At 44.5% G+C, this 115,277-nt stretch overlaps 1 protein-coding gene, 2 pseudogenes and 9 gene segments (V, D, J or C); 1 reads left to right on the top strand and 11 right to left on the bottom strand.

The window, feature by feature from the left end:
• Positions 1-8,817: 8,817 nt before the first annotated feature.
• Positions 8,818-9,361, bottom strand: LOC121488751. The segment is given in 2 exon segments: positions 8,818-9,143; positions 9,251-9,361. Coding segments are annotated over 2 exon segments (375 nt in total).
• Positions 9,362-12,319: 2,958 nt separating this feature from the next.
• On the bottom strand, positions 12,320-13,126 carry LOC121488750. The segment is given in 2 exon segments: positions 12,320-12,735; positions 12,862-13,126. Coding segments are annotated over 2 exon segments (611 nt in total).
• A 4,595-nt stretch (positions 13,127-17,721) lies between these two features.
• LOC121488749 lies at positions 17,722-18,294 on the bottom strand. The segment is given in 2 exon segments: positions 17,722-18,113; positions 18,214-18,294. Coding segments are annotated over 2 exon segments (441 nt in total).
• A 6,792-nt stretch (positions 18,295-25,086) lies between these two features.
• Positions 25,087-39,649, bottom strand: LOC121488748. The segment is given in 3 exon segments: positions 25,087-25,312; positions 39,159-39,492; positions 39,592-39,649. Coding segments are annotated over 3 exon segments (609 nt in total).
• A 4,120-nt stretch (positions 39,650-43,769) lies between these two features.
• On the bottom strand, positions 43,770-44,453 carry LOC121488747. The segment is given in 2 exon segments: positions 43,770-44,266; positions 44,366-44,453. Coding segments are annotated over 2 exon segments (576 nt in total).
• Positions 44,454-56,196: 11,743 nt separating this feature from the next.
• Positions 56,197-56,719, bottom strand: LOC121488746 (annotated as a pseudogene).
• A 2,486-nt stretch (positions 56,720-59,205) lies between these two features.
• LOC121488745 lies at positions 59,206-59,830 on the bottom strand. The segment is given in 2 exon segments: positions 59,206-59,636; positions 59,756-59,830. Coding segments are annotated over 2 exon segments (480 nt in total).
• Positions 59,831-82,453: 22,623 nt separating this feature from the next.
• Positions 82,454-83,050, bottom strand: LOC121488744. The segment is given in 2 exon segments: positions 82,454-82,836; positions 82,954-83,050. Coding segments are annotated over 2 exon segments (432 nt in total).
• Positions 83,051-89,318: 6,268 nt separating this feature from the next.
• LOC121488743 lies at positions 89,319-92,519 on the bottom strand (annotated as a pseudogene).
• Positions 92,520-92,854: 335 nt separating this feature from the next.
• LOC121488742 lies at positions 92,855-93,481 on the bottom strand. The segment is given in 2 exon segments: positions 92,855-93,237; positions 93,352-93,481. Coding segments are annotated over 2 exon segments (432 nt in total).
• Positions 93,482-96,797: 3,316 nt separating this feature from the next.
• LOC121488741 lies at positions 96,798-97,542 on the bottom strand. The segment is given in 2 exon segments: positions 96,798-97,189; positions 97,292-97,542. Coding segments are annotated over 2 exon segments (441 nt in total).
• Positions 97,543-107,403: 9,861 nt separating this feature from the next.
• LOC121489918 (cationic trypsin) lies at positions 107,404-111,765 on the top strand. The gene is made up of 5 exons (XM_041753365.1): positions 107,404-107,471; positions 109,584-109,743; positions 110,043-110,296; positions 110,865-111,001; positions 111,534-111,765. Exons 1-5 carry the CDS (start codon positions 107,432-107,434, stop codon positions 111,681-111,683), a joined length of 741 nt encoding a protein of 246 aa, XP_041609299.1. The 5' UTR covers positions 107,404-107,431; the 3' UTR covers positions 111,684-111,765.
• The last annotated feature ends 3,512 nt before the right edge of the window (positions 111,766-115,277 follow it).

Raw genomic sequence — 115,277 nt, 5'->3', positions numbered from 1 at the left:
CCTGGGAGATATAATCTAAATACCTAGGATACTTCAGGCTTTGAGTAATAACTAAGATCATGTTAATTTTTATTATCCAAATAACAGTGGCTCATGGCCTTCTCTTATTCATAGCAGGATCCTAAGGCCTGTCTGAAAGAGTCTCTATTATTTTGGGAGGTATTTAGCAGGCTCCCGGAGTGTACATTTTAATCAAAATGCAGCTGCCATTACCATTTAGAATCATCTCAGTTATTTCTCCTAGAGATACTCTAGTTGTTCACCAATGTTAGGGATGAAGATGCCCATCACGGAGCACTCAGGCCCGGCCAGAATGGACTCTTCCCAGATGCTGTTAGACACACGAATCCACTAGGGCAGTGCTGGAGTTTACACAGATGTGGGGAATGAGTTGTCTCCTCCTCATCACTGAGGTGTCCTTGTTACTTAGCACCCAAAACAACTTCTCCTTATGTGCAGAATCTCACCAAGGAATTTGTGAATGGTTCCATCAGCTCAGATCACCAGTCTTCCCTCTCTCTCTGGGCTCAAACCCAATAGAAGGGGTTAGATACAGGGTAGGTACCTTACTGTTCCTTTTGTTCTCTCCTGTTCATTACTACATGTTCCAAATCAAACCTCTTCCCTCTGGTCTTAACTGCTGATTAATCAGGGTGACTGGGTGACGGGCATGGAGAGGGGCACTTGACGGGATGTCATTGGGTGTTATACTAGGTGTTGGCAAATCGAACTCCATTAAAAAAATATACAAAAAAAAAATCAGCATGACGAATGTCAATAGGTGGAAGCAAAGAATTGTGTGTTTGAATGGGAGGAGTTAAAATGTAGTGATCCTGGCATCCTGAAGGCTGATGGTGAGGATATGGTCTACACTGACAGTGCTAACATCCCAACTCGGCTGCTCAAAAGGCTGTGGGACGATTCCTACAATGTACATAACTGCCTTTGCTACCTGGAACTTACCCGGCCAAGTTTCCACTTTCAGACATTCAAACTAGCTCTTCTGACAAAACTAGAGGTATGTATCTTCCCTGCATTTTGAGCATGCAAAGGCTAAAGATTCATCCCAATGGCTCAAGCCTTAGGATATAGCCTTACCTTCCCCTCATTCCCTCTAAATTAAAGCCCTCATAATGTGTGCCCACCCTTCAACTGAAAGAACACTTCTCAACAGGGTAAAAATTGGCTAAACTACAGTCAGATCAATAACACAATTTAATCTGAGAAATATTGAGTAAATTTAGGAGATAAGCAGAATAGAAAATATTTAGTTTCACTTCTCTGTCTCCAAGCAAGTAAATTATTGGCTTAGACACTATGTCAAACACTTTTGGATTTCCATTTCTACTGTTATTAGCATTATAAACTTCAGAGTGGCTAAGACACTAGATATTAAATGTTTTCACCCCACAGAAAGAAATAATAATTACGTGATGTGACAGAAGTATTAAATAATACAATAGCAGTAACCATATTGTGATATACGAATGTATCAAATCAACACAATGTACATCTTAAGCTTATGTAATGTTATATGTCAATTATATCCCAATTTAAAACCTGTTTTATTGAGGGGATCCCTAGGTGGCTCAGTGGTTTGGCTCCTGCCTTTGGCTCAGGGCCTGATCCTAGAGTCTTGGGATGGAGTCCCACATCTGGCTCCCTGCAGGGAGCCTGCTTCTCCCTCTGCCTGTGTCTCTGCCCCTCTCTATGTGTCTCTCATAAATAAATAAATAAAATCTTAAAATAAAAAAATAAAAACAGTTTTATTGAGGTTTAATTGACATAAAAATAGACTGCATACATTTAAAGAATTTTGATGTGTGTATGCAGGTAGGGAACCATCCCCACAGTCAAGATAGCGAACACATCCATCACCCATAAAGTTTCTTTCTGTCATGTTGTAAAGCCTTCCCTCCCAACACTTTCCACACCTATCCCACCCCTAGGCAACCACTGATTTTCTTTCTGTCAAAATAGATCAGCTTGCATTTTCTAGATTTTCCTATAAATAGAATAAATTTGTATGCATTTGTTTGTGCCTGGCTTATTTCCATTACTGTAATTATTTTGAGGCTTGTTATGTTATAATGCACATCAACATTAAGTTAACTTCTTAGGCCACTTAAGGAGTGTATTTTCCTGAGAAGTTTATAAAATGTTTTATATTTTTAGATGATTGACAAGTTCGTCAATAAAATTGATACACAATACAAATTATACGACCCATTCCTCTATTCACAAGGGTATCTCTTGAAAATAGGCTGGGGGCTCCTGGGTGACTCAGATGGTTAAGCCTCTCTGCCTTCTGCTCAGGTCATGATCCCAGGCTTCTGGGATGGAGCCCCACATAGCGCTCCTGGCTCAGCGGGGACTCTGCTTCTCCCTTTCTCTCTGCCTCTCCCTCTGCTCATGCTCTCTCTCTCTCTCTGTCTCTCTCTGCGTCACATGAATAAATACGAATATTACAAAGAAAATAGGCTCAATTTTTCTGAAATTCAAGCTACAATATTTGAATCTTTTTAAGTTAAGCTTCCAGATCCCTTTTTAAAATTGAGATAATAATTTATGTACATAAAATTCGCCATTTCAAAGTGTACATTTCAGTGGGTTTTAGTATTTATAAACAGGTGCAAAAAAAATACCATATAGTTCTAGAGCATTGTCATCATCCCAAAAGAAAGTCTGTACCAGTTAGAAGTCACTCTGCATTCACTCCTTCTGCAGCCCTTGGCAACCATTACTCTATGTTTTATCCCTGATGTTTGCCTCTTCTGGATTTTCATATAAATGGAATCATATACTATGTGCCTTTTTGTGCCTGGCTTCTTTTGCTTAGCATATTTTTCTCAAGCTTCTTCTATTTTATAGCATGTATCAGAATCTCATTCCCTTTTATGACTGAATAATATTCCATTGTATGAATACACTACACCTTGTTAATTCACCAGTTGATGAACATTTTAATTCTTTCCGTTTTTTTTTTTTTGGCTATTATGAATAACATCCAAATAAGGGACTTGTATTGAGAATATTTGGAGAATTTTCAAGTTTTTCTATAAATATATTCTGGACGCAAGTCCCTTGTGAGGTATATGACTTGCAAACATTTATATTATTTTGGGGAGTGACTTTACCTTTCTTGAGAGTGTCCTTTGAAGCTCAAATACTTTTTAAGTTTGGAGAAGTCCAGTTGATCTTTGTTGCCCATGTTTTGATGTAATATTTAAGAAATCATTGACTATCTTCCGTGGTCGTAAAGATTTACACCGGTGTTTTCTTCCAAGAATTTTATACTTTTAGCTCTTACATTTAGGTCTTTAATCAATGTTGAGTTAATTTTTGTATATGGTATGAGAAGGCCTGCAAATTCATTCTTCTGCACATGAGTATCCAGTTTTCTCAGCACCATTGGTTAAAAAGTCTGTTCTTCCGCAATTTAATGGTTCTGGCACTCTTATCTAAAATCAGTTCCCCATAAAGGTATGGGTTTATCTGAGGACTCTCAACTTTGTTCCATTGATCTATTTGTGTATTCTCTTCCAGTACAAAACTGTCTCCATTTCTTAGTTTCATAGTAAGTTTCGAAATGGGAAAGTATGATTTGTCTAATATTTTTCTTCCTTTTAAAAATGTTTTGGCTAATTTTGGTGACCTAGACTTTCATATGAATTTTAGCATTGACTTGTTAATTTCTGAGGGAGGAAAGATAGCTGGAATTTTAGAATTTGATAGGAATTTAGTTGAATCTGTGGATCAATTTGGGGAGTTTTGCCATCTCAGAAGTATTAAGTCTTTCAATCCATGATCATAGGATATATTTCCATTTATTTAGGTCTCTAATTTCTTTCAAGCCATGTTTTGCACTTTTCAGTGTACAACTTTTTCATTTCTTTTGTTAAATTTATGCCTAGATATTTTATTATTTTGATGCATTGTCTCCTTGAGAAACTCTAATTGGCATTATATGCCCCTTCATAGTAAAAGTGGAAATACAGATTAGCTTTTACTCCTCCAGGACAGTATTCTTGCTATACATAACAAGATTTAGGTCAGCAGGGGCAGTTAATAAGGCAAAACTGTTAGTGAAAATAAAGTAGATTAGATTGGTTTTTAAATCTGATAGCGCCCTCTGCTGGGGAGGAAAAAGCTGATGTGTGCCTCGCTTGGCTGTCTTAGTAGGTGTGCGCATGCATTTGCACAGGCGTGTGTGTGTGCGTGTGTGTGTGTGTGTGTGAGTGTGTGAGCGCGCCTTGGAGTGTGGGGTGGCAGGGAGTGAGGCCACTGGCCATGGAAAGAGGAGAAAGGAGTTTCTTTTAGTTATAAGAATATCCATGTGGATGCCTCAAGGGTTCCTCAATTTCAAATTGACCTTTTGTTGAAGATTCTCTTTCATCTTCCATCCCTGGATATGTTGGCCATCTTGGTATTCTTGAAATCCAAGGGTATCTTCATGGCTTTCACCTCCCTCACCACTCACAAGAGATAAGTGTTAAAATTCTGTCCGTTTTCTATCTCAGGAGTCCAGTTAGATCCCATTCTTGGGCAGTCGTCAAGAGTCCAATGTTGGTAAGAATCCTGCTGAGATACTTAGCCAGAATTTCCTACCCTCAATATCTGAATATTCTTGATAAAGGACCACATCCCTGTCTCTGACAGCTCTCCTGCTGGGGCGAGGTCTGATCATCCTGGCGTGCCTTCAGCAAGAGTCTTGCTAGGTCGGTGTAGCCAGAATCACCCTTCACCCTGCTGTCTCCTCTTGGTAATTATCCATCCACTTCCACCTCTCTGCTTCTTGGCTATGAACTCCCACTTTTCCTGTTTAGAGTTGGAGTTGAGCCCAATCTGTCTCCCTACCGGGGAGTACTCCACTGCTGCAGTTCCCCTGGGTGAAGTCCGCCTTAACAAGTGTCTGAATAAGATTTTCTTTGACAAAATTCACTACAATAGTAATAAACAATTTACTTTGAACAGAGAGATGCTATGGTTTATGTCATAATCTACAATGGCTTTCTTAGTTTATTGCCTGAACCGGGACCCTTTAATGTATGAAAGAGTGTTATTAATAATTTTCCCAGGACAACAGTCCTAAACCAGGGCTGCCACGGTAAAAAGAGCATTTGACTGCTCTATGTGGTTAACTCTGATGCACTCCTTTAATTACTGCCATCTGGCAGCACTGGGGGAGATTGCAGGAAATATATACCATTTTCTTTGACATGACCGCATTTCAAGTCTGCGCCAATGCTAAGGCACACAGGAATGATCTAGAATGTCCCTGCCAACCAGATCTTCCCTGGATCTGTGTTATCTACATTTACAGTTTGCTCAATTATTGCCAGATGGTAGCGACGTGTCTTCCATTGCAATCTCTGGTGGTCACACGTGTGGGAAAAATGGAGATGTATCCTGAGTCATCCTCATGTCAAATCTTAGAGAACAAATTGTGCAAATTTCTAATTTTAAAGAGGAGAATATTGAGTCATAGAGGGTGAGGGCACTTGCCAACCTCCTACAGCTAAAAAAAAAAAAAAAAAGCCAGAGTTTGGATTAGGAAGCAGGTGTCTTGACTCCAATTCCACTATTTATGGGTCTTACATCTCAAGAGAGAGAAGAGAACCATGGAGTTTGTGAAATCATAGAGTCAAACTCCATGCTGCCCTGGATTTGAGACTTGAATTTCCTGAAAGTTTCTGAATGGGGAATACTACTCAGTGTTTCTCCTGCTTCTTTCCCCTTGAGACAGTTGTGGTTGCTGTTCCCTCACAGTTATTCCCATTGAATCACTGCTCTTGAGAGATGGTCAGTCTTGTGAAGGTGGCAGATCTGTGATAAAAGGACTATAATAAACCTGTAGTGGTCAACATCCCGTTGTTTCACAAACATGGAAGTCATTGGCCTCTGTGGAGGGAAAGAGTCCACAGAGGGGTCTTGTTTGGGATAAAATCAGTAGGAATTTCTTACAGTTTTGGTAAGATAATATCAATATCAGATCTCTGTAGTCAGAAAATCCGGGGCGGGGGCGGGTGCTTTCTTTCTAAACTTGGAGTCCATAGACTACCCAATTCTACTCCATCTTTTAGGAGTCTCAGAAGCCCATGTCCCAAAGCACACCCACCCTATAATTTAAGAGCTAATTTATAGTCTTGCCCTCTCCTGCTTGCAGCTGGAGCCACAATTATCAATCCACTTCTCTCTTTCTTCTGAGGCAGAAAACTGGGAAGTGGCCTTTTCAAATGTCTCCCTAGAGCTCAGGAGAAAGGAGAGGAGCCAGTGAGTTTGCACACCGGAAGAAACTAGCTCAGTTGCATTGTGCCAATGCCACCAGTATGGAGCTCACAACTGAGTCTCCCAGCTCTGCAGGATGCGTCTTAGAGTAGAATATATTCCATTAGGCCTTTCATCTAAGAGTGTGAGGCCACAGTCTCTGGGAATACCCAAAGCCTCAGGACACCTTCCACAGGAATGGGGGATCCTTGGTCCAAACGCATGACCTCATGTTCATCTTGTCATATAGATGATGTAAAAGGGCTCCAAACCCACTGAGCATTCTTAGGAAATGTGAAGTTTAAGGAAAACACAAGAGGATGTGGAAAAAGGGAAAAGAGTGAGGATAACAGGAGCAAGAAGATGGTGAGACACTGTACTAGAGTGCTATTTTACCAATCTCAGAGAAATTGGCAGAAGTTCTCAAACTTTAGCATGACAAGGTTAGGTGTATTCCTGTAACCCATTTCCAGAAATTCTAACTCTGAAATTCTGATCCTGTCCTAGAATATATCTTTTTATCCTGTCCCTCAGGTGATACTGAGGAAGGAAGTTATTTCAGACAACAGTTTAAATCTCTTCCAAGTGGAGATCTTTAAGAGGCCAAACTAACAAAAAAGAAGACCATTGAGTGCAATACATTAGAACATTAAAATTTAAGGAACACGAAGAATGTCCCTAGGAATGGGAATAACTAGTAGATAGATTTAAGTTCTGGAAACTACATTTACAAAAAAGAATAGATGGGAAATAAGAAACCTAATTGAAAATGGGTGAGTGAAGCCCAGGGAAGAGAAGTTCCAGCATTTGGGGTATAGTCAATATTGTCAAATGCTTTGAAGAGATCAAGGAAGCAGAGAAAAGAACAGCCTTTGGCCCACCAAGTTCATAATCTTAAGATTTAGGAGAATAGTTTCATAAGAATGGAAATATTCCATGAAAAAAGCTGAAGATGGCACCCAAAGGAATAATTCCTCTGTGATGAAAATGAAAGTGTGGGCCACTAATTGTGCTTTATTACTCGTAGAGGAACAGAAATGGACACTAAGGAGGGTCTCACTTTTGAATGCCGGAAACGGAACCTGAAATAAGAAGCCATAACATTGGGTAGACCAGGAACGTGAGAGCCTCTGTTTCAAGTGGTGACAATGAAATTTTGCCTGGGAAATGAAGTAAATTTGGATTTCTGGGGGTAAGACAACCAGGTTCAGCTTATATTGAAATAAGAGCAGAAGTGACTTAAGAGAATATATGAACTTCTCTAAAGCTGAATGGTGGGTGGTGTAGAATTGAACAGGGTTCTTTTAAAGTATTTTTTTTAAGATTTATTTATTCATCTTAGAGAGAGAGAAGGGGGATGGACAGAGGGAAGGGGAGAGAGAGATAATCCTGGTGAGCACAAGCCTGACATGGGGCTTGATCTCACGACCCAGAGATCATGACCCAAGCTGAAAATCAAGAATCAGACACTCAACCGACTGAGCCACTCAGGTGCCCCAAAATAAGCAGTTTTATAAACAGGATGGATCATCACATTTTAACCAAGGTATTTTGAATTCTGTATCTGTTCTATGTGATTGCGGTGACCTCCCTGGGTAGAGCTAATGCAGCAATACCTCCTTTACCTCTGCTGATGTTGAATGCATTGTCCCCCATTATAATTTGGATCACATACCAGAGGATTTTTCAATTGTCTGCACATCAGTTTTCAACCATCTACATATCAAGTATTTTTCCACCGAGGACACATTAATCTGTCTCCTCCCTCAGCTCCATAGAAACTAATTAGTGACTTAGTGGAGTGTGAAGTTGTCACACTGGAAATTAACATGCTTTCCGTATTACCTGGATTTAACTCCTTGAAAAGAAATTACCCAGAGTCTTCATTTGGTCTGACATTGTACTGAAAACTAAGGATCTCGATCCCCTTTTTAATTCCTTCCTTTTTCCTATGTTTTCTGTATCTGGTACTCCTCCCCTCTGAGAGATACTATTGGGTGTCCTGGCCCCCTAACTAGAGAATTCCTGTCTGAAATTCGTGATCTGTAAGGTCAAAGTGACAGGCGTCCAGTTGCCACGCTGTTTGAAATAACCTGATGCCCTTGGCTAAAGTTGAATTTGCCAAGAGTATGTGCTTGAATAAAATAGGATTGCACTGTTTCCCGTTTTCTGGATTTGTGATCTTACACGAGAAAATGTCATGTTGGCCCTTCGCAACATGGCTGGAGGACCAACATTTGGATGTATAATCTTTGGCTTGCTATGAGATCCAAAAACTGGAAAATACAATTTATAGTAATGGGAAGAACAATGAAGCCTACAAGGTGGAAAGAGACATAAGAGCTGTCAAATCAGTCATGTCACGGTTCCAGGACATTCCACTTTGTTCCTGAGAAATTCCTGCCTTCTGGTTTTGGGGTTCTATGGGACATACCCTGAGCCTTGCAATATATTCCCATTTGGCTTAAGCTAACTCTAGTTAGTTTCTGTTATTTCCTTCCCACCTAGTATGCCAGCTGCTTCCTGAGCCAGGCCCAGGATGTTTGTGTATTAAGATTTACTAATATTTAACACTGTGGATTCACTGCTGGCACAAAAATACACGGCTGAATCCTGCAGCTCTGTACGCTCGATCTCTAGGCTACAGGGTGAGTTTTTTGGACACATGGCTAAAAATCTCTGCGTGGGCATCCCTGTTTTATCAAAGACAGCGTCATTCTGGAAAGAAATCAAGAACTTGAACTCTTTTGCTGGGATCTGCTGATACCAGAAAACGTAACTATGTCCTTTTATTGGGACACATTCCATTTTTGCTTTTTGTCCTTTCCCTTTGACCAGATGTCCTGGAGTCTGCATGACTTTTGCATTGAGGGTGCCTGGGGAGAAAGCAGACAGAAGTTAGAGGCTTAGCCCCTGAAGGAGTCTGGTGACAGGGACAAAAGGCTCAGAGTTGGGAGCTGACAATTCCAGAATGGGAGCTTACCTGTACTCAGGAGCCAGAGGACCAAGGAGCAGATGAACACTGGGCACATGGCAGCATTACAGAAAGAATAGGGTCAGGTGGCTTTCTCTGAGGCTTTTTCACCCCCTGTAACCAGCTACTCTGTGACGTCGTCACTTCCCCAAACCCAGTAGTCTTTGGTGTGCTGCTCTGTACAAGTAAAAAACCAAAAAATTAGAATATATGAAACAACTTGTACTCAATCATTAGAAAACAGGCAATGCAGGACTGTGATTATTCTAAAGTAAGAAAAAAAGAATGTCCACACATGATGAGGGGAAGACACAGAGGCTGGCACGTTTTCCTAGTTGGGAAGACAGAGGTTATAAGTGAGAGGGAACACAGAAGCTGGAATCTGTGAGGGAGACCACCAGGGAGGTGGAACCTACACACAGAACCCCAGAAATATTCAGAGCGATCATGATGAAGTTTTGTCTGAACAGGAATTTGTGTCTGTGTGGGATGAAGCTTTAAAATACACTAGAGACAAACCACAGAAAAAAGATTCACCCACATGCCCAGAGTAGCTGTGGGCTACTCAATGAGACAAAATGACCCTAGAGCAAGTGATGGTAAATGACAGCCCAGGGCTGGCACCTGTTTGCGTACAGTTTTACTGGGGTGAAAAGCCCTCTGGAATGGCAACACAAGGAGATCAGAGGGGGAAAAAACCTAACTGCTGGACATTTAGAAACAACCATTTCAAGTCTCTGAAAGTTGCCCCCCAAAATATACAGCAAATGAAGAAACACTTATTCAAGAAAATCTAAATCTCAGTAAGAGCAGTAAGGCTCTGGGGCATTTGAGTCATGCCTCCCTGCCTCTTGCATCACCTCTAAGCTCAGTGAGATGGAAGCTCTACTCCTTGTGGATGTGGTTGAGGACTCAGCTAAATGCCCTGCATGACTGACCCAAGCTTGGCATCTACTTCTTGGAGGGCCTGAAATAATGCTTCTTCCTTAGGTGAGTTCAGGGCCTCGGTAGGGGTCAGTCAGTAGTAAGCTCTAGTGAAGGAACCGTCAATTCCAGAAAATAGCTGGTGCCTGTAAGCCTGTTTGATGGTCCTGGATTGTCACAGAGGTGCTTCTCTTACAAGATGTCTTCATTTGGCTGCTGGGAAGTGAAAGCCCCGAGCATAAATGGGAGAGAGCAGCGGAGGTTGCAGTTGCAATGAGAAACAAGCCACTCCTTCCTGTACAAATGGGATCGTGTGGCACTCTTCCTTCTGTGACTGGATCAGGTCCCTCAGCACAATGCCCTTGAGGTCATCCATGTCATCACATGTGGCAGGACTTCCTTCTTTTTCAAGGCTAAATAACGTACCTGTGGAGGTGTACACCATATTACACAAAATTTTAACAGGGTAGATCTCATGTTAGGTGTTCTGGCCACAATAAAGTAAAACAAAATAAAATAAAACAAAGACACTGCTCACTCTCGCTCCCCAACTCTCTTCAAACTCCCAGAGCATCCAACACTGTGGTCTTCTGTTTGTTTTCCAACTTTTTCCATCAGATGCTCCTGAGATTTTAATTTCCTCCTTCCCTAGGTGTGTCCTCACACTCTGCGTGACCCTACCTGCTAGAGAACGAGGCAGTTCTCTACTGCTCTGCGTAGCTACAGCCAATCACACTCCCTTCCACATCTTCCTCCCTCTCTGAGGATGAGGATCAGATCAGTCACATGAATCAGCAGAGCATCTCTATCTTCAGCCCCGGGGCCTCATGTTTCTTCTGGGCCTGAAATGAAGTGAGTCTTTGCTCTTAATTTCTCTCCTCCCTTTATTCAAGAGGATGTTGGGTGTTTTACATCATCTGACAAGGCCCTAATCTGCCCCCCCTGGTTGAATTCTTTTGCCATTTGTCTCAAGGTGCATCAATTTCCTAAACATGGTCATGGAGTTGTGGCCCCATGATCCACAAGAAAGGAGGGGAGGGGAGGGGCCCCAGAGACATCTAGCCCCAATATCTCATTTTACAGTAGAAGATTTTGAAACATAGGTGGAAGCATAGAGACACTGCTTTCATCATTTGTGAGGAAAAGGGTATGGGCGTGTGGTGAGCAAAAGATAGAAAGAGCAGACCAGTGTAGTGATGGTGGGTGGCCCAGATGACAGCGTTTAGCTTCTCTGAACTTTACTTAATTACCAAATCAGATCTTGGGTAGTACTTCTCGGCCTCTTGATTAAAGAGTTGGACTCATGTGATGTTGTTGATCACTATACAAGGAGAAGTGATGAACCACTGCTTAGTAGGAACATCTACGTGTTCTTCAGAATTAAAATGAAGACACAGTTCCATCCTCTGAAGCAGGCACCCCACAGCCAGCAGATGCCGGTCCTTTCCTGAACTGATGATACCTGTGTTTATTCAATTGGCCATCATAAATATTTCAGTCTCTTAAAGGCCATAAGATAAAAACTTCCTTTTAGAAAGCTGTTCTAATACATTCCAGAAACTCTTTTTGTTTCAAACAAGCGGCAGTACTTGATTTTTTTTATTAATATTAAAAATGTGGGGCAAACTCTAGTAATTTTAATATATCTTTTAAAGCACCACATCTAGTTTGGGATATGTACCCTATCTGTGTGCCACTTAAATGGTTCACAGGCAAATGTATATCATGCAATATAGTTAAATACACTGTGAATAATGCATGTGCCAGGCAGTTCATTCATCTTCACATGTGGCACACATTTTTGGCAGCTCTAATTTTCCCTACTTGACAAGAAAACTGTGAAACCTCAGTAAGGCCTCTGAGAGCACTTTCCTCCCCTTAGAGCAAGGATTCATGAGAGCGGGCCCACCTCTGGTCTGGGTGGGCTGGCCCTTTATCATATTTTCAGGTCTCCAACTTACATTAAAACAAAAACCGACTAAAAGGAACTTCCTATTTCTGTTCTGAAGAGAATAGAATGGGTGACTAAGGCGATCCTGGGAAAATACCACAAACTGAACGGCAGGTGAGTGTGACCACTTTTCCGCTCTTGGCGGTTTTTGTAGGTTTTTGCCCAACTTCTGTCTAAATGATGTGATGACAGCCGTAAACCCTCTATTGTTGGGTTTCTACTACTGTTGTAACATCAGAGCTGGGGGATGGTCTAGAGAAGGATCTTGGATCTGGGAAATGCAGAAGTTTATGCGCAGGGGAGACATAACACTGTAGCTCTGTGTCTTTACTGCTGGCACAGAGGTACACTGCTGAGTCCCCCAAGCCTGGTGAGCGGATGCTAAGAGAACAGAGAGAATTGTTGAGCCGGCTGGGTTGGAAGTTATCAGAGGTGTCTGTTTCTTTGGTAAGCTCTGTATCATAGTAGTAGAGCAGCAGCTTCGGTGCTTGTCTCAGCTTCTGTTGGTACCAGTACATGGCATCATGATTCAGAGTCTGAGAACAGTTCAGAGTCACTGGTTTTCCCACCTTAGTAACCTGGTATCGTGGGCTCTGGATGACCATGGCACCCATGTGACCTGTGGAGAGAGAAAGAAAATTTAGAAGCAAAGTCAAGGAGCCTCTTATTGCTGCCATAAAAGAAAGGTACAAAACTGAAGACAATATCGTTTTACTCAAAGATTTCCTTTCTGACCAAAACTCACCTGCTCCGAGGAGACAGAAGGCCACGCAGTGGAGGAGCCCGGGACCCATGGCAGAGCCACAATAGGAACGGGGCATCTGTCTGTTCCAGATGCTGATCTCTGGGTGGAGAGATGGGGGCTCAGGGTCCCCGGTCCCTGATAGGTAGATCTGCCGTGATGACAATCTGCTGTTGGCTTCACCAAGGCAAGGGTCATTCTTTGTTGGGTATTACCCCCAGCTTCCGGCTTGGCAGCAGAACCTGGGCTTTGCCGATCACGTGAGCGGCAGAGGTGGTGTCACCTCATGTTGCCTCTCTTCCTATATCTGCCCCCTGTTCATCCAGGCCTCTTTATCTCACTCCTCATTTCTTATACCCTATATGGCAGGTCAGAGGTTCCTCAACACAGGAAGAGCTTTTGCTAAACTAACATTTACAAACCTGTTAAGATAGTGTCTTTGTGTCTTGCTCTCTACATCACAGATGAGTGATGATGGCTGCAAACTATCCCCACCTTAATACAGAAGTCAAGCCTGAAGTCCCTCTATTTATACCCACACTTCAGAGGATCAAGGACACTGTCTACAACTTCCAGCTATCAGTGACACCACAATGCCTCCTTGTGGCCAGTAGAAACATGTGTAGAAGCATCCTTCCTGCGGTCCTTGTATTTCCAATTCAGACTTTGGAACTCAGGGTACTCACCAGGCTCTGCCTGGGTTTCCTTCCTGGGCCCCATCATGTCCCCACCCCCCACCTCCAAGTAGCAAGGTGGATGCTCAGCCTGGTTGTTTCCAATCTCTTGCAGATTGCCATCGTTTGTTGCCTGATTCATAATGTTTTGAAAACTGTTGTTTCATGTACTATGTCTGTTTGTTTTAGCTGTTTCAAGCAGGAAGTTAAATCAGGTTCCTGTCTTGGTTGGAAGCATAAGTCCACTCCAGGGCCATATTGAATTTCTTACTGTTGGGTCCCTAAGAGTTTCAATGGTTATAGACCTTTTGGTCAGTTTCTTTGCATGTGGTTTCCATTTCATACAAGAAGGCTAACATTTTATTCCACAAGCATATGAGGCACAGTCCAGAATTTCCATTTCTCTCTGTTAACTTTTCCCTTTTATCTAATACATAAAGGCCTGACCAAACACCCGATTTTCTGACTGCATTTCAGGGTCTTCGTATTGTAGTAACTTTTAGTCTGTAAAGTCTGTGACCATTTGGAGGCTCCAGGATGAATGCAGATGTCATTATAGGTCCTGTGTCATCTCTATCATATGGGCACTGAAAAGCCAGCCGCAGTTGTGAGGCCTAGGTCAGGCTTGAAACCTGGGAGGTCCCTATAGCGTTGGCTCTTCCTTGCTCCACCTGTAAATACTCTTTTTAAAATTCTAACTACTAAATTTCTTTTTCTTTTTTGATTATCTATACATTGTGTAGGAGGTGAGGGGTATTTCAAATTTAGAAAAAAATAGACAACCTTCTTCCTGTTCTTCCTCTGTAGCTTCATCCCAAATAATCAGGGGTACATTTTACAACTTCCTCCTTCCTTGTACAAACACGTACAAGTGTATATAAACTTAAATAAGGACTTTTACTGATTTAATTTTTCTTTTTTTTTTTTTAAAGATTTATTTATCTATTTGAGAGAGAGCAAGCATGAGTGGGGAAAGTGGCAGAGAGAGAGAGAATCCTAAGCAGACTCCTCGCTGAATGGGGAGCCGACACGGGGCACCATCTCATGACCCTGAGATCATGACCTAAGCCAGAATCAAGAGCCAGACGCTTAACTGACCAGGGGCCCCTACTGATTTAATTTTTCTTAAAAAAACCTTATATACTATACATTATTATGTAAATTATGTTCCTCTTGACAGTTTTTCTTAATCATCCCTGCAAAATAAAAGATGAATATACCTGTTTGGTTTTCTTTTAACCTCCTTGTGCCTGTGAAGTGAAGTGTAATACACATAAATGAGATCAGATCATACATTCTAGGAACATATAAGTTTTTTTGATGCTTTTGTAGTCATCATCAAAAGCTTAACTGTGGTTGGGGGCACCTGTGTGGCTCAGTTGGTTAAGCATCCGGCCCTTGATCTCAGCTCAGGTCTTGATCTCAGGGCCATGAGTTCAAGCCCTGCATTGGGCTCCACACCCAGGGTGGAGTTTAACTTAAAAAAAAAAAAAAGTTTAACTATGATTGATGGATGAAACTAACAAGCAATAAAAAACACCAATTCTTTTAATAAAAGAAAAGTTTATAGGCCTCCTATGTTCAGATGCTTTACAGACCTCAAGACACAGTCTGTAATTGTAATGTTCCTTGGTGAGAGTAAGGAAGCTTTTAGAATCTCTGTGCCACTCAAAGAGGCAGAGAGCAGACATCATTCCCACACCCCCTTCCCCAGGTATGAAAAGTATTAATACAGTAGAAGGAGGAGAAGAAAAGTAAAGTATAAAGTATTACAGTTCCTAATGGTGTTGAAGAGTTGCTGTAGGGTAGCACCAGGGATGAAGGACAGGAGGTTGTAGAAGAGAATAGTATGCTTGAGAGAGTGATTCTGGAGGTGGTTCAAACTATTTGTGATTATGAGTCTAGAATATAAAGAGTGGATGTGAGTATCTGAGATTGGAGGAAATGATCATTGAAGTGAACAAATGGAGAAACTGAGAAGCCCAGTATCATCTAGGTGTTGCAAGCCATCCAAGATGTTAGGAGTTTTAAGGTAAGAGAGACAAGAAATGCTTGAGAACCAACAATGAAAAGCAAAAGGGACGTGAGTGCAATAAAGGTCACTCACAGAAACCAAAAATACCAGTAAGAGGAACTAAATTCCCTACCACTTAATTTCCACTGGGGAGTCAAGATCTGGGAATGGAAAATATAGCATTATGACAGATTTGTGGTTATAGGGCAGTATTCACGTGATCTTGAATTTCCAGTGAAACTTAAAACACAGACCTCTTAGAGCCAAATGCCACTGAAGCCTTCTGACTGTATTATAATCTTATAGGCATGTGGGCTGCCATTGGAATGGCGTGAAAAATAAAACTATGGAATTTGAGAACTATCACAACCAGAATGAATTGCAAGTTAATGTCTATGAATTTCAGGCAAAATCCAGAGAAGAGTATGTGGTCCTGAATCCGAGAAGGATATGTCCAGAGAAGCCAGGATGTACATTTGGGAAGTACTTTGAGGGGAGGCATCATTTAGGAACTCTATGTTTTTATGATTCAGGCAGATGGCAGTGGATCCACAGCTTGTGAACAGCTGACATAGCATCAGACAGCAGTAACTATGATGTGTTACTGAAGAGGCAGGCCCCTAGTTGGATGAGGACAGAACAAAACTCAAGTATTTCTAAAGGGTTCAGAAACATCCAAAGAAAATATTATGTGGATCTACCATATTGCTTTCCTACTCTTATGGTTCTTTGCATGTGTGCTGTGGAAATAATAAAGTGGAATGTTGCCTGTAAGTTGATATTACTTATATTAAAAATGAATCTTGGGGCACTTGTGTGTCTCAGTTGGTCAAGTGTCTTCCTTAAGCTCAGGTCATGATCTCAGGGTCTTGGGATGGAGCCTTGTGTCGGGCTTCCCACTCACTGGGGAGTCTGCTTCTCCCTCTCCTTTTACCCTCCCCCAATTCATGCTTGCTTGCTCTCTCTCTCAAACAAATGAATGAATGAATGAATGAATGAATGAATAAATAAATAGGAGTGTTAAATGGTGCAGCCACTCTGAAAAGTAATTTGGCTGTGTCTTTAAAAAGTAAGAAAATACTCACCAGATAACCCAGAAGTCTCACTCCTAGGCATAAATGTATCCCAGAGGAATAAGAACTTAGGTCCAGCAAGAATCCTGTGCACAAATATTTACATGGAGGATCTTTGTCATAGTCAAAAACTAAAAACAACTAAAATATCCTGCCATAGGTGAATAGCTAAACAAACTCTTATGTCCATGCCATAGAACACAACGCGGTGATAAAATAAATGAATTATGGATAAATGCAGCATCTTGGATAAACTGCAAAGGCAATATGCTGAGGAGAAAAAAACTCAGGAGGTCACCTACTATATGATTCCATTTATAAAACAGTCTCAAAATGAAAACATTATAGATATAAAGAATAGACCAGTGGTTCCTAAGGGTGTGGAGTGTGTGTGTGTATGTGTGTGTGTGACATCATAAAGGGAGACTTTGTGGTGTGTAACAGGCCTGTATCTTGACAGTGATGGTGGTCATATGAACCTACACATGTGGCAGAAATGACTTAGAACTGCTTCCCCACTCAGGGCCAATGTAACTTCACAGTCTTGGTCTTGATAACTTGAGTATGATTATGTAAGATGTAACTATTGGTAGAAACTGGATAATGGGTAACCAGACCCCTTTGTTCTACTGTGCAACTTCTTAAGAACCTATAATGACTTTTTTAAATGAAAATTTTTAAAAATAAGATGTGGAAAATAATTTTGCTACAATTAAGGAAGACTATTATAGAAAACTGACAAGAAGAAGGGTTGGAAGAAATGGGAAGGGCTGAGTGGGTCTGTAGAGACAATTACACCCACTGAGTAACCATTTTTATGAAGGTGAGAGAAAGCACTGACCACTAACGGAAGAGAACCAAGGCTACATGACAGCACAGTTTTGAGTTTCCTTAATTACCTAAAAGGCCAGTGGGTGACATTCACCTTCAGTCTTGGACTTAATCACCCTGTGTGAGAATATGTGAGAAATGCTAGAAACCATCCCCTTATTGTCTTCCTACCAAAAATTTTCTACTGTGATATTTGAGAAATATCTATTCGTGCCTTCCCTAGAGACAAGGAGAACACCAGACCCACGTCCTTTTGCTGGCGGAGGAAAAGCTATGAAAGACTGCTGAGGACAGCTGGGGGCTGGAGGGAGAAGGGGAGGCTTCCGGGTTTCTGCACAGGGAAGGGGTGTCTCTGCAGTACTGTGTCTGCACTGCTTGCACACAGGTACGTGGCTGAGTCCCCAGGTTCTATTGACTGGATCTTCAGGATGGAGAATAATTCATCAGGCATCTCTGCTGAGAACCGTTCCTTGGGCATCCCCGAGTCATCCACAGGAGATTGATTGTTGAAGTAAATCAGCAGCTTCCATCCCTGCCCTGAAGTCTGTCTGTGCCAGAAGAGGACCGCATGACCAGCAATAGGCTCGCATCCCAGAGTTACTCCTTGTCCCATCGTTGTCACCTTGTGCATGGGTATCTGGATGACTCCAGCGTCTGTGAACTCTGTGGAAGGGGACAGAATTTGAGGATGGAATAAAGAACATAACTGGAATCATAACTGGAAATATCTAAAAATGCAGATTGGTTATTTCTGGGGACTCACCTCTTCCCAGGAGACAAAGGGTCACACAGCAGAGGAGCCTGGTGGCCATGGCAGAGCTGCCAGGAGGAGACTTCACCTGGATGAGGCCTTTCTGGGCATGAACAGAGGGGAGGGGTGATTAGACCAGTTCCAAAGGTGGAGAGTGACCCAACAGTGATAGCGCTCTCTGTCGCTGCTCAGGGGACCTCCTTCCAAAGGCGAACATTAATTCTCTACAGAAGATTGACTACACTAGATCGTAACTACTCCAGGATGTGGTTGGCTCATTCAGAACACTTTCCTCAGCTGTACCTGTCGCAGTCCTGGGCCTCCAGCACTCTGCCCTCCTGATGCATCACGGATCCACTGGCTGCTGGACATTTCCACTTGGGTGTGCCCACAGCACCACAAATTCTGACATCAATAAATTACTTTAAAATCCCAAGACTTTTGTTATTCCTCTCACAGGCAATCTCTATCTCCCAGACACAAAATCAAAATAATTCCTTGCTTAGTTACGGCTTTGCCTCAGATGCCTCCCAGAAACATTTTGACTTGGCCACTGGTGCTCTTTGGGAAGGGACTTGAATGGAAGCCCTGGGAAGAGAGGATTGTTGAAGATGTTATTCCTAGCAAAGGAGAGACCAAAGCCCTAGTGCTGCATGACCCCCTGCTAGCCCACAGCACAGCACTTCCGCATTTCTACACATTGGGGTCCCATTTCACTCCCCTGTTGTTAAGCTCAAAATGGCATTCATCCTTCAGGCACTGGTATGGGTTGTTTATGGTAAATGAGAGCTTTAGCTCTCCTTGAAGATCCACAATAAAGTGCTCCCCAGTTAATCTTAATTTTCTCAAGCCTAGCAAAGTTCTAAAAGGTTCTCCAATGATCAACACCTGAATCGCTTCCTCTACTAAGGCAACTCATACTCACAGGCTCTTGCTGGAGGCAGGGCTTGGAATCTAGGAAGCAACCCGGTTCTTGGGGTATGAATAGTAATAAGATTTCTGTCCATAGAGAAGACGGAACACATTAGTGCCAGGTCTCCATAGTTGGTGCAGAGCTACGCTCCTCCGACTTCCCTAAACGAGAGTCTGTGAAGGTTACAGAGCGAGGTATGATTAGCCACTTGGAAGTGATGATAGTAATGCTTTAACAGTAGAGAATCAGCAATGCTCACTCCCTGGTCCTGTGTTTACCTGTTTCAGGGCAGCATCTTGCAGCCGGTGGGTAAAGAAGGCAGGGCTGCATACAGGGCTGCATACAGGGCTGCATACAGGGCTGAAGAGGCCCAATATTAACAGAAATGCATGGAAGGCACCCTGAGATCAGGGCATAGCGTTCCAGCAGGGATCTCCTTACCTCTGTCAAGGATCTATCTCCTCTAGGATATACAAGGCCATAAAATAGGGAAGCTGTGAGCTTGTAACAAGTTCAGAAGGTGAGTGGGCTAACTCCTTAGTGCTCTGATCTTTAGCAGAGAGAAAAGTCAGACTTAAAGTCACTCTAGGCCCTGGTGCTGTTAATGTATTTATGGACTTCTGAAGATTCAGAGCCGCTCAGACTTAGAACACAGTCTGGCTGTTCTCAGGACACTGCCTTAACCCCCTGCCCAACCTCATCCCCCTCAGGAGGATGGGGCCAGGTTGGGATTCCAACAGCTTCTCTGATGGTCCTGGCATGGTAGCTATTTTGTTTTGCTTCTTTTTTTTTTAAGGGCCATAAATTCTTGTTTTATTTTTTTAATTTTTTTATAAATTTATTTTTTATTGGTGTTCAATTTGCCAACATATAGAATAACACTCAGTGCTCATCCCGTCAAGTGCCCACCTCAGTGCCCACCACCCAGTCACCCCCACCCCCCATCCACCTCCCCTTCCACCACCCCTAGTTCGTTTCTCAGAGTTAGGAGTCTTTCATGTTCTGTCTCCCTTTCTGATATTTCCCACATTTTTTTCATTTTTCTGATATTTCCCACTCATTTTTTCTCCTTTCCCCTTTTTGTTTTGCTTCTATCAGGACACACAATTTTATCCAAGCAGCCCCTCATCCCCACATCCTGTGTTGGCTCAGAAGTGCCCACAGAGCATAAACAGATGGCCTTGGGGGCTGATTTCCTAAATTTTCTCAGTAACTTAGCAGAAAGCTGGCTCAGTGATGTCTATTAATTTAGAGAACAAAAGATCCTGTTTTCTATCAAGGCAACTTCTTCTATCAGGAAGGGGCTTCCATTATTATGTAGAAATGTGCCCTGCCCTGCCCTCCTCTTCCAGTGCGGGGCAGGGCCCCATTCCGTAGAAAATTGGCCACAATCTTTGCAGTCTACCTTTGACTCACTTAAACACACACCTCTGTGGGTTCATGACACTTAGGTTGGGGGACAGAAGGGATGGGAATCGTGTGTGTTTGTTTCCTTCTCAATGTGTCCGTTTTTCCCACGAATCAAATACACAAAACTGTTTTAGTTTGGACTATATGGTGCTACTGTGCTGTGTATATGCAGCCTCTTTGCCTGGCAACCATTCTGGGCTTGCCCGCAGTTCCATTCTCCCTATTGGTCTTAATCCATTTGCACAAGAATAGAAGTCTTTGGGTGCTTCCCTTCTCTCTCTAACACTCAGTGTCTGCAAATCAGGGTCACAATTCAGCCACTAAGCTAGACCAACTCTCCCAGCCCTTCCCCAGAGCCACTGAATGGAGGTGGAATCACAATGCCTCCTAGTGGCCAGCAGGACAGGGTCACTAGAAATGAGCCTCTCTTGTCAGGACCCAAAGCACCCTATACATGGATACCAGGGCAGAGGGGAATTATAGCTATTGGTACTTCAGGGGTTCAAAAATAATAACCCCTATTTCTAATATTGAAAACATTTGAGGGAGAAAGATTGAAGTCAGAGAAACTAAAAGCCAAATGGCAGCTTTGGTGCTGGTAAAGGTGTTGCTGAAAGGTGCAGCTCCGTGGGCTCACTAGCATTCCTCTGAACTGAATGGCCAACCCCTCTGACTTCCCTACTGAGTAGAGTCTGCCTACTAATTTTATTGTAATTTTGAGGCAGGAGAACAGAAAGTGTCTTCCCCACAGGCAGACAAAGACAAAGCTATGGACTGGAGGGTGGAATCTGAGCTGTAATAATGACTGGAACTGAATTTTTAAATTTCATGTTTGCATCCTGATCCAAGTCATTAATCTTTCTAATACAGTCTTGATGTTATCTCTGTGATCCTCCCTAGCAAGAGATGTAAGATTAACAACATCTGGGTCTTCTAAGACAAGCACTATTAAACAAACATTATATATCTTCAATTTCTTCTGCTGAGTAATCCCATCTACAAGATATTCTCATTGTCTGCTTCCCCTATAATATGCCCCATTTTTCCTAAGCTGTTCCTAAGATTCATAATTGTATAAATATATTTATATATTGGAGCTGTTATAGGCACACTCCTTTACAGCACAGGCTATAGCTGACACTCAGAATAATTTAAGTATTTTCCATGGATCTTTCCAGGCATTCCCTTGTCAAAACTGTTCAGATCGTATGTAGCCATTCTTACAGGTGTGGTTCTGAAGGCTATTCTCATCTTTTGGGGCAGTGTTCCAAAAGGAATGAGTCCTCTGAGATCCTGCACGATTTCCTCTATTAGGCTTCTTTGGATCCAGTTATCGGAACTGCCTTAGTACCAAGAAAACATCTCTCTTCTCTAATAACTCCTTTGGGAGCAGCTGAAACCAAATGCCCTTCCTTTTCCCTTTCAACCTGTCTTTCCTGGCCCTCAGGATCCCCTTGTCCTCTCACATGAGAATACAAAATCTCCTAAGATTTTAGCACTTCTTCCAAGGAAATCTCTTTCTTCCTCCAGTTGAGTCAATCTGTATTTTTGATTTTGTAAGTGGTTAAAAAGAATCTGGTCCCAAATTTCTTGTATTTGAATCCCCTTTCCATCATGTCTCAGCTGTATGATTTTGGAAAATTACATACATTTCTTATTCAATTTCCTTGTCTGTAGCATGGACTACTAGTTGGATAGCTTTGGCTTGTAGCAGAATGCTGAACATATAGCTTACTATAACCTATAAGAACTTTCTACTGTAAATAGTCTTTGTTCCTATCCTGATGGCAAAGAGGAAGGACACATGTAATGTTCCATCCATGCTCTTAGCACCTGAAACTCACTGTGACATTTTGTTTCAGCCACAAGAGCTCTTTTATTTGTCCTCTAAGCTTTTGCAATAATTACGTTGATTGATTTTGGGTCTTCGTGTATACATGATCTAACTTCTTTCTCCCTGAGAGTCTTCCTAATTACTTTTTCTTCAAGGGACAGGGTCTGGCCAGTTCATGCTTGCTATCACATACAATAAATTATTTCGTTCAGGGAGTTCACCCATACTGATAGGTCACACTCTCTGGCTTTCAAGAAGAGTCTTGGAAATATAAATTCTCCCATGACAAGCCACGTAATTAGACTATTTCAATAGGTATGTTCTTGCTGTCTGAAAGACTTGGTATTAGACTTGACCTTGTATTTTTAATCTCTTAACAGTAAATGGAAAGTTTTTCAGCAACCAGGATCTCAGAAAATATCTGGACAAGAGTAGCTACCATTTTATAGCTTTCTGTATAATGGAGAGCCCAAGCCTGCAGCTGTGTCATCCAAAATATATATTCTGGCCTTGAATTGAGGAGTAGAGATGGGAAGAAGTCTATTACTAAACCTAAATAAATCTGTTAGATGTTATAAATGAATAATTCAAATAATCTGCATGGCAGATTAAAGTGACTTATCCTTTCTACATGTGAAGCCAAGTAGATCTCTATATTACATTTTTGGGAAAGAACTGTTGTTGAATTTATAATTACATGTGCAAGAATTTCCAAGGATAGGTGAATTGGTCTCAGTGAAAGCCAATGATCACAGTTGGGTATGACTCAGAGACACTAGAAACAGTTCATAAGATTTGAAATACAAGCAGGAACTGCAGAGATCATGATTTGTTCAACTCTTAATGAGGCATAACTCTGATCACTGACATTGAACACAGTGTAACATTTGGCCACTTAGTTTTAGACTATTTAAATAGAGATAAATTATGGCAAATAAAGTTAAGTTTCTCTTTACCACCCTCTTTGGTTCTTTCTTTCCCTCTGTGATATAGCCATTATTTTGGGATCAATGAATCTCTCTTTTGATTTTATACTTTTTTTTTTTTTTGCATATAGGTTTTATTCAAAACCACAGTCAAAATACACGGCTGTAGGTACTGAAAGATTTTATGTATTTTTCATGGATTAATTGATCTCTAAAAAAAAAAAAAAAAAAAAAAAAGCCAAGAAAGAGTAGGCACTTCTAATGATGATTCCTGCTTAAAGATGAGAAAATTGAAATGATGAGAGATGAAGTAATTGTGCCCCCAGTGACATACTTAATAAATGTATAAACTGTCTGTGTGATGACTAAGTCACCGAGCCTGATGATAGGATGCATGGTGGGGAGAAGTGAATGGCAAGGAAGAAGTAAGTGCAACTCTGAAGGGTCATATTTTGACTCCATATGTGTCAAGGAGCCAGGTTTTAGAGCAGGTGACGGAAATGGTCTGGAAGCAGCAAGAAAGAGCCAGAAGGTCAAAGAACACACTGAAATCAGACATGAAAGCAGATTCTGTCTCAGTGTAAACATGATAGAAACTGAATTCAATCTTTCACTGTTTCCATCTTGAAAGTGAGGACCCCAGAATGGCCAAAGGTAGGATGATGACAAGTGGAATTTGGAGGTATGGCACAACTCATTTAACGTGAATTTCCTTGGGCAGTCAGCATGGAGGTGTCTCTGCGCCAGTTGCCAGAGATGCCCTAATAAGGACTGAGAAGGGATCAGTATATAAGTTTGTAGAAGAGAGTCATTATAAACATTCAGAATGGATTACAGAATGGAAAGGAAGTTCCTAGCATAAATCGAAAATTTATGAAAAATAGGAAAATATAGGTTCAGGACATATGATCAAGAGGAAAGAGGGCAAAATAAGTGTGTCTAGGTCTGCACACTTCTAGATATTCAGTGTGTAGTCTGTATTTATTGTTCAAGAGCAGGCAACTGAGGTGGCCCCATCAGCACTCCGGCTGGCACTCAGCTGTCTACCCTCAGTGAGACCAGGGCTCTCCTTGGGCAGGACAGAGACTAATAATAAACCCCAAGATTCCAGGAGCAGGAGCTTGTATTAAACTGCCTGCTTCAGGGATGCCTGGGTGGCTCGGTGGTTGAGCCAGGGCATGATCCCGGGGTACTGGGATCGACTCCCGCATCGGGTTCCCCTGGGGGGCCTGATTCTCCCTCTGCCTGTGTCTCTGCCTCTCTCTGTGTGTCTCTCATGAATAAATAAACACAATATTTAAAAATTAAACTGTCTGCTTCATCCGAATTTGAGATGCTTTTTGGACGTAATGAAAAGGCCCCACATAAATGTTACGTTATATTAATATTAGAAAAGAATGTCCACCATCACAGTGAAGAGGCTTCTGTTACATTCAGGAAAATTTGTGGTGGGCAGGGAAATTCTGTTAACACCTAGTGTTGGAAGAGGATGAAGAGTTCTGAAGACACCCGTTATCAGGAGAGCGTACCATTCAGATGGGGATGGCAAATGCAGGAAGGCAAGAAGATCTACAGGGTAGATCAATAAAGTTTCTCTACATGTGTGGTGAGTTCTGAGCTCACAACTTGTCAAGAATCCCTGAAACCCATTTCCTATGTCATTTCCTACATAAGATTTTCTATGTTGGGACCTTAGCATTTTCTGTCCTGTCAGACCCCCAGAGCCACTCATTTCTCTTGGTGAAGTAGCAGGAAAGACCTTTACTCAGGACAGTTGGGGGCTGGAGGGAGAAGGGGAAGCTTCAGGGTTTCTGCACAGGGAAAGGGTTGTTCTGCAGTGCTGTGTCTACACTGCTGGCACATAGGTACGTGGCTGAGTCCCTGGGTTCTGTTGGCTGGATCTCCAGGATGGAGAATGAATCATCAGGCATCTCTGCTGAGAACCGTTCCTTGGGCATCCCCGAGTCATCCATAAGAGCTTTATTGCTGAAGTAAATCAGCAGCTTTGGTTCCTGCCCTGAGGTCTGTCTGTACCAGAAAAGGGTATGATGGCCAGAAGTAGGCTCTCATCTCAGAGTTACTTCTTGTCCCATCATTGTCACCTTGCTCCTGGGTGTCTGGATGACTCCAGTATTTATGGACACTGTGGAGGGGGACAGAATTTGAGGACAGAATTAAAAAAATATTGGAGTCACAACAGGGAAACCCAGAATGAGAATGCTAAATATTCCGGGGACTCATCTACCCCTAGGAGACAAAAGACTCCTAGAAGACAGAGGGCTGGGGTGCCCATGGTAGATATAGAGCAGCTGAGACCAGGGCCCTTGTGAGCATGAGCAGAGGTGTGAGTTTGGAGACAATTTATCTCCATTAGATGTATTCTCAGTGACATCACCAAATGGGCAACCACCCCCAACTCAAGAGCTCCCTTCAGAAGAGGCTGCATCTCTGAGACATGAATCAGGCACAACTGAACCCAATTACAGTTGACCCGAGTTACATATTTATACATCCAGAGTTTCCTCTCAAGTTTATTTTGATATTATCAATCCATAATGCTTTCTCTATACAATCTCTTATCCAGAGTCTGCTAACTGTTCCACGTAAACCTAAACTCCAAGTATTTAGAGATAACTTCATTGTCTCCCTTCAAGCCAGCTTCTTTGCAAGTTCTGGTACTCCCCACAGTGGTGACTACAAGCTCCTGGTCATTGACACATGCTCAAAACCATGCATTCGTTAGGAATTGGGCTCTGAGCTCTCCAGGAAAAACAAGAATACCAACTGTATTGTTAGGGCTCCAGGGGCTGAGCTTATGCCCTGAGAACTGATTCAGCTTGAAAGCTCTTACTTGCAGTGAAAAACCTTTCTGAGGTTATTTATCTGTGAGTTCTAGTAAATCCTCAAAGCCCGTAGGATAAAAATCTCCCACATTTCTCTATCTCCACCATGAAATAAGTGGGGGATTTTTTTTAAAAGATTATTTATTTATTTATTCATGAGAGACACAGAGAGAGAGGCAGAGAGACAAGGCAGAGGGAGAAGTAGGCTCCATGCAGGGAGCCTGATGTGGGACTTGATCCTGGGACCCCGGGACTACACTCTGAGCTGAAGGCAGACACTCAACCACCAAGCCAACCAGGCATCCCCAGTGGGGGATTTTTTTGTTCTTAAAGACTCGCAAATAAAATTCTCTAGAGTTGATTTAAATATTATTCTTACTCCTAGAAAAACTCATTGTTTTTAAATCAATAGCCCTGAGCCTTTCTTTCTAAAATTAGGGGTCTGATGTCACAAACCCACTTCCACTCATGGTAGGGGTTATGGAGAACAGAGAGAAGCCTGTATTTTGGGTTGGTCAATTAAGTTGTTATTCAAGAAGAAGGACCAGTTCAAGTCCATATTTTGTTATTATCATAGAGACATACTGCTGAGTCCTCTGAACCTAAGAACCAAATGCTAATTTTATTTTTTAAGACTTTATTTATTTATTTCAGAGAGAGAAAGAGAGAGCATGAGCAGGAGGAGGGGTAGAGGGAGAAGCAGGGAGCCCCTACTCGGGGCTCCATCCCAGGACCTTGCGATGATAGCCTGAGCCAAAGGCAGATGCTTAACTGACTGAGCCACCCAGGCACCTTGACACATGGTAATTTTAAAGAGCAGATACTTTACAGACTGAATTATGTTACCTGAAATACCTGTTTCCTTGTGGGGTCTTTTGGTTTCTACTGGATCCAGAGTGTAAAACTCTGGCCCTTATTCTGTTTTCAGAACGATCATTGTTTATTCCCTCCTTGTTACCATGTACTTAGGTGTGCTAGACAGAATGATGGCTCCCCAAATATGTTCATTTCTCATCCCTGGAAATGCATGTATTATATTACATAACAAGGGGGAATGAAAGTTCCAAATGCAATTAAGGCTGTGGATCAGCTTACCTTAATATAGGGAGTGTATACTGAAATTTTCAGGTGGGCCCAATATAATCCCAAGGGTCCTAACTTGTGGAAGAAGGAAGGAAGAAGAATCAGAGTCAGAGTGATACAGCAGAACAGGCTCGACCAGTCATTGCTTGCTTGGAAGATGGAAGGAGGCTATGAGCCAAGGAATGGTGGTGGCCTAGAGGCTGAAAAAGGCAAGAAAACGGAGTGTCACTATAGCCTCTAGAACCTTGCTGACACCTTGATTTTTAACCCAGTTAGATCCATTTTGGGCTTCTGACTTTCAAAACCATGAGATAACAAATCTGTATTCTTTTAAGCCACAAAACATGTGGTAATTTGTCAGAGCAGCAATAGGAACTGAATATATTACGGTATCCATGGGACTCGGGCAGAAGAGGCAGTAGCTGGACTCAAGAGAAGGTGGCAGTGGGGAGACTGATACACAATCACATAGAAAGAACTTGAAGTCAGGCCAAGGGAACTCCAGGCAAAACCTTCTTATCTCTTATCCCCAGCCATCATCTGCTTCCTGGGGGTACATGGGAGTCTGGAGCAAATGGCAACATGAAAAAAGTACATTGCGGCATCTTCTTGGTAAGAAAAAAAAAAAAAAGATGGTGGGGAGAAATTCTGTTGTTCTGGTCCCCCCAGTCCCTGCTTGGAAAGTGGATTTGCCTCTGGTGTCCCTATGATTGCCAGCTCCGTGGGGCCAGGGTGCCTCTGATGTGGTCCAGGGTAGCATCTGCAAGTCTCTCCGCTTGACCCTCTGTAGAACCACAGAGCAGATGGGCTGGCAGGGGACTGGTTTGGGTCAGACTTGCTAAGACTTCTCTGACACTCAGCTTTTCCCAGCCCAGAACGTGCAAGCCTCACCATCCCCAGCTCCGTGAGCCCTCACACCTCAGCCAACCACTGCAAGCATACCTGCCATTCAGAGTTCGATTCAGAGCAAAAGCATCTCCACAAAGCAGAGGAAGAAGTCTTGGTCCTTAATTCTTTCCTTCTCAGCCAACATTCAAGGCATCTGCAGCTCCCTGAATCTAAACCCAGTGTCATGGTCTAACCCTCAAGCCCTCCTTCCAGGGAGCTTGTTCAGCCCCTCTGGACTCTAGATGACAGCCAAGCCATAGCGCTCCCTCGTGGTCAATGGGAAGAAACAGCGTCTATGTGCTCTGGTCAGGACGTTAATGGGAGTTGTGCTTTGTTTTATTGAGTACAAGGGGGTACAGGTTTGTGATTTGTTAGTATTAGAAGGTCAACAACTAATGTTGTCTTACTGTGGCCTAAGATGGAACGGAGAGGTAGACGTTGGAGCCAGGCCATAGGACATGATAATGTCCTTTTTGATATTGGTAAATAATGGGGCTTAGATGTGAAACCCAATGGGCTGGCTGACACTATACTGAGTCAGAACTTAACTCATTTTCTCTCTCCTCAAAACTGCAGTCCACCTCACATGAAAAGGAAAGTTCTCCCCTAATCGTACTGCATGTTGAGAAAACACCAAGGGATCAATCTCTCCTCTAGGTACCTGGAGGAAGGCACGAAGATGAAAAGAGATTAAAGAAAGGTGGAGAAATTAAATGAGAAATTTCCCTTCCCATAGAGAAAATTACGTAAGGAATAGGAAGGTTGAAATAGGAGTATTACCCTAGGGAAGTCTCCCAAAATGGGGAATGTGGAATAAATGTCGTCCCAGGAGGCTGGGTTTACATGGGGAAGACGGAGCCACTTGTCAGTGATTCTCTCCATTCCAACGACTGCTCCTTGGGTGCACTCACGAAAAACAGCTCAAATGTGTCACGACAGTACAGCAATTAAATGAATTCCAAGTCCATTCTGTGCTCTCTGGTCAAGTATAAATATTCCTTCCATATTTTATTTCCCATCCTGTCATATGGTACAATGCATGCCAGAAGGTATGAGATCAAAGTAAAAAAGAACATAAAAATACTCCAGTAATACTCCAATAATAAATATTCCGATAATAAAATGACAACAAATGTTTCCATTTGATTATAAATATCCTTTACATTCAAAAAAAATTCTCCAGTTGAAATTAAAGTTTAAGTATAATATCTCTATGCCATTTAAGTTAAATACAAAAAAAAATTATAGACTAAGAATCTACCATTAATAAATTTTGATTTAAAATTCCAAATAGGGTGGCTTGGGTGGCTCAGTCAGTTAAGTGTCTGTCTTTGGCTCAGGTCATGACCTCAAGGTCCTGGGATGGAGCCGCATGTCGGGTTCCCTGCTCAATGGAGAGCCTGCTTCTTTCTCTGCTCCCACCCCCACTCATACTCTCTTTTTCAAATAACTAAATAAAAATCTTTGAAAAAAAAATTCCAACTAAAATTCCTTGACCTCAATCCCTGTAATTACAAATAAGAGGACTCAAATCAATCTTTCTGTTGTTATCCAAATAGTTGAGTACGATAACAACATCAACAACCTCAGTTCATTAATGTCCCAAAAATGTGGTGTAAGACATAAGGCTGGAATCTCAGAGAAGGTGAGTAGTTGGAGAGGAGAGCGTAACAGTCTCTTTGCCTTTGAGGGCATTTGTCTACTGTAACTCAGGACTCATGAGGCTGACTCACCGACCAGGGGGACAAAAATCAAAGTCCAGAATGTACCAAATGTGGAACATGAACAGACTCAATATGAAGATGAGCTAGAGATAAATGTGTTCTCTAAGTGATCTAGGCCACCACAAGCCTTGAATCCTGATGCAGGTAGCCCCAGGTTGTTTATGCCCCCATACACTTGGCAGAAGCAAAATGAAATTCTCTCTGGAGGAAGAACCATCCATCCTAGACAAAAATTTATTTCTACAAACCTAGTGTCAGGCACAAAGCCAAAGATAATCAGATTCATAGGGAAAAATGCAAACGCCACAAAAATACAAACACCATGACTGGGAAGCAGCAGAAAAAGAAAATCGACAAAAATAGCCCCACAAAGATGTCAGATGTGAAAATTTTCAGACAGACTCTGAAACAACTCTATTTCCTATCTATGAAGAGACAAAAGACAATCTTGGAAAATGTTGTTAGGGTAATAGTAACTATAAAGTATAGCAAACGAACAAAGAAAAAGATAAACAAACAAACAAAAAAAACAGATCCTTAAATACAGAGAAAAAACCAATGGTCATCAGAGTGGAGGTGGGTGAGGGGACGGGGGAAGAGGTGATGGGGATCAAGAGCATACTTATGGTGATGAGCACTGAGTAATGTATAGAATTCTTGAATCACTCACTATATTATATACCGGAAAGTAATATGACCCTGTATGTTAATTTTACTGGAGATCTATACCCATATCTATATAACAAAAGATTAGAAAAGATATCTGTATCTATATAGATATTTTGGCACAGAGATGGTGGAGAGTTGGATTCATCAATGACTGAGATGTCATCCAATAAACTGGATGAAGATACGGGCAGAGCAGTTGAGGAGCTATGCAATAGATAAGTGGACATAAATTCTGACTTGCTTCTTGGTTGGATAAAGAAGGAAGTAAAGCCACAGGGGCTGAAAGGCAGTGACAGTGTTTTCAGGCAAATCTCAGCAAGCTGCTAACAAATAGTTCAGAAGGATAGTCACTCTTATCTCACGGAATCCAGCAGAATTTATAGTGGAGGATACGGATCCCAACACAAAGGGTGTTAATCGGAGAGTTAATTGGAGGGCGTAAGTGGATTGGGGGCAACTGATTGTTCCAGAAGTTCTTACTAAGGAATATTTAATGCAAGAGGGAGCTATTTTGCTCTACTAAGGCAGCCAGCTGGAGATGCCCTCGAAGTCTCTGAGCTGGCTACAATGCTGAACTGTGTTGGTTACTTTGAAGAGTTAGACCACTCTGGAGAAAGAATTCATTTTGTTTTGTTTTGTTTAAAATTTTATTTATTTATTTGAGAGGGAGAAGGGTGAGGGGGAGAGAGTGCATGTGTAGAGCAGGGGGAGGGGCAAAGGGAAAAGGAGCAGCAGGCTCCCGGCTGAGCAGGGAGCCCAACATGGGACTCAATCCCAGGACCTTGAGATCATGACCTGAGCCCAAGGCAGATGCTGAACCACCCAGGTGCCCCAGAAAGAATTCATTTTGAGCTAAGATTTGGGACTGGATGCCAGCCCCCATTTGTGTGTATTCCTTTGAAGTCGGAAAAGGACTGAATAAAACAGCAGAAATGATCACCAGCATCATCATTAACAACATCAGGAGAAGGAGGGGGGGAAATGTTCCCCAAGCACATACTGTGTGGAGACATTGATGCAGAAAACTTCCTCCAGCAGAGGAGAAGCTGGAGAGCAATTCAAATCATTTAGATGGTGATAAGAACCACAGAGGGATAGTCTGCTGTGAGCTGCTCTTGAAGAACTGCCATCTGTATTATTAAAGTTTATTGTAGATGTTTTGTGATCACATATTTTTATAGGGGAACAGCCATCACTGACCCCTGGGGCCTGAGTGTGTGACTAGTCTCTTCTGGTTTGGGATCCTTGAGTTATCACCAAGAAGTGCTTCTAAACACTGAGTCATAATTATTTTCCAACAACATTTTCAAGAAATACGCCATGTCTTCCCTTTATATGAATCATAGCTTATCTCTGCAGACGCACTTCTATCCCCTTGTATAATGAGGGAGAAAATAAGGCCTCTGGTTAGAGCTTCTGTGAGCTGAACAGAGAGGAGAATCATGTTTTATGTGAGGAAAGGAAGTGCCTCTGTGACGCGATGGTTAAGTTACTGGCACAGAAGCCCACAACCGAGTCCCCCAGCTCAGCAGGCTGGATCTTGAGAGTAGAGTCTACTCCTTTGGGCCTCTCTGCAGAAAATCAATTCTTAAGCAATTGTGAATCATCTAATGTGGCCTCATTCTCAAACTGAATCGGGAGATCCAGGCCCTGTCCTGGGTCTGTCGATACCAGCAAAGGGTTCTGTGGCCAGAAATAAGATGACACCACAGAGCCATGGCCTGTTCTTTTTATGTGATCCTATATCTGGGAACCTGGGTGATTCCACCTTCTATGAGTTCTGTGGGGAGAAAAGACAGAATTTGAAAATGGAAAAAAGGAAAAAGGAATAATCACTGGAAAGATAAAATGCAGAGATCTGAGTGTTCTAAGGAGCCACCTACCTCCAGAAGACAGAAGGCCACCCAAGCAGAAGAGCCAGGTGCCCATGGCAGGTTCAGGAGAGGGATGGGAGGTTCAGGTTGGAGTCCTTGTGAGCATGTCCCCACCAGGCAGTTCCTGTCATGACGTCGCTGTCTCTGCAAATGCCCACAGACTTAGAAACCAAGGTTATAAACTAAACCGTATCTAGAAGTTTATTTAACATATCTGTAGACTGTGTGTATGTTCATCTCAGTGCCTTCACTCGTTGTGCCAGGGTGCGAGCGATGCAATTGACCACCACGTCTTTGCTTCCCACCATCTTCTGATTCCTCTGGATGTTTCTACTTGGATGTGTCAAAGACAACTCAAATGTGAACTATAAACTAAGGACGTCTCTGTGTTTTCTGTAATCGTCCTTCTCTTTGAACACTTCTCTTTCATCAGGCTCTCCATTCTCCCAGTCACATGAGTTCTGACAAGATGGAGGCCAGGGAAATTGCCACAGCATTATCCTAGAAGCACGTGGAACTAACTGATGCATTCAAAAGTAAAGGGATAAAATGATCCCTGGGTACAGATTTAAGTTGGGAGCTTTTATTCTATCTGAAGATCAAATACTAGCTTTTTCCTTGCTTGCCCCAATCTCCATGGTTGCTTTATGTACCAAGGTCTTCATCATGGGGCTTCCTGTACTTCTAGGACATTAGTTAATATCTTGAATCTTAACTGGAAAGCCTGGAGAACTCTCTTATCCCTGAAAATACCAGGGTGGATACAATAACAATAAATATAAAATAGGACAAGCCTTCTGGAATCTTAAAAAGCTTCTTCTAGTTTAACTTACAATTGAATTCAGTGGTTCACATCTGGCTTTCTTCTTCTTTTTTTTTTTTTTTTTAAATGGGGCAACATTAGGTATAAACACACTTCCTTCGCACGTCTGAGTGGTGGCCTAGGAAGAACTAAAGGATCGGAGAAAGTCCTGCTAGTTGGTATGAAAGAACAAAGGAGAAAACGTGTGTCCAGAGAAGTGAAAACAGTATAGTCATGTGCTCAGATATATCCTGCTGAGTCTCAGAAACTTAGGCCTTACGTATCAGGGTTATCCAGTAAAGACCCAGAGATGAGAATTACCAGAACCACCTGTGTGCCTCATCAATTGTCTCTTGTCTCTCATTGAGTAAAAAAGCAATTGGCCTAACCTAAATTTATGTGGGCACCAATTAATAACTCCAATATGGAAAGTTTCTTCATATCAAGATGTAGCTACTTATTCCAACCTATGACCAAGGGTTAAAAGTACCGAGTGACAACACCATTCAGGTGGATGGAGACTGAGAAGCTGCAGAAGAAACCTATTGCACTGCATACAGCCTGCCTGGAATTGAGGCCTGCCAGTTTCAGGAAAGGCACTCCCCGTGTGTTTCCAGGCCTCACCTGCCTTGTGGGCAGCCCAAATGATGAAATCCATGACCACGAGAAAATCCATGTTAGGGCAGCAGTGGGGCGTCGTGCTACTCAAGGAGGTGGGTGCTGCAGTTCTAGAAAATCTGATCCTTGTTAAGGATATTTGCAGTGTTACTATCAGCCATTTGAGACAAGCCTTGACAAGGTCTAGAATTATCTACCCTCCTTCCCTATATTCCCCTTACATCACCCTGTGCGATGTCTAGGACACACAACTAGAATGGGTTGGATTTTGGGCACAAGGCGTAACTAAAGCTTCTCTGATGCTCTCCCAAAGCAGCTCCTCTCCATTTGCATGGGCCTCTGAGTATACTGGCTGGCTCATGCCTCTTTGCTGTCTATACCGCATGCAGGCTCAGTGATTTGCTATGGTTCAGTGTCCATTGCTGAACAGAAGCCACTTGTACCAATGAAGGAAGAAAAGTCTCTGTTTAATACCTCACATGCCACTGGCCACTCACATCTGCAAACCAGCAAGCTGTTGGATGAAGCCATATTTTTCCTTTCTCAACCTCTCAGCAGCATTAAGCCCCACTTCAAAAGTTTCTGCTTCTCCATCCAACCCTTGGTGTGCCTTCTGATGGCCAAAGGTTCAGGGTCACTGGGCTGAGGCCCTTCATCTGTGGCTCAGGGAGGCTAGTGGAACTTCTACACCACATGCATTAGAATCAAGCTAGTATTGGACAGAGCTCGTGATGGACAGTGCTCATGAAGGATGGTACTCATGGGGGTAAATCCTCTCAGCTCCATCTGATCCTCTTGCCCCCTCCTCATTAGGCAGATGTACGCTGTTCAACCACAACTTGGGGAGACACTTCTTTTCCTCTGTTCAGTCAAGTCAGCTTCCCGCTTTGTGAGTTTTTTACTAATCTTTAGGGAAACGTTCCATCTCTCTTGACGCAGAGAAAATGGTCCTATTTGCTGAAAGACCTCTTGGTATTCACTGCCGGTTAAATTTTGTACTCATCTTCAGAAATACAGAGCTATTTTGTCCTCAAACTATGAACTGTCTTTTCAATTTTAGCCTGCCTCCTGTGGGGAAAATCCACTATAAGGCAAGAAGAGGTCTTTTCATATACACTTGTTTTATGGTAACTATGGGATATCTGAGAAATTAAAAATAAACATATAAATACCACCATCACACTGAAACAATGCCAACATTATGGGATTTTAAGATTTTTCTTTCTACTTTTCACCCATGAGAAAGCTGAAAGAATAGTGAAAAAGAACAGAATAATAAATGCCACATCTGTACACCAATTGCTGACATTTTATAATATTTGCTTTATCTCTTTGTATACATTTTACCTTTAACTTCTGGAACATTTTATCCTTAACAATTCAATTGGTCTTTTCTATAGAAGAGGGCATTCTCCTACATAATCACAAATGCCAGCATTACAATCAAAACAATATTATTATCTAACATATACTTCACTTTCAACTTCCTTCAGCTGTCCTAAACATGTCTTTTATAGATTTTGACTTTTTCTCCGGGAAAGAATCAAAGGTCATGCATTTCACTTGGTTGTCAGGTCTCTTTAGTCACTTTAAAAATAGGCATCTCTGCCATTAATGTATCTCTTTAACGGTTTTCATGATCTTGATTTTTTGAAGAGCCTGGGTCCCCTGACAGGTAAAACAGCTCGCAATCTGAATTCCTACACTACTACAAGTTCAATATCTTGGCAAGTATACGCTATAGGTGATGTGTAGATGATGCTCCTAGGACTTTCCCTGCCCTGGATCTGGAAGAGGCAATTTCTGCCCTGTTCCTTCTACTGAGGAATAACATTTAGAAATCAAATACTCTGCAACAGCTTTGCTCATTGGTACTGAAGCACAACCTGTAAGGAAAATAAAACAATTAGTTGGCTTTTGAATGGTTTCCTAAACCCTTCCATGAATAGAATTAAGAACTACATCATCTTTAAAATCATAAGTTCATACTGATATCTCCAAATCAGAACAGATTTCTTCCTCATCTTTCCTTGTTTTTTTTTTTAATTTTATTTATTTATTCATGAGAGACAGAGAGAGGCAGAGACATAAGCAGAGGGAGAAGCAGGTTCCTCACAGGGAGCCTGTTACGGGACTCAATCCCAAAACCCCCAGGATCATGACCTGAGCCAAAGGCAGATGCGCAATTACTGAGCCACCTAGGCACCCCCTGTTTGTTTATATTATTATTATTATTATTATTATTATTATTATTATCTCCCTTCTCTTAGTAAGAATCCTGGTTCTCTAGAATATCAGGGACATGAGTACATTTACTCATTTGTCTCTTCTACAGTATATTATAAACGTTTCAAAAGTACTACACACACTCAAAACATTATTGGCAACAAATCTCCCACATGAACTTCATTCCTCAATCTCATTACAGTGTAACACTACTAAAATATAAAGACAAAGAGAAACCCTGAAAGGTGACCAGACAAAAAAAGATATTCCTTCCAAAGAAGACTTACAAGTGGCCAATAAGTGCATGAAAAGATGCTTATCACCACTAGCCATTAGGGAAATGCAAATCAAAACCACAGTGAGATTCTACTTCACACTCACTAGGATGATTATATAGGGAGAAAGAGAAGGAGGAGGAGGAGGGAGAGAAAATGAGTGTTGGTGAGGATGTAGGGAAGCTGGAACCTTTATACATTGCAGATGAGAATGTAAGATGGTGCAGCTTCTGAGAAAAACTGGTTGACAGTTCCTCAAAAAGATAAACATAGAATTACCATATGACCCAGCTATTCCACCTCTGGGCATATGCCCCAGGGAATTGAAAACAGGAACTCAAACAAATATTGTAGACCAATGTTCATCACAGATTTATTTGCCACGGCCAAAAGGTGGAAACATCCCAGATGTCCATCAACCGCTGAATGCATGTACAAATGTGATCTATCCACACAATAGGATATTATTTGGTGGTAAAAAGGAATGTTCTGATCCACACTACCACATGGATGAACCTTGAAAGCATTATGCTCAGTTAAAAAACCCAGACACCGAAGGAAGAATATGGTATTTTTATGGGGCAAATTCATGAAGGCAGAAACTGGACTACAGATTACAAGGGCCTAGTAATGGGGAGAGGTGAATGGGGAATTATTGCTGAATGAGTACAGAGTTTCTGTTTGAGGTGATAAAAATGTTTTGGGAATAGATAGTGCTAGCCACTGCACAATATTGCAAATGGACTTAGTGTAGTGTAAGACAGTTTTCACTATTCTATATTTTTTCTTAAATTTAAGGCAGTTATTCTTTTGAAAATTTCCCCATCTGCTAAGTTTGAGATCATAACTTATTTCAGTTTGCAATACTTTGATTCTAAATGAGTTTGAGAATCTATCCCTGTGTAGGGGTAATTCATGCTTGCTCTTCTGTGAATTACCTAGATTACGTATTGCCATTTTTTAGGTTTTCTTTCTCATTAAGTAACGAGAATTCTTTATTCCTTCTAGGTTCCAGTAGACCCAGGTCAGCTATGTACCAGAAAATAGGCTAGATCTTAGAATCTCAGTGGCTTAACCCTATGAAGTTCAATTTCCCATGACTACAGAGCCCAGTGTGGCATGAACAGCTTTCTTTAGCAGTTGTCCCCCAAATTATGATCCACTGAGCCAGGTTGCTCCCCTATTATACTTAGGTAATCTATAACTTGTACTTTCCAAGTTCACCACAGCATGGGCAAGAGAGTTGAAGGTTATCTGTGCAGAAAGCAGCTAACACAGCCTGAGACTGCTGTGCTCAGAAAGGCTGCTTGCAAGATGGGCCATTGGCTGGCATCTGGGCACTTGGCTGGTAAAGTTATCTGTGCCCATCCCAACTTTTCCCAACTAAGAAGGATGATTCACTTTGTCTAGACTGTGAGTGCAAACACATAGTTCATGCTGAACCCCAGATTTCCTTCTGGAAAACTACATTTTTAGTATGTGGTGGGCCGTAGTATGAAGAGCCCAATAAAGACTTGGCTAGTAAGTCCCTAAGGGGTTCCTGTGGTAGAAACACTACCCATGTTGCTGCCTCGTCTTGTTGGGGGGAAGTGTGAGCTCTGTGTGACCCCTCCAAGGAGGAAGAGAGCATCGGGAAGTGTGTCTGTGGATTCCTTCAGACTCCACCTGTGTCTTTCCTCCTTGTGATCTGCAACTGAATATTTACTGTGGCACTAATAACTCTTAGCCTTGGCTACAACTATATGCATCTCCAAACATGGGTGTATACTTGGGGACCCCCAACACAGTGCCACAGGATGTTTTAGAAGTCAAGGCTTGGAACTGACTTAGATAATTTTTATACACATCCCATTGTTCAGAACTCAGCCATAGGTCCCAAATCCTGTAACTGCAAGTAAGGCTGGGAATTGCGGAGGAGCCACGGGGACTTGTTAGAGCAGGAATGGTGTCTGTCACGCTGATTCTTTATCATTTGTTTGCACTTGTCAAATCTTTTCCCAGTCTGTGGTTTACCTTTTCATTTTTATGGTGTGTTTTGATGTAGAAGAGTTTCATGCAACTGAAACATATACTTTTCTTTGTGGTTTATGTTCTTCTGTATCTCTACTTTGAAAAAAAATCCTTCCTCAAATAAATACCTAAAAATATTTTTCTTAATTTCTTCTAGTAAAATTTAAGTTTTACTTTTCACAATTAAAAGTAGACCTGAAATAGATTTTCATATGGGGGATGAAGTAGAGATCCAGAAATAAGAGGGAGGGGCATATGTTTAGTGAAGAAATAGCCTGTAAGAAAAGATTCCAAGGGAGGAAAAGAACATGATACATATAAGGAAATAAGTGAACACGTGTGAGTGTGGCTGAGGCAGAGAGAGCCAGAGGAGACTGTGCAGGGTGATGGTGGAGAGACAGGGGGAGGGCAAACATTATAGGACCTTGTAGGGCTATTGCCTCACAGAAGAAAGGCAGCCAGGAGCAGAGACCATATGAATGAAGGTCTATGAGTTGTAAGTTGAAGGGTAGAAGAGGGTGCAGAAAGGAATAAAGAAGTCACTGAAATCCAGCCGGGAGAGAAGAATGTGGGGGCTTTGAGATTATCAAGGGAATCTTCAGATATCTCAACTAAAGGTGCATTTTTCCTTTCTGCGAGCAGGATGAGAGGCTGGCAAATGAGGGAACTAGTGAGCTGAAGATATTGGGGTGATGCCCAGTCAGGCTGAGACTGGTGTGGAGATGGACGTCAACCCTGAGGGTCACATTGCCCACTGCTGTAAGGCTCCCATGCTGGCAAGAGCTCTGTGACTCCTCTGGAGGCAGGGGCTTCTTGGGGCTAGGCTGGACCTCGTGAGTGCAAGGCAGCTCAGTCTACCTACCCTTTATGTATGAAGAGGAGGCAGCTGTGCAGTGCTGTGGAGTAACTGTCGGCACAGAAGTACACAGATGTCTGGGAGGAGGTAACAGAGTCCAGTAGGAGGGGGAAATCCATCTTGTTTGATCTAGAGACTGCGTACCCATTGGAGAGGTCTCCTTTTTCAGTGCTGTTAATACCATTTGAATAATAGATCAGCCTCGGCCCATGTCCCAGGTCATGTCGATACCAGTACATATAGTCATAGTTGTCTGTCTGGTGACATCTCAGAGTCACCCTCTTTCCTGTCCCCGTGACCTTGTATCTTGGGCTCTGGATAATTCCAGCATCCATGTATCCTGTAATAGAGAGTGACACAGACTAGTGTTGTCATCTCAAGAGGAAGGCTTGTGTTGAGGTGTTGGGAATTGCAGGGAAGGAAGCCCGCCTGTACCCACCTGCCCACAGGAGACAAAGAGCCATGCCAAAGAAGACGCCGGTGGCCATTTCAGGTGATGGGCTGAATGTCATGTGTTCTAGTTTTGTTTGGAGGAAATAGAACTTAGGCTCTCAGGCACTCAGTGACATCACTGTCCTTGACAAATGCTTGAGCTGCAGAGCTAACCTGCCACACCCCTCCCCAGAGGAATGAATCCTTCATCTATACAAAACTGAATGTCTCAGAATGGGGAGAATTTGTTAGTCTGCTTTTTGAAGGAGCCTAAGAGGTGTATTGCTTCTCCTCTACTTTTTAGTAAGGAAACTTGTTCCTCTATGATTTTTGTTTGCATAGTATTAACAATTTTTCATAATATTTCTGTAGACTAAGAAATATTGTTATGATGTTCCTGGTACTTTTGTGACTTCTCTGCTCAAAATTTGCTTTCAAATACCTTTTAGTTTTTCTCTTTGCCTTAACTCCTGATAATTGGATGTCAGCCTACGGTCATTCTTGTTTAAAATAACCATGTCCAGAAAGTTTTCAAAGTCTCGAGGTCAGGGTCATTGGACTTTGAAGAATGATTTTATGTTGTCTCACAATGCATTCAGTTATGGGAGCCCTGCCATCTATGTCCAGGCCTTTATGCTCTCATGAGGAAGATTCTGTCCTTTGTTTCAGATGAGGCCATGGAGCACTGGGCCCCTTTAGTTCCCTGACTCTGCTCTCCGTAAAAAAAGGAGGAAGCTCATTAGCAACATGGATGAGATTTTCATCCATGAGTACGTATGTCTGATGCCTCCAGGGTCACAGGGTAATGTTTTGTCTCCATTCAGAAGGTCTTGCACCCACCAAATGGGTGAATACTGGTTGAATCATACATTTGCTATAGCATAAAACTTACAGTTGGTCAATATCAGTACATACTGTTATTTCCTATGTAGGTCATAAATCAGTGGGAAGCTTCTCTATTTCTGTGGCTGCATTCTACTCTTCATGGGTAATTCCTACAGTCACACAACAGTGAGAAAAGACATGGAATCAGAAATTGGACACAAGGAGTACCACACAGAAAGGTTTGTGGCTGGCCCCTGGCAAACCCAGGAAGGACTTTCCCCTTACACCCAGGACTCAGTCCCAGGAAACTAAGAACCACAGAGCAAAGAAGCCTACTTCCCATGGCTGTGTCAGTACAAGAACAAAGGGGAGGAGGGTTTAGCTAGGACTCACATTCTTTGGGGTAGGGTACACGGGATCCCATAGATCTGAGGATTGTTCTCATAATAAAGTATGATCTACTCAGTGTATCAGTATTCTCACTGATACCTAATTTCTTTAGGGAGATAAGCATTTGCTGGGAATGTTTCTTTTTTAAACTTCTTTTTAAGTTAATTATTGAGTCACAAATTTATCACAAAATTTCCTAAAAACATAGACCTCATCTTGAAGCTTTGTCTGTTTTTGGTTGTTTTGTTGCACTTGTGTTTCCCAAACACGTAGAACACTTCCTACACGTGGTGAACAGTGAAGGGTGGGTTGGCCATAAAGTCAATGAAGAATAACTTCAGGCCTTTCTCATTTGCACAGGACTTTTCCAATACTTAAAAAAAATTTTTTATCTATTACTTTTTTCAAAAAACCCCCTAAAATTATATAAGGATTAGTCTCCATAAAACCCTGGATCTGCTCCGCACATGTCTTCAAAAAGTGTTTGTTGAATTAATGAAGAAAGTCCAGGCAAACTCCACGTTTGTAAACATAACCGTAGTCTGTTCAGTTACAAATAGGTTTGGGGCATTAAGGGAACAGAGAGCCACATGAGTCTGTCGGGAATTCAAAATAAATCAAAATGAACTGGGAAAAGGTTCATTCATATATGTTATTATAAGACCTTGAAAGGATGGATGGTAAAACGAATGAAAGAAAAATGGTGATGTCTTCCAAAGAGAAGCGCCTTCGGATGGTCACTTCATTCCATCACTGTCAGAGAGCAGGGAGGATGAAACAGAGAAGGAGAAAACCAGGATAAAGGAGCAATATTGAGGACGTGCTGGGGCAACAGGAGAGGGTTCCACTGGGATCTTCTGAGAAGCCCATGAAATGCCTCCTTGAATGGTCCCCCTGAATGCAGACACTGGAGGTTTCGTGTCTTGGCCCCTGTTCCTCCGAGAGCACTAGCACCCCTGCAGCTCTGGCCATAGGGCTCCTATGATGTCACAGATGGCCCTGGGGCAGAAAGCCCAGGGATGTGGGCCTGCATATGAGGGGTGCTGTCAACATGAGGTGAACGGCGGTGGACTTGCATGAACATTACTGGCCACAGCAGTGGAGGCTGAAATCAGAGGTGGGACAGAAGACACTTTCTAGAAACTCTGTCATGATGGACTCTCATGAATGAAACTGTCCTGTCTTTTATCAGATCTTTTGTGTGATCACCAATTGCACCCAAGCCACACTGTTCTGGAAGCACCCACTTTCTTGCATATCAGACTTAATATCAAACAGAAAGTGCTGCCATAGGCCTCATTTTCACCTTCCCTTAAGAGGCAACTCTTTGCAATTAACTTCACATAATGAATTAGCAGATGACTGTAATTACACTTCAGATGACTTTGTGTCGGGAATGTAGGCGAGTCGGGCAAAAGTAATCCATGCCTGCCTTTGATCCCAGAATTGCACCCAGTAAATAATTGTGCTAGACCAGAGACTTATCAAAGTTAACAGGGGAACTAAGACTTCTTGGGCCTATACTTTGTGTCAGGCAGTTTGTTTTATTTTTCTTGCATAATATTTCTGCAAGACACATGTTATCGGCCTTAGTTTACAAGTGGGAAAACCAAGCCAGATATTTTCCAGGTCACTGGTCCAAGGCAGGTCAGAATATGAATAGATGGAAACCTTGGAAGTCCTCTTCAGTAGGTAGCAACCCTGTGCAAATGACTGTATCAGGGCCAGTGTTTCTGGAAGGCACTTTTGGGTCAGTATTCCAGTTGTGCAGATGTCTCCCTCTACCAAAATGCAGGAGCGTAGCAATTAAGTCAGTGTGGCCTAGGTTTGAGTGCCAGTCCAATATCTGTGAGCTGGGCCCCCTTCAGCAAATGACCTACACTCTAGCCACTGGTATTTTCACCTGCAGTGTGGATAAATTGTCCTGTCTCATGTGGGTCTCAAGAAAATTAACTGAAATAATGCACTTAAGTACGTGCCACAGAGAAAAACGAGCAATAAATAAGTGAATTTTCTATAACTTCAAATAAAAGGAATAGGATTAAAACAGTGTGTGTTCGCCAATAGACTTGTACCTGCCACCTGTAAATGGCTATGCCACACATTTATGAGCTGTGGCTCTCTGCTGTTTTCTGCAGGGACTGGCCTGGGCAAGAAGTAGCAATTGCAGCTTTTCTGATAGAAAGTGCTAGACGTGTGAGCGAGCTGCAGCCTCCAAGGACCCTTCCTCCTCTAGAATTTCTTCTGGTTTAGAAGCACGATTCCCTGTATTAACTCCCATTCTGCTTGAGATTCCTGGAGGGCTCCTGTTTCCTTGGCTGAATCCTTTGATAGACTAGAAACCCCCTAATCACTTAGCTCCTGTATTGGGGGCTACACTGGCCCCATCCTAGTGGAACTATGATGGGACAAACACATTTTCTGGCTTGAAGCTAGTCCTAGGAGTGGGCAGGCAGTAGCTATAGAAACCCAACTCCACTGGGGTGCCTGGGTGGCTCAGGGGTTGAGCATTTGCCTTCTGCTCAAGGCATGATCCTAATCCAGGGATCCAAGTCCCATTGGGAGCCTGCTTCTCCCTCTGTCTGTCGCTGTCTCTCTCTGTGTATCTCATGAATAAATAAAATTTTAAAAAAAGGAAAGAAAAGAAACCCCCACACCATGATGTGAGCCCTCCCCACCACAGCCAGTACTGAAATGGAAGACAGTGGTCTGCTACATCTTACGGCCCAAGGCCCAGAAAACACCATGCAATTTTAAGGAAATGTTGGTTTCGGAGGCATGGAGACTTGGATTCGACTCCTGCCTCTGAGACTTTAAATATGAAATCTTTGGAAAGTCCATGAGCTACTGTTTCTTATCTGTAACATGGCATACTGAGAGCTTCCTCATCTGTAAAATGGACATGCTATGTCTATCTTGCATTACAGCTACACTTACACTCTAGCACAGCACAGGAGCTCTTGCCATCAGCTAGGGATTTCGAGAATATTCAGTGAATCTGGGGCCCACATGTTCAGGGGTGCTCTGGCTGAGCTCAGCAAGGCAGAGGGTTAGAAAAGAAACTAGATGCATCCCTGGAACTTGGCTAAGAACACCCCTTCCCCTCCCTCTTATATCCTCTGCTGGGACAGGAAAGTTTGAGTACAGAAAGCCAGTCACACCGCAGGGCTGTGCCAAGCTGCTGGCACAGAGATACAGGGCTGAGTCTCCCGCCTCCAGGGGGTTCATCTCCAGCAGGGAGCTGGCGTCACTGAACTGCTGTGCTGAGAATCGTGCGGGGACATCTCCTTTGTCTCTCTGCTCCTGTCTATAATACTCAAAGAGGAACTGGGGGCCCTGTCCCGGGGCCTGCTTGTACCAGCGCACAGTGTTGTGTCCAGAGACGAGATGGCATTCCAGAAGAGCCTTCCCCCCGCTGCCTTTGATTAGGTGTCTGGGGGTCTGGATGACTCCAGCACCCACTGGACCTGTGGAAGAAGGAGACAGCAGCTCATGACCTGGTCTAGGGAGGAATTTGAGATTCCAGCAGCATTTCAAGCGATGTCCCACCTGAGCTCAGGACTCACCTGTCCAGAGGAGACAGAGGGCCACACAGCAGAGCAGCTGGGTGCCCCAGGCAGACTCAGGCAGGACAGGGCCCGGCATCTTCCTACTCCGGGCTCTGGTCTCCTCTCTTATCTCTGTTTGGAGGGCTTGCCTGTGATGTCAGTGTTCTGACATCACTGTCCTTTTAGGCTCTTGCAGGCACCTTGCACTCCCTGAATAGGCTCAGCTGCTGCAGGCTGTCCTCCGTTCTGTCCAGCTGTCTGCTGGGCAGGTGTGGCTGGCCATGCCAGCTAGGCCAGGTAGGGTTGGGCCAGGGTCCCCCACAGCTTCTCTATTTTCCTCTGTGTTCCTCTCTCTGCCCCTGGCTGAAGCCTCCTCACACTTCAGGCTGCCCCACTGAAGCCTCCTCACACTGTTCCAAGAAAGGCCTTTGCAGCAAGAAAGGTGGAGTTCATGGCAAACACACCTGAGCATCAGTTAATGTGAGACTGTGATCGGCCCTTCATGGGCCAGCGCTGATTGATGGACAATCTCCTTGATGCCAGGACCAAGGAAGGCAAGCCTGCTTCTCCTTCACCCTCCCTGTCGCCCAGATGCTCGTCAACGGCCGCTCGGTGGACCCAAAGCGCCCTCAGGTGGCCCAAGCAGGCCAAGTACTGTCTACCTTGGGCACAAGGATCCACCAGGGCAGCACAGCTCTGGGTGACCTGATGTCCACCTGTGCCAAGCTCACTCTGTGCATGAACTCAGGTTCATGAGGGAACCATGAAGCAAACATTTTTCCAATAAAAGAATACATATTCTGAATCCCATTGATTAGTGTTCTAGGAAAGGGGATACCAGCCAGTCATTAGATGCCAGCTGCCACAGGGAGGGATAGGACTTTGGGCAAAGTGCTCCTTCCACCCTGAGGGATTGAATGCTGACCGTTCACCTCCCTCTGTGTGCTCCTATTTCGACCTCAGCTCAGCGTTTGCCTGGTCACATCTGTGCTTTGGGCACAGGACCCGTGGGGTGCGGGGTGAGGCAGTCACATTTATGTCCCCAAAGCTGTTTGAATTCACAGTTCAGAGCTACAAGGGATGAAACGGTGCCTCTGGTGGGTACTGATCTAAGCTGGGATCTTCTATTAATTCTGCGGCTGAAAAACAGAATTTCTTCTATCACTTCATTAATCTCCCTACTGCTTTTTGTCCCCGGCTCCTTATCTTGGTGCCTCTGGTGTTTCTAAGTGACTTCTAAAATAAATAAATGCTCCAAACCTCCCTTTGAGAAGGAGTCAGACCATGTCACCCTTATCATCCTGGTGGAAGGTGTACAGTAGAGATGGAGGTGGGGTGGGAACTGACCCTTGGGGCCCCTAAAAGGCTGCATTGAGACTAGACTGCTCCTTTGCATTCCTGGCATAACTTTCAAAGCCTTATCAGCCACACCCTCCTATAAGGAAAAATACTCCAATCCTCCCAAACCAAGATAAAATGCCCCCGAGCTGTGATGCAGGACAACTGGCCTGCTGCTGGCCCCTGGGAATCTCCCTGAGTGCTGAGTGATCCATCAGGGTGTCCCACCAAACATCCACTGTGGCCTTCATCGGCACCTCCAGCTTTCTCTCTTCCTCATCAAACATCACAAGGAAAAGGATAGTGAAGACGCTGACTTCACCTTCAATATAAATGTTCCCATTTTCCAACCATTTAAAAGGCAAACAGATCAGAATGAGCCTGGATTTTAATTAACATTGTTCTCCTCTACATCTTACATGCTTGAAGGGACCATTTCCTTGCCTTTCCCCCTTCCCTCATTTTAACAATCGCTTCTCACAGATTCCCCTTCCTCAGTTTATTCACATCTGTGTCTCTGCTGCCTCTTGTCAAAATGATTTTCTCAAAGGTCAGCTCTCTGGGGCCAGGCCACCAACCAACTGCCTTCTAGGATGTCTCTATGGCCAGTGTCATACTACCTTTACCTCCAGTGGTTACAGGACACACATAGACCCTTCTAGCTCTGGCGTCTGGTCTGACAACCTCTTCCTCCCAGTGACCTTCTGCTTCCTGCACCTTCCACACAGACATGAACAAACTGGCATTTATAGTCTGGCTCCACCATATATTAGTTCTGAGTCCATGCACAAGGCCATCAACCCTTCTGAAACTGAGCCTCCTTACCTGTACAGTGGTACATTGTATACTTCACAATGTGCTATGAGGAGTAACTGAGAGATTGCATAGTCCTAAGTGGGTGTAGGGAGTGCCCATCCCTTCCTCCTTCCCCATCAGGTCATGTAAAGGGGCATGGCTGGAGCTCCCAGACCTCCAAGACTGTGAGTGATGGAAGTGCCCTACTCATCCCCCAAGGAGCTGGAGTCTGGAGAATGTAGGAACACAAAGAGGCTGTCCAGTCATTTTGGGGAAGACCAGTCAGGAAAGGAATAACATAGTGATGATGGAGTATCAACGCACCTGTCACCACATTGTGCAATATGAAGCATCAAATAGGAGCAAGTGAGGTCTGCATCTACCAACCTGGACAAATAAAATGCAAAGCAGATTAAGTGGGAGAAGTATGTGTGCGGCAGTTAATGTGCACAGGGCATCCCAGTTTTTGCAGGTGTATTTGGGTGGACAGGTGTGCGTGAGTCCGGGGAAGAGAGCTGGTAGAAAATACACAAGAGTGTTAATATTGATAACCTACCTGAGACAGGGACGGACAGAAGTGTGTTTGGAGAGGGGAGAGGATTATTAATGTTTAACATGTTTTTTTTTTAAAGATTTTATTTATTTATTTGAGAGAGAGAGAGAGAGAGTACAGAGGGAGAGGGAGAATCAGACTGCCCGCTGAGCAGGGAGCCAACTCAGGGCTCGATCCCAAGACCCTGGGATCATGACCTGAGCCCAAGGCAGACAGTCAACCCATTAAGCCACCCAATCCTAACATGTTCTTTTATACATTATTGATTTTTTTTTTTTTTTACTACAAAACATAGCTTAACCACATGACAGCTTTAGGTTCAGACTCTTGATCAAATTGCAGGATGTGTGGCATCTTAAATGGGCAATGTCCAGAGAGGTGCAAGTCAAGGAACAATTATAAATGCCCCCCTTTTTCTTTAGTATGCCAAGAGGAAACGGTCACATAAAAGAGCACAAGCTCCCGGTGCACCTGACAGACCTCTCCCTGGTGAGGCGGGTGAGCAGTGAGGTCTGCACCTTTGATGTTGCTTTTACCTGGTGCTGTGAATTAACAGGGCTCTGTTCCTGACACTTTGGGGCAAGGGGAGTTCCTGCCTGACTCCTCAGTACAGAATGTGCTTTGAGTCCGCCCCTCATTTGAAAAGGAAGGAACACCTCTAGTGCCTGTATTTCCAAACTCAGCAAAAATAAGTTAATTTTCACAGGCTGGAGATGCCTTTTGTTTCTCATTCAAGCAGCCGCATGATTACAACGCAGCCCCACCGATTGTGAGGTTACCCCAAGGTTCGTCAACAGGTCACAGCCTGTTCTCCAATAAGTTCTTGGCCTATGAGTGGGAAGCGCCGCTGTCCCTAGGGAAGATGTTCTGACTTCTAGTCTTTGTAAGGTTTGACTCTTTGAAATAAGTAGTCTATTTCTGGTCTTCACTGCCTCAGGAGATGAAACTGCATTAGACTTTAAAGCATTGATGTGAATCATTCAGGCGAAACTTGGGTTTCGATCTGTCCTTGGGCCATTCTAGGCACACGTTTGTTTGATTATTTCCATCCTGAAGGACTCTCACCATCCTTCAAGGACTAAGACATGGCCTCTTTCTGTAAATGGAGCCCCTGATGTGGCCTCACCAGGTACCTGGGTGGTCTTCCTTCTGCTGTTGGCAGATGGGGATGGAAGACTCAACACCCCCCGCAGGACCGTTCTTTACAGTCTGGAGACTGACTGGGAGGCTTTCTAGTAAAGAGTCACACGGGGTTGTGCATGATGACAGCTGAATACTGTGAGCTTTGAGCACTTGGGGGTAAGGGGGTTGACCAGTAACCCTGCAAGCAGTGCTTCCCTGACGGGGTGCTGGTGAAGGGGAGATCTATGTTTTGTTGGGGAGGAGGAGGACACTCGTGGGGAATGAGAGGAGTGGAGGCCGGTGTGGCTGAGGCAGAAATGAGGGCACAGAAATGCAGAAGGACAGCCAGGAGCAGACAGGACAGGACAAAGGCTCGTGGCTGAGACAAAGGTGGCTTGGGGTAGAGGGACTCATCCAAGGCTAATGGGACTGGGAATCTAGACCTGTGGTGTCAGATCAGAGTGTCTCCTTTCAAACGGTCCTCCCTTTCTGAAAGCAGCCGGGTGAGCAGAATTGCTCTGCAAATCCAGAGCTGTGATAGCTCCCATGGCAGAGCCATGGGAGGGGCCTGAAGAGAAGGTTGGACTCCCATGCCCCATGCTGGGAAGTCTAGGAGAGGCCACTCTGGGGCAATGTCCTTCCTGCCTGGGGACAAGCCCACCTGTGTCTACTGTGGGTCTCTCTGTGCATCTACTGTGGGCCTCTCTGTGCAGGGGAGGTGACTATGGGGTACCGGCTGGAGCCAGAGGACACAGAGGTCAGGGACACAGTGTCAGACCAGAGGACAACATCTTTGGCTGTGACAGAAAGTCACAGGCCCATCAGGGATTTCTCCTTTGTGTGTGAGGTATTACATCAGCTTAGCCGGGTTTGGGGTCCTATCGACACCTATACATATGGCCATGGACAGCAGTCATGAGCATTTCAGTGTCCCCTTATGTCCTGTTCTTATTATCTTGGGATCTGGAGAGTTCCAGCATCCATGGCATCTGTGATCAAGAGAAGCCAAAGCTGGAGATAAGGTCCAAGAGGGAATCCGTCAAGGTTGACATAAAGTAAAGGCTTAGGATAGGGCTTGGTGTGCCCAGAAAAGGGCTTTGGAGGGTTCCCCTGCCTCAGGAGACAAAGGGTGGCACAGCAGAGGAGCCTGCTGGCCATGCAGAGTCAGGACAGAACAGGACATAGAGGGAGTGCTTCTCCAGCTTGGGTGTTGGGGAAGTAGGTCTTACCCTTGACTACGCTCCAAATCCAGTCATAGACCTTCACTCATATGGTGTCTGCTCCTGGCTGTCTTTTTTCTGTGAGGCAATAGCCCTACAAGGCCCTATAATGTTTGCCCTCCCTCTGTCTCTCCACCATCACCCTGCACAGTCTCCCCCGGCTCTCTCTGCCGCAGCCACACTCACGCACGTTCACTCATTTCCTTGTGCGTGCCGTGTTCTTTTCCTTGCTTGGAATCTTTTTTTATTCTGCCCCAAACATATGTCCCTTCTTCTTATTCCTAGATCTCTACTCCATTCCTCCCATGGAAAGATATTCCAGGTACATTTATTCTTTCTCGTGCAAAGGAAAATTTTAATTTTACTGGGATAAATTCAGGAAAATATTTTTAGGCATTCATCGAAGGGAGAGTTTTTTAGTTGAGACACAAAGAAAACTATCATTTCAGTTGCATTACATTAAACCCTCATATGGCAAAGCACACCGTAAAAATGAAAACGTAAGTCACAGACTGGGAAGAGACGTGAGGAATGTGTACAGATGACGATGAATCAGTGTGGAATTATATGTTCCTCACAGTTGCCATGGATGGTGCACGAACTTTCCACTGCCACCCAGCTGGACCGCAGGAGGGCCTGTGGTGCCCGGGGCCTCCGGCTACTGACCCCGACACCCAGGCTACTGGTGGGTGAAGGGCACATGGGGGAAGCCCAGACTTGAGAAACACAGACAAATTTGCTTCCCAGGTCTGCTTCTTCTAGACCACGAGACACGGGGGAAATGACCTGGTGTCTCTACGCCCTTTCAATCAACAAAGAGGATATAGGACTATTTGACCCGGCTGACTGTTGCAAAGCGTTAAAACATGCAATATATACAAAGAATCTAGCACACATGGAGGGCCAGTTGCCACTCCTGGTGTCACCCAGGACTTGACAGGCACAGGGTGATGCAGGCACAGACCTGGGAACACCCAGTGTGGGGACAGATGTGGAAACACCCACATCTGTGTGCCTGTGAGCCTGGCTTTTGCTAGCGGGTGGTGCTCTGAGCTCAGCAGGACAGGACATGTCTTTGAGACAACTGAAAACCTCCCCTTGCAGGAGAGAAACCTCCGTGGAAGCCTGCCCGCTCTCTCACTGTTAGAGCAAAGCAGGGAGGCTTGTGCACAGAACGCTGGTGGCCCTGCAGGGCTGTGCCAAGCTGCTGGCGCAGATAGGCAGCTGAGTCCGACGGCTCCAAGGAGATCACACGCAGCTCAGAGTCATAGTCACCGAACTGTTGCCCTGAGAATCGATCCGAGATGTTTCCTTTTGTTCTTTGTGTATGTTCATAAGAGGGCCTGACCCAGGGCCTGTTGACACCAAGATACACTGAAGTTCCCAGAGACCAGGGAACATCTGTGTTACTCGTTGTCCTCTTGCTTTGATCAGGTGTTGTGGAGTTTGGGTGACTCCAGCCTCCACTGGGCCTGGGGAATGCAGACATAAAATGAGCGTGGGAGAGAGCCTGAAGGCTGACCCAGAAGGTAAAGTGAAGGAGTCAGGAGTCAGCAGGCTCAGAAGATCCATGTTGTCCTTGCCCACAGGACTCACCTGCTCCCAGGAGACAAAGCAACAGCCAGCAGAGGAGCCCGGAGCCCCTGGCACGGCAGGGGTGGGCAGCACCGTGACTCTTGCACTCAGGGTTCTAGGTTCTAGTCCTCTTGGGTAAGAAATGAGCTCTCAGGTTCCCCTTTCCAGGCTGGAAGATTATTCTGCGGGGGCGCTGCCCTGTTGGCATCACCACACAGAGAGCGCCGCCCTGCACACCAGACTCCCCTCCCGGTCTGCAGTCAGAAGGGCTGGCTTGGGGCGAGGTCCAGGCCCACGCAGCTGCACTGATGTTTCCCTGAGGTCAGCCACCTCTGCTTCACCTGCACCCACCTCAACCAGGCTGCTCACTTACCTCCCCTGCTTGGGCTGGAGCTCGCCCACCAGTGCATCCCTGTTCCCCCTCCGCTTGCGTGTCCTCCAGTCCCCTCTCAGATGTTAGGTTCACACCAAATTTTGTCTTTACGTTTTCCTTTTCCCAGCAGCATTCCCCAGCCCCCGTCCTGAGTGGCTGGTGCTGTAGAGTTACCAAGATTCAATCCACCTGATGGGATCCAAAGGGGCCTGGGTTGCCTATAAATTACTACAGGCGCAGATTCCCCAGAAACTGTTCCAGGACTTTATTGGCCTACAGCACAGGCTTGGCCAGCTCAGGGTTTCCTGTCCTCAAGCCCAGCCCGGGTAAAATGTTCTGGAGAGTTTATGTCTACCCCTCCAGACCCACCCTGTCCTGAGAGGCTGACCTCACTGGGGGATATTAACTGGGGTCCTTTTTCCTCTATCTTGCAGTTGAATGTAGCTCATAGGAGAAATCACAGGAGAGAAGAGGCAAGGTTAGCAACTCTTCTGGTTTGCAAGATCTATTCCCTCGGTTCCCTTCTCGGGGCTACATTTCATAGTCCCTACTTTTCCCTGCCAAAGGCCACAGGACCAACGGGCAGCAGTGTCCCGTAGCTACAGCACCCAAGTGCCCAGGGACCCACACTTCTCATCCACCCAGGCCAGTTGTCTCAGGGAATAAGAGCCACTCACTTACGCCAGCCCTAGGATGCTTCTTCCTTTCCTGGCTTCCTGGCTTCCCTTACCCTGCACACCTGTGTGCTATAGACATAGCAAGGGAAAATGAGGCACAGGGACTGTATTTTGACTTAAAAAAAGGAACAAAAGCCCAAACATTCTGCAATTAGTGGTAACAGAAGTTCGAACATTCTGCAATTAGCAGTAACAAAAGCCCTAACAGTCTGCAATTAGCATTGCTGAGATAGTCAGCAGAAGTGTTGAGAAATATGAACGTGAAAATAAACAGTGTGACTTGGGGACAGAGAATGCAAAGAAGATACAGGAAGCACGACGGTACTCCTCACCTCCTGTCACCTAGTGAAGTTCAAGGCAGGGCAGTTTTTCACCTGCATGCTGGGCCACACAATGCTCCCTGCGGATCCTTCCTCGGGACCCTCACTCCGACTTCCCCAGTGGCCGTGTCCCTCACTGCCCGGGCAGCCACAATCTCCTTTGATTTCAGCGGCAAGAAGGGAAGCAGGCAAATGTTAAGGTGAGTGAGCAAAGTTTTAAATATTAGAAAGAATGTAAGTATTGGAAAACTAGCAGGAGCACTGACATCTCAAGGCAGGGATATAAAGGCAGGTGAGGTTAGCAACCACGGATTTACCATGATACCAGTTGGTGCAGGTGTATGGCTCATTCGGATGGCGCTCAGCTGTTGCCGTGAACAAGAGACGTCCATGCACTCCGTCTGGCTTGGTTTCTGTGATGTAAGGGCAACCTACAAAGATCGTGGTGGAAGAGTGAGGAAGGTTTGTAAAGTTGTGTCAAAAGGATGTAACATCATTGACTCTACCCTAGCGTGAGGTAATGACAGTTTGGAAGGACCCTGGGGAATAGGAAGAAAGGATCCTTACCAATGGAAAAGGTCAAGGAACGGGTGTAGTAGGATAAAAAGCTACTATCCTACTACTATCCTAGTTTTTCATCCTGCAGATGAAAAACTGCCCTGCCCCTACTATCTGGGGAGATAGTAGGATGATTAATTTGTGATTTTGGAGGTGGGACATTTTCAGCTAATGCCAAAGAGCAAGGAATGGGGCAGCCACAGGAGAGCAGAGCAAGAAATAGAAAGGAAAGACTCGTCTTGGGGGTAGGCAAACATGCTTTAGACAGGACGCAAAAGGCACAAGATGTAAAAGAATAAAGTGATAAATGAGACTTTGCAAACATGTGCAACTCTAGCTCATCCAAAGGCCACATAAGGAAAGCACAAGGGCAAGCCACCAAGGGAGGACAGACTCTGCATATTTAATGGTCCAAACACTCCTCCCTAGGCATAAAAATGTGTCCTACAAATCAATGGCATAAAGACAACCCATTTTTTTTTTTTTTAATGAACGGATTTAAAAGCAGGGCTTTTGCAAGAGAAAACAGGAAGATAGAAATGGCCAACAACAAACGTCGCCATCACGCAATAGTGAAATGCAAAGGAGAGCCCACTGCAGTCTCCACAGAATGGCTAACAATAATAAGACGGAGGTCACCAAATGTTGGTGAGAATGGGGAGCCAGGGGGACCCCGTCTCTCAGTATTGTAAATTGGCCACTTTGGAAAACTGTTCAACTGTTTCTAATGAAGTCAAACATGCATCTACCCTACGAATCAGCAATTTCACTTTTCTGCCTACATCTGAGGGAAATAAATGTCTTTACTCATGATTACTTGTACAAGAATGTCCCGAGATTACTTGTACAAGAATGTTCCGAGCAGCTTTATCCGTAATGGTTGAAAACTGGTACAACCCCAATATCCACCCGTGGGAGAATGGATAAATAAATCCCGATATATTTGTGCAGTGGAATATCACGCAGTCATCAGAAAGAATAAGCTACTGATAAACACAACAACTTGAGTACATTTCAAAAATATTCATTTTTGAGAGAAAGAAGTCAATTGAAAAAGAGCATTTACTATATGGTTTCATTTATATGAATGCCGAGCTCAGAACTGTCAAAAAGAAGAGTTTTTGGAAACCGTAGGGGTAGTGCACTTGAGGACGCAGACAGTAGCAAGGATGAAGACAGGGGAGAGCTCGGTGAGGTCTGTGAAAATTGAATACAAAAGGAGACCAGCTTTGAAAATCCAGACAAAACCCATCCGGTCAGACAAACGAAGCTTAATTTAGCTTATTTTGCAAGACCATCACAACCTCAGCCATTTCTTGTTTATTCCTCTGGAAATCATAAGCAAAAATTTCCCTGGAGTGATCTGAGGTAACCCTAGACCAACTAACTCCCTATTATTTAAGAAAATTCCAACATTCTCAGTTTTCTATAACTCAGGCATTTATGGGAAATCAGTCTCTCAGTCTTCACATATTGTTTCTCTGAGGGCACTTGCATGAGATTTTCCATTTTATGTCCTCCTGGTTCCATTTTAGATTGAAATCCTTTCACAACATGTTCAAGTATAGACAAAACTATGGTGATAAAAATCAAAAAAAGTGGTTAGCTCTGGGAAAGAAATTGATTGGAAATGCGCACAAGGAAACCTTCTTAGGTGATGGAAATGTTATTAATCTTGATTTTGGTCATGGCTGCACCAGTGTAGACATCTGTGAAAGTTTACCAAGCTGTACGTGTATCATGCATTTGAGTTATTTTACTATTAACTGTACTTTAATAAGGTGCTACTAAAACATATATAAGTGAATTCCCTAAAAGATGGAAAGCATACACAATTTTACGTTTGCATTCCACACAGTCCAATCTGGAAATGAATCACAAACAAATAAGAGAAGACAAGGACACTCACAGAGGTGAGATGCTGAGGATGTGAGGTGGTCCCTAAGACTGAAACATAAGCATCCAGGTTTGGCACCCAAATAAACTGAACTAAGAAGTTTACTAAAAAACAGCTGAGGATTAATGGCTGAGTTTTGTAGGTCAAATGATTTTTTAAAAAATCCTCCAATGCTTTCGACGTCATTACATGAATCCTGAACTCCTGTAAACTCCATGGTTTGGCAAAATGGTCATTTATCAGTTTTACAATTCAGCATCTCATTAGGCTTTCAGCAGATTGGCCAATCCATGAATTGATTTTTTTTTTTTTTTTGCCGGGCGAGCAGTCTGCGCCCCTCTCTGTGAGCAGGCCCTGGATGAGCCAGCAGCACCCTTGCAGGCTCAGGTGTGTACAAGGGCAGCACATGATCTCATAGGCTGTGTGGCTCATGGGGTTCGCACATCCTGTAAAACCCAACTATGGACGCCCAGTCTTGGAACGAATGGATCCCAAGCTGGGCAATGTTGCTTTTGGGTTCGGACTTCTATTTATAAGGAGCCAAGGAAGGAAATGGGCTGTGGGGCGATTAAAATTATCGCCTAATATCATTTTGTAGTTTTTTATAAGAAAAAAGCTGAGGAGCTCACAGATTTCAATCCAAGCCAAAGGGATGGTAAGAAATTGGTCCTTGATTTAATCTACCCTCCCTATCCTCAGAAGACTCAAAACATGGCCCTACAACCATTGGTAAAGACTTCGTTTGTAGTCTTTTTGGCTATAATGCTGCTATTTGATGCATCTACTAACATTTCCCTTAACTGGCTTGTTTACTTGTGTGCTTTATAACTTGTTATTAAAAGGTTTTTCCTTCAGAGAATTTTTTGCAGGGTGTGCAGTGGTTTTGACCCCAAGGCAACTTTATGTAATAGTTTTAGATCTGAAGAATCCCAGACCATTCAGGGAGTTAAAAGCTGCTTAGCTGCTTTTCTGCTTTGTTCCTCTCCATTGAAAAGAAAGTGAAATACAGGGTGCCTGGGTGGCTCAGTCAGTTAAACGTCTACCTTCATCTCAGGGTCCTGGGATTGAGCCTGCTGAGCGGGGAGCCTGCTGCTCCGCCTGCTTGTGCTCTCTGTCAAATAAATTAATAAAATCTTTAAAAATAAAGATAAAGAAAGGGAAATAGAAATTTCATGTTAGATGCTACTTGTTCCTCTGCTTTACTCAATTACCAGAATATCCCAGAGTGAGTGCAATAACATTAGGTGCTATTTGCGTGTACTTTCACACCCCTTTGCACAATCATAGCACACGGTTCACACTGAGGATCACCCTGTACAAGGCCCTTCAACCTGAGAACCCATTGCCAGCAAGTCAGGTGGAAGCCTCAGTAAGAGCAGGTTCTTCCCCCTCCTGAGCAGGGGCTTAAGAACGAAGATCTTTCATGCTTGTGGCTGAGCTTTCGGTGCAGAGCGCAGCTGGCTGAGCAGGGCTGTGGGTAAACTGCTGGCGCAGAGGTGCAGCGAGGTCTGGTTGGTGCCGGCTGACTCTAGGGTCAGGGGAAATCCTCCTTCACATTTCGGGAGACATTGTACCCTTCTGCGACATCCCCTTTGGCAATGCTTCTGACATCACTTGAATAATGGATCAGCCTCAGCCCCTGTCCTGGATCCTGTTGAAACCAGAACATTGCAAAATGGTTCATATCCTGAGAACATTCCAGGATCATCTTGGTTCCTCTTTGTTTAATACGGTGTCTTGGCATTTGGGTGATCACAGCATCGATGGGGCCTGTTGGAGAGGCAGACAGAGGGTAAAGGCAAGACTTAAGGAGTAACCTGAATCTGCAAAAGAACGGAAAAGGCTTGGAGCTGTGACTTTGCAAAACCTTGGCACAGGTGTCCAGCTGAGTCCAGCACTCACCTGCTCCCAGGAGACAGACACACAGAAGAGGTTAAGGCTCATGGCAGAGGCAGGCGAGAAGGGGCCTGTCCCAGCTAAATGCTTTCATCCACAGGACCCAGAGAGGGAGTTTGGAAGCCCTTCTCCAAGGGATTGGTGAGTCTCCCTGGAAGGTCGCTGCCTCCCGCCCCTGCAGACTCCCTGGCCCAGGGTCCCTTCCCACTCTGCTCAGGCAGGGTCAGCTACTCCTCTCTCAGACATTGCTTAACAGGCCTTCAGGGGAGATGGGGTGTGGCTGCAGTGCACTGAGTTCAGGGTGCACCCCACCCTTTTAGTTTCCCATATTCCTCTGAGACAGTTGCTCCTCTGTCTGCACCTGCCCCTGGCATCAAGGCTGCCTTGCCCCAATCCTTCAACTGTGGAGCTCATTGCTGTTTAGAGGGACCTCCCACCTCTTCCATAGCTGTAGGTAGCCTAGCAATAGCTGAAAACCTCTTCCACATCTGCCAGATACTGGATCCCCGCCTGTTTTTCTTAACCCTTTCCCTCCCTTGGCTGCTCTCCCGGACTTCCCTCAGAGCCCGTTTGATGTCAGTGGCATCACAGTGCCATCTCGTGGCCAATGACTGCAGTTTCACAACTGTTTCTTCTGCAGTGGCCCCAGGGATGCTGAGAAGTGTCTGCAGACCCAGTAGGGAGAATATTCCAGAAGCAGCATCCTACAAATTTTATGCTCAACCTCCTGAAACCCGAATCCCAACACCAACACCCAATCCTAAATCTATTCCTTTGAGTTCCCATGCTTACTCCCCCACTCTCCTTCTACCACATATCTGGCAGTTAAATCTAATTGGAATCTTCTCCCTTAAATCTATCTCCTGAAAGGGAGAGGGACAGAATGGGAGGAATGGAGGAAAATAGTATTTAGTCTAAAAATCGGGAAAAAATTACAGAAGACTGAAGTGTAAGGAGGTTCTTTTATCTCTGTTACTGGAGGTAAACAAAAATGCCCCCTTTTGCCACCAATGGGTAATCAATAGTACCTCCAAAATACAGATCCACAGAAGACGAGTATAATAAGATTACCTTCAGGATGTGGTCGGGTCCGGGATGTCTCAATAAAAAGTAAAATTGGAATACCAGAAAAATACAGGACATCTTATAAGACAATAAGCAATCATGGAAGATGCAATATCTAATAGGAAAAACAAGGATGGATGGAATTAAGACGAGCAAGGGACAGTTTACATTAAATGGAGTTTGTACAATGTGCATCTGCTCATTTAGGCAGCAGGGAGGGAAGGTAGCATTATCAGGAAGCTGGATTTGCCGGGGTCACGTGGAGAAAAGAGGCAAAATTGGAAACAAGGTCTAGGAAAGAAGTCCCCAGAATGGCATTCCAAGGATAAGGAACTCCCAACTGTAACCGAGACTTTCTCACTTTCACAGTAACAGGGAAGCAGAGCAAGCAGTGCTGTGCTGATGCCACAATCAAAGTAAGACCAGGGGTACCTGGATGGCTCAGTTGGCTAAGTGTCCAATTTTTTATTTTGGCTCAGGTCATGATCTCAGGGTTGTGAGACTGAGCACCGCATCGGGCTCTTCACTAGGAGTACAGCCTGCTTAAGATTCTCTTTCCCCCTCTCCCTCTTTAAAAAAATAATAAAATAATAAATAAATTAGAAAAAAAATAAGACCAGGAAAACTCCCTTCCAAAGACACTCATTCTCTGGGAAAAAGAGATTTGGTGCCCTGAGCCCACCACAATTTCCGAGAACTAGAGTTGGGATGACTATAACCCGCTTACCAGCTAGGCAAGGCTCAGAGCATCTCCATCGTTGCTAAGTCCGTGACTTCTGTCCCAGTCTTGGACCCCTGGGCTGCCTCTCAGGACACCCAGAAACCCGTGATCCAAGATCCCGTGAGCTCTGAGCATGGCTTTAGGGTTCATAGATCCAAACCACAGCTTCACCCACAGGCGAGTGGAAGATGGTATTACTGCATTATTATTTATATTTATGACAAGTAACATATAACAATATATAATGTAGCAAATAAAACAAAGAAAAAGGAATAGGGGCATTATTATAAAGAAAATATCCTGTCTTCTTGAATCAATTCAAGGAAATGATTTCAACTCAAGAGGCTAGCGCATCAAAGAGAAAAACACACCGTTTCTAGAAATTGGATTCACTCTGGGCATCAGGCTGAAGCTGGGGAAGCCGTTCAAGTGTGCTGCAGGCTCACTACCAGGACCATGGTGCTGGGAAAATGGCAACAAATAGTGACAATGAGCCACCCAAAAGGGGCAGAGGAAATGAGGTCTTATCTTTGGTAGGGAGCTCGTCCCCTCACCACCACCAATGTAGTAAAGGCCTGAACTTCAAACAGCAAGACGGGCTTGCTGCTACGTGGCCGAAAGGACAGAAGAGGCTCTAGAGGGAAAAATATGCCTGAACTGGCTCTGGGACTCCTGAAACCCAAGGAGCCAGAAGGGTTTCATCCACCGACATTTATTTTCATTGAGTGAGTTTATCTTGTGTCTCTTTCTACCCACAGGACAGCTGATGTCCCACTTCTTTCCACTGGGGACTAGAGAGCCTGTTTAGGGGCGCCAGCCACAGCAAAGAGAGGGGAGTCTGAGGTTTGTGAAGAGGAAGGAGGTGACTGTGCCCCACTGTGGTGGGACTGCTGGCACAGAGGTACACAGCCGAGTCCCTCTGCTCTGCACGCTGGATCTGCAGAGTGGAGCTGGTCCCCTCGGGCCTCTTGGCAGAGAACCGAGTCTTGTCCAGCCCTGACTTGTCCACTGCGTCGTCGTTTTGGAAGTAAACCAGAAACTCCGGGCCCTGCCCCATGGTCTGTCGGTACCAGTAAAGGGCAACATGCCCAGAAATGGGATCACAGGTGAAAGATACATCCTGGCCCCTCTTCGTGACCCTGTGCCTGGGGGATTGGGAGACTCCGGGTTCTGCGTGACCTGTGGGGACAGAAGCTGAACACAGTGAGGAGGAAACAGATTGTACTCATTGCACAGAACCACGGCTCACAGTCACAGGCCCGCATTCCCTGAGACTGCTTGGCGTTCTGAGGACTCACCTGCCCCCAAGAGACAGAGGGTCACACAGCAGAGGAGCCTGGGGCCCATGGTGGAGCCAGGGCTGGCCTGGGAGGTTTGCCGGGTTGAGGTTCTCGTGAGCATGAGCAGAGGAGGAGGGAGGTCCCTCATCCCTACCAGGTGGTTCTCATAGTGACGTCACCACCTCTATCAATCCCCATGACTTCAAAGAACACAATTTACATTATAACATATTTGGAGGACTAACTTAAATATTTATAAGCTCCTTTCTTAAGAGATTCAACACCTAGGTTGTCCCTTTCAGCTCCAGTGCCGTCTGGATGCAGTGGTCTCACACAGCGTGTGAAGTTTATCTTCTCCTTCACCCATCCTCACCTCGGTCTGCTGGGCGTTGTCACCGAGATGTGTCCACAGCACCTGTAATTCAAGGGATCAAAGGGGGAATTCATTGTTTCATCTGCAAGTCAGGATCTCAATTATTTTGTCACCATCCCCTCCATTCTCCAAGTGACACACGCCCAATATTATCCATTTCTTAGGCAAGAGTAGGCCCTGGGATGGGTGGGTGGGTGGGTGGTGGCTCAATTTCGCCCTAGAAGTCTCTTGAGTGCACTGCCATATTGAGGGATGCAGGGATGAAGCGATGCCCTGAGAAACTATTTGAGTTGGCAGCTCCTCTTCCTTCTGTAGTTGGCAAGGACCTGTGTCCCCTCAATATTATGTCCCCACAGCCCAGAGCAAAGCCTCAGGCCAGAATAAGTCACCAGGCATTAAAAATTAGATTCCTGGGACACCTGGGTGGCTCAGTGGTTGAGCGTCTGCCTTCGGCTCAGGGCATGATCCCGGAGTTCTGGGATCAAGTCCCACATCAGGCTCCCTGTGAGGACCCTGGTGCTCCCTCTGCCTATGTTTCTGATTTCTCCCTGTGTCTCTCATGAATAAATAAATAAAATCTTTAAAAAATAAAAAAATAATAAAAATTAGATTCTTTCTCGCTGATTTACGGAAGACGACTCAACCTTATTGACTTTTAAAACAGTGATGTGTAACGTGGAATAATAAACTTAACTGTCCTTGAAACCTAAGGAGTTGTGTTGTAGTTCATTTATTTCTCCCTTTGACTGCGAGCAGAGCTTCTAGTTGTTCTATAGCCATCAATGTCTGGCCACTTTTATCAGTAGGTCAACTGGAGTTGCATGGATCCTTTCCATCAGGGAGAGAACAGGAGCAGAGAGGACTGGGTGAGTGGGAGCAAGGTGCTGGGGTCAAAGAGGATCCTTGTGGCTCGGTGGCTCTGCTTCTTGCTCAAGAAATCAGCAGAGTGCCCTCCTAACGGGGGGGGGGGGCATTCATAGGTACGCAGTAAGTACCTGCTTCACAACTTCACCACTCTCACCCAAGTGCTATAATTGCTCATCTCATTCTTGTGACTGAATGTCAGGGGTCTGGGTGACTGTCCAAGGAGCCTGCAGGTGAAGGGGACATTCCTAAATCTACCTGGGAAATGATAGTCAAAGCAAAGCAGACTCAGGGATAAAATATCTTTCCATGTTCCTGGAATTGTTTCTGAGATAAAAAGAATAAGTGTGTACAAAATTACGGAAGCCACAGTAGGATTGGGCCAGCACTGGCCATCCCCACCTCCTTGACTTGGGGCCTGGTCCTAGGACACTGAGCTCTGCTCAAGGTGAAAATGGGAATATATAGCTCATAAAATGTGTTGGAGAGCTTCCTTTCTCGATTCTCTAGAATAATTCATATAACACTGAAATTGTCGATTATTTGACCGGTTGGTAAAATTCAACTGTGAAACTACCTGTGCCTGATGTTTCAGGAGGTGAGTAGACGTTAGCTATTGATGAGATTACACTAATATTTCATACATCCTCATTTCTTTCTTTCTTTCTATTTATTTATTTATTTATTTATTTATTTATTTATTTATTTTTCTTTCTGATTTAATGGCAATTTTCACAGTGTTCTTTTACAGTTTGGGCTTTGTTCTATTTTTAGCTATCCTTTCTTTTTGATGTTTAATGTTATTTTCACCACCCATCTTTCCTCGTCAGTCCTGCCTAAAGTATTTATTTTATTAGTTTCCAAAATAGTGGAAATTTCCAAGATCCTTTGTTGGATCTTATGAAGATATTTTGCTTTTGGTTTCACCCATTTTTCTTCTTTATGATTTTACTTCCTTTAGAGGAAGAGTATTCTATACTCATCCTAAGTCCTCAGCTTGACATTTAGATTATTACTTTTTGAACTTGTAAGTCCTTTGCATCTATAAATTTCCCTCTAAGTATAGCCTTTGTATTCTCCATGTCTCTTGTTTCTAAACATTTTAAAATTCCTATTTAGATTTCTGGTAAAAATCTCAGCATTTATTTAGAATTATATTTTTACAAAAAAATAAAAATAAAAATAAAAGAATTACATTTTTATATTTGTAAACATGAGTTGTTGTTGTTTTATGAAGGCTACCTTTTTTTTTTTTTCTTTTCATCTTCAATGTATTATTGTCAGAGAAGGTGGTCTTTTTGATGTCAGTACTTTAAAACTGATTGAGAGAAAAGTGTGCAGTCGGGCCTGGAAAATCTAGAACAGAGACGTGCCAACTGTGTCTGCCACCTACCTGGGAAACAGGTGTACCCAGAAGTGGCCAGCCACTCAGGGGGACCTGGAACAGGAGCGAGAGTGGGAATCGGCCATTACAAAAAGGAAGAATCCAAGCCCAGTTCAAGGAAATAGCCTTGGACTTCCCTGAGATGGGAAGGCGGAGATGAGATCCTAGCATCTTGACTGGAACAGAGAGGACCGGCAAGCTATCAATATGGGTTCAGAGGTGAGGAGAGGACAGACCCATCAGGGCCTTGTAGGGGGACTGACCCCATGGGATAGGCTGGCAGGGGCAGAGTCCTTACCAGGGCATTAGAGGGAGATGCAGCTGAGGTCCCAGGGAGAGACAGGGGGTCTAGATGTATCTGATATAACAATACATTGTTAGTAATACATTGCATTGTTCATACAACACAAATAATTTCCATCCTGGAGGCTCAGACTCACGCCATTGACTAGAACAGTCAGAGCTGGAGAGGCACCCGCCCAGCTAGAACCACAGCCGCAGAGCACGGACAGAGCAAAGGTGGAGACATAGCTACCTGATGCCTGGGCAGGTCTGGGCCAGGCTGAGAGTGCCCTGGAGATAGGTCTCAGCAAACACAGAGGTTCACACGGAGTGCATGGGCCACTCACGGCTCCTGGGCTCCTAGGCTCTTGGACCTGGGAGTGTGCAGGGGGCTCCACTGACTTCCAGGGTGTGGGGCCTCCCCTTCCATTTTTTGTGTGGAGAGGAGGCAGCTGTGCAGCGCTGTGACCACACTGCCAGCACAGAAGGACACAGATGTCTGGGAGCGGGTTGTAGACTCCAGCTTGAGAAGGAAGCTCCTTGGATTTGACCTAGAGACACTTTATCCATCAGGGACGTCTCCTTTTGCAGAGGTACCAGCACTCACTGAGTAATGGATCAGCTTCAGCCCATGTCCATGGTCTTGTCGATACCAGTACATAATGTTGTGGTTCATATCCTGGTCACATTCCAGGGTCACGCTCTGTCCTGTCACCAGGATCTGAAATTTGAGGGTCAGCATTCAGCAGGCCCTGTAGAGAAGGAGATCAAGCTGATATCACACATACAACGGAAAGGCTTAGGGCTGGGCCTTGAGATTTTCACCTAGGAAAGGGATCCTGCCCAGGACTTGCCTGCCTGCAGACGACAAAAACCCACATAGCACAGGGGACTGACACTCATGACAGGAGCAGGGCAGACAGAGGGGTCTTCTGGACCTGTGTGCTGATGAGCAGGGAAGGCGGCGCTCCAGGAAGTTGTTCTGAGATGTCATTCTTCCTGCCTGGACCCGGAGCCAACCCTCGCAAGGGGCCACACCCCTTCCCCAGAAGGTACAATAGAAAAATCAAGGCACAAGTGAACAGCTTAGGATGGGAAGAAAGGACTTGTCTGAATTGACACAACTCTTACAAGTCAATCTTCACCTTTTCCTAAAACAATCTGTAACCTTATGTACATTTTATTTCTGTGACATAATTCTTCATCAACACACTGGTTTTGTGTATCTCTATAGTTCGGAATTGGGGGAAAAAATCCTTAGGGCTTCCTGATGCCTTTTATGACTTGTAAATCCCAAATATTCCTTCAAGTATCTGTTTCCATTTTGCTTCACTAACCACCATCCTGTTAAAATCTTTCCAGCTACAGTTCTCCTGGTATCTGGTTTCTAAACCTCAAGAGCAAGCTCAATTCTTGAGGACCTGTTTTGCTTTGCTTTTTATCAATTCACTAATAGGACACCTGCCAAATACAGCCAGAGCGACTTCATGCTCACAAGAGCTCTTGCTTCCCACGTTTGGGGTGAGATAGCAGCAAGCAGAAGCACCTCACACCCGTGATTGACCTTTCTCTATGGCAAGATGATGTCTGCCCCGCGGTGCAGAGGATACATTGAGAGGACACATTGACACGCATTCAGATGCGTCAGGGACTGTGGAAAGGTAGCAGCCTCCAGGGTAAGTGCACAGTGGTCTGTTTGTGTTTGTTTTTGTTTTTGAGACATCCATTCCATGGGGAATACCTTCTTGTGAAGAGTGGCTGTTATTCCTTAAGTAATAAAGACAAGGAAGCTCAGAAACCGTATCCTGTTGCCCATAGTCCCACGCTTAGAAGGAAGCCCACACCGACTTCCATGCTCTGCTGTTGTGATCTTCAAATTCTTAATAACATTTGAACCAGGGGCTCTGTAAACCATGTAGCTGGTGCTGGGTACGTGATTTTGTGTTTCGTATCTGATGCCACCTCCAGGTGTGCTGGTTTCCCTTTAGCACGACCATATGTCTGGGCCCTGTGTGAATCAGCTTCTTTGGGGCCCAGGAGAGGACACAGAACCCAAAGCTGGAACTCAAGGGGAGCCTGATGTTATAGCCACAATGTCAAGCCTTGAGTTGGGGCCTGGCAGGCCCAGAAGTGGGCTTCACATCTGTGCCTCGGACTTTGCTGGTCCAGGAGACAGAAGACCATACCATCCAGGGCAATGGTGGTAGGTGAGGTCAGAACAAAAGGGGGATTTTCCAGTTCAAGGCTCATGTTCTGAGGGCTTGACACTGGGTCCAGGGAACCCTTCTCCCAACATGGAATGATTGCTCAGTGATGTCACCATTGCCTATGGTCTGCTCAGCTTCAGCACACAGTGTGTGAACATGAAGCCCAACTTTGTATGCATCTGATCGGAACACAAAATAATTTCCTTGGAGATGATGACTTTTTGTCAAAACTTCATTATAAAATAATTTGAATGAATGGGTTCAGGAGAAAATAAGTGAAATAAAATGAGTAAATAAATTTCGTTTTAAGATTTTATTTAAAATAAATAAATTATATATGTGTGTGTGTGTGTCTGTGTGTGTGTAATCTGTTTTGCTTCTCCGGTGTACTCCAAGCGATACCGATGGATATGAGCGTAAGCTCATTTTATATGTGAAAATTCTTAGCCCATCATGTCAAGTAACTGATCTCAGGTCTTGACTAACAGGTTGTGTTGGAACTGGAGCCAGAGCCAGATCTACACAGTACCTAGTTGGGAGTCTTTCTCCACACCACTTTCTCCCAGGTAAACTGATCTCTGCAACGATTTCATTAGGGCTAGGCAGGCTAGGACGTGGAGCAACATTCAGGTTTTGAGGGTGGGCGTCTCCATGGACATGCACGATAGCATAGAGATGTAAACACAGCACTCAAGAGTCCGTTAGACCGGCTTTGAACCCCGTTTCTGCATCCGACCAGCTATTTGATTTGGTTAAGTTCTCTAACTTCAGAGCAAATCCCCTCATCTTTAAAATGAGAGCAGAAACCATATTTGTGTCTTAGACTTTTTTTTTCTTCTGATAATTAATGGAAATTTTGCCAGTAAAGGACTTTTATTTGGCCTATGGTAAGTTGTCAATACATGATAGTGTTATTTTCTTCCGTGAGCTAAATATTATACGTTTACTACAGCAGATCTTAAAACTCTCAAAGACAAGAACTGTACTGAATTGCATTTTCTATTTTATGCGATACAGTATTGTATACAGAGGAAGGGAGCCAAAACCAGAGAGTAAAAGAGACTAGGAAATAATGAGTATCCACGGTTCTTTCCCTCACCATAGATTGCAGCATATGCAGGAACCCAGAATTTTTTCCTTGGAAACATCCCATTCCCTTTGCCATACAGCTGAAAGAACAAAGCTCGAAGAACACTGCCCTTTTCTATTTATTTATTTATTTATTTATTTATTTATTTATTTATTCATTCATTCATTCATTTATTTATTTTTGTTGTTGTTGTTGTTGTTGTTACAGTGGAGGATCAATGGCTATTCTTCACCTTGAAGTCATATTCCTTGAAGCTGTCAGGGAAGAGGTTATGATAATCACATATGGTGCGTGATCTTTCCTGCCTTGCTAATCTGGACTGGAGAAGGGAAACCAGATGAGGGGATGACAGTTCGATGTGGGGGGGGCGGGGAGCACAGGTGTCGTGGGACAGAACTGTTCCTTGCTCTGCTGGTTATGAAATATGAGACCAGGGAAAGCTGCTTCCCCTCATGTATGTAAACAGGTAAAATAATACTTCTCTTGCGTGATTTCTGTGAGCATTAGGACGTGCCACACACGAAGGCTGCAGGAGGAGCATCTGGGAGAGGCCCGTCTGCTTTACCTGGGCCCGGGCCACTGTGGTTGGCACCGCCACCCTCGCCATCGCTTCCTGAGCTGGAGGGGTGGAAGGTTTTTGTACAGAAGCCTGCCGATCGTGCAGGGCTGTGCCAAGCTGCTGGCACAGAGATATAGGGCTGAGTCTCCTGGCTCCAGGGAGTTCATCTCCAGCTGGGAGCTGTAGTTACTGAACTGCTGCACTGAGAATCTTGCCGGGATGTCTCCTTTGCTTCTCTCTTCCCTATTGTAATACTGAATGAGAAACCGGGGGCCCTGGCCCAGGGCCTGTTGGTACCAGTACACAGATAGGTGTCCAGAGATAAGGGAACATCCCAGGGTCACTGTCTGTCCTCTTGCTTTGATCATGTGTCTTGGAGTTTGGATGACCTCAGACTCCACGGGGCCTGCTGGGGAGGAGAGAGAAAGGAGCTGAGGGTAGAGCATGGGAGGAAGCCTCCTGCAGCAGCCATCACCAGAAAGCCTGTATCACAGGGGTGGCAAATGCATATCAGGCTTTCTCACCACGCCTGCAACTCACCGGCTCCCAGGAGACAAAGGGCCACACAGCAGAGAAGCCTGGAGCCCATGACAGCCCTGGGAAGCTGATAGCCTCCCCGCTCGGGGCTGGGGTCTGCTGGGGCGAGCAGTCTCAGGTGCTGAACCTCCCATTTCCCTGATAGGACTACTTGCCTATGATGTCACCGCTGTGTCTGCGGGCTACCTTCTGGTCTAGTACCAAAGGCTACTTTGCTAGGACTCAGGATCCGCTACTCTCCGCGCTATTCCTTGTCCTGCCCAGTGCCTCCACAAGGGGTGAGTGCAAGGTGAGCATGTCCTAATATTCACCTAATATTTCCCTCTGCCTGCCCCCGCCTGACTCTAATTACCTGGCCCTTGGGGCTCCACTTCCAGGCACAGAGAGTATCTCCTTGGTGCATTCTGAGGTTCAAGGTGTGTCCTCTTCTTGGCCAGCGAGGAGCCCGTGTTAGCTCCATGTGTCCCAGGACCCACTCAGTGAACTCAAACCGCCTGATGCAAGCAGGGAGCCAAGAATTCCTTTCCAATGTTCTCTCCTGGGCCATGTCTCAAACCCTCTGTGGGGACACCTTGCCCTAATGTGGGGGCACAGTTCCTCCATGTGACTGATGGCTCGCAGTCTCACGGATGCACACCTTCTATCTAAATCAAGGACAAACCCGCCGCCCCTCCCACATGCTTTCTCCTGCTTCCCCAGCCCGGCTGATTAAGGAGTAATCTTCAAATCCACCCTTAGCCTGCGAAGGCAAAAGATTATCTGAACCAACATTTTGATTATGAAGGAAATAATTGCTTCCCCGTTGCAATTAGTATGCTGTAATGAAAGAGGCAAGTCAGAATAATATGAGCCATAAAAATAAACACTCTGATGATCTCATGTGGATCCAGCCTGGAAACACTATATTCCATACGTCCCCCTGATTAACCAGATCCACACGTTTCCAGATTTTGTACATAAATTAATAATTACCAAATTTTAAATAGCACATCTTATAAATAGGGTTTCTCTATTTTACCTATTTACTTTTGAACTTACAAAACCATAAGTAAACCCTGTCAGCTATAGTCACTGTAGGTCCAGTTGGGCCTGACGTTCACAATCGTTACACAGACGTACTGTGAGTCCTATGCTGTGACCCAATGCCTCTTCATAAATTCCACCCAGAGAGAAGCTATTCCTATTTTGTGTGTCTCCACAAGAAAAACACACTCACATGCATACACATGCATACACACGTGCACACACATGTAAGCACACAATTACCCTTTAATTGGCAAGGATGTCAAGGTTTTATTACCAAGCACAGCAATTTTTCTTTATCTCTTTCTCAGATTCATTTCCAAGAAGCACCCTTGATGATGGCAAGAGATGTTTCTAAGGATGTAGTAGTGGTAGCTGGTGAAGGAAAATTCTTTACCAGATCATGATACCAGTAACTGTGACTGTAACGTAATTTTCTCTGTTCCAAAAACAACATTAGCATATTTCGGCTGTAGATTCAATTAGGCTACTTTACAGTACTGGTCGTCAGTCCTGGCTATGAAAACAAAACTGCTCAGAATATTGCAGAAGTCGGAGGGAGAGCCAAGATTACCTTACATCCCAGGTAAGAGGAGATCCCTGTGAAGGAAAACATTCCGTGATTAATAATATTCCAAGGTTCTATGTGGGTGGTCATTCATTCATTCATTTCACAATGTCAAAGAATATCAAGTATACACTTGGCTTTTCCTATGGAAATACAGAGAGCAGCATTGCTATTATGAACTTAATTGTGCCTCCCCCTCCCAAATTCATACGTTGAATGTGACTATAACCCGCAATGTGAGGGTATCTGGAGGTAGGGTTTTAGGGAGGCAGTTAGGCTAAATGAGGTAGTGAGTGTGGGACCAAGAGGACTGATGTCCTAATGAAGAGGAAGAGACACCAGAGAACCCGTTCTCTGTCCTCACACAAGCACATAGCGAGAAAGCAATTGCCTGTAAGCCAGGAATAACAGAGCACTCCCCCAGATTAACCCGACGGCCCCTTGATCTTGGCCTTCCAACCTGCAGGACTGTGAGAAAATACATATCTATTGTTTGAGCATTCCCAGTCTGTGGTATTTTGTTAGAGCAGCCTGAGCAGACTATTAGTGTCATGGAATGTCTGGGTGAGAAGCAATGTATGAGCCAGTCCCTGAAAGATGACTACTATCAGGCCATATTTGGGCAGCAGAGAAGGGCCTTCTAGACCCGGAGAATAGCAAATGCAGATGCAGAGGATTTAAAAGAGCGATTTGGTCACAGAGAACGAGGCATCCAGAGACTGCCAAGGAGTGACGTTCTGAAGCTAATAGCAGCTGGGCGATGACGTGTGGAAAGATATTCCAGGGAAGCAGAACTGATCTCGGGGGGAACTGGAGAGCCTTTGCCTGTTTGTGATCAGGGGAGGCCTGCCCGCCTCTGCGGGGGGGCGGCAAGCCAGGGATGAGAAGTCCAGAAGGCAGGTCAGAATCAGCTCCAGGGTTCTCAGGGGACGTCCTGGTTCCCACGAGCCTGTCCTTGCCTGGGGCCCACACAGGGTGATGTGGTTGCTGTAAGGCCTCGCTTTGTATTTTCCGGGTATTGGAGACTCAGAGGAGTGAGAAAAGAGATTACATGACGAATAACATATATATATTTTTTTAAGATTTTATTTATTTATTCATGAGAGACACAGAGAGACACAGGCAGAGGGAGAAGCAGGCTCCATGCAGGGAGCCCAACACGGGACTGGATCCCGGGTCTCTGGGATCACGCCCTGGGCTGAAGGCGGCGCCAAACCGCTGAGCCACCCGGGCTGCCCAGTAACATAGTTTTTCATAATTTTGTAGCTCTATCTCTATTCTCAACCATCCATAATCGTATTTTCTCATCTACTTTCCCTAAAATCTCAATTTTTTTTTTCTCCCTGTATTCTATAAAACAAATCTCTGGAACTCTACCTTTTAGCTACATATTTATCAAGCAATTCTGATCCCCAAATGAATTCTCCCTCCTGAAAACAGGGTGCCAGCTATGAAATTGCAAATTGCTCCTTTAGGCTTGCAGTATAGAGTGGCAGGCCAAGAAGGTAATTTTTTTTTTTTTTCAGGAAGGTAATTTTGAAGTGAGCCTCTGGATGCAGCAGCAGCAGCAGTAGCCTCTGAAGGGAGCCTGCTGTCCTGTTGACCTTGAGTGGGAGAGGAGCCAGAGGCTGCGCTTGGCAGGACCCGAAACCCCTTCTCTTTCCCGCCTCCCAGGTCTGCAGCCCTGAGGCTGCTCCACGCTGGGGCAGGAAGGTGTGCGCACGGAGCGCTGGTGACCCTGCAGGGCTGCGCCCGGCTGTGGGCACAGAGACCACGGCCGAGTCCAGTGTCCAAGAAGGTCAGAGTAATAGTCACTGAAATACTGCATTGAGGATTAATCCAAGGAAGTGGCCTTTTGCTCTCTGTAACTCATGGAAATAAGCTGGGGGCCCTGCCCCAGGGCCTGTTGGTATCAAGACACACTGGGCTGCCCAGAGATAGGGGAATGTCTCGGTGTCGCTTGCTGTCCTCCTGCTTAGATCAGGTGTCTTGGTGTTTGGGTGACTCCAGCCTTCACTGTGACTGGGAGAGAAGAACACAGGGGTTGGGGAAAGAACATGAGACAGATCCCGACAGTGCCACGGATTCGGGTGCCATCAGGCTTAGAACAGAGATGTCCCCACCTGTTTCAAGGACATACTTGCTCCCAGGAGACAGAGGTCCACACAGCAGGGGAGACTGTAGCCCAGGTAGGGGAGCACTGGCCAAGTTCCTTCCTGCTCAGAGGTCTGGTCCTGTGAGAGCTGAAGACCTGGGCATCCCTTCTCTGGAGCTGAGGCAAAAATGTCACTGCTCTGCTGTCACTGTCTTTCCTGGTTCCCATGAACCTGGCCTCTCTTGCCAGCTCCCTGGCTAGCCTGATGCAGGAGCCCTGCTTTGTCCTGCAAAACCTCTTATGTAACTGCAGGGAGCAGGGCTGGATGGACGGTCCAGGCTGCCTAGGTTTAGGCCACATGCCTGTGCGCACAGCTCCTGTGCGTTTCCTTTTAGGTGTTCCTCTCCCTGTCCCTGCCCGGAGCATGCTGTGTGCCCCCTCCCAGGACCACCCCTCATTTCCCCTTGCAAGCTCTGAAAGACTCCCTAATCCCAGACCTGAAGTTCTAGCACCCTAATGGGACAGCACCACTGCAAATTAGTGTTTACAGCTTTAAGCCTTGGAGTGCATAAAAGCACCAAACAAGGCTATTCTTTAACCCTCCAGGTCCCCGGTGGCTGGCTCTGGCCCTTTGCTCTGTCCTAGCAACTTTTGGAACTCAGCAGTTCCACAATGCCCCCATGTGACATATTGGGCAGTAATCGAGATACTGCCTTTGCTGTGATCCAAAAGTCTTAGGGTGTATTTGAATTAGGGACTCTTTACCCTTTGCCTACTGCACTATTTTTGCTTTCTTCCTCCACCCCCAGCAGATTAAAAAAAAAAAAAAGACAAAAGGCAGCCCTAGCTGCATAGAAATAAAAATAAAGGTGACTGGAGGGATGGTTGTGCTTTGGAAAAAATTCTGAGTCAGCTTAGCCTGGGTTAGGGGGTATTGCTTAAGGAGGGACCGTGACAGAGATTACAGGGAGAGGCAGCCTTTCTTATCGCAAATGGACTCCCAGGGAACTTTGGATGACTAATAATTAATTAACGGAAGTTGGTTTTGCTATGATGACTCCAAACAGTTTGCTCAGGACAGATCAATCAGACAGGTCTATTTGCAAGGTGCCTGCTAATCAGCTCACCCCAAATAAGGAAAATAATAGTTACCTTACTGCTAGAGAATATCTTTCTTTCTTTCTTTCTTTTTTTAAAGATTTTATTTTTAAGTAGTCTCTACACCCAATGTGAGACTGGAACTCACACCCTGAAGGTCAAGAGTCTCTCACTCCACCAACTCAGCCAGCCAGTTGCCCCTAGAGAACTTGTTTCTTTCTCTTCTAACTTTTTAGAAACCTTCTTTTTGCTTCCATTCACTGATAATAGAATGCCCACTCCCCATATAGGAGAAGATGTGTGTATGTGATTAAATTGATCTAAGCTTTCTTCATGGTCCACCTAGGAAATAAAATATTCTTACCCTCTGTACAGAATGCTAGGAAGGAGAAGCCAGTCTGGATTAATGTGAAGTTTAAAAATAAATAAATAAACAGAGGAATTTGGGAAAACAGAATCTGAAGATTTGAATTCCTAAATCAGTTAACTTCCACCCAGTTGCTACTTCTGACTTTGTTTACTTCCAATGTAAATTTTTAAAAATATTTACATTTGACTTAAGAGCTATTAAATTTCGAATAGCACTATTTATAGGGTGAATATAGATATTCTAATATAATGTATCTCTTGACTTTCTAAATCCAAAGGCAAACAATCTCATCAAATACCACTGAGAAGAGAGCCCTGGTATATTTGCATCTGACATTGACGGTCACCAGCTCTGGTGCCAATGAACTATGATCAGTGACCCCTTTTAAAGATGCCACCCAGAGGAAGAAAATGCTACTCAGAGTGAATCTTCGTGGATATAAACCAGATAAAATTATCTCAAGCCCAGATGGCAATGTTCTTTAACTGAATAGTTTTTATGAATTTTGTGCATATGTAACTCATTAAAACCTTTTATAACAGCAGCTGATGTGTCTCATGGAGTTTCTGACGGTAGATAAGGAGAAACTTCTACAGAAATACATAGAAATACAAACAGTATAAGTCACACTAGGAAAATATAATTTTTTTGCTTTAAGGAATTCCTGGCATTTTTTTATTCAATTAGATAAAATTTCTGGATTGCCAATCAATCCTTAATTATAAATACAACCAGAATATGTAAGATTGCTTTAGAAGTACCTGAGAACCTATGATAAATAGCCATTCTATTTCAGACAAGAGGACCCCAGCTGGTACTATAAAGATTGGCTCCTCTATACTTTTAACATTGCAAAGCAGCAGCATCTCCTGTCTTTACCCCGGAGGAACCTTATGAGGCTAGAAGCAAATATGAATACTAGAGATTAACCAAAAACTAAGAGAATATCCTGGAAGGACTGAGCTATTTTGGGTTGGACTCCAAAAGAAAGATATCCAACTGGCCAATGTACGTCCCCAGAATGGGAGTTGTTGGACCGTATGAACCAAGAATTTAAAACAAGTGTGACAAATAATGAAGATCTGCCATATAAACAAGAAAGTAAAAGATGTCAAGCACATAAGAATGCATAGGGCCAATTTATTGGAGATCTTAACAGTAACATACCTAGCATATTTTACATTGGCATTTCCAACTGTTTTATTATGGGGAAGAATATTCATGTCATCTGACCCTCTAAGAGAAGCCAACGCCTCATATAAACACTAGGAGTTTTCATCCAGTAGGAACTAATAAGAATTATTACTTTCCTAAAATAATGACTTATCCTCAGGGGCTTTTTTTCCTGCTTTCCTAAAAACAAGACTTCAGCTAATAAATAACTTACAGCTATTAGCTGTAAGACCTGGGAGATTCTCTCTTCTGTAAAAACTAGGTGGAATTTCCTAGAGCTTTCAAAATTGTGGAAATCCCAAGTCCTTCCCAAGATTTCTGATCACTCCCATGGACGATTGTCTTCTCCTGGCCCTCTCTAACCCTGACACCCCAACTGGCCATGAAGCAGAGACTTTTTTTTACTCCTACAATAAGATCATGCACATCAGGGGATCCCTGGGTGGCTCAGCAGTTTAGTGCTTGCCTTTGGCCCAGGGTGTGATCCTGGAGACCCAGGATCGAGTCCCATGTTAGGCTCCCTGCATGGAGCCTGCTTCTCCCTCTGCCTGTGTCTTTGCCTCTCTCTCTCTCTATGTCTATCATGAATAAATTTTTAAAAAAATCTTTAAGAAAATCATGCACATCAATAATTACAAAGTTTCGTAGAATCCACTGAAGATTTGAGAAAGTGCTGCAGAGGATTCATACAGTACAGAATGCAGATCTTCACCATTTCCCTCCCACCTTTAATCATGACAGCCCCTTCCAAGACTTTCCAGGGTCTCAGATTCTTCTGCCTTCATTATATAGAACCATGCCCTGGGGGTTTCCTTCTATTTCTAGCAGTTACATTAAAATAATCCCATCACGGGGTGCCTGAGTGGCTCGGTCAGCTCAGGTTGTGATCTCAGGGTCCTGGGATAGAGCTCCTGTGCTCCTGGTCTCCCTGCTCAGTGGGGAGTCTGCTTCTCCCTCTCCCTCTGCCTCTCCTCTGCTCATGCTCTCTCACTCTCTCTTTCTCATAAATAAATAAATAAATAAATAAATAAATAAATAAAATATTTTTTAGAATATTCCCATCGACAGTATTCTCCTCCCTAAGAAATGGGGTGCAAGCTATTAGGACACTAAAATCTTAGTTTTTCTACATTCAAAATTATGGCTAACCAACCTTTCTTTCTTGAATGGAACTCATCTTTATTCAAAGATCGTCTTTTCTAAGTTTTAATTTACAGTGTTTTTTATTTTTATTGTGATTCAACGTGTATAACATAAAACTTAGCACTTTCAAGTCTATGGTGCAGGGGCATTAATTACATTCACATTCTGGTGACACCATCACCACCATCCCTGTCTAGAACCCTCTCTTCTTCCCCATCCGGAACTCTATATCCATCAAACACTACTTCTTCCCCCTCCCCCATCCAAGCCCAGGAACCACCCTTCTGCCTGCCCATACTATTTTCCGCAGTGGCTGTACTATTTTATGGTCCTCTCAGCAGTGCAAATAGAGTCCCATATCTTCACCGCCTCATCAACACTTCTTTTGTTCTCCCCTTCAATGTTTTACCCATGCTACGTGGCATGATACTCTTGAATGTTTGAAGTGAATGGGAAGGCAGAGTGAGGTCCTCTTTTATTTTTACTGTGGTTGCTATTTTAAAAGTGCTACTTTTCAAAACTCAAATCTCAAGTCAACATTGGTCTCCAAAATGTTGGCAAGTAGTTACCATCTGTAAAATCTACTCGTTGAGAAACCGCTGTACTTGAAGACTAGACAGTCTTCCTCACATGGACTGGATATTAGAAAACAAAATTCTAACCTCAGTATCACTAGAGGTGGTAAGGACCAGGTGAATCGGATGATGACATGGAGGCAAGTCTTTATGAAGTGAGCACAGGGCGTGCACTAACCCCTGACAACCTCACGGCTCGCCTGGAGGGTGGTTCCACAAGGGGTAAAGAGCACCAACTGAATTTCAACAAGAGGCCTGTTTAAAACTCACAGCTGGTGGGTGAGAGGGGGCCAGAAAGGACTCTTGCACTTTGTTCTGGTTAGAGCAGGGACCTCAGGCATGGGAGGCCACCTGTTCTTTCCGAGCTGAGTGGCTGTGGTGGTGAGGTATTGTGGAATCACAGACTGGCACAGAAGTACAGAGAGGACTGGTTGGTGCTGGTTGACTTCAAAGTCAAGGGGGAATTTCTCTATATGTTTTTGAGATATGTACACTTCAAGCACATCTTTTTTGGCCAGAAGTTCAGAACTGACTAATGAATCAGGCTCAGAGTTCAGGGTATGGTCTCATTGACACCAGTACTTTGCAAAAATGGTTCATTTTCTAAGAATGTTCAAAGAGCAGCTTCTTTTTCATTTTTATGTTAAGGATCTTGGTATCTGAGCATCGGTGGGTCCATCAGAGAGGCAAATGTAAGCTAAGATAGATACAGGGAAACAACAGTTGTCTTAATGAAGGAATGGCTAGGATCTGGAATTGAGAAGCCCATATCAGGAGTTTCCTTCTGTTTCCTGGACTCATCCACTCCCAAGAGACAAAAGGCCACTAAACTGAGAAACCTGGTAGCCATGGCAGATCAGGGAGTGAGGGAGATCCCCCAGGGGAATACTCTGGTGTTCTTAGGGAAGAGCCGGTACTCTGAGACTCTTCATCAGCCAATAGCTAGGTTTTCCTAGGATGCCAATCTTCCTACAGGTTTTTAAAGCCCAGAATCCCCTCTTATTTGGCTCAAAATCTGTCATTTTTCCTTTCTTTATTTTCTCTACAATAGGGTATTGCTTGGTGGAACTGAGTCCAGGGAATAGGCTAAGACTCTCACCTCTCTGATCTTTCTTTGAGAGTAATACTCCTCTGCATACGCTTCTGCTGGGTATCCAGTATGCTCAAACTCCCTCTCTGTCTACATTTCTTTTCAGTTTTTAGGGACTTCCCACCTCCTATAGAAAACCATATTAGTGCTAAAAAGACTCCAAATGGAGTCATATATCCCCAGACAGCAAACCAAGACTTAACTAAAGTTAAGTGCCCATTTACAGTCTGAAATGTCCTGGTCCCCATGAGGGAAGTCATCTGCATGGTAAAAACCCTGCCATCCCTTGCCTCCCTCCCCTACTCCCGAACTCCCCCACTCCCGGCCCCCCCCCCACAAAGAAGATGTCGGATCTTCTGCCCATGTTTTAACTGGATTATTTGTGGCTCAGTGTGAGTTGTATAAGTTCTTTATATATTTTGGATACTAACCCTTCATTAGGTATGTCATTTGCAAATATCTTCTTTCATTCAGTAGATAGCCTTTTAGTTTTGTTGGTTGTTTATTTCATGGTGCAAAACACCAACACTAATTCAAAGGGATGCATGCACCCCTGTGATTATTTGCATGTTCTCTCCATGGTGTTTCTGTCTTACCCACCCCAGCACACTCTAGAGGACCTGGCCACTTTCTGGCATGAAGGAGAGTTCTCAGAATCAGGCTGAGCTTTGATTCTTAAATGACCTTGCAACTGATTCTTCCTCTGACACCCATAGGGTCCCTGTGGTGCACCAACCATACTTTCCATCTCTTGAGGTAGAATATTGTCTGTCCAAAGAATAGGTGAGTCAGTTAGTCAATGAATGAATAAGAAGATGTATAACCAATATGATATACTCAACTAGCCTCAAACATTAATACTAATTGATCTTTCTAATTGAACAATTGAAGTCTACCTGCCTTATTAATAGGAAATAGTGTCTTCCTCATAAAGCTTTCCCTACATCATCCCTTCAGCTGATTGTTGAAGAACCCTTTGGCCTTGGCTCCCCAAAAGTCAGTCCTTTACAGGTTCCTTGGTAGCCTCATCTGGTCATTCATTTGGCCATACGTGTCCCATTCATGGGGGCCACAACTATATTCTGTGGTGCCCAACAATATTTCCTCAATACCATAGCCCCAGATACCTCTTCCTGTGCAACATTTCCTATTCTGAAAATTAAAGTTAACTTCTGGGTCACCTGGGAGGCGCAGTCAGTTGAGCATCAGACTCTTGATCTCAGCTCAGGTCTTTTTTGTTTTTTTTTTTAAGATTTTATTTATTTATGTGAGAGAGAGAGGGAGAGAGAGAGAGAATCTCAGGCAAGCCAACTCCCCGCTGAGCAGGAAGCCTGACGTGGGACTTGATCTCAGGATGGTGAGTTCAAGTCCTGCATTGAGCTCTACACTGGGAGTGGAGTCTGTTTCAAAAAAAAGAAACGTTAACTTCTGACCTAAGTTTCTGGGAAGGTGCTGTGGCCCCGCCCCGTTGGGCAGGAAGGGCTGCTGCAAGGCTGGGAGCAGAGAAGCCTCAAGCTTGTGCAAGGGGAAGAAGCTCCTCTGCAAGGCTGTGACTGAGCTGTTGGCACAGGGGTGTACTGCTGAGTCCCCCAGCGGTGCAGCTTGGGGCCTCAGAGTATGGTCTGTCAGGCAACTGAGCTGAGAATGGACTCTCCAAAAAGTCAGCCTTCTCTGAGGGAAGGTTGTTATCGATGGAAATCACTAATTCCACTGCCCTTTCTGGGGTGTGTCAGTAGTACCAGAAGTACAAGTGACCAGAAATGGAGTCAGGCCTCAGAGCCATGCTCTGCCCCCATCTCTGTGATATGGTAGCTATATTGTTGGGCTATACTGTTGGGCTGACTGCAGGTTCCATGCGTCCTGTGGGAGGAGATGGAGGCCAGAAAGAGAATAAGGTGGAAGTTCAGAACTTGTTTTAGACAAACAGGGTAGGACAGGAAGGTCCCACTCTCTCAGGACTCATCTGCTCCCAGGAGACCAAAGACCTCCCAGGAAAAGAGTCTGCTGTCCGGGGCAGGGACAGGGGCATGGGGAGGGGAGGGCTCTCCCAATGGGGCATCTGGTCACAGTCCTGGGAGGTACCTGCAGATTCAAGAGCACCCCCACAGGCCTGAGTGGGAAGCCTTAGAACCACCATACACACGTGATGCCCAGGGCTCAACCCATTGCCTGCATTGGAGTGGGCAGGCCCGCAGGCCCCAAGGCAAATACTGCAGCTGTAGAAGCACCCTTGGAGAAGAAGAGCTTCAGGCCAGCGAGGCCAAGGATGATGATCTGAGCAGACTGGCAGGATCCGATCTCTTTCACAGCCACATGGAGCTACAGCCCAGAGGCACTGACTCTCTGACTTACAGTTTTGAGCCTGAAGATTTAACACTCGGACCCAGAGAAGAGTGATATGAATCTGAGGAGGAAACTATTGTCCTCAGTGGACAGAACTGATGGAGCCACAGGGTGAGGGAAGGAGGTGTTCTGGAAAAAGACTGAGCCTGTTCGGAGCTGGGACAAGGGCTGAAATCCAGGGTCTCACTGGGGTGGAAGGAAAAATCAGAGGAAAGTCCCTGTGGGCAAGGGTCATGGCAGCACTGCTGTGGCCAGAGTGTAAAGTGGCCCCTGAAACATTCCCCAGGGCCATGTGCCTCCTGGAGGCTGCTTGGAGCAACTGGAGCCGGACCCTCTGGCTTGCATGCAGCTGGGCACAGACTGGAAGAAGGCTGAGCCAGGCCCCAGGCTGTGGGTGTCTGTGCTGGGCACTCAGCACTGCTGCAGCCACTGAGTGGGCAACATAATGTTCTGGGATCTCTGCCTGGGGATGAGAGCTAGTCAGGAGGTGTTGAGCTAGTCTTCGTTGTCCCCAGGGCCCCCTGGCTAGACCCAGGAGGTTTGTGCACAGGGAGAGGTTGGCTGTGTGGGGCTGTGTTTCTTTGCTAGCACAGAGATACAAGGCAGAGTCATTGGACTCCAGGGCATCCACGTGAAGGTAGAACCTGGAGCTGTCTGGGCACTCAGGTGAGAAGCGACCAGAAGAAGTCTCATTCTCAACAAGTACCTTGTAACTGTAGGCAAACATGAGCTTCGGTGGCTTCTGAGCGCTCTGCTGATACCAGTACACAGCATTATGTCCCAGATGTTGTTCACACTTGAGGGTCACTCTCCTCCCTGTCTCTGTTAACAGGTGTTTTGGGATCTGGGTAATTCCAGTGTCCATGGGAACTGTTGAAAGAAAGGTCAAAATCAGACAAAGTCCAGAAAGAACAGTGTTGCTGTGGCCACAAGGACTCTGCTTTAGTCCAGGGCAGCCCCTGGAACGTGAGACTCACCTGCTCCCAGTAGACAGAGAGCCACAGAGCACAGCAGCCTGCAGCCCATGGTGCAGTCAGAGAGGTTGTGGGCATCATCTACCTAGGGTGTCCTGTGGAAGGGGCTGGGCTCTGGTCTCCTGGGCTTTGGTTGGTGATTTGCCTGTGATGTCACTGTCCCTGTCATTTTCACCAGCTCCAGAGGATATTTCTTCTTCCCCTTTCACACCTTTTGTAGATTCTGATAGAAGGTGAATTCAAAGTGACTGTGTTGAGCTGTCCGTCTACCAGTTGCTCTCACGCTATTAGTTTCTCTCCTCCTTATCCAGACTCTCTCTCCATCCCTGTTCCTTCTAAGGCCCTGCTCAAAGGGCACTGTTCAAGGGAGAGACCATATCTGTGTCAAGGGAACTCCTTCCTTCCATTTCAGCTGTGTAGACATCACCTAAAAAGTCGTTTTCTTCAGGATCTAAGCCCCATTGAGCCCTTTTGTCCATATCTGTGGAAAGGGGACTTCGAAGAGAGTGCTTCCATCTGGAGCCAGTGCCCTCCATTAAAATAGGCAGGACTGTGCTGCCCGTGAAGAGCCAGGCACTGGGAAGGGTGGTTGAGGGGACAAGAGATCAGCCAACCTCCACCCCAGTACTGAGGGTAAAATGCATGACTGGGCTTAGAGCAAACAGGATGCTCAAGGAGAGCAACACAAGTCATCCGTGTAAAACAAAGGAAAATCAATTTATTTAATTTAATTTAATTTTTTAATAAATTTATTTTTTATTGGTGTTCAATTTGTCAACATATAGAATAACACCGAGTGCTCATCCCGTCAAGTGCCCACCTCAGTGCCCGTCACCCAGTCACCCTCACCCCCCCCCCCGCCCACCTTTCCTCCCACCACCCCTAGTTCCTAGTGAAAGGGAGTAAAGGGGAAAGGAGAAAAAATAAGTGGGAAATATCAGAAAAGGAGACAGAACATGAAAGACTCCTAACTCTGGGAAACGAACTAGGAAAATCAATTTAAAAATGATTTACATTTACTATCTTTGAGGAATCTGCAATCAATGCTCCCACTGGACCTAAGGATGGAGCTCCAATGCCCTGCTTCCCTCAACAATCCTTCTACTATTCACTCTTCCCACCACTCACCACAGCCTTAGAGTTTCAAAAGAGCCCCAGCGCCTCCTTTTGGGCAAAGCAGCGTTATCCCAGTTTGCAGACTTCTTACCAGCCCAATGGTATCAGTTTAGAGGATGCCTATTCCTCATTCAACAGAAGAGAGGACAGGGGATGAGGGTCAGTGGCTTTGTGAGGGGTACAAGATGTATGCAGGTGTGAAGAGGAAGGAAGCATCTGAAACAAAAAAAAGAGGCAGCAACATGGCCTTTCATCCATTTACCTAGGACATTAGGTTTCTACTCATTTTTCTAATGTAATAAAGTTTAAGTATTTTCAGGGTGGCCACTAAAACAAAAAAAGTAAAGGTATAGAAATTAGAATTTAAGCAAAGGAATTGATATTCTTCTCCTGAACGAGTTAGGTATCTAATGGACCTCCAATTCACTAAATCTGGAGATAATCCCATTCATAGACAAGAATCCAATATTAACTGTGGTGGAAAGGCTAGGATTGTTACTAATATGCTAGACATCCATTGTAGCAAAGAGTCACTGATCAGCTGTTCTACAAGGAAAGAGCAGAATATGAATAAATAAAAAAATTTTTGCATGGTTTGGCTTCCAAAATTAGAGTTCTAAGGATTGCAAATAACAATTTAATATAAAAAAATAAAAATAAATTAAAAAAAAATTAATATAAACCGATATCTGGAACACTAAGGGGAAGTGAAAGGCTCAGTTGCCCTAAGAACGATAACTAACATAAGCCTTTCCCAAAGCAAGGGGTAGAGGTGAAAGGCTGAAAGGTGAGTTTAAGTGACCTGAATTAGGGATGTGCCCATGGAAGGAAAATGATGTAAGGACAACCCGAATCAGGGGAGAACACTGAAGAGGTACAGTGGGACACAGGTAAGGAAATTGATATAAACAATGTCTGTCTATAATAATAATAATGGCAAATGTGGCTTGAAGATCCCAAGAAAGCTTGGGTTTGGGGCACAGAGTCCTGAAAAGGAAACCTTAGAGTGAGTGTAAGGAAATCCTCTCTTCTTGGCCACATCCTGATGGACATGCACAGCGTGGGAGTCCAGAAGCTGAGAGAAGGCAGGTTCTACTAGGCTGGAGAGCAGAGCAGAGACTTCAGAAGACGTGGAGCTGGAAGCCACTGGCATTCAGACCCAGCTAGGATGAGAAACAGTGGTGAACGTGCTGTGGTTCCCCACTGAGACCCTAAAAGGCCATGCATTAGTAATAATGACACATGCCAGGGCTCCCTAAAGAATCTTTTAGGTGTCTCCTCATTGACTATTCCATCCCCACACTCTCACTCTTCTGATCCATACTGTACCGTGCTGCTGTACCAGATTCCAATGTGCTCATGCTACCTGGCTTCAGGTAGGACCCATGACTAGCTACTGCCTTGAGATTCATGTCCAAAGTCCTTTGAAGGTCTATAATATCCTCCATCACCTGGGTACTGCATGATCTGCAGGAATCTTCAAGATGCCACTGGATCTGAATTGAGAAAAATGGCCCTGGTCATCCTTCTGGAAAGGAGGGAGTCTGCAGAGCACAAGCCTACCCCTCCTGGGGCTTATCCTCAACATTTTCTTTCCAGTTCACCTGTTGCCAGAACTTTCATGCTTCTCCAAAGAGATTTCTATCCAGCAAACTCGGTGATGATCTGAATATTCTGACAATCTTAGATATTTTTATCTAGATATTTTTTCCTCTTTAGGCTGATAAGTAGAATTATGTAAGGCTTCTTAGAGCATAACTGTAGATCTGCCCCATCAAGGATGTTGGCAGCCTGTACTAGAGATAAGAAACTCCAGTCAGGGAGCTCACTGGGAGTGAAAGGGGCCTCAGGGTCAGGTGAACATGTAGTCCTGGTGTACAGTTGCCTGGCTGAGCCAGGGGGGTTTGTGCACAGGGGTGTAGTGACTTTGCAGGGCTGTGTCTTGGCTGCTGGCACAGAAATACACAGCAGAGTCACCTGTCTCCAGAGAGTTGACATGAAGGTTTAAATGAGTTTTTTTAGATGTCTCAGGTGAGAAACGACCTGGAACTGATTCATTTAGAATGAGTTCCTTATTGTTGTAGATAAACATAACGTTCAGCAGTTGCTTGAGGTCTTGCTTATACCAGTACATAGCATTATGGCCCAGATTTTGTTCACATTTTAGTAACTTCTTAGATCCCACGTGCGCGATGAGGTATCTTGGAGTCTGGGAAACTGTTGTATCCAGGGGTGCTGAGAAGGAAAGGAGAAGAATTCAGACCAGTCCCAGATGGCAGGCTCTTGCTGGCCACATGATGAACAGGCCTAGAGACTTAATTTTGCAGCACGCCAGCTGGACCAAGGACTCACCTGCTCCCAGGAGGCAGAGGACCATACAGCAGAGGAGCCCGGAGCCCATGGTGGAGACAGGCACTGTCTGGTCCTCAGTGGTAAGAAGGAGGCAGCAGTTCTCCACTGCCCTGACAGGTGCGCTGCCTGTGATGTCACAGCCCAGAATGACTTCCCCATGCTGGGCCTCTCCTCTTCCTTCATTTCCTGCCCTTGTGCCTTTCAAGACATGCTAATTTCTCCTCTTTTCAAAGGAATTTGGAATTTCTGGGGATAGTTTGAATGGGGCAGCCTGTTGACTGAAGGATTTTTTTTTTTCCTCCCTGGCTTTTGGCTCTCCCAGATCTGGCCACCTCCTCCCCATTTAGGCTTGGCTCTTAAGAGTTGGGCAAGTTTCTCTTATCTGGATCCACTTCTTCTCCACAGCAATGCAGGGTGATCCCATTCAAATCTCCACTCCTTTGAATATCTCTGTATCCTCAGCAGCCCCCTGGTTACTTCAGTTGTGGACAAGAAAACCACCGTGGGGTCTCACACAGGCATCAGCTGTAGACCATTAAAATGCATGAAGAAATATTAGGAGCAAATTCTGCTGATGATTCTCCTTGAGGAAGAACATACTGCAACCCCATTCCCTGTGAAGGTGTTATCTATCTGAGGGGCAGAGCCATGTAGAGCAGGAGGCAGCTAGGCAATGAGAAGCCCCTTTGGGACAGGACTAAACAGCTGGAGAGGTGAATGACAACATGGAAGTGGAGTAAAACCTGGACTTAATGACTTTACTGTCCTTGGCCTGTCTATAGGTCACTTTCTTTTGTGGTCCCAATGTTGCAACTTAACGCTTAGCCTAAGGTTTCCCAACCTCAGAGATATTGCCATATTACAGTACTGGATGTCAGTGTTGTGGGCACTGCCTAGCAACAGCACTGGTGTCTATCCACTACGTGCCAGTAGCACACCCTACCCCAGCTGGAGTAACAAGAAGTCTCCAACATCACTAAATTGCTCCTGTTGACAACGACTGCCCCCTTTATTCATTCCAGCCACCCCCAGCCCCACTCCGTCACCTCTTTCAGGGGTTCTGGAAGAGCAACAGCTCCTCCTAATGGTCACCAAGGCACACTTCTCAGATCTCAGTTCCCTCCTGGGCAGAGTCCAGCGCTTATTAAACCCAAGTAGGGAGGAGCTAGGCATGAGAGCAAGACACTATGACTGCCACCGAGGCAGCAGGCACACACACATACACTCACATCCACATCCACCACACACATGGCTTGGCAACACTAACTGTCAACTACTGGTCAACTTCGTCAAACACAAATCTTTGCCTTTCCTTTTCATATTTTTTTCTTAATTGAACACAGAACAGGTGCTTGGGACACAGTAGCGAACCAACCACTCTAACACACTTTCTTTATTTGCTGTCATTGAATAGCTATTTAGTGCAAAGCACAGGTAAGACAGTATTCTCATGTTCGTGAGGCTTGCATTCTGATAGGAACAAAAAGAAATTCACAGACTACTCTAGACATATTAAATATAAACTTTATAGAAATGAGGCTATAATCAGTAGTAACGCAGTTAAAAACTACTCTTTATATGACTTCTCACTTGTTCATCTCTAAAACAATGGGCTGAAACAAATAATCTCCAAGTCTTTTTTCAGCTTTAGATTGTAAGATGCTATCCAGGGGGACCCCTAGATGATTGCCGGATTAGTGGGACTTATGCATGCAGTTCCCAGGTACCTACCTCAATGTCCCACTCAGCTTACATGGGAAGCTTTACAAAGAAAGAAGGTGAGGAGGAAAGTAAGAGATTATACTCTAGTGACAAAGGATATTTCTGAGAAACAACTTTTCCCTGAGAGTTACTGCCAATTTGTTAGCAAGAGAAGACTGAGGTGTAAGAAGCTTGGAGGATCTCACAGGGACTGACTGGTCTGGGTAATAGCATTTGGGTTCAGGGACTGCCACCTCGGAGAGAGTTCCAGTAAGACCTAAGCACTGAGGCTCAAGTAGGAGCGGGGATTGACTGAAAATGCCACAAAAGGACTTTTTTGGGGGAGGGTATGGAAATGTTTCAGAACTGGACTGTGGTGGTAGTTGAGTAGTGTAAAAGTATATTTAAACTCACTGAGTTGTACATTTGAAACGGGTAAGTATTATGTCATGCAAATCACACTTTAGTAAAGTAAAAATACTCTGCAAGTTTCATTTGGTACCTAAATGATCACATACTAGGAGGAAAGTTGAACAGACATCAACAAACCTGAAGTTTAGTTTAAATTCAACTCACTTACCAACCAGATTCAGAACACTTGCCCCTACCAAGATATCATAGTGTAAGCAAAAAGGAATCGTCTCTATAAAAGAATACATGATCCATAATCTTCATCTCCTCTCTAAAATTTTTCATATAAAATATCCAGCATTCAAACACATATCATCTGTTGTTGAGGAGACAGGATGACATGGCCAAAACCAAAAGAGAACCATAAGAAACAGACCTAAAATGATTCAGATGGAGTTTTCAGACACTGACATGGAAATAACTGTTATTAATATGTTCTACAAAGTGGCCAACAAAATGGAGAATTTTAGTAAACAACTGAAAACCATAGTAAATACTTAAGTGGAGATTGTAGAACCAAAACACACAAAACACCTACTATTAAGGTAAATCTGTATGGTTTTAAAAGCAGAACCTATAGAGTTGAAATGAGTAGGTAAGTGGAAGGTAAGTCAGATGGAAATATCTAGGCCAAATCATGTACAGAAAGAAAAAGTGTGGAACATGTGAAAAATTAGAATGTTAATTGGGACATTTTTATAGATAAGTGGTTGCTCCTCAATCTACAATTTTCAAGGGAATTTGAGACAACTACAAAAGCTTCATCCATCAGGTCTCATCCTCCTGATTCAGAATTGTCTCATAGAACAATAACTTCCTGATGTTTCTGGCTGTGCATGTCTAAGTTTCAAACGGCCTATTTGAGGGTCTCAATCATGGCCACAGAGTATACAGGAAGGAAGCTAAACACATGGACCATATTTAAGAGGAGGTTCTATCTTTATTGAATGGGTCATTGTCTGCTTGGAGGAGGTGCACGAATTAGTTGTGGCTGGAATCAGTGTAGGGCCAAGATGATAGGAGCGATACAAAAGAGGCACTGGATACAGTCCACTCCTTGCTTCGCTTCAAGTCCAAATACTAAGGTCTTCAGGTGGTGGCCAGCTGCAATCCCTCCAAGCACAGGTTTAGGGCTGTGGGGGTGCTATACTCAAAGCGATAACTGATATTTATTATCTCCTTCATCACCAATTATATAATTTCTCCAACTTTGCTTAGCACTTTAGTGTTCTAAGTCATTTGCTTGTTGAGATGATCTAGACATTCATCTCTGTGGGTTTCAGTCCCCTTAGGTGCCTCTTTTGTCAGACCAGGATGGTTGCAACTGCAAAATTGTCATTATCACCAGGAATTTAGGCACCAAATGATGCTTGAATTAGTTCCCTGAATTCCAGGTAGAACTTTCTCCACTTCCACCGTGTAGCAGAAACTCTATTGCCTCATGATAATAAGATCAATACCTCCAGCCTTACAACTGGATCGGAGCAGAAGGAGCCCCAATGACCAGGTATTCTCATACTTCAGGTTCACTGGGATCTTTACCATGTCCCATGGTGGAAGCATCCACCATGCGCCTCCCTCTACTGAGGAACCACAACCTCTTATCTAGGGACTTTTACTACAGGAAAATGATGTTTGAAATTAAAACTGGGTCACTGGGAGCTGTGAGGAGGATACCCATCCTAATCCCACCAATGGCTTCTGGACTCATGGATTGTGACCATAGTCCCATATTTTAGCTGTTTGTTCAGTCATGGCACATCCTAGAGCATATGACCCAGCTCCACAGGTGTTAGTTCTGAGCAGCCCCTTAGCCAAAATTATAGTACATTCTTTTTTCTTTCATAAAGACAGATGCATCTGAGAGATCCATATGTGTAAAGAAATTGGACCTCATGGATATAAACCCATGATTTCATTTCCTTAGCACTAAAATGGGATCCTTTAGTCTGAAAATTTCTATGAGACCTCAAATCAGTGAGTCATTCTCTATCCCTTGATGGTGGTGCTGCCGTGGATGTAATGGAGTAAATGAATATTTCCTGTGTCTGTGTGATAAGCTCTGCTCACGACTTTTCCCCTCCGATCAATGCTTGATCTCATTCTGACTTATTATAAGGAAATCCATTCTTTTGTTTCGAAGACTTCCCTCTACCTTTCTTGTTCCAACTCATCAAAAACACCGGGGTTTTATTCAAATCGAGACCGTGAATCTGATGGCCCCATGTCAAGTTTGGGGGACTGATTCATTCCTGCTCCCTTCTAGATGCTGTTTGGATTTTGCTGCTAAATTCTGATCCTGCAATCCCAGCCTTATTCTGATGATTCTCTTACTGGTCTAGACCTCTGTTAGCCTGAAGTGGGGTCCCAATAATGGACTTCATCTTTGCTGTTCCCTTAACATTCTCACGTCAAGTAATGCATAAGGGACTTACTGGGAAGACATCACTGACAATTCAGGCCCTTGTGTTGACTTGCATATCCTCCTTAAGATTTATCTTGGAAGTACTCTACACCTTCATGCAAATATCAAAGTCATTCCTTGGTAATCACTTCTCCATTCTATGAATTAAAATGATTTATTTCTAAGCTACCCAAACAACGCAAAACAAAATCCAAGATACAGAAGGAGGTAAAGAGAGAACCTAGGTCATTTGATGGAGGCTTCCTGGGAAGCAACTCTCCCAACTTTGGAGCCCACAATAACCCTATAGTATATATAAAGATACTGCAAAACACGTGCCCTGGCCAGTCATGCCAGAGATATCCTCTTTTGGTAATTTAAATTCAGACATGTGTATTTAGAGACGGCTGAAAAATCAAGTCCAGTCAGAAAGGGATCTGGGAGCTAAAAAGAGGCAGAAGTATGAGGGTTTGTGTGCAGGCTGCAGGTGTCTTGGCAAGGCTGTGGCTACACTGCTGGCCCAGAGGTACGTGGCTGAGTCTCCCAGCTCTGTGGCTGGATCTCCACAGTGGGCAGTGATGCATCAGGATTTCCAGCTGAGAATCGATTCTTGAATATTTAGGACTTCTCCAAGAGAGGATCCTTGTAGAATAAAATTAGAAACTCCACTTTCTGCCCCAGCATCTGCCTCTACCAATGGAGGTATAAGTGACCAGAGATGGGGTCACACGTCAGGATTACTCTCATTCACCTCTCTGTGACCAGGTGGCTGGGAGTCTGTTTGACTTCAGGTCCTGTGTGTCCTGTGGGAGGAAAAAGAAGCCAGAGATTGAATAAGGAAATGGTTTAGAAGAGGCTCAGGTAAGTCCAAGATGAGAAATTCCCAAGGATTCACCTGCTTGCAAGAGACTAAAAATTTCCCAACACAAAAGCCAGATATCCATGGCAGAGTCAGGGCAGGAATGAGTCTTCTCCTAGCTCAGGCCTCTGCACCCCATGGATTCCTGCTACACCCCCTGGGGTGCCCCCTGCAGGAGAGAGGAGGGAGCCTCTGTGTCAGTGCAGGCATCTGACTCCCCAGGACACAGGGGTCAGCTCACCCCATGCTGTCTGCTAGCCTGTGCAGGATGGAGGACCATGGCAAGGGGCAATGCCAGGAATCATGGGGTTCGGCAAGGACAGCCCCGAGGATGCAGTCCTGCTCTGAAATGTCAGGGGGCCTTCCAGTCTTATTGCCCGTTGTGAGCAACAATCCTGGGGCAGAGGACTCTGTGGCTGATAAGGCAGGATGTGAAGACCTGAAGAAATAGGATGAGAGTGACAGAAGGAAAGAGAATTAGGCCTGAAAGCGTCACAGCTGAGAGGAAGAGAGGCTCTTGGGGAGCTCAGTCCCGGGACATGTAGCAGACAATGACCTGGAAAGAATGATCCAAATCTGGGGAGGAAACTATTGTCCTCAGAGGTAGGAACTGACTGAGCTGGGTGGTGAGCGGAGGAGGTGTTCTGGAAAAGGGCTCAGCCTGTTTGGAGCTGGGACAGGGGCTGAGATCCAGGGTCTCACTGGGGTGGAAGGAATAGTCAGAGGAAGGTGCCTGTGGGCAGGGGTCATGGCAGCACTGCTGTGGCCAGAGTGTAAAGTGGCCCCTGAAACATTCCCCAGGGCCATGTGCCTCCTGGAGGCTGCTTGGAGCAACTGGAGCCGGACCCTCTGGCTTGCATGCAGCTGGGCACAGACTGGAAGAAGGCTGAGCCAGGCCCCAGGCTGTGCGTGTCTGCGCTGGGCACTCAGCACTGCAGCGACCCCTGAGTGCACAAGCTGCATGAGGTTCTGGGATCTCTGTCTGGGGCCCTACAGGAGATGTTGAGCTAGTTTTGATTGCCCCAGGGTCCCCCTGCTAGACCCAGGATGTTTGTGCACAGGGAGAGGTTGGCTGTGTGGGGCTGTGTCTCTGCTGCTAGCACAGAGATACAAGGCAGAGTCATCGGGCTCCAGGGCGTCCACGTGAAGGTAGAGCCTGGAGCTGTCTGGGCACTCAGGTGAGAAGCGACCCGAGGCAGTCTCATTCACAAGGAGCTCCTTATAACTGTAGGCAAACATGAGCTTCGGTGGCTTCTGAGCGCTCTGCTGATACCAGTACACAGCATCATGGCCCAGATGTTGTTCACACTTGAGGGTCACTCTCCTCCCAGGCCCTGTTACCAGGTGTTTGGGGGTCTGGGTAATCCCAGTGTCCATGGGGACTGTTGAAAGAAAGGGACAAAATCAGACAAAACCCAGAAAGAAGAGTGTTGCTGCGGCCACGGGGACACTGCTTGAGGTCCCAGGGCAACACCTGGCAACTGAGACTCACCTGCTCCCAGTAGACAGAGAGCCACAGAGCACAGAAGCCTGCAGCCCATGGTGCAGTCAGAGATGTTGTGGGCATCATCTAGCTAGGGTGTCCTGGGGAAGGGGCTGGGCTCTGGTCTCCTGGGCTTTGGTTGGTGATTTGCCTGTGATGTCACTGTCCCTGTCATTTTCACCAGCCCCAGAGGATATTTCTTCTTCCCTCTTCCATACCTTTTGCAGATTCTAATCGAAGGTGAATTCAAAATGACTGTGTTGAGCTGTCCGTCTACCAGTTGCTCTCATGCTATTAGCTGCTGTCCTGATTACAGGACCCCGTCTCCATTCCCCATCATTCCAAGATCCACATCAAAGGACACTGTTCAAGGGAGAGACCTTTATTCTTTAATCAGCCTCCTTTCTTCCCTTTCAGTTGTGTAGTCATTATCTAAAAGGTTGTTTCCCTCAGGGTCTAAGCTCCATGGAGCTATTTTGCCCATATCTGTGGAGTGGGGAATTGGAAGGGAGTGCTTCCATTTGGGGCCCGTGCCCTCCATTCAAAAAACTTGAGTGTGCTGCCATCCCGGAGCCAGGCACTGGGAAGGGTGGCTGAGGGGACAAGGGATCAGCCAACCTCAACCCCAGTGCTGAGGGTAAAGTGCTTGGCTGGGCTTAGACCAAACAGGATTTTCAAGGGGAGCAATACAAGTCATCTGTGTGGGACCAAACGGAAACAATATGAAAATGATTTTTATTTAGTATATTTGATGAATCTGCAACCTATGCTCCCACTTGACCCAAGGATGGAGCCCCTGATGCCCAGCTTTCCTCCTCAGTTCTTCCACTATTAGCTCCCATTCCCTCCCATCACCCCCACCTCAGTTTTCAAAGGAGCCACATCGCCTCCTTGTGACCAAGGCACCATATTTCCCAGATTGCAGCCCTATGGTAGCAATTTAGAGGATGCCTGTTCTCATTCACCAGAGGAAAGGACAGGTGGGGATTGGTGGGGGTCAGTGGCTCCGTGAGGAGTACAAGATGTGCGCAGCTCCGAATAGGAAAGAAGCATCTAAATTAACAACAACAACAACAAAAAAGTCAGCAATATTACCATTCATGCATATACCTAGGACAATCGGTCTCTATTCATTTTTCGAATGTAATAAAGTTTATCAGGATTTCAATGTAGCCCCTGAAACAAAAAAAAGGGAGGGTGTACTGGTTGGAATTTAAACAAAGCAGTTGGTTTCTCCTCCTGACCACGTAAGGTATATAATGAACCCCAAAATCACTAAAGCTGGAGATATTCAATTCTTACACAGGTGCCTAAAAGGAATCCTAGTGGAAAAGCTAGGATTATGCCTATTATGCAGGACACCATGTAGCAAAGAGACACTTTCTGGCCCTTACACAAAGAAAGAGCAGAAACTTGAGTAAATAAAATTTTATTGTATTGTTTGGCTCCCGAAAAGCAAAATTCCAACAATTGCAATATATATATATATATATATATATATATATATATATATATATTATATTATATTATATTATATTATATTATATTATATAAACTGATATCTTGAACAAGAAGAGGAAGTGAAGGCTCAGTTGCACTGAGAATAATACTGAACATAAGCCTTTCCCAAGGCAAGGGGTAGAGGTGGAAGGCTGAAAGGTGAGTCTGAGTTATCTGAATTAGGGATGTGCCCGTGGAAGGAAAATGATGTAAGGTCAACCTGAATCACAGGAAGAAACAGCGAAGAGGTACAATGGGAAACAGGTAAGGAAATTGATATAAACAATGTATGTATATAATAATGATAAATGTTGCCTAAAGTGCCAAAGAAGGCTTGGATTTAGGCACAGGGTCCTGAAAAGGAACTCTAAAAATGATTGTAAGGAAATCCTCTTTCTTCTTGGCTACATCCTGATGTTCACGCACAGCCTGGGAGTCCAAAGCTGAGAGAGGACAGGTTCTACTAGGCTGAGGAGCTGAGCAGAGATTTCAGAAGATGCGCAGCTGGAAGCCACTGGCATTCAGACCCAGGGAGGTTGAGAGAATGTGCTGTGACTCCACACTGAGACCCTAAAACTGCCATGCACTAGTAATAATGACCACATGCCACGGCTCCCTAACGGGGAGGGAAACACTGAAATAGAATCTAGCAAATCCTACAATAAAACTGCGAGATTGAACTAAATGCTCTTCAAAGAAGAACAAAGACTCCAGGTGTCACTTGTATATTGTCCACAAGCCCCCCAGAAACCTTTTATCATCTATCCTGAAGAATATTTTAGACGCCTCCTCAACGATTATTCCATCCCCACACTCTCACTCTTCTGATCCATACTGTACCACCATTGTATCAAAAACCAACGTGCTCATGCTACCTGGCTTCGGGTAGGACCCATGACTAGCTACTGCCTTGAGATTCGTGTCCAGAGTCCTTTGAAGGTCTATTATATCCTCCATCACCTGGGTACTGCATGAGCGGCAGGAATCTTCAAGATGCCACAGGATCTGAATTGGAAAGAGTGGCCCTGGTCATCCTTCTGGAAAGGAGGGAGTCTGCAGAGCACAAGCCTACCCCTCCTGGGGCTTATCCCCAACACAGTCTTTCTAGTTCACCTGTTGCCAGAACTTTCATGCTTCTCCAAGAATATTTTATTCAGCAAACTCAGTGATGATCTGAATTTCCTTACATTCTTAGATAGTTTCATCATTACCTCGTTTCCTCCCTAGGATTTTGCTCATCAACTATTTTTAGTGAATTGCGTGTATTCGGTCACAATGTTTGTACCATTGGCACCCAAATGTACAGCAGAGAAATTCAAGGAATGGCTCCTTCCACCATGTAAGATCTTCAGCACATGGGACAAAGTCTTTTCTTGTTTCTGAAATCCTGAGTACTTCAGTGAATTTATTTGCTCCAGCTGATAATTGGAATTCTGGACACTTGTGTGACAATAATGGTAGAACTGTCCAATCAGGCATATGAGCAGCCTGTACTACAGACTGGAAATTCCAATACGGGATCCCCTGGGGGGTGAATGGAGCCTCAGGATCTGGTGAACATGTAGCCCCACAGCTTCCTGGCTGGGCTAGAGGGTTTGTGCACAGGGAGGTAGTGACTTTGCAGGGCTGTGTCTTGGCTGCTGGCACAGAAATACACAGCAGAGTCACCTGTCTCCAGGGAGTTGACATGAAGGTTTAAATGAGCTTTTTTAGATGTCTCAGGTGAGAAACGACCTGGAACTGATTCATTTAGATTGAGTTCCTGATTAAAGTAGATAAACATGATCTTCAGCAGTTGCTTGAGGTCTTGCTTATACCAGTACATAGCATTATGGCCCAGATTTTGCTCACATTTTAGTAACTTCTTAGATCCCACGTGGGCGATGAGGTATCTTGGAGTCTGGGAAACTGTTGTGTCTAGGGGTGCTGAGAAGGAAAGGAGAATTCAGACCAGTCCCAGATGGCAGGCTCTTGCCGGCCACATGATGAACAGGCTTAGGGACGCATCATAGCATCACGCCAGCTGGACCAAGGACTCACCTGCTCCCAGGAGGCAGAGGACCATACAGCAGAGGAACCCGGAGCCCATGGTGGAGACAGGCACAGTCTGGTCCTCAGTGGTAAGAAGGAGGTGGCAGTTCTCTACTGCCCTGACAGGTGCGCTGCCTGTGATGTCACAGCCCAGAATGACTTCCCCATGGTGGGCCTCTCCTCTTCCTTCATTTCCTGCCCTTAGCCTTTCAAGACATGCTAATTTCTCCTCTTTTTCAAAGGAATCTGGAATATCTAGGGATAGTTTGAATGGGACATCTCTTGCCTCAGGAATATATCTCTGCCTCCCTGGGTTTTGGCTGGCCCACATCTGGCCACCTCCTCCCTCCTCCTGGTTCTGGCTCCACTCAGATTTGGGCAAGTTTCTCTTTTCTGTATCTTCTCGTCTTTCTCCACAGTAATGCAGGGAGATCCCTCTCAAATCTTGGTTCCACTGAATCTCTGATGTGTGCTCCGCCGCCCCCCTGGCTACTTCAGTTGTGGACAAAAGAACCACTGTGGGGTCTCCCACAGGCACCAGCTGCAGACAACTAAAATGCATGAAGGAATGTTAGGAGCAAGCTGTGATGATAAGTCCCTTTGAGGGGGACCATACTGCAACCCCATTCCCTGTGAAGGTCTTCTCTGTCTGAGGGGCAGATCAATGTAGTGAGCAGGAGGCAGCTAGGCAATGAGCAGTCCCTGTGGGACAGGAGCAAACAGTTGGAGAGGTGAGTGACAGCAAGAGAGTGGGGGAAAACCTGGGCTCAATGACTTTACTGTCCTTGACCTGTCCTCAGGTCATCTTCTTTTTTGGTACCAAATTTACAACTAAATGTTTAGCCTAAGGCATCTCAACCTCAGAGATATTGCAGTAGTGTTCCGGGTAATTCTGTGTTGTGGACACTGCTTAGCAGCATTTGTGGTCTCTATCCACTACCTGCCAGTAGCTCTCCCACCCCAGCTGGGACAACAAGATGTCTCTACCATCAGCAAACTGCCCCTGTTGACAACCACTGTCCCCTTTATTCATTGGAGCCCTGTAGCCCCAGGCCACCACCTCTTTCAGGGGTTCTGCTGGTGCCATGGCTCCTCCTCGTGGTCGTCAAGGCGCACTTCCCAGATTCCCGTGTCCTGGGCAGGCTCCAGCGCTTACTAAGGCCAAGCCAGGAGGAGCTATAGGCATGAGAACAAGACACTATTACTGCCACAGAGACAGCAGGCCCATATGCTAATACCCACACCCACACCCACACCCACACCCACCACACACACTGTTTGGCAACACTAACCGTCAAGTACTGGTCAACTTCTTCAAACACAGGTGTTTTGCTTTCCTTTTTATTTTTTTCTTAGTTGAACACAGAACAGGTGCTCGAGACACAGTAGTGAACCAAACAGAAACAACCACCCTCCTTCCAGGAACTCCAGCACGCTTTACTTATTTGCTCTCATTGAATAGTTATTTAGTGCAAAGCACAGGGAAGGCAATATTCTCATGCTCATGACGCTTGTATTCTGATTGGAACAAAAAGAATATCACAGACTGCTCTAGGCATATTAAATATAAGATATAGAAGTGAGGATATAGTCAGTAGTAACACGGTTTAAAAACTACCCTATATGACTTCCCACTTGTTCATCTAAAACAATGGGCTGAAATAAAAAATTTCCAAGTCTCTCTCCATGTTTAGATTGTATGATGCTAACCAGGGAGACCCCGAGATGATTGCTGGATTAGTGGGGCTTATGCATGCAGTTTCCAAGTACTTACCTCAAGGTCCCTCTCAGCTTACAAGGGAACCTTTACAAAGAAAACTGGATCGTGGTGATAGTTGAGTAGCACCTAAGTATATTTAAACTCCAAGAGTTGTACACTTGAAATGGGTATTATTTCATGCAAATTACACTTCCGTAAAGTAAAAATACTCCAGACATTTCATTTGGAACCTAAGTGATCACATACTAGGAGCAAAGGTGAACAGCCATCCACAAACCTGAAGCTTGGTTGAAATCCAACTCACTTTTCAACCAGATTCAGAAGACTTGCCCCCACCAAGATGTCGTAGTGTAGCAAAAAGGAATTATCTCTATAAGATAATACATCATCCAGAGCCGTCATCTTACCTCTAACATTTTTCACTTACAATATCTAGCATTCAAACACAGATCATCTGTGGGCTGGCTCTACAGAGTGGAGAATGATCCATCAGACCTTCCAGCTGAGAACTGATCTCTGAGTGTTTAGGCTTCTCAAGAGAGTATCCTTGTAGAATAAAATAAGGAACTCCATTTTCTGCCCCAGCATCTGCCTCTACCAATGGAGGTATAAGTGACCAGAGATGGGGTCACACGTCAGGATAACTCTCAACCCCCAATCTGTGACCAGGTGGCTGGGAGTCTGTTTGACTTCAGGTTCTGTGTGTCCTGTAGGAGGATAAAGAAGCCAGAGATTGAATAAGGAAATGGTATAGAAGAGCCTCAGGTAAGTCCAAGATGAGAAATTCCTAAGATTTCAACTGTTTACCAAAGACTAAAAATCTCCCAAGAGCCTGGAATCCATGGCAGAGTCAGGGCAGGAATGAGTCTTCTCCTAGCTCAGGCCTCTGCACCCCATGGAGGGATTCCTGCTACACCCACTGGGATGCCCCCTGCAGGAGAGAGGAGGGAGCCTCTGTGTCAGTGCAGGCATCTGACTCCCCAGGACACAGGGGTCAGCTCACCCCATGCTGTCTGCTAGCCTGTGCAGGATGGAGGACCATGGCAAGGGGCAATGCCAGGAATCATGGGGTTCGGCAAGGACAGCCCCGAGGATGCAGTCCTGCTCTGAAATGTCAGGGGGCCTCCAGTCTTATTGCCCGTTGTGAGCAACAATCCTGGGGCAGAGGACTCTGTGGCTGATAAGGCAGGATGTGAAGACCTGAAGAATTAGGATGAGAGTGACAGAAGGAAAGAGAATTAGGCCTGAAAGCGTCACAGCTGAGAGGAAGAGAGGCTCTTGGGGAGCTCAGTACCGGGACATGTAGCAGACAATGACCTGGAAAGAATGATCCAAATCTGGGGAGGAAACTATTGTCCTCAGAGGTAGGAACTGACTGAGCTGGGTGGTGAGCAGAGGAGGTGTTCTGGAAAAGGGCTCAGCCTGTTTGGAGCTGGGACAGGGGCTGAGGTCCAGGGTCTCACTGGGGTGGAAGGAATAGTCAGAGGAAGCTGCCTGTGGGCAGGGGTCATGGCAGCACTGCTGTGGCCCCTGAAACATTCCCCAGGGCCATGTGCCTCCTGGAGGCTGCTTGGAGCAACTGGAGCCGGACCCTCTGGCTTGCATGCAGCTGGGCACAGACTGGAAGAAGGCTGGGCCAGGCCCCAGGCTGTGGGTGTCTGCGCTGGGCACTCAGCACTGCAGCGACCCCTGAGTGCACAAGCTGCATGAGGTTCTGGGATCTCTGTCTGGGGCCCTACAGGAGATGTTGAGCTAGTTTTGGTTGCCCCAGGGCCCCCCTGCTAGACCCAGGATGTTTGTGCACAGGGAGAGGTTGGCTGTGTGGGGCTGTGTCTCTACTGCTAGCACAGAGATACAAGGCAGAGTCATCGGGCTCCAGGGCGTCCACGTGAAGGTAGAGCCTGGAGCTGTCTGGGCACTCAGGTGAGAAGCGACCCGAGGCAGTCTCATTCTCAAGCAGCTCCTTATAACTGTAGGCAAACATGAGCTTCGGTGGCTTCTGAGCGCTCTGCTGATACCAGTACACAGCATCATGGCCCAGATGTTGTTCACACTTGAGGGTCACTCTCCTCCCAGGCCCTGTTACCAGGTGTTTGGGGGTCTGGGTAATCCCAGTGTCCATGGGGACTGTGGGAGCAAGAAACCACAGTTAGAGTGTTTAGGAAGCAGTACCATGAAAAAAGCCAGAAGCCTGAGGACAGAGATGTCCCAGGAGTTCTCAGGACTCACCTGCCCCCAGGAGACAAAGGACCACCCAGTAGAGGAGCCTGCAGCCCATGGCAGCACCTGACTGGAAGGGACTGGATGTCTCTCTGCTCAGATTCCTGTACTGGCACCTGGTGAGGATTTGCTGGTGAAGTCCGTGCCCTGTTTACTTCCACAGCTCACATTTCCTCTCTCACTTATGCCCTGTACCAGCGTCACCAGAGCTGGTCTTGGTCTGGCGTGGCAGGACCAAATGTACCGGGGCAGGTGTGGAGGATTTCCCACGCCCAGCTGCCTCAAGGAGGTTTCTCAGTCAGTTGCTTGCTTTCTTTCTTTCTTTCTTTCTTTCTTTCTTTCTTTCTTTTTTTTTTTCTAGTAGCTTCCTCCCCCAACTGAGCATTTCCTTTCTCTTTCTACTTGACCGCACCTCCTCAGCTCAGACATGCATTCCTTCCCTTGGGGTAGATGTCCCCCCACACTGTGTCTCATGGAACCAGGACAATCCCACTCAAGCCTCATCTTGATTTAACTCAGAGATACCACCTTGCTTGGTTTGTGGAGTCTCTCCCTATCTCCAGCTGTGCTTCATTTTATTTTATTTTTTAAAAAGATTTTATGTATTTATTCATGAGAGACACAGAGAGAGAGAGAGAAGCAGAGACACAGACAGAGGGAGAAGCAGGCTTCATGCAGGGAGCTCGATGTGGGACTTGATCCCGGGACCCCAGGATCACACCCTGAGCCGAAGGCAGATGCCCAACCACCAAGCCACCCCGTTGTCCCAACTGTGCTTAATTTTAAGACATAAGAATTTAATGCCAAGTGGGTAAGAAGCACCCTCAGTGGGTACTGATGAGTTTACAAAGTAATATGCTGCAACCTATACCCCTAGAGAGCATCTCCCTAACCTGGGGTGCAGAGCCTGATCATGGATGGGTCACATACAGAGGAAGCACAGGAGAGTAACGAAAGATCCTAAGGGATGTGAACCCCGGGGGCTGCAGACATAATGCTGTAGAGGCTGGGGAGGTACACCGTGGACTGGGTTTTAGTGTCCAGGTTGTGCACATACCATCTCCCAAGCCGACCCGGGAGCAAACCCAATGCTAAAGTGTTCTCTTCCTTCTTAGGCACCCTGCTTCCCCTTGCCTTCCCTTTTCCCAGACTAGCTCCAGGGATTTCAGTAAAGTCACAGCTCCTCCTTAGGTTCAAAGAGGGACACATTAACCTCCTCTGCACCATCTGTCTGGGGGATGGGAGGGGTGGAGGGTGGTGGTGGTGGTGGTGGAAGGGAGCATGGAGTTCAAGGGCTCTCTTAGTTTGTTCACCAAGCATTGGTGAGTAAGGCGATGTTCTCGTCCTTGAAATTCTTCTAGACTCCTAAGAACAAAGGGACTCATTTTTAGATAACATGGAGTTTGGAGAGCTTTAGTGTCTTTTTTAAGAAAGTTAAAACATAATTGGTTTTTATTCGGCTAAAGCATTTCATCTCCTTGCCTTCTCCTTTCCTCATCCCCGAAACCTGGATCAAGGGAGAGTCTGAAATACTGATCTCCAACCCCCCGTTTAACTCTGAAACAGCATGAGCTGTCAGGATAAGCTTCCACCCAGATGTTTACTGGATGGCCGGGCTAGGACCTTCCAGAGTTCCCCACCCTTATCAGAATACGGAACACTTTGCAGGTACTTGACCCATAATTGTCGAATGGACACAATGGAAAGTAGTAAAAGGCCACACGTGAGTCTAACCAACAAAAAAATTATCTCCAAATGTGCTATGATTGGCACTGGTGTATTCGTACTAGTGACTTAAGGAAATTGAGGGCCTGGTGTCAGGACACAAGGCAGAAATTTGAATGATAAATAAGTTTGTTTGGCATGAAGTGAACATTTGGTACTAATTTGTATTTTATTTTAAAGATTTTACTTATTTATTCGTGAGAGACACAGAGAGAGAGGCAGAGACACAGGCAGAGGGAGAAGCAGGCTCCCTGCAGGAAGCCCGATGCGGGACTCGATCCCAAGACTCCGGGATCACAACCTGAGCCAAAGGCAGATGCTCAACCACTGAGCCACCCAGGTGTCCTGATACTAACTTGTACTTTGAAGGATAGGTATAATAATTTTCCAATATGCATCAAGCATCCTCCAAAGGAGATTCAGAAGTCGAAAAATCATTTCTCTTCGTAAACCATCCTTGTTGTCAGGGCCCCCATAGTGATGGGTATTTGAGTATTTCCTTACAATACGGCACAAGAATATATTCTAGGCTTATCTTGTTCTTTCCCTGCCTTCATCATGATATCAGCTGTTTCTCCATAGAGCCCTGGTTCTGTTTATTATCCAAAGAGCCCTGGATAGTGGTATTTAGAAAACAAGAGATGGGCACTAGATCTGGGCTTTGGGGGTGCTAGCACTCCCAAGTCATCAGTGGACAGATCCTAGGGGATACACATATGTAGACAGGCACACAAATGCACACATATTAACACGCATCTTTAATTCTATATCTATCTATGCGTATTGAAAAACCAAGAGTTTACACGAATAATTCCAGTTCCAATTCCCATATGATAAGGCCCCTTCTAGCGTTCTGGCGTCATCCCTTTCTATATTTGCAATTCCCTTGCAATACGGAGAAACTTGGCTCCTGTTATCCTTAATAGGTTTACACATTTGATCCACCTCTTCGCATGTGCCCAATTGCCCGTGGCAATGGCAACCTTCTCCCCCCTGCATGTGTCTGCCTCACCCTGCTTGGGATCTGAGAGCCTGGGCCAGAGAGTCTTCTCCATGTTGGATATCCCCTCACCTCAGTTCAGTTTCTGATACCTGACATGGGGCATGCCCTGCCCGGTATGGATAACCTTCTCAGTGTGCTGGAGCTTCAACGGCCTATACCAGGCCACTCTACTCACCCTACTTGGGTGCCAACGCGCTCTTTCTTGGGAATACCCTCCTCACTTGGTAGAGTCTCTGTCACCTTGTATCAGGCCTCTTCCTGTGTAGATACAAAGCAATGTGCCAGCTTAGTCCTCAGCTAACAAAGACATTTCACTTCACAGGGTGCCTTATAAAATACTATGAGGCACTTCAGATTGGTGGTGGGTAAGGGGGAGGCCTCAGGCCTTGTCTGTCTCCCATATACTCTATATATATGTCTAGATCTAGACAGGGTGATGGATACATAATGCACATGTACTTAACTTGCGTGGGCTTTTCTGAACCTTTTTCCCCCCCTCACTCTGTTCCCCAGGAAGCAATGCCAATTTCTTGGCTCTAAAAGGCCTAGACTTTTCTTTTCTTCTCTCCTATACCAATATGTTATTGTCATGTATGTACCTGTTTTCCTAATGAATTTGCTCTTTTTAAGGCCACAGACTGTATCTTTTTAAAATTTGTTTTTAAAATATTTCTGCATATTGTTCTCTATAATTTTATTCATTTTTATTTTTTTAAAGATTTATTTATTTATTTATGATAGACAGAGAGAGAGAGAGAGAGAGAGAGAGGCAGAGACACAGGAGGAGGGAGAAGCAGGCTCCATGCCGGGAGCCTGACGTAGGGCTCGATCCCAGGACTCCAGGATCGCGCCCTGGGCCAAAGGCAGGCACCAAGCCTCTGAGCCACCCAAGGATTCCCAATTTTATTTATTTTTAACAGCTTCTTTGGGGTATAATTGATAGACAAAGACCCATACATATTTAATGTGTATAATTTGATAAATGAGGGATATGGAAACACTCATAATAACCATTACCGTGTCAAGATAGTACATATCTGTTAATCAGTTTCTTTTTCTTCATTCCCGGGAAAACCTCTTCTTATCCTCCAGTGTTTGCAAAACATGGTAAAGGTGCATTCCTCTGGCCTGAGAAAATCGGAGTACCTGAAAGCCCACCGCATGCTTCTCTTGCTAGTTCCTCTCTTGAAGGGGAAGTGGGAGGGCCTTTTGATCATGTGTAGGTGAGCACACGCTCCAATCACCACCCATTCATCTCTCCAGGACCCCAGGCTGCTGAACCACAACCAGATGCTTTCCCTCAGCCTTCAAGAGTGCCTGAAGCCTCAGCTTCCTTAAAGGCTGGCCATCTGCTATGCTCTGGTCACCAAACAGCCATTGACTATGACTCTATAGAAGAGCCTGGTCGCAATGGGTTCTGTGATGATAGGGGAAATAAAGTAATAAAAACCAAAAACACAGGGTATACATCTTTGGTTTTGTGTGTGTGGATATTCTAGATGATGAGACAGAGTCAATATTGAGATGACACTAACAATATTACTATACAATAGTTCACTGATCATAAAATAATAGCATAGAAGCTGTATTCATCAGCACTGGAAGAATTTGTAGAAAAACATTTATCCTTTGGAGACTGCCATAGTTGGAGAAGGTATTTTGAAGGAGAGAAGTTTAACCCAAATCTTTAAGCAACATAGTCTTGCGCCAAGTTTTGTTTTGTTTTGTAAGAAGATGTGGCATATATATATATACACACACACATGAAAACCCATATATATATATATATAGTATATATGGTGTGTGTGTGTATATATATATACCATATGAGGCACTTAAGATTGGTGTATATGCCATATATATATGGTCCTTATCTTACCATTTGCAAAGATGTGGACGGAACTAGAGGGTATTATGCTAAGTGAAATAAATCAGCTGGAGAAAGACAAATACATTGTGGTCGGGGTTAGTAAGGGCTGGACTGACACTTTGGCACGGACGGTGTACTAACAAGGGAGAAAGATGATCCTAAATCATTGTAAACCAACTGGGAGTGGGGAGGGCAATATCAGGACATGAATGGGGATGCGAGCCTTCTGAAGGCCTTGGGGCTAGAATGTACTGTGTGGTTGGCGAGGAGGTGGGAATGAGTGGGAAGGGCCACAGGGGGCTGTACCATGCAATGAAGGGACTCAAGGAAGACCCACGACTTGGCCGGAATACACATCTTCTGCTTCTGTGATACAACTTAATTCTTCTTTTATGAGGTGTGCTTCTCCACCTGCTCTGGTGAGATAGAAACAGGATCTGGCTGGAAAAGGGAAGACAGAGCAGCGTGGAGAGAATTCTAAGAGACAGGATTTAGTCACATTAACACTTTAACAAAAACCCTTCTAATGTGGATCAAAGATTGTGTTAACTTCTCCTATTTGCCCATGGCTTTCTGTGGGCGTTCATGTTATACATGAGGATATTAACGTGCAAAGCCCCCCAAAATAGAAGCTAGCGACCGAATGAAGGTCAGAACTCTGGTTACTAGATCGAAATGTTCTTTCTCAGAATTTTATTGTGTCTCATGCTTTGGTACAAGTTTCTGTCTCTATGATTCTCTTTTTTGTTCTACCTTGTTCTCTATCATTCCAAAATCCCAGCCCTAAATCCCCAAACTCCCACTTACTTTCTCTCTAAAACATTATGTGAAGCAAAGGCCATAATAAGCTAGTTCTCTTGAGATTACTAGTTTTATTTCAAACCACACCTGATCATTGCAACTGAACCACCATACAATGTTACGTGTGGATATGGGGCATTTAAATAGGTCCTTCCTTATGTTCTCAAGCAGGGTCAAGGACAATCTGACCTACAGCCTGTTTTAGCAAATGAAGGTTTCCTGGGACTTAGCTGCCCCCACACATGCATGCGCTGCTTTCATGCTGCAAAAGCAGGGCAGTTATGACAGAGGCTGCTTTGCCTGCAGAGCCTGAAACATTTACTCGTGGGCCTTTTGCAGAAAAAGCTAGCTGAGTCCTGCACACAATTTTATGGAGAGAATCATGTGAAGCTAGAATAGAAATGTCCTCAAGCCAATGCCATCCTTCATCAGCGTCAAGGAAACCTGTTTCCAGGGTTCAGTTTACCAAGAAAGCACATTTTATTTGTCGACACTGATTTCCTGCCTAATGGCAATGATTAGGAATTCAGGTTAGTATAGACTTGCCAGGCTACCATCAGGGTTATTATACAAGCACATACTTTGTAACTTGTTCCTTTTTGTAGTCCAACTGCCCTGATTGCTTATCTCAGTGACTTATTATATCTTTTTTCAGAGAGAGGAGTTCTTCTTTAAAAATTTCCCTTCTGGACGCCTGAGTGGCTCAGTTGGTTAAGCATCTGTCTTCCATTCAGGTTGTGATCTTGGGATCGTGGGATCATGTCCCATGTCAGGCTCCCTATTCAGTGGGGAGTCTGACTCTCCCTCTGCCTCTCCCCCTGCATGTGCTCTCTCGCTCTCTCTCTATCTAATAAACAAAAAATCTTTAAAGATTTATCTTCCTGTAGGAATGGTAAAAAGCCAGTAATGGCCTCAGTTACTGGTATTGTATTAGCCAGGAAAGTCGCTGGAGGAGCTAAGGAAAAAGAAAAACACATTCCATTAAAGAAAAGATCATAAAATTGCCTTCAGAGGCCGTTGACTCTTGCTTCTGCCAATATAAATGTCAATATATTTGCTGGAACCCAACCAGCTCCCAGTTCAGGAACAAGTTTAAATAGTCCTCCAAGGCCACTAAGCCATGTGCATGAGAAAGAGAGGTGACAAATACAGATTCATTAAATATAGACACGTGCTTCAGGGCCACCATGTGTTTGAAGTTAGGAAAGGAAGAATCAGTACCAACTCATTCTGCTGGGCAAAAGGAATGTGGCCATTCCCACACCTAGTACGTGGCTCTTTTCACGGATGTGACAGAGAACGGAGAATTCCTCCTCCCTCCCCCACACACTGTGGCCTGTCCAGTGTTGATTATAAATAAGAATTCCTCGATGTTATTGAGGATAGAAGTTTTGCACGCATAAAGTATGCCTCTTGAAGTGGGAAATTTCAACCCCATTCTCCAGGGGCCAACTTCACAGAACGATTCACAGTATCTCATAAGTAAAAGGTATCTTGTAGGTCCAAGTTCACACATGATCATGCAAGGGTTTTCTTCTTCGGGTTTGTTCACTCACTTTACCTAAATGATGGACATGATGCTTACGTACAGAGACACCTCATGCTGATCCCATATTCCCCTGGCCTCTTCAACATGTTCTCTTAGTCTCTTCCGCTTGGTGTATGTTTCTTTTTTACTTAAAACCCAGATCTCCTCCAGATGCCTGGGTGACTCAGTGGTTGAACATCTGTCTTTGGCTCAGGTCGTAATTCCGGGGTCCTGGGATCGAGTCCTACGTCAGGGTCCCCGCGGGGAGCCTGCTTCTCCCTCTGCCTATGGCTCTGCTTCTCTCTGTGTGTCTTTCATGAATAAATACATAAAATCTTTTAAAAGTATCCAGATCTACTCTGCTCCATAGCTCTTTCAACCCCCAGCAGCCACCACAGCCCCCACCATCAGCAATCCTTAGGGTTCCCCACTCATTTTGTCCAGCCCTCTGCCTAATACTAGGGGATGTGTATCTCCAGCCGTTTTCAGTATGAACTTGCTTTGGTGGCACCACATACTAAAACGACTAGTCTTCAACCTCATTTCAGATAGTGCACAAACGACCATTGTTATTTAAAGAGCTATATTATTAAATAGCATATGTTCATTCTAATGCATATTAGGTAAAAATTCACCAGCCAATGAGAAATCTTTGCTTGAGAAGAGGCTCAGGAAAAAAGTCAATTTAAATATCAAAGCGTCAGTTACTTTATAGTCACCGTGTTCAGTGGTTTCCATGCAACATGTAGGAGAGTTATGTGGAAATAAATGAAGTCCAGAAACTATCACTTGCTATTTTCCCCATACCTTTCCCCATATCTCAGGCTGCTGCCTTATATGACTGAAGAATCATCACACTTCCTCCAGAGGGGTCCATGTTCCTTTGTTGCAGGTGTCTATTTGGGAATTTGTAATTGACCCTAGATAATTCTCCTTATCTAGTGACCCTCACAGGAAGAAGGGGTCTAAGTGATTAAGCCTAGAATTCAGCTGGGAGAGCTCCCTAAAACATACAGCAGCACATGAGCCAATAATTGTGGAAATCTTGCTCTAAGATGTGTTTTTCGTATGGGCTAAGATTTCTGATGAGGCTCAGAAGTTCTAGGATGACACAGAATCATACATCTTCTAACACCTCATCAGGGAGGAGTCAGGATGGAGTATAGTTGGACAGGTTGGGAAGGCTTTCCTTTCTTCATTCTGGGCCTGGTTCTTTCCTCAGTTTCCCTGATTTTTAGGAATCAGTAAAGAGCAGCCCCCTGCCTTATGTGCCATTCATTCGGTGGTTAATGAATGCCCTAACATTTAAGGCACTTTCCCATGGCTATGGCTTTAGAAGCTTCTTTGCTAATCTTTTCTCCTTAGATCAGTTGTTCCCAGCTGGGAAGGATTTTGCCCCCAAGGGAATATTTAGCAATGTCTCCAGACATTTTGGTTGTCACAAGTGGGAGGAGGGGCTATAGTGATATTTGTAACTAAGGCCCGGAATGCTGATAAATATCCTACAGAGTGTAGGGCAGTTCCCCACAACACAGAATTAATTACCTGGTCCAAGTGTCAATTCTGCCTTCAAGTTAATCATCTTTTTATCAACAAAATTTTGAATGTAAAAGCAACAAACTACTTCAGGAGGGATGATTTGCTAAAGCAGCAGTAATATCCTGGTTGGCCAGTCAGGTGTTTGGGAGTAGAATCTGGTTCTATGTAGCTACACGTTAGTTCTTCCCGACATTCACTTATTCTGGATACGTCTACCATACCTCATTAATTATGACAACTTCTGGTCAGGAACACATTTCTTAGATCTTTCCAAGAATTCTATCTGTTCCCAAGAGTTATCCTTGAATTTTGTAGAGTTCCGGCTGTTCCCCTTAATTATGTTTATGGTACCACAGTGGAGGACACGCCCCCTGAAATAAGGCTGCTTAAGTCTGAACCTTGTGTTGGTCACTGAAGAGTATAAAACATTGAGCAAAGCATGTAATTTCTCTAAGCTTCACCCTCCCCATCTATAAAATGGTAAAAATTAGAATAATACTTATAAAGCAGTTGGTAAGGATTGACCTGAATTGATGTACATAAATCCCATCCACAGTGCCTGACACAGAGGAGGCCTCCATAACTTCACTTGTATTGTCATTGGCTAAGATTTCCGCATTAGTGTGGTGTTCAGAATGTGGTGAGCTTATTGAGGGAAGTGTTGTACAGTGGTTAAGTGCACAGACTCTAACGCCAGATTTCTTGGGCTGGAATCCTGACCCCGTCGTGTCCTTGCTATGTGATTTTTGGTCAAGTCTCCTGCAATTTTGTGTGCCTCCATTTTCTCATATGTAAAGTAGGGATAGTAATAGGTACCCCTAAGGGTTGTAATGAGGATTACTAAATTGATATATGCCAAGTTTTATATATGTAATATATATAGTAATTTCTAGTAAATGTAAATTGTTCTTTCACTCTTCTGTCTAGATTGATCCTAGCTTCAATTCAGAACAGTTTTTCTTTTCTCAAGGAAACAAGTGATACCTATTAATAATGAAAAGCTAACATGGTTATACAAGACCAAAGATACTACAGAAAAATTATATATTTGTGAGAGAGCTAATTTTAATTAAACTTCAAGGGGGTAAGGGTCCCTTGGTGGCTAAGTGGTTGAGCATCTGCCTCTGATTCGGGTACTGGGATCGAGTCCTGAATCAGGCTCCTTTCAGGGAGCCTCCTTCTCCCTCTGCCTATGTCTCTCTCTCTCTCTCTCTCTGTGTCTTTTATAAATAAATAAATAAATAAATAAATAAATAAATAAATAAATAAATAAAATCTTTAAAAAAAAAAAACTTCAAGGGGGTAGTGTTCAAGATGGTCCTCAAGATAGAAGTTAATAGTTGAGATGATCAAGTACCTAAGATTTTTGTCTGGGAAACAGGACACCCGTAGCCTTGTTCCATGACTTTACTCCAACTTACTTTTCTATTATTGGAAACAGATAGCACCAGGTGGGTTTATTACTTCCATTCCCATAACCTTCTGGAAAAATAGATAAAAGCTAATGTTTAAATCTGATTCTGAATTATCTTCAATTTGGCACAGAATTGAATTCTAAATTTGGATTAGTTAAACATTTTTCTGGCACTCATGGCCTTGAGTGTCAATGTCAAACCTGGAGATATAAATAGCTGTGAATAAGGAGGTTCACTGCACACCCCAGACCAGATCCAGGGAGCAACCATGAAGACCTTTATCTTCCTCGCTCTACTGGGAGCCACTGGTGAGTCTATGATAATAAGTGAATCAGTTGGTGTCCGTGATGTACTTATTTGCACTTTGTACTCTGAAAGACAACAGTGAATGTTGAATGTAATCTCTGGGCTCAAGAAGTTTAAAATATTGAAACAACAGTGTATATAGTAGTCTCATCTTTTCTGTGGCGGATACATCCTCCCTCGGTGGGTGCCTGAAGCCACAGCCAGTACTGAACCCTATATATATTGTATAGGAAACCTATATATAACTTATATATATACATGTTTAATTTATAAATTAGGAATAGCAAGGGATTAACAACAAAACTAATAATAAAATAGAACAATTATAACAATATACTGGAATAAAAGTTATGTGACTATGCTCTTTTCTCTCTCTCAAAATATCTTATTGTACTATACTCATCTTTCTTTCTTTTTAAAGATTTTATTTATTTATTTGAAGGACAGAGAAAGAGAGCATGAGCAGGGGGGAGGGGCAGAGGAGGAGGGAGAAGCAGATGAGCAAGGAGCCCGATGTGGGACTTGAGCCCAGGACCCTGGGATCATGACCTGAGCCCCCAAGCCAAAGGCAGACACTTAACCAACTGAGCCACACAGGTGCTCCTGTACTCACCTTTCTTGTAATAATGTGAGATGATAAAATGCCTGGATGATGAGAAGAAGGGAAGTTAATGACATAGGCATTGTGACTTAGTGTTAGGCTAGTAATAAACTTCAGAGGATACATCAGAAAATGGATCATCTGCTTTCCTGATCTGGTTAACCAAGGGTAGCCAAAACCATAGATAAGGGGGGCACCTACTGCTGTATAAATTCCTATACATAATTAAGTCTCACTAGTTGGGGAAAGATTATAGTGAGCAGGAGTAATTAGTGTAGAAAATATAAAGAGGCAGAAATTGCCCTGAACTTCAAAGTAAAATCTATGGAGGAAGAGAGAAAAGGAAAAGATAGTTAACATTATGGAAATGTTGTTTTGACCTTTCTAAGCATTTGGAGTTAATAATCAGGAGTTATAATTGGGACTAGTAACTAGTCCTGGGCTCATTGAAGAGGCTATGAGGATCAGAGCCCAAGGCTCTTCTACACCAAAGGGCATTGTCACAGGGATCTTAACAGGTGAAGGTACTTTATTTCTCATGAATAAAACCTAAGGGCTGGATTTTACAACATCTTTGCTAATGAAATTTCTCTGTGTAAAATACCCTATTATTTAATCATCAAAAGAAAGAACAATTTCTATTTTTTTGTACTACCAAACTTTATAAAAATCTTACTATTAAACTTTCCCAAATTGGATGGGTATACATTCAATACATTAGTAGATACATCTAGAAATGTCTTTTCCAAAATTACTTTAAAATACTTGAACAATAGGGTGCCTATAATACAATCATAGACTTTGAAGCCATAGAAATCTTAATAAATCAGTAGGAAGACTTCAGAACGCTGAATAAATTGAAAAATGTTGGAAAGATGATTGAGATAAAGGGAAAGGTTGGAAAGGGAAAACCATACAAATGTTCTATGAAATTACATCCTGAAAATTTTAGGCGAGAACCAAAAAGAGAAATTAAGGAACAAAAGTCCAAAACTCCAATTCCTTCCAGGCTAGAACATTCTTAGGTAGCTTCTAAAAGCTCCCTTTCTGTTACTTTATGGGGTTATCTATCCTATGCCAAACACCATAAATAAACATAAGCATGATTACTGTAAAGCTTTGTTGAACACGTTTGCATGTCTGCTGAGCAAAATTTTATACAAAAAGGATTATACCCTTAGATAGAAATGTTCAGGGAATTTACTACATAGAGAGTCTCTGATTGAGGTGTGTGTGTGTGTGTGTGTGTGTGTGTGTGCATACATTAAAAAGTGTATTTATCAAATTTAAGGCATAAATTAAGGATTAGATACTTAGAATAGTACAAGCAGGGTATGTGTTAAAGGTATAGAATAATAAGATTTTGGAAAATATTCTGTAAAAATTATGTTATCATCTCCTGATTATGTGTGACCGGAAAGCATTATCTTTCCTAGTTAATCTGCAAAAACTCAGTGGTAAGTAGACATTCCACGATGGATCTGTTTAACAGATTGTTTCTTTTTCTGGTCAGTTGCTTTCCCCATTGACGATGATGACAAGATCGTCGGGGGCTACACTTGTTCCAGGAATTCCGTCCCCTACCAGGTGTCCTTGAACTCTGGCTACCACTTCTGTGGCGGCTCCCTCATCAACTCCCAGTGGGTGGTGTCCGCGGCTCACTGCTACAAGTCGTAAGTCACCAACATTCACATCCCTGTCCTCACAGATCAACTCATGCCCCAGCCCTGCCAAAGCACAAAGGGGATAAACAGCGCAGTTAGGCTTCAGGGGTGAGCATTCAGATTCTAGGAGCCTCTTCATTTCCTCCAGGCACTGAATGATGCATTGAAGAAATTTTACATGGAAATGTACCTATGTGTGGAAACACTTGAAGGGGATGGTGTTCGTGCTTGTGCTCCTGATTGGGGTGAACTGGGAAAGGGGCAAAGCTCAAGCTGGTCCTCACAGAATTGTGCATCCTTTAATCCAGCCGAATCCAGGTGCGTCTGGGAGAGTACAACATCGCAGTCTCTGAGGGTGGAGAACAATTCATCAATGCAGCCAAGATCATCCGCCACCCCAGATACAACGCAAACACTATCGATAACGACATCATGCTGATTAAACTGAGCTCTCCTGCCACCCTCAACTCTCGAGTGTCTGCTATCGCTCTGCCAAAATCCTGTCCAGCTGTTGGTACCCAGTGCCTCATCTCTGGCTGGGGAAACACCCAGAGCATCGGGCGTAAGTGTCACCTGGAACAAAAGCGCCAAATCTGAAAATCCGAGAAGTGAAAGACATGTTGAGGGTCAGCAAGTCCAAATTGTCCAAATTGTCAAGCAAGGCAAGGTTTCTTGAGGATAGTTTGGGGCTATATGGAGTCTTAGAAAGATTCCTTTGCCGGAAAACACAACAGAAATGAGCTATGATAAAGATGGCAGATATCCAGTTGAAGTGTGATTAGTGATTTGCAAAGAAGTAGAAGCTGAGGAGGAGAACAGAACAGAGGCTGAGGGATTTGGTACTGCCTAAAGGGTACCCCTGCCTGAGAAATAGTCTCTAGATTTGAGACCTGCAGTGCCTGATGCTGGCTGGCATCAGAGAGAATAACGTGTTGATTAAAACTGTTTGGAAGACTTCGCAAGTAAAAGTTGCTCTTCCAAAGATTCCAGAAGTAACTTCCAGAAGTTACTGGCAATCTGAGAGAGTGGGTAAGGGGTTGGGGGTCAGGGTGGGGGGCGGAATATTGGGAAGGAAATCTCCAGGAATGCTGTGGGTAATATTCTCCCACTTTTACTCTTGCAACCAACAGAAAACTATCCTGACGTCCTGCAGTGTCTGAAGGCTCCCATCCTTTCTGACAGCGTTTGCCGTAATGCATACCCTGGCCAGATCTCCAGCAACATGATGTGTTTGGGCTACCTGGAGGGTGGAAAGGACTCTTGCCAGGTTAATTTCTTTGTACTCCTTTTTCTAGCTGAGATTCATGCATTTCCACCATAGTTTCCCTTTCCCAAAACACAGAAAATTGAAAAGCCGTCTCTGGGATGGATTAGAAGTAGGATTTGGGATAAGTGATAAATTTTCTTTTTGAGATATGAATGGCGAGGGTTAAGGGTAAAAAGATAAACAGAAGATGGTGTGCAAACAGAACACCCAGGTGCCCTCCTGAGGAGGTATATTGTAGAAGGAACCTTTCTGAAAAAAGCAGGGCTAGCTGGGCAGCATTGCACTCACCAGTCCTCCCTTCCTGGCCCTGCATGCCTGTAACTAAGAAAAGAGCAGACATTTGGAGGTGGGAGGAGAAAGGAGAGGGATGCAGTCAGAGGATGAGGATTGGATTTCCAGGGGAAGGGAAGGTGCTTCCTGGAGAATCAACAACCTGGGGAAATGGACTCAGGGAAATGGAGAAACCACTTTGAGCTTCTCTCCCATCTTGGCGTAGTTGAGAGTTCTTAACTGTCTCTTTCTTCTTGTGCAGGGTGACTCTGGTGGCCCTGTGGTCTGCAGCGGAGAGCTCCAGGGCATTGTCTCCTGGGGTGCCGGCTGTGCTCAAAAAGGCAAACCTGGTGTCTACACCAAGGTCTGCAGATACGTGAGCTGGATTCAGCAGACCATCGCTGCCAACTAAGCATGCGACCTTGTGTACCACTCTATGCGCCATCCCGTTGGCCAATTGCATCTTCCAACTATGCTTGAGAACAGTATCTAAATAAAACCATTTTGTTCCACAGCACATGTATCCAAGACCTGTCCTTATTTAGTATTTATGAACTTTCTCTTCAAACCTGCTGCTGAGTAAGAGGGTGGACATAGAACTGAACAATTACAGGAGAATAGAATTGGAGAGGTTATGTGGTTCTTCATTCAGCCTGACCAAAATGAATTTACTGATCCCTTTCTATCTGCTAGGCTCTGTGTGGTCCCCTGAGGATATAAGCATGGATAAGCTTAGAGGTCACTATTACCATCACATTTTTTTTTTTTTGGATGAGACCTCATGTTTTATTCAGTTTATGCTGTTTGTTCAGACACTTTAAAATAATTTCAGAGAACAAAATGTAGTGTTCTAATTGGAAACTAATTGGTTATTCTTTTAAACTCTGCATTGTACCTAAACCCCTGGATGTTTTGCTTTGTTTTGTTTAATTTTTTTTATTGGAGTTCAGTTTGCCAACATATAGCATAACACCCAGTGCTCATCCTGCCAAGTGCCCCCCTCAGTGCCCATCACCCAGTCACCCCAACACTGCCCACCTCCCCTTCCACTACCCTTTGTTCATTTCCCAGAGTTAGGAGTATCTCATTCTTTGTCACCCTCACTGATATTTTCACTCATTTTCTCTGTATCTCAAGCCCAAAAAGATGAGTTAATTCTTGAAGGAAATGACATTGAACTTGTTTCAAACTCAGCTGCTTTGATCCAGCAAGTGACAACTGTTAAAAACAGGATATCAGAAAATTTTTGGATGGCATCTATGTTTCTGAAAAAGGAACAGTTCAGCAGGCTGATGAATAAGCTCTGAGTTGTCCAGCAACAGAAACAGCAAGATGCCAGATGATTTTTCAGACTTATTTGTGATACCTTAAGAATGCAATAAAAACTACACTGATAAAAAAATTTTTCTCTTTATTCCCTTTCACTATTTTTTACATTCCCCAAATGAATGAGACCATATAAGGTTTGTCCTTTTCCAATTGACTTACTTCACACAGCATAATACCCTCCAGTTCCATCCACGTCGAAGCAAATGGTGGGTATTTGTCGTTTCTAATGGCTGAGGAATATACCATTGTACACATAAACCACATCTTCTTTATCCATTCATCTTTCGATGGACACCGAGGCTCCTTCCACAGTTTGGCTATTGTGGCCATTGCTGCTAGAAACATTGGGGTGCAGGTGTCCCGGAGTTTCACTGCTTCTGTATCTTTGAGGTAAATCCTCAGCTGTGCAATTGCTGGGTCATAGGGCAGGTCTATTTTTAACTCTTTGAGGAACCTCCACACAGTTTTCCAGAGTGGCCGCACCAGTTCACATTCCCACCAACAGTGCAGGAGGGTTCCCTTTTCTCCGCATCCTCTCCAACATTTGTTGTTTCCTGCCTTGTTAATGTTCCCCATTCTCACTGGTGTGAGGTGGTATCTCATTGGGGTTTTGATTTGTATTTCTCTGATGGCCAGTGATGCAGAGCATTTTCTCATGTGCTTGTTGGCCACGTCTATGTCTCCCTCTGTGAGATTTCTTCATGTCTTTTGCCCATTTCATGATTGGATTGTTTCTTTGCTATTGAGTTGAAGAAGTTCTTTATAGATCTTGGATACCAGCCCTTTATCTGATACGTCATTTGCACATATCTTCTCCCATTCTGTAGGTTGTCTTTTAGTTTTGTTGACTGTTTCTTTGGCTGCGCAGAAGCTTCTTATCTTGATGAAGTCCCAATAGTTCATTTTTGCTTTTGTTTCTCTTGCCTTCATGGGTGTATTTTGCAAGAAGTTGCTGTGGCCAAGTTCAAGAAGGGTGTTGCCTGTGTTCTCCTCTAGGATTTTGATGGACTCTTGTCTCACATTTAGATCTTTCATCCATTTTGAGTTTATCTTTGTGTATGGTGCAAGAGATTAGTCTAGTTTCATTCTTCTGTATGTGGATGTCCAATTTTTCCAGCACCATTTATTGAAGAACCATCATATTTTTGAACAGATGATGACACCAAGGTGCAGAAAGTGGAAATCAACTGCCCGAAGTCATTTGGCTAGCTCATAGTTGGGCAGAGACGAAGCTCCAGCTGTCCTTATTCTTGATGCTTTGCTACTGCTGTAATGACATGGTCTCCCTCTGCAGTCTAATTTATCTGAAACTCTGTGAGGCTAGAAAAAGGAAACCACCAGATGGAGAAATTTTTACAAATCACTGATTTTGTGCATCCTTCAAGGTTTTCCTTACCTATATGTTCCAGTTCCCTGAGATCTCTCTTGTTTTCCCACTGAGATTTTATTGCTATAGCAGGCATGGTGTCTGCAAGCAATCTGTGCCCCTCTTCCACCACCTATACCCTAAATCCCAGACCAAATAATATACTATTTTGAACTCTAAGAAAAAGAAAGTGCAAATGCAGATAAGTTTGCAGAAAATCAATCTATTACACTAAGGTCCTAAAAGACCTGGCTATAGAGTTGGAGTACAAGTCCTGACACATGATTCCTATGCATATCTGGTATGGATCCAGGAAAAAGATATAATGAGCATGAAAACACAGCAGCAGGTGGAGGAGGTTTGAAAGGGGGAAATGTTCGCAGCTTTAGTAATAAGGTGAGGAATTGTTTTAGTCAGTATAAGCTGCTATAACAAAAAAGCCGTAGACCAGGTGGCTTAAACCACAAACCGATTTCTCATGGTTCTGGAGGCTGGGAAGTCCAAAATCTGGGTGCCATTGAAATAGTGGGGGCCTACTCCCTGGCTTGTAGACAGTGTCCTTTTCACTGTGTCCTCACACGGAAGGGCTCTAGTCTCCTCTTATAAGGACACTAATCCCATCACAGGGGCTCCACCTTTAAGACCTTATCTAAACCTTGCAAAGGCCCCACCTCCTAATATCATCCCATTTATGGATTAGAGTTTGAGTACATAAATTTGGTGGTGGGACACAAACATGTAGGCCATACCAGGTATCTTGAAAGAGGAAGGTATGGGAAGATATACATCCCATTACCAAATTCCTATTCCTCTGTAACTTTGGATGGCACATGCATAGGGAACAGTCCTGAGCCCTTAATATCATCTTGTCAGTGCCACCAGGATGGAACCCAAATTCCTTAGCCTTGTATTCAAGGCTCTTAAATATTTGGTCATAACTAAGCTGTTCTGTCTTATTTCCATGGTTCTCATCAAATTGCTTTTACGTTTTCATACAGCCTAAATTAATTTCATATTTAACTCCTGTTTATTAAAATGGGTAGCTTTAGATCTATCTTAATTAAACATCTCAGGCTTCTCACCAGAAACAAATGAGTTTAAAGATTCTCCTATTTCCTCTGAAATGCTTTTTATTCTACTCCATCACCATCATCAATATACACCTACCCACCTTACCACAAGTAGAGGGCAGATTCAGAGAAGCCACAGGCTCAGTGAGATACACAAAAGATGAGAGATCAGGGCAGGCCCAAAGAAAAGTATGAAGAAAAACAAACAAGTCCTATTTCTTGATACCATTCAATAGTCCCT

Source organism: Vulpes lagopus, chromosome 4 (assembly GCF_018345385.1).
Source record: "Vulpes lagopus strain Blue_001 chromosome 4, ASM1834538v1, whole genome shotgun sequence".
NCBI lineage: Eukaryota > Metazoa > Chordata > Mammalia > Carnivora > Canidae > Vulpes > Vulpes lagopus.
Note: the sequence above shows the minus strand (reverse complement) of the source record. Positions and strands in the feature narration are given on the sequence as shown.

Coding starts and splice junctions, on each gene's coding strand:
- LOC121489918 (XM_041753365.1), top strand. CDS start 107,432: ATGAAGACCTTTATCTTCCTCGCTCTACTGGGAGCCACTG. Junction 107,472..109,583: donor CGCTCTACTGGGAGCCACTG/GTGAGTCTATGA, acceptor TTTTCTGGTCAG/TTGCTTTCCCCATTGACGAT. Junction 110,297..110,864: donor AAACACCCAGAGCATCGGGC/GTAAGTGTCACC, acceptor TGCAACCAACAG/AAAACTATCCTGACGTCCTG.